The sequence below is a fragment of the Bubalus kerabau genome, chromosome 8 (assembly GCF_029407905.1).
Source record: "Bubalus kerabau isolate K-KA32 ecotype Philippines breed swamp buffalo chromosome 8, PCC_UOA_SB_1v2, whole genome shotgun sequence".
Classification (NCBI taxonomy): domain Eukaryota; kingdom Metazoa; phylum Chordata; class Mammalia; order Artiodactyla; family Bovidae; genus Bubalus; species Bubalus kerabau.
The window spans coordinates 24,946,405-25,090,583 of NC_073631.1; the positions used below are offsets into that span (position 1 = coordinate 24,946,405).

At 37.1% G+C, this 144,179-nt stretch overlaps 1 protein-coding gene across 5 annotated transcripts; it reads right to left on the minus strand.

Moving 5' to 3' along the window:
• Positions 1 to 20,601: 20,601 nt before the first annotated feature.
• On the minus strand, positions 20,602 to 119,135 carry ETV1 (ETS variant transcription factor 1). 5 transcript variants are annotated; one of them, XM_055589885.1, is made up of 14 exons: positions 118,156 to 119,133; positions 117,861 to 118,057; positions 117,596 to 117,727; positions 116,659 to 116,746; positions 115,243 to 115,290; positions 105,971 to 106,024; positions 65,717 to 65,846; positions 62,437 to 62,625; positions 57,835 to 58,082; positions 39,777 to 39,845; positions 38,156 to 38,224; positions 34,698 to 34,867; positions 28,735 to 28,836; positions 20,602 to 23,545 (listed from the first exon to the last, which is right to left on the minus strand). In XM_055589885.1, exons 3-14 carry the CDS (start codon positions 117,638 to 117,640, stop codon positions 23,324 to 23,326), a joined length of 1,434 nt encoding a protein of 477 aa, XP_055445860.1. In that variant the 5' UTR covers positions 117,641 to 117,727; positions 117,861 to 118,057; positions 118,156 to 119,133; the 3' UTR covers positions 20,602 to 23,323. The 5 variants fall into 5 exon arrangements, with proteins under 5 accessions (XP_055445860.1, XP_055445862.1, XP_055445863.1 ...); XM_055589887.1 differs by lacking the exon at positions 117,861 to 118,057 and having other exon boundaries at positions 118,156 to 119,135; XM_055589888.1 differs by lacking the exons at positions 57,835 to 58,082; positions 62,437 to 62,625; positions 65,717 to 65,846; ... (4 more) ...; positions 117,861 to 118,057; positions 118,156 to 119,133 and adding an exon at positions 54,797 to 54,863.
• Between the last annotated feature and the right edge of the window lie 25,044 nt (positions 119,136 to 144,179).

Below are 144,179 nucleotides of genomic sequence, written 5' to 3' on the forward strand. Positions count from 1 at the left end.
TCTGAATGTTGAGCTTTAAGCCAACTTTTTCACTCTCTTCTTTCACTTTCATCAAGAGGCTTTTTAGTTCCTCTTCACTTTCTGCCATAAGGGTGGTGTCATCTGCATATCTGAGGTTATTGATATTTCTCCTGGCACTCTTGATTCTAGCTTGTGCTTCCTCTATCCAGAGTTTCTCATGATGTACTCTGCATATAAGTTAAATAAACAGGGTGACAATATACAGCCTTGATGTACTCCTTTTCCTATTTGGAACCAGTCTGTTGTTCCATGTCCAGTTCTAACTGTTGCTTCCTGACCTGCAGATAGGTTTCTCAAGAGGCAGGTCAGGTGGTCTGGTATTCCCATCTCTTTCAGAATTTTCCATAGTTTATTGTGATCCACGTAGTCAAAGGCTTAGGCATAGTCAATAAAGCAGAAATAGATGTTTTTCTGGAATGCTCTTGCTTTTTCGATGATCCATCAGATGCTGGGAATTTAATCTCTGGTTTCCTGCCTTTTCTAAAACCAGCTTGAACATCTGGAAGTTCACAGTTCATGTATTGCTGAAGCCTGGTTTGTAGAATTTTGAGCATTACTTTACTAGCATGTGAGATGAATGCAATTGTGTGGTAGTTTGAGCATTCTTTGGCATTGCCTTTCTTTGGGATTGGAATGAAAACTGACCTTTTCCAGTCCTGTGGCCACTGCTGAGTTTTCCAAATTTGCTGGCATATTGAGTGCAGCACTTTCACAGCATCATCTTTCAGGATTTGAAATAGCTCAACTGGAATTCCATCACCTCCACCAGCTTTGTTCATAGTGATGCTTCCTAAGGCGCACTTGACTTCACATTCCAGGATGTTTGGCTCTAGGTGAGTGATCACACCATCATGATTATCTGGGTCATGAAGCTCTTTTTTGTACAGTTCTTCTGTGTATTCTTGCCACCTCTTTTTAATATCTTCTGCTTCTGTTAGGTCAACACTATTTCTGTCCTTTATCAAGCCCATCTTTGCATGAAATGTTCCTTTGGTATCTCTAATTTTCTTGCAGAGATCTCTAGTCTTTCCCATTCTTTTGTTTTCCTCTATATCTTTGCATTGATCATTGAGGAAGGCTTTCTTATCTCTCCTGCTATTCTTTGGTACTCTGCATTCAAATGGGAATATCTTTCTTTTTCTCCTTTGCTTTTTGTTTCTTTTCTATTCATAGCTATTTGTAAGGCCTCCTCAGACAGCCATTTTGCTTTTTTGCATTTCTTTTCCATGGGGATGGTCTTGATTCCTGTCTCCTGTACAATGTCATGAACCTCATTCCATAGTTCATCAGGCACTCTGTCTTTCAGATCTAGTCCCTTAAATCCATTTCTCACTTCTACTGTATAATCACAAGAATTTTGATTTAGGTCATACCTGAATGGTCTAGTGGTTTTCCCTTTCTTCAATTTAAGTCTGAATTTGGCAATAAGGAATTCATGATCTGAGCCACAGTCAGTTCCCGGTCTTGTTTTTGCTGACTGTATAGAGCTTCTCCATCTTTGGCTACAAAGAATATAATCAATCTGATTTCGGTGTTGACCATCTGGTAATATCCATGTGTAGAGTCTTCTCTTGTGTTGTTGGAAGAGGGTGTTTGCTATGACCAGTTCGTTCTCTTGGCAAAACTCTATTAGCCTTTCCCTGCTTCATTCCATACTTCAAGGCCAAATTTAATTGTTACTCCAGGTGTTTCTTGACTTCCTACTTTTTCATTCCAGTCCCCTATAATGAAAAGGATATCTTTTTTGGGTGTTAGTTCTAAAAGGTCTTGTAGGTCTTCATAGAAATGTTCAACTTCAGCTTCTTCAGCATTATTGGTTGAGGCATAGGTTTGGATTACTGTGATATTGAATGGTTTGCCTTGGAAATGAACAGAGATCATTCTGTCATTTTTGAGATTGCATCCAAGTACTGCATTTCAGACTCTTTTGTTGACCATGATGGCTACTTTAATTCTTTTAAGGAATTCTTGCCCACAGTAGTAGATATAATGGTCATCTGAGTTAAATTCACTCATTTTAGTCCATTTTAATTCGCTGATTCCTAGAATGTCATCGTTCACTCTATCTCCTGTTTGACCACTTCCAATTTGCCTTGATTCATGGACCTAACATTCCAGGTTCCTATGCAATATTGCTCTTTACAGCACTAGATCTTGCTTCTATTACCAGTCACATCCACAAGTGGGTATTGTTTTTGCTTTGGCTCCATCCCTTCATTCTTTCTGAAGTTATTTCTTCACTGATCTCCAGTAGCATATGGGGCACCTACTGACCTGGGGAGTTCCTCTTTCAGTATCCTATCATTTTGCCTTTTCATACTGTTCATGGGGTTCTCAAGGCAAGAATACTGACCTGGTTTGCCATTCCCTTCTCTAGTGGACCACATTCTGTCAGACCTCTCCACCATGACCCGTCCGTCTTGGTGGCCCCACATGGCATGGCTTAGTTTCATTGAGTTAGACAAGGCTGTGGTCTGTGTGATCAGATTGGCTAGTTTTCTGTGATTATGGTTTTAATGTGTCTGCCCTCTGATGTCCTCTTGCAACACCTACCACCTTACTTGGGTTTCTCTTACCTTGGAGGTGGGGTATCTCTTCATGGCTCTTCCAGCAAAGTGCAGCTGCTGCTCCTTACCTTGAATGAGGGGTATCTCCTCACGGCCACCCCTCCTGACCTTGAACATGGAGTAGCTCCTCTCGGCCCTCCTGTGCCCACGCAGCCACTGCTCCTTTGACGTGGGGTTGCTCCTACAATTAAGCATTACATAACTTTAAAAAGCTATAATAGACAGCTATACCCAAGAAACAGAAAGTCAACCAGTTCAATATATCAGGTTATAAACTTATTATTCTAGGATTATTCCCAGATTTGATAGGAAAACTTGAGTTTATATAGATTTCTTACTCTGGGTCTGACAAACCCAGTCAACACAGTCCAGTATGATTCTGCACATGACCTTTATGGCTTCTATCTTCTGTTTCTAGAGCACAGAGACAGAGGACAGTGCCCTGTTGGGTCACATGGGTCACCCAGTTTGGCTCTAGTTCATGCCCAGTTCATGAATATCCATGGTTATCTTCATGTCTGTGGATATAAGATATTTGGAATTCCATTGCCCCATTGTCCTTGCAGTATTTATCAAACCAACAATTAGGCCCATTTATTCAGTGTTTGTTTAATTATTGGGCTCCAAAATCACTAAAGATGGTGACTACAGCCATGAAATCAAAAGAAGCTTGCTCCCTGGAAGAGAAGTTATGACCAACCTAGACAGCATTTGCTAACAAAGGTCCATCTAGTCAAAGCTATGGTTTTTCCAATAGTCATGTACGAATGTAAGAGTTGGACTATAAAGAAAGCTGAGCACCAAAGAGCTGATGCTTTTGAACTGTGATGTTAGAGAAGACTCTTGAGAGTCACTTGTACTGCAGGGAGATCCAACCAGTCCATTCTAAAGGAAATCAGTCCTGAATATTCATTGGAAGAACTGATGCTGAAGCTGAAACTCCAATACTTTGGCTATCTGATGCAAAGAACTGACTCATTGGAAAAGATTCTGATGCTTGGAAAGATTAAAGGCAGGAGGATAAGGGGATGACAGAGGATGAGATGGTTTTGCATGGCATCACAGACTTGATGGACATGAGTTTGAGTAAGCTCTGGGTTGGTGACGGACAGGGAAGCCTGGTGTGCTGCAGTCCATGGGGTCGCAAAGAGTCAGACATGACTGTGTGACTGAACTGAACTGAACAAGTCACACAAGATCAAATTTAAACAACATACTACTTCAATTAGCCATGAGACATTAATACAAAACATACATAGAATAAGCAAGGAGATACAGTTGGAGGGTAAGTTTTAGATTTTCCAGAGTAAATGTTTATAGGGTGAGGTGAGGGGCCACAGCAGGAGAACAAAGGGCCTGTGACAGGATAGTTGTTGGGCTGGTTTGGGACACATTCCATTCAAGAGTGTTGTGGAATATCCAGGTTGAGATGTCCAGTAGTAAATTTGAAATTAAGATCTGGAGCTGGAGTTGTGAATTAGATTTCTAGAATACATCAGAATAAGAGGTGATAGGAACGATAGGCTTCAAAGAGAGAATCCACGGAGAATCCACAAAATGACACTATAAAATGGCAAAGCATGCTAGCAGAGCAAGAATAATACACTAGGGACTGACAGGCATGACCACAAAGGCAAGACAGAACGATACCTGGAAATGCCTTAAAGATAGAGATAGTGGCCAAGTGTTACTACCAATAAAAGGCTTTATTTGTCTCTAAATCCCCTACAAGACAACCTAGAACTCAAACTTCTATAAATACTAGCATTCTTTTCACTATAACATTCACAGGAGAAACTACCCCTTCTGATCAGAAGAATCTACTGCATGTAAGAAGATTCCTTCCAGTTTTCCTTGGTGTAAGCTACCTATTGATATGTGTGCTGACTCTGACTGTATTCAACGTTTTAGGTCCTGTTAAGATCCTTCCTATAGAATTGGTTTCTGGTCACCTTAAAGACAGGGCTTACCAGGAGGTACTAGTGGTAAAGAACCCACTTGCCTACGTGGGAGCCATAAGAGACACCAGTTTGATTTCTGGGTTGGAAAGACTCCCTGAAGGAGGGCATAGCAACACATTTCAATAATCTATCTGGAGAATCCCATGGACAGAGGAGCCTGGCAGGCTACTGTATGTAGGGTCTCAAAGAGGTAGATCCAACTGAGCGACTTAGCATGCACCATGAAGATGGGCCTTGCCCAGCTACTTCTTTCACTTTCTTTCAGCCCTTGACCAGTCCCCACCCATTCCTGTTCACGCTGTGATGCTACCAGACCAGAGTCTACCTATTCTGTGGTTTCTACTGGCATCAAAAGTTTTCAACTACCCTCTGTTTCTCAGTGCCAATTATTCTAACAGGCCTTAAGTGATGGAGGCCTGAGCTAGACAGAGCTATTTTTGCTCTTTTAGCTGTTTTCAATCTTTTGCTCTTTAGTACCTGTGAGTGGGAGCATTGGTAATAGAAGCCAGGTTGATTCACTAGCCTAAATACATATATATTCAAGTACATTCAAAGACACTCTATTCAGTAATGCATAAAAGTTCACTTTCTCAAGCTGGAAGCCCCAAAACCCACCCTGGAATTTTGAAGGGTTAAAGACCCATTCAATTTCCAATCTTGAAGCTCACACAGTATTCTGCAGCAAGTGGCAACACTGAAAAATTATTCAGATAGACTTGTTCCTTTAGTCTCTTCTGTCATTTATAAATGAGGCAGGATGCTACTACTGAGCTGCAATTTGGGGCAGAATTTAAAAGACCTTCTAACCAACTTGTGCAGATGTGAGTGTGATGCTGACCTCCCCAGCATTACCTGTAAAGTGCTGAATATTTAAAAGCAATCTCTCCACAGCAGGATATCACTGTTCTCCACGCCCTTTCTTCACCTCCATTCCACTGCACCTTTTTTTTCTAGGTTTATTTCTTTTTATCATTTGGGAATGCCAGATTTTAAGCTTCTTGTGAACAGATGTGAAGATGATAACTTTGTATTCTTCACAATTTTCTTGTGTTTTTAACGTGGAGAGCAGACACAACTGTTGGGTAGGGGAAAGGGAGAAGATAAACCCAGCACCCTTCTCTTGTTTTTCCCAGAGGAGCTCACAGTCCCTAGAAAATGAGCTTCTAGGGTCTAATTATGATCCTCATCTATCTCTTGACTCAGCTAGCTGCATTCCAATTGATGAGCTTGTCTCCATGCTGTATCCTCAAATATATCTGCACATATCTATAAAAGAACATTTTTTAAAACAACGGCAAACCACTCCAGTACTCTTGCCTGGAAAATCCCATGGACAGAGGAGCCTGGTAGGCTGCAGTCCATAGGGTTGCCAAGAGTCGGGCACGACTGAGCGATTTTGCTTTCACTTTTCACTTTTATGCATTGGAGAAGGAAATGGCAACCCACTCCAGTGTTCTTGCCTAGAGAATCCCAGGGATGGGGGACCCTGGTGGGCTGCCATCTATGGGGTCACACAGAGTCAGACACGACTGAAGCGACTTAGCTGCAGCAGCAGCAACATCTTTATACTTATGCTTAGGGACTCTTTTGGCTCACTTTGGCCAAAAGCTGAGTTTCTAAAATTTGCTTTATATTAACAATCATATGAGGCCTTCTTTGGTGGTCCAGTGGCTAAGACTCTGAACTCCCAATACAGTGGGCCTGGGTTTGATCCCTTGTAGGGGAACTAGATCCTACATGCCACAACTAAAAAAAGATCTTGTGTGCCACAACAAAGACTTAGCACAGCCAAATAAATAAATGTTTTTTTAAAAACCCATTAAAAAAATAATCACTTGAGCCTCTTAATTTGACTGATATTTTATGAATTAAATTAACAAACAGTAAAATTAAAAATTTTCCTACTGGTTTGTAATTATATGAATTTTATGTAGCTCAATGCCTACATATTGTGGTAGGCAGAATAGTGGACCCCCATACTTACAGACTGCATGAACACTTATCTTTCCACAGGAGAATTTCAAGCTCTAGCTTCAGCCTCTCCCAATAACCTCAACTCTAGGTACATTTCCTTGTATTTTCCATCCCATATAAGTGAGGTTGATGGACCTTGTACAGTAGAATCACATGGGATTAAGATTCATTGGAAAAGACTCTGATGCTGGGAAAAATAGAAGGCAAAAGGAGAAGAGTGTGGCAAAGAATGAGATGGTTCAATGGCATCATTGACTCAATGGACATGAATTTGAGCAAACTCCAGGAGATAGTGAAGGACAGGGAAGTCTGGTGTGCTACAGTCCATGGGATCTCAAAGAGTCAGACACAACTTAGTAACTGAATAACAACAAGAATCCCAGTCTTACTGAATCTGAAACTTGGGAATCTTTATTTAAAATCAAAGTCCCAAGTGACTCCAGTGTTAAAGAACTCAGTTGTGTAGGTGGCTGTCCTACTAGAGAGTAGAGCCAAGTATTGAGTGGTGGTGGTGTTTGTATGGGTTGTGCATTCATTAGAATTATCTTTGAAACTTTATCAGCACAAGCAAGTCTCCTGCTTTTTGTCTGTTGTGTCAGTGGGAGTTGGGGGATGGGGATGCATGGCTTAAGAAAGTTTCCAAGAAGATTCTGACATTCCCAGATTTTCTCTTTCTTCTCACTTGCCAGTCCCTGTTATCTACGTGAAAATTTCCACCAAATTTATAAGCTTGGGCTATATATCATTTCATCTATAAAGATGTCTCCATATCCACATTCAAGCAAGATTAACTGCTCTCATAACTGTACTCAGATACTTATTAGATATTCATATACAAAATTTCCCACACTGAATTATAGTCAGTGATCTGTGTCTTTCTTGCTTGCAAGACTGAATTCCTCAAGAGAGGAAGCTTCTTTCTTTTTGTCATTTTCAGAGCTTATTCAATAAATATATGTTGAAGTAATTAAGAATTCTTCTTTTACAGACACAACAAACCAAGTGTCTCAGGTAACAGTAGTAAGGAAGTCAGTGAGACCAGTTCTAGTGTGGCAATTTTGACCCTCTCATCTCTAGAAAACTCTGTGTGGCCAGATGCAAAGCAGTTCTATTCCATGACTCCCTAAAATTTTAACTATGAATATCAGTGTAGCAACCATCACATTGTTTAAAGATGTCATTTTCCCATTGGGAAATTTTATGATGAATTCCAATGGTATTTTCCTTGAAATTCAAAACGAATATTAAGAGCCAAAGAAAGTTTATTTACTCATATTAAATGCCCTCCCTCCCCCAGAAAAAATGTTGTACATTCTTATTCTTTGGAACTCAACTTAGGGAAGTGACATTCTTTGGCTGAGTATGAACAGAAATGATACTGTAACTTCATAGCAGAAGCTCCAAGAGCTATGTTCTTCTTCCCTATAAGAGCCATCAATGTTCTGCCGTAAGACTGCACCATCAAAAAAAGTCTGGGATGAGACTGCAGCTGAACAGAAAAATAGACTTTGTTTTTGTAAGTCACTCAACACAAGCTAATTTATCTTGACTGATGCAAGATTCCTGTGACACTAGACTCTTGAATTCTCCAAGCAAGTATGACAAAACCCTTAAATATGGAAAACTTAGTTACTGAGATTTCTATGGTGAGTGTGTTTTAAAATTATTTTTTTAACTTTCTGGGGAAGAGAGTGATGTTAAGGGCAGTTAGAAATTGTGTGTATGTGTATGTAAGGGTTTGACTGTTGTTGTTGCTAGAGGACATACTGGCATGTAATGTCTGGGACCTGCAGATGCCGTACATCTTACAGAGCATGAGAATCTTGCTCAAGAATTGTCTGGCCCAAATGGCAACTGTTCTGCTAGTAAAGCACTGGACCAGACAAACCACTGAGAAACACACAGGTTAACCATACAAGAAAAAAAGGAACGAAGGAAGGAAGGGGCATGCAGATCCAACAGTTACGGTCATAATGGATATATAAAAAATATGTACTGGGATTTGAATTTTTATTCAAATAAATTATTGAATATATCAGTTTGTCAAGAAGATTCTTAAGTTCTTGGCAAACCTTTGTTCAGAAAGCCATTGCATTTCTCTACAGTAATCAAAACAGCATGGTATTGGCACAAAAACAGACATGGATCAATGGAACAGAATACATAACTCAGAAACAAAGCACACACCTACCATCAATTAATCTTAGACAAAAGAGACAAGAATACACAATAGAGAAAAGACAGTCTCTTTAGTAGGTGGTGTTGGGGGAAGCTGGACTGCCACATATAAATCAGTGAACTTAGAACACACCACACACAAAAATTAACCCAAAATGACTTAAAGACTTAAATATGACACCATAAAACTCTTCCAAGACAATAGAGGTGAAACATACTCTGACGTACATCATACGACTGTTTTCTTAGATCAGTCTCCCAAGGCAAGAGAAATAAAAATTAAAATAAACAAATGAGACCTAATCAAACTTATAAGTTTTTGCACAGCAAAGGAGATCATAAACAAAATGCAAAGACAGCCTACAGAATGGGAAAAAATATTTGCAAATGTTGTGACCAACAAGGGCTTAATTTCCAAAATATACAAACAGCTCAAACAGCTCAACAACAACAAAAGTAAACAACCCAATGGAAAAATGGGCAGATCCAAATAGGCATTTCTTCAAAGAAGAATTACAAAATGCTCAACATCACTAATTATTAGAGAAATGCAAATCAAAACTACAATGAGGTATCACCTCACACAAGGCAGAATGGTCATCATTCAAACCTCTATAAATAACAAACGCTGGAGAGGATGTGGAGAAAAGGGAACTCGTTTATACTGTTGGTGAGAATGTAAGTTGATGCAGCCACTACAGAAAACAGTACAGAGGGTCCTTAGAAAACCAAACATAGAATTTCATATGATCGAGAAATCCCACTCCTGGGCATATATACGAAGTTCTAATCCAAAAATATACATGCACTTCTGCATTCATAGCAGTGCTATTCACAATAGCCAAGACATGGAAACAACCTAAATACCCATCAACAGAGGAATAGTTAAAGAAGAGGTGTTACATACAGGTGATACACATATACAATGGAATATTTGTCAGCCATAAAAAAGACATAACGCCATTTGCAGCAATAGGAATGCAACTAGGGATTATCATACGAAGTGAAGTCAGAAAGAGACAAATACCATATGATATCACTTATATGTGGAACCTAAAATATGACACAGATGAACCTATCTATGAAACAGAATCAAGTATATAAAGAACAGACTTGTGACTGCCAAAGGGGAGGGGGCTAGGGGATGGATAGAGAAGGAAGGTGGGGTTAGCAGATGTAAACTATTATACGTGGAATGGCTGAACAACAAGGTCCTACCATATAGCACAGAGAACTATGTTCAGTATCCTATGATAAACCATAATGAAAAAGATTAAGAAAAAAATAATGTATATACATTTATTATATAGGTATTGCTGAATCAGTTTGCTATACAGCAGAAATTAACAACACTGTAAATCAACTATACTTCAATTTAAAAAATCATTAACAGAAAAGAAAGGTACATTTTGGTACATTCTCAAATCAATTATTTAATCAAAGGGTAAAATCTAAAGACTTTCTCAGACATATAGTATCTCCCTTTCTCAGGATTTTATTTTTTATTAATGTGGCTATAAACTTACTAATTCTAAGTTTTTTCAGTTGAGTGTTCTCCCTCTTTAGAAAATACTTTCTTTTGCTACTCAGCCTAACAGATATTATACATCTGTTATACATATATATATAATTCCTTTCCCTTTCAATAATGCTATATATATTTTTTTCTTTCATTGTGAGAATTCTAAGTTTTTTCAGTTGAGTGTTCTCCCTCTTTAGAAAATACTTTCTTTTGCTACTCAGCCTAACAGATATTATACATCTGTTATACATATATATATAATTCCTTTCCCTTTCAATAATGCTATATATATTTTTTTCTTTCATTGTGAGGCTATCCTCCACTTCATAATCATTTTTTTGTTGCTGTATTCTGACTTCTCTCTGTACCTTTTTCTTACTCTGGAAAGGATGTTTCCAAAGGGAATAAACTCAGTCTTCCAGAAGGGACTTGAGCATTGTGTTAGAAACTGATGGATCTTTTATAAACTCATCTAGTAGATCAAACATCCTGTTACGTCTCTTGGGTGGTATCGGATATTGTAAACTCACATGCAAGTTGCTGTTTCCTGTCGCCTCCTGGCATGCTCCGGCTCACTGCTGAAAGTCTTTCTCCTTTCCAAGTGACTCCTGCACTTTGCATTTGACATATACATTTCCCAGTTGTGCCAGGGCACCAGTTATAATTTTACTGGTCTTACTGCTTTTTAGCAGCACCTCCCGATTTAGTATCAACTGCGGATTTTATTGGAATGCCTCTGCGTGTGCTAAGTTAGTCGTGTCCGACTCTTTGCAACGCTGTGGATTGCAGCCTGTCAGGCTCCTTTGTCCATGGGATTTTTCAGGAAAGAATACTGGAGTGAGTTGCATTTCCTACTCCAGGGGATCTTCCTGACCCAGGGATCCAACATGCATCTCTTCTGTCTCCTGCATTAGCAGGTTGGTTCTCTACTGCTAGAGTCACCTGGGAGGCCCCATGTTAATCACTTGGATGTGTTGGACTCTTTGCAACCCCATGGGCAGTAGCCTCCAGGGTCATCTGTCCCTGGAATTCTCCAGGCAAGAATACTGGAGTGGGTTGCCATGCCCTCTGCCAGGGGATCTTCCCACCCCAGGGACCAAACCTAGGTCTCTTGCATTGCAGGCAGATTCTTCACTGTCTGAGCCACCAGGGAAGCCCCAAAGAAAAGGGCTCATCCCGGACCTGAATCTGGGACCTCTTGTTGCCTCAGGCAAGAATCGTACCCTGTAGACCAACCAGCCAGCATCCCACAGGAAGAGGGAATGCTTCTACTACTTTCTATTTAATAGGTATCCTTTGAACTTGCACCTTAAGGGCAGTATCTACCATGAAGTCCAGACAGAGTGGTGGGATTCGAGTCACTTGAACACTAAAAAGTTGGACAACCGAGAGCTTGCGTTGTCTTCAGTGATCTTTAGTATAAGGCCAGGCAGACTTACAGTAAATTATAGTATGATTTACCCCATATAAGAAGATGGATGACATAAAAAATGGGCTAGTCTTGAGACACAGAAAAAAGATCAAAGAACAGCATCATGACAAAATCTCAGAGCACTAAGTGAATTCAATGATCCAGTGACACATATTTTTAAAGCCATCAAAAATACGTGAGTTCAAGTTTATTTTCTCCTTCCCCTAAATCTGCATTAACTTTATATACAGCCTGAAACCAAAAGGTGCATTCTGAATTCTTCATTCCATTTCTTTTTATCAAGCCCGAGAAAGCTGTGTGAATGTTAATATGGACTGAATAAATCCTGTGATCACTGTAGCACCTTATAATGATGTGTTCCCAGGCTGCCACATCATGGTTGATTATTATTTCCTTTTCTTTGCAATCCTTCATTAATTTCCATTCCTTATCATGGTGTTAATATTCCTGACTCTTTAAATTCATTTTAGAGTTCATGAGATACTCTATCAAATGTTTTGCTAAAACCCAAATGTATTACATCTCCCACATTGCATTCATCCACTAATCTTGTAATTCAATAAAAAAAGCAATCAGGTTTGTTTGGCATGATTTGTTCTTTGTAAACCCAGGCTGCTTATTGCTCAATGGTGCTTAAATTATAAGTAGTGCTCAATGCAAATTTCCTCATCTAACTTCTCATTTTAGCTCAGAAAAGCCTATAGTGTTTTTGTTCATGGATTTTTCTCCTAGCACATAGGAAGTTTATAGGTCCTAAAAAACAGAGACCAGAAGCAGTGTACTGATATTATTAGGGTTGCCACTTTTCCTTTTTGTTTTCTTTTTGTTTTTATATGATTTCTTTTTCCCATTTATTATCCCTACAATCCCTTATTAGATTTTCATTATATTATGTGAGTAATCCCTTCATTTCTATTTCCCTCTAACATCTTTTTAGGAAAAATGTTCATTGGTAGAAGGAAGAGGACTGAGAATAAAATTTATTTTAAACATTCTCATTGAGAATAAAGGGCAATGCCTCAGTTATATTTATGCAATATCTTTGTCTACATTAGTCATGTAATATAAGACACATACAGTTGTAATTTCTTTCAAGCTTAAATCTTACACGTAATGGATAATAATCATTTCATTTTAATGGACTCTTTCGTTCAAGCCTAACTTAAGTACCTGCTATGGGTTTAACTGTGTCCTCCCTGAAAAAGATACCTGAAGTCCTAACTGCAACAGCTCAGAAAGTGACCTTATTTGGAGATGAGGTTGCTACTGAGCCGGGTTTGCCTTTCCTGTCAAGTCAAAGCAGGGGAGACGCCCAGGTTTGCAGGTAAGAGAGGGCTTACCTGCAAGGCAGCCCGGTGAGGAGACAGGAGAAAAGTATCAAAGCCACCTTCCCCAACGCAAGGGGTCCTGGGTACTGATAGGATAACAAATAAGAAAGCAGGATGGTTTGAGGCCCCATAGGAAAGCAAGGAGAGGTGATTGGAGGAAAGGTGTGTGGTTCTGCGCAGGTGTCACTAAGCTAAGGCGTCTGCGGCTAGCGCATGCCTAGTTGTATGGTCAGCGGTCCTAATCAGGCTTTAACAGAAGCAGTTTGATCTAGGGAGAGCTGACTCCAAGTTCCTAGATAACAACACGGGAACACATCTTATAGTTTAGGCCATGTGCGGCTTGGAGAACATGCAACTTTTAATGAACCTTGATTGGTGAAGGAAGGTGAAATGGATTTAACCATGGTTTCAGGGTCTTTACAGAGGTAAGTAATAAGGTCGTTGGGGTTAGCCCTAACTCAGTGTGATCAGTATCCTTCTGAAAAAGGAGAAAGTGAACACAGAGGCAGATTCAAAGGAAAGATTAAGAAAAATGGGAAAAAGAAGAACAGCTACAAGCCAAGGAAAGGGACCTGGAACAGATCGAGCCCTAGGTACCAATCCTGCAAAAACCCTTGATTTGGGACGTCTAGCCTCAGAACTTGAGAAAATAGGTTTCTGCATTTTAAACCACCCTGTTGGTACTAAATACATTGTTCGGGTGGCCCCAGTAAACTACTACCCATCCTAAACTCATATTGTTTTGCTCTCATCATTATTCCTCTTATACTCTTAGAGAACTTGGTAAAGACATCCAGTAATTGTTACTCACTGCTTTTATGCACATTACCATGTCAGCAGGCTTTAAAAACCCACAGGAATCAAAATACTCTTGAAGGAAATGAAAGAACGAAAAGGACAAGCTATATTCAGCAGTTTTCCCTTTCTGAAGATGGATGATAATATTATTTTGGGGGGCTTTGAGAAAGACGACACCAGCAGGCAGTTTCACTTCTTAAGTTGCCAGTTACTTGAGGGACTTACTTCTCATCCAGCATTCAGGGGCTTGATGGGACAGTATGATCTGTGCCCATTTACAGGCAAGGAGTGAGGACACAATCCAAGGGCAAACCCTTGTGCTCTCCTGGACTCTGAGTCTTGGGTAAAGTAATGCAAGAATGGAAAGACAGTTGGTAATCATGGATTTTAGCAATGGTGACCTGAATAGATTGATGATTATTTCTTGCTACTAGGAATGTACACATAAAACAGCAAGTGGGCATTTGATAAATGCTGTTAATCAAGATGTTCAGGGTCATGGAAGCCCAGAAGTTAATGAAATAAGTTGTCTGCTCTGCCTTGATTTTTAGTTAAATGTTCAGTATTCTTCTCCATGATGGGCCACACAGACTGCGTGCAAGTCTCTGATTAATTGAATGCTTCATTTTATCGTAACAGGCACTGTTGACCTGAAACACTCATTATATTTTGGGCTTCCCCAGTGGCTCAGTGGTAAAGAATCTGCTTGCAATGCAGGAGCTGCAGGAGACACGGGTTTGATTCCTGGGTCGGAAGAGCCTCCAGAGGAGGGTATAGCAACTCACTCCAGTGTTCTCGCCTGGAGATTCCTGTGGACAGAGAACCTTGGTGGGGTTCCGGTCCAGAGAGTCGCAAAGAGTTGGACACAACTGAAGCGACTTAGCATGCATGCGCGTACACATTATATTTGAATAAAAGTATACCTGCTTCTATTGTCACAAGCATTCTTAAGTCCACTTTTTAAAATCATACTCCTTTTCCATAGAGTGTAGGCATTAAATAAGGGATTATTGATACACCATATGCAGTTCTCTAAGGATGGGTTGGATTCACGTGGGTTAGTCTTATTTAGTTTGAAGTAAAGGATCACTTTGATAAACCTACTATATCTTCTATAGAGTCTTCCTGTGGGGAGGTATACCTAAATTGCATGTGGTAGAAAATGAGATGGTTGAATGGCATCACTGACCCAATGGACATGAGTTTGAGCAAACTCCAGGAAACAGGGAAGGACAGGGAAGCCTGGTGTGCTGCAGTCCATGCAGCCACAAAGAGTCGGACAAGACCTAACCACTGAATAACAATAACAACAAAGTAGAAAACCAACTGATTTTATGTGTGCATGTATGTTCAGTTGTCTGACTCTTTGTGACCCCATGGACTGTAGCTCACCAGGCTCCTCCGTCCATGGGATTATCCCAGCAAGAATACTGGAGTGGGTTGCCATTCCCTCATCCAAGGATTGAACCTGTGTCTCCTGTGCTGGCAGGTGGATTCTTTACCACTGAGCCACTGGGGAAGCCCAACTGATTTGATAGCAATGTTTAATATCAGTTTGTAGAAGATTTATAATTGGTAATTTTGAGGGATTAAATCAATAGATTTCCCAACAAAGAACAAATTGAAATGAATAACTCAAAATCTGTTCTAATGAGTGAATTAATATTCACTCAATGAATAAATCAGTTTGTGATGTATTTCTCCTTTGAGATAGAAATTATCCAAATATTTATTTTCATATTTCTCCTTGTTTTGGTTTTAGAAACACTGCCTCAGAGTTTCTACTCAATCACAAATTGTTATGAAAATAACTAAACAGTAAATTCTAGGGAAGAATTCCTTTTTCAGTTGATTGTATTTCACAATTTTCTTGATACTGAATTTCAGAGGTTAGCTCGTGAAATAATTTAAATGGAAATATTATGGGTTATTTGTTACACCTGCAAGGCAAGCTCCTCATGAAACAAAAATCAACAAACAAATTTAGAATGTTATCACAGTTGGGCCTGATATTATATATCTGAGAAAAAATGAATAATAGAATCTTCTGTCTTCAGATGCTGTCCTTTCAATAATAAAGCAAAATTTAATCCATAAGTGAATGATTCTAAACAAGTCATCTTGTGATTAAGTACCATATTTCAGAAGACAGGTTTTGAAAGGAATCTATGAGATTTCAAAAGTCACAGAAAAATATTCAATTTCTGTTTTAATTTAGCAAGTTCTTAGTGTTTAAACTAAAAATATTGTGAAGGATGATGGCATGGTGCCCAGTGTATTGTGTTAGTCTGATTATACATTAATAAAATACATTTTTATTAAATCTATCATGTTTCTGTTTGGGATTTTTTTCCTTAAAAATTGTTATCTGAAACTATCACTGTATTAAAGAGTTTAAGTGTAGCTTTTGTATTTTTGTGTCTTTATGATGTTAATCAGATCTGTCCATTCAAACTAAAGAAACTTGAGTGCAACCTGTCAGTTCTGTTTGATGTGGTTTGTTTTAAAGTGCTGGGCTGTTTTACTTCTTAATATAGAGATAAATTACTGAGTTATTTTCAAACATTTAATAAACTCAGTATCTAAGTGAACTTTTTTTCCCTGCAATCGTAGAGAATTTGTAGACATACTATTTTTTATTGGAATATATTTGTTTACAATGTTGTGTTAGTCTCTGCTCTACAGCTAAGTGAATCAGCTAGATGTATACATTTATCCCTTCATTCCATCTTCTTTATCAATTCCTCTGTTGATGGACATTTAGGTTGCTTCCATGTCCTGGCTACTAGAAATAGTCTTTATACATAAATTTTTTTTTTCTTTCATAATGTTATTAAACTACAGTATGAAATCAAGGCCAACATATTAATAAAGGAACTATAACATGTGAATTATTAGAAACCATAAGATTGCATTTTTACATTTTTAATATATAACAAAGTATTTCCTATATTTTTTAAAAATGTTTTAGGAATAATCTAAATGGATTGGAAATACTAGCGGTGATGATTGTACAACACTGTGAATGCAATTAATATCACTGAAGTGAACACTCAACATGGTCAATTTTATGTTACCTATATTTTACTATAACTTTTTTAAACAGGAAAAGTTTAAAGAATTTTTAAATTTTAAAATATTTTCAAGTATAAAGTAAAATATTTCTTGAGAATTAGATAACATTTTGCAATTTAAACTGTAATACCACATGTACTACGTTATTTTCTCCACTTTTTTGATGCCATATTTTTCTTCTTTCAATTAAATTCACATAAAGTTTTCTACAGGACAAATAGTTTTATGGGCTGTTCATAAAATTTAAACACACATAAGATATCATAGTCCCCTCTGAAACAATATGATAGTTTTTAAAAATTCAGATTTCCTTGAAAAAATAGTTGCTGTGATTTCAGTTCTACTATTTTATTTTTTAATTGTGTTGTATTGATTTACTTTATTTTGTCTTTATTGGAGTTTAGGGCTTCTCTGGTGGCTCAGATGGTAGAGAATCAGCCTGCAATGCAGGAGACCCGAGTTTGATCCCTGGGTTGGAAAGATCCCCTGGAGAAGGGAATGGCTACTCACTCCAGTATTCATGCCTGAAGAATTCCATGGACAGAGGAACTTGGCAGGCTATAGTCCACTGGGTCACAAAGAGTCAGACATGACTGAGCGATTAACACTTTCATTTCTCATAAAGTGTTGTGCTAGTTTCTATTGTACAGCAAAGTGAGTCAGCCGTACCTATACAGATATCCCCTCCTTCGTGGCTTTCCTTTCCATTTAGTCCACCACAGAGCAATGAGTAGGGTTCCCTGTGCTATAGAGTAGGTTCTCATTCGTTATCTATTTTATGCATAGTATTGTGTATATTACAATCTCAATCTCCCAATTCATTCCACTCATTTGTTGCATCTTCTGAATCACGTGACTCCAAATCACATGACTTTTACCACGCTTTAAAAGTGTTCTGGGAAATCTATTACTTTTAGAAATTATGTCTAATGGCATTAGTTATGGGGGCAGTGTTTACAACATCCTGAAGTTGACCTGTCTCTTTTGGAATCATTAAGCTGTATCCTTCTCCAGTGGAAAAACCAAAGTGATACTTCAATCATTTTGATTTCTAAATGCTTAAAGACTCACAAAAAAAAAAATTCATGTTTTGATATTGCTATTGTTTAAGTAGTACTTGACTTCTTTTTCAGATTTTCTATAAAGACTAATGAAAAATGTTTAATGAAATACATTTTAAATACACCTGTTTCAGCAAAATGTGAATCATTGTTACATACATTTTTGTTATTTAAAGTTTAAATCAAGAAAGTAGCTAGGTTAAGATTACAGAAAAAAGAAGGGTTTATAAACGTGTCTGGGATCACTTGCCTGTGATATCTTAACACAAAGACTCTGGTTTTGTCGTTAGCCTCAGCTTCTCAGACAAAGCCAATGTGATGAAAGCTGTAACGTGTCATGCATGCGTGCTGGTTGGCACATGAGACTCACTGAAATAATTTAGACAGCTCCTTTCCCAGAATTTCTTCCTAATATAGTTGAACAGATTAAGAGAAAAATGCATTTAAAGAGATAGAACACAGTTCAAGAAAAAGATTTATCAGGTGTCCTAGGACCTAAGGACCTCCCTGGTCTTCTCCACCTGCAAGAGATGCAGGAGAATCTGTTTCAATCCCTGGGTCGGGAAGATCCCCTGGAGGAGGAAATAACAACCCACTCCAGTATTCTTGCCTGGAAAACTCCATTGACTGAGGAGCCTGACGGGCTGTAGTCTATGGGGTTGCAAAGAGTTGGACAGGACTGAAGCTACAGAATTCAAGTGTTGTGGCCATAAATTAAATGATTAAAATGATTCAAAAGCAAGTCAAACATTCAGATGATATTTATCAGTTTTACATATGCCACCTTCCAGAGTGATCACGATAGTGCAATATTTTCAGTTTCTGGGCTTTTATTTTAGACTTAAAATTTGAGCATATTTATTTGCTATAATCACATAAATTTCATAGAATGTTTTCTCAAACTGTATGTGTAATTTTAATACATCCAAGTGAATTAAAATTTTCTTCTCCATAGAAACATTTTAGAATAGAACTAAATAAGAATATTGGAGTCTATATGCAAAAACAGAAAATAATCCTACTTTACATGGGTTTATAAACCATAGCTATTTTATATATACTTTTAATAGAACATTCTAAAAATCATCAGTATTTTTTTTCTATAAAGGCATCCACTACCCTGATCAAATTCTCCTTTTCTTAAGCTATATTTTTCTATAAACTGGGTTTTTAAAATAAATACATTTTTCTAAAGTAATCTCACATTAAAGGAAAAAAAAAATAACAGCTAAGTCCTACAAGTACTAGTTAAGTTCTGAATAAATTGAACCAATTATCATGTCCAACACTGGTGTCTTAGGAAAACTTAGTTTTTATGCAATTCTTATCACAATTGCTTAATATGTTCATTCGCCTTTTTTAACTTCCTTTTATTATTTTTTACCTTTTCTTTTTTCTTACAATTCTGTTTTTCCCCTTCCTCATATCAAACTGCAACTGGAAAATATCACTTATTTCTTATTTTCAAATTCAAGTTTTTCTCTTTTAAGATACCAAGAAACATTCAGGTGGTCTTCCTTTCTGTAATGTTTTGTCATTATAAGCTCTGAAAATGCTGCCTGATAAGGATATGCCTTTTGGAAACATCTATGATCTAGCCAAAGGCTATACACCAGGTAATAGATTTTCTTCCTTGTCAAATAAACATGAGTTGACTCATATTTTAGAACTGCCCTTTTGAGTAATAGATATATTCTATATATTATTATTTCTTAAACAGTAATAGCTTGTAAATGTTAAGATTGTACAGTAATAACTCATAATCTCACCAAAAGAAGTTTCTATTAAAAAATATGATCTGGCTTGGGCAATCTAATTCATTCTGCTATGACTCTGTAATTATCACTTTTTAATTTTTCTCTCTCATTACATAATGTTTACACAAGAGGGGATTAAATAATCTAAAAGCTCTATGTGATTACCAGACACTTTATTAGAGTAGGTGAACTTTAACCTAAGATGTTCTCATTATCTTTTATAAAGAGTATAGTGAGACTATCTCAATGGTAAAAAAAACAACGATCTTTAGTAATTTCTAATCCTAGATCAATAAAACATTTTTATCCATACGTTAAGTCAATCAGTATTTTTAATACACCATGTCTTCTTCTGTGTAATAAAGTGAATAACAGCCACCCTTTTCCCCCCATATCCTTTATCTGCCCCCTGATCCCTGTGAATAACTTACCTGGCAAAAGGGACTTGAAAAATGTGATTAAGTTAAAGATCTTGAGATAGGGAGATAACCCTGGGTTATCTGGGTGGGCCCTAAATGTAATCACAGGTGTCCTTACAAGAGACAGGCTGAGGGAGATTTGACTACAGCAGAGGAGAAAGACATGTCACCACAAAAGCAGAAACTGGAGTGGCAAAGCCAGGAGACAGAAATGACAACAGGGTGGGGCTGTTCCCTGAATCTTTCTATAGCCCCTTTAGACTCACTGTGGACTTCTGATCTCTAGAATGATAAGAGGGTAAATCTGCTTGCTTTGAGTAACTAAATTTGTGGCAATTTGTTATGACATCAACATGAAACTGATAAAATCTGTAAAAAGGAGCTTCAAGTATATGACCTCCAAGATCTTTCTATAATTTGAGGAAACTGCTCTGCACTGTCAGCTGTGTGAATTTTTATTTTTATGCATTTTTATAGGCATAACTTAAGGAAAGTCATTTTTCATTACTTATTTGAGAGGTACCACTCTTTATTGTAATTAATGCCTTGGGTATTGGCATCGAGAGGCAGCAAACATGAGGGGAAATACTTCTTTAGTTTCTTTTACCAAGTTGAAGGAAAATGTTACATTATTGATTTCTATGTTTGAATAGCCAATTCAATTAGAAATTCAAAACACAAGAATCTTGCAGAAATCAGCTGCCAGATTTATTAATCTATCTGAAAATAAAAATACAACCAAACAAAAAGTAGAATAAGAAACAGAACTTAAAAAAAAAAACCCTTTAGATACATTTCCCAAAAGAGTTTATAATGCAATGTTTTGAACCCTTCTGTGTTGGAAATATACTTAATGTTGGCCAATTACTTTTTTTATTCAGTGAGTTACTACCATAAACAGCAAAATATATAATTTGTCCTTAAATACTATATAATCAATACCAATTCTTCCTTGATTCTTTAAAATAGCTCATAGTCCGATTCTTTTTCACTATCAAACTAGAATTTTTAAAAGAATAAAAGAAAATGAGAGAAAAAAGAAAAAGTATTCTCAATATAATTTTCACTTGGATCATATTTTAAAGACCTACTTTCAATTTCTCCAAATGTGTCAATTCTCTTTCCAATAAAATTTTAGCTGAATATTTTAAAATCCATTTTTATTCTAAGTACTGTAAATGGCCACATGAGCATAGTGGGTGGGTGGGGGGGGTGGGATTCTGATTTTTAAGGCATATTTGTTAACCCATAATGGGCCTAATGATATATAATGTAAATGTAGAACAACCATTGAAATCACAAGTTATGTAAATATGTTGAAATTAGAATTATTTTGGTAGGAATAAATGTGAGTAGTATAGGTTATGTTATGTGGGTTTCCCAATAACTGTTGAGTTTAGAGACATGAACTGTGATCAATGTCATGCTGGAAAATGGGTAGCCAGGAGATCATCTTTCAACAATTTTTCCTGTGTTCATCATGAAAATCTTTTGTAAGTTGATTTTGGCTTTGTGTTTAGGATTAAAAAAAAAAACATTTTGTTATTGACTCTCTAAATTTTTTTTCCTCTGAGATAGTGAACAAAATTTATGTTTTTTGCTTGAATCATTTTAGCAAGCTAATCAGAGATACTATAACACCATTTACTTATGGTTTTGTCAAGGTAAACAGAACAACATACCCTGCTTTCACTATTTCCTCCAAATGCAAAACAAAACCAAAACAAAAACCTTTGAAACTTTAAATCTTTAAATCTTCTTTCAAACAATCCAATCACATTTACACAAGCGTCCAAAACAAGATGATGGATAATATCAGTGCCAGCACTATGTCATACAGCAACTTCCTCATATTCTTTAACAGTTTGTAAATAATTTTCCATTTCACCAAAAGTTTCCACAATTTCCCTTAGCAAGCTGAAGCTTACTCTTCATTTTGTCAGTGTGCATAAAAGCTGCTTATAGCATAGCATGGCAGAAGCTATTTTTTAAGCAATAAATGGTTTGAGTCATCTATTTTGTCCTGAAATGCTATCTGTAGTTAACTGCATTGCTTATAAATGGTCATAGTAAATTCAGCATGAAAGAGAATATTACAGAAAAGACAGCAGCAGAAGCATTAGCATTATCTAATATTTATATATGTTATCAACATAACACAGCAGTAAAAGGTTTAAATGCATATCAATGGGTACCATGTCTAAAAATTACTATAGTACCTATTTAGTGTATTGGATATTTTTCTTAAGAAGTGCTTGCTGTATCTAGAACAGCATAATATGTGATTTAGTACAGTTAATTCTTATTGATTAAATAATGTTTTTATGTACTGAAGGAAGTGAATGGAGACAGATATTTTTTGCTTCATTGCGATCCCAGATTTAACATTTAAATGAAGATCTCAAAGGACCATGAAAAATATCATTATGCAACTGAAATGGGTTTCAAAATATTTAAAGGACAGTATTATCTGTATCTAAATAGCAAGGTGGCACCAGATACGTGTACTGCTACTGGCCTGTGACTCAGTTTGGAGCCAGAGTCCAAAATTGTGCCCCTCATTTACAGTCATGGTGATTACTCAGCTTCAGAGAGAATACCCATTGTATGGTTTTCCTCTGGGAGTCATATATAAAGCAAAACAAAACAAAAAAACAGTAAATGCAATCTCTAAATAACTTTTTACAAGAGGTGCAAAAACAGTCATTTCTAACAATTAAACTGCCTTTTACAGTAGTTTTTTTTTGTTGTTTTTTTTTTTTGTACACCTTGCGGAGACACAGAAATGCTAGGGGAAAATGCCCAAGGCAGATAGTCTCCAAGTGGATATTTACACAATGTGAATTAACTGTACCATAGATACCCAGAGGAAATGAACATTTTCTAGGTTGTTATGAAATCAAATCAACATGATGTAGCTTCATCATACTTAAAACTTGTAGGACCCCATCCCAAGCCTAAGTAAAAAGTAATACCCCAATCCCCCCTCCCATTCACCCATTATCTTCCTGTTACACAGAATAAATGTTTAGGTTACCCCCACCCACCCTCAAATAAAGTGCGCAGTCCATTGCAGACCATAGAACAATGCAACAGGAAAGCCCCTTTTTGTGTATTATTATTTAAAAATAAAATACAAATGACAAAAATCAAATGTTGAAGAGAATTCAGAGGTTCTCTTCATCTTGCAAAAGAGCAGAAGCGCGAGGAGGCCCTTGACTGTCACTGTGTTAATACACGTAGCCTTCGTTATAGGGGTGGGGGTTGCAGCAGCCCCCTTCCGGCATGTAGGCCATGCTCTCGTCAAAGTGGGACAGAGGCACCGTGTCCTCTTCGTTGATGTGGCGCTCCATGTCTGTCTTCAGCAGTGGGCGCTGATTATCTGGAAAGGCCATGGAGAAGAGGGCTTCTGGATCACACACAAATTTGTAGACATATCTCTCTCCAGCCACCTGAGGGAAACATGGAAGAAAAAGCCCATCCTTATGTGGGATGTCGGGATGGTACCTAAACTTAGAATAGTGAGCGTTTTGCAAGAGATACAGATATCCAATCATTATATTTTACATTGGAAGCAAGGTCATTACGTCAATTACACCTCAATTAAAACACACACACATAAAAACACAACCTCATCTTCACCATTCCCAAATGGGGAATGCAGGGAGAGAAATGAACAAAAACATGGTTTAATGCTCCAGAAAGGATGGATAACAAAAGAAAAGGCAATCAAGTATTAACAGATACAGATGGGGGAAAAAAAAATTCCTCACTTTGTGGGATAAATTACAGTTCAAGCGAGGGAAATGCAAAATGCTGACCTTGAGTGATAATTACATTCATTTTAGATAAAACTGGAAACTTAGCAGTTTGTTGTTTTAATATAAATGTAAACTTACATTGTTATTTGGGGGGAAAAAAATCAATGATTTTATGCAGGCATCTCACATTAAATTTTTTTCCCCTCTGTTTGAAAAGGTAATAGCTTTTGTACTTATAAAATAACAAGACATTTAAAGTGTAGTGTTTCCCTCTTAACATTCCGAAATTATAGAAAAGCTAAACTTTCAAACCTTAAAAGAAAAAAATGGATTGTGTTCCTAATAAGACTAGACTAGTGCTTCACTGATTCGCAGGATGAACTATTCTTTCTCTTTCCTTTAATTTTTTTCTTTTGCGCTGTATATTCTCATCTGAAAAAAGAAAGACGCATAGCCTTATTTAAATGAAAGATGGATCAACAGGGCAGTATTATCCTGGGTACATCACTTTTAAAAATGAAAGCAAGATGCCTTAGACAGACGTTAAGGATGTGTATATAGTGTCAAATTGAATTAAGAGGTGTAAAAAAAGTGAAAGGAATTTAAAATATACAATACGTAGGGAGGAAATGAGAAAAAGAAATGTGACAGCTGCCTGAAATAAAGGAGAAGGAGCGTAATTTGTAGGAAATGACACGTCCCAAACTTAAATTTTGAAGAGTAATGCTTCTCTAGGAAATTATAAACAATTGAGTGAAACAAATACAGCCCTCCCCCGCTGCCATTAATAGACAATGCTGAGCTTCTCAAAAGCCCAGAGGGTTTGGGGTAGGGGGTGGGAGTGGATGAATACAGTTCTTTGTATTAAGTTCGATACTGACTGTGTGTGTGTATGTTGAGTTCAGTAATTTTAGAAAGGTGGAAATTACTCAACACCTCTGCTAGTTGCTTTGTAACGTGGGGGAATGGTGAATTCATGGTTTATAAACTGTCTGTGCTTGTTTGTAGGGTAAAAACTACCAAAGAGCACTGTTGTTCTAGACTCAGACTTAGAATGTTTTTTGCCCTGGATTTTTTGTTTTTTTTTTTTAACCCTATAAGAGAAACCAATTTCGAGACTTCAAGAGAATTCAAATACTGTGAATATCCTTAGGCTTGAAAACAGCCAACACTTACAAGTTTCTTAAACCACCCTCGGTTCCCCTTTTTTTTGATGAAATGGAGGCAGCGATGGCTTCTTGGAAAGCCTGTTCCAAGACTGAGATGGAAGTTTCGAGCACAGGGCATGCAAACAGAGGAGTCTGGCATAAGTTTATTCACTTTAGCCCTTTATAAAAAGGAAATTAAGTTCATAAAGGTGAAATGGTGAAACTGCCACAAAAGTAAAAATAGGCCCTATCAGAAACAAAGCTCAACAATACTAAATCCCAGTTTTCATGTTATTCCTTTGTTCAAAGTATTTTGAGAAAAAAAATGAAGTAATTGGCCAGCATATCTCAGAGCATTTAATAACTGGCTTTGTTTTGCTTGTGGCCACTGAGAAGGAGCCATTTGCTTTGCTTTAGACTACTGGAATGTTTTTGTACAACCTGTTGCTAGTGGTTATAATTAGAAATTATTTTATAAGTCATTGTGGGGAATTAAAATGTATGATATGCAATCAGCATTATAAAATCTCTTAAGGACCCTGCCTTGATACACTGCTTTACTTTTTCTTTCAGTAAACATATTTAGAGCTACTACTCTATTTATTGGATTATGTTAAATGCCACAGAGTTTAGAACAAGGTCTGATAAACAATTAAGGAACATAATGAATCCTCTTATTAGTAATACAATTACAATATGGACAATGTTATACATTGAGTATATATAAATAGTAATGCTTAGGTAAAACATTAATTTTGCAAGAGAGATGAATCAGAATTAAACCAGGAGGTTATCTTTTGAACTGAGCTTTGAAAGGCTAGCTATTTAAATTATGTGTTAACTCTTAAAATTTCAAGAATAGTACAGTAATATTGGAGGAAAACTTGAAATTACAGATTAAGCCAAAAGAAATAATAATTTGATTATATCATTCAGAAATAACCAATACTTAAATGTCTATATATACTTTTATTTAGGCACTTCTAAATTTTGAAGTAAAAACATATACATGTATCGTCTATTATAATGTATAATAATCATTACTTCACCATTTCTTCCTTCATAGCTACTGAAATAATCAGGCTTTCTTTCATGTTTTGATACACTTTGGTTGTATTTTTTAATTTTTCACTTAATATTCTTTGACATACACTACATATACAGAGAATTTTAAGTTCATATACAAGCATCATCAGATAAATATTTTCCCCTACACATTAAAATATGTAATTCTGCCTCATATTTTTTTTAAAGGACTGCACAATTTTCCTCTGAATGACTATCTTAGGACTTACTTATCCATTATGTTATCAGGGAGAAAATGAAGCAATGAGAAAGCCACAGGTGTATCAGAGAGCAGCAAGTAGGCTGGCTCAACATGTGTAATGAGTAAATATGCATGTCTGCAAAAACTGTCGAAAGCCTTGATTGTTGTACTAGTTATAAGTACACTTCAACTTTTGCATTTTCACCTTTAAACGGTCTATTCTTCCTTATATCATATGTGATACCCAAAAGGCCTGTTAAGTACACATTTTGCTATCCTATGTTGGCTGATAAATAGTTACTAAGAGTTTACCTTGGCATTTACAGCCTAATAGGGAAAATATGAGGAGCCACAACATTTTTCTCTGTATTCCAACATCTATGCTATCATTTGATCATTTGAAAGCATCTTGCCTTATTATTTTCTTAAAATAAGAGGTAAATGGGATGTGTGATAACTGGATAAATAAATGGGGATATGGAAATAATGATATCAATAATAAGCATAAGTTTGAATACCTTTGAGAATATCTAAGAACAGACATAACATCCTGCAGATACCCCTTTAAACACTGTGTAAAAGTTGAGGTATGATTAGATATTTTGAGATACTTTTTAGCCTCTGTGACTGCTCCCTTTAATAAAGGGCTTACTAGTCAAGATATACAAGCTAAATATGTCTTGGCTTCAAGGTGCAAGATTTATTCACAGATACCATCTGCTGGAGACTTTCACTGCACCAGGTACAAGGCAAGTGTCTCAAGCATATTATTTCATTTAACGATCACAGCAGCTTCATTTGGAAAGAATATTGCTGCTTACTAGCAGAAGAATCTGTTCAAAACCAGTCATCTAACACGACACTAACATGCAAACCAAAGTCATGACTGCATTTGTTACTGCTGTGTACCACTGCGCAGGGGACCCGCAGAGGACCTACTGTGCCCGTTTACTTGCTATGCCCGATTATGAAGACGGTGATGAAAACTGAAAGGATGGTATGTATCTGCAAAAGGTTGGCTGTGAACGGGAGTGGTTGGTGAAAGAAAGGGAAGAACTAAAAAAAAAGACACCAGGACTGAGATGGAGAAGATGGAGCAGATAGTAACTGGTTTTACAATTTGAGGGTGAGATTCAGGGAAACAGGAAGCAATTAAGAATCCAATTCAGCTTTATCTTTTAAGGCTCTTTGAAGTTCTAACTTATTGGCTGGCTAACCAGACACCAGATTGCCTTTGGTCCAGAAAGCCCAAATGATGCTATTTCCCCCTCTTCTTTTACCATTGTCATGGACCAACTGGTATAGTTTTTCTTGGCATAGCTATGGTGACAATAGCTATGGAGAGAATAGCTACGGAGAAGGCACTGGCACCCCACTCCAGTACTCTTGCCTAGAAAATCATGGATGGAGGAGCCTGGTGGGCTGCAGTCCATGGGGTCACAAAGAGTCGGATATGACTGAGCGACTTCACTTTCACTTTTCACTTTCATGCATTGGAGAAGGAAATGGCAATCCACTCCAGTGTTCTTGCCTGGAGAATCCCAGGGGCGGAGGAGCCTGTTGGGCTGCTGTGTATGGGGTCGCAGAGAGTCGGATACGACTGAAGCGACTTAGCAGTAGCAGCAGCATGGTGACATAAAACTATGCCATGATCTGTAATATGTAACTATGTTCATGTTTCCACAAATGAACAAAGGACACATAATGAAACTATAATGTAACGTTCACAATGGATAAATCCTAAAACGCCGTTCACAGTCAAGACTAATAGATTGAGCACAATGCAAGGCTGAAGGATATTAATAATAACAAATACCCAAATGTTTTATCTTTATTTATTCATTACCTTCTTCAAAAATTTTAGACTTTGTCCCAAGTGTAATTCATTTGTTTTGTCTCACACTTTTTAAACAAGCTACCTTGAAATATTAAGACACACTCATTTGAAATAAAGCATATTTAATGTCATTATGCCAACAAGACAAGATTAAATACTTATTTCAAATCAACTGTTTAAGATGTTAAGCTGTCAAGTAATGAAATCAGCCAAGAAAAGATGTTTTTCAGAATGAGAACAAGAAATGCTCTGTTTTAAGAATCAGAAAAAGAGGAGGAAAGGAAACATTCAGCTAATATTCAAAACTGTATAATTGTGGAGAATGAGCAAAATGTCAACAACTTTTGGGGACATATATTGCCATATTAGTACTAAAGCAGGATTTTTTTAACCAAACACAGCTAAGTGGGGACTTACAGAAAATCTCCTATTTTGTATTACACATTTGCCTATAATGCTCATAAATTTATAAACAGAAGGTCTTGTAATAGGAAAACCAACAGCTAAGCATACGTTAAAGTGAGTGAAAACCTTGCTTCAGCAATGCAATGATATGTGGCTTTGAAGTATGACATGCGGATGAATGTGAAACATTTCAATAAATTTTAATGCTGTGTTAGCTGCTCACCTTTTGCATGATTCCTTTCTCATAATAATAGCGGAGTGAACGGCTAAGTTTATCATAGTTCATAGCTGGCCTGTTTTTCTGAATCCCCCAACGCCTGGCCACCTGCCATTGAGACAGAATCACATTGTTGTGTTAAGTATTATCTTATCAACATATTTCATAACAATTAAGTTAATTCATTAATTACTTCCAAACCATCTAAAACATATCCAAATCAATGGCATATGTATAAGAGGCAAAAGCTATCATGATCTGCATTTCCTGAGTCCTGGTTTGCTTTTGCAACCAGGCACTAAGTGATCATTCTGAAACATCACAATAGAATTCATTGTCACTATTGTTTTGGATACAAAGTTAAATGGAAATAAGGGAATGTGTTGACAACGGGAATGAACAGGCTGCAATTCACCAAAATGAGGCATATTTCCCCTTCTGAGGTCTCCTTTCTGCTTTTTCCTTCTTATTTCTTTTTCAGATTAAAAACTAAAGATCAAGAGCAACTTTATCTATAAATAAAGATCTCTTGGTAAAGGTGTTTTTGAGGTTATGATAAATCAAAGGAAAAAAGATACCCTGCTTGACAGTGGCTAAAACACACTGGCTAAAGACAAGTGGCATAGTGTGCACAAATTAGTAAGATGAACTGTACATAATTTTTATTGCCTGAAGCAGCATCAGAAAATAAAAAAAGTGCAGTCAATACTAAACTGGTAGAATTAAGCATTCATTTAAAGAAGAGTAATTAGATGCTAAAAATAAGAAGGAAGCAAAAAAGGTCACCATGTATATGAGTCCACCAACAAAAATCTCTAAAGAAGAATATCCATTTTGTGGTTTCATGAACAATCTCTGAGCTTTTTATAATATGGCTTTGGAAGTGCAACTTTTCTGGCAAAGACAAAGTTCTTCAATAGAGCTTTAGCAAAACCTCCTTCCTCAATGAATCTGTATCCCCTCCGTCCCCACGACCCTGGGCTAGCTGTAGATGATCCAGAACAGGGTAGCCTGCTTTTGTGACCCCAGTCAAAGTCACATCCTCATTAATTTCCACTTTTGCTTCATCTGAGCAGAAATTGCAGCACCCGTTTATACCTAGGCAACCTGGAGAGAGCATTTTCTAATTGGGTTAGCATTCTCCTTCAAGTTCTCAGAATTCCAAGTTGTTGTGTGTCATATACCAAAATCTTATAGAATGCTTTGCAGAAATACTCTATTTTATTAGCAATAACCTTTCTCTGTGGTTTGTTTGTTTTTTTTCTTTAAAAAACACTGATCTTTCCTATTTTCTCTCTCACTAATTTCTATTTCCTGAATGAAGATACAATGTAATTTAGTCACATACCATCAGTATACTTTTTAAAAGCAAAATATGAGATGTCACATCCCTGTGACTATGTATCTCCAAATAGAAAGTCACAGTGACAGACACACATTAATATTCCATTAATTAATGCATTAACTAATGGATTCCATTAATATTAATCAACCCATTAATTAATTTCATTAATTAAGATAAACTTAATTTTAATGTAAATGTTGGGAGCAATAGTGTGATGGGCAAGTGGCAATAATAAGTGAAAGCAATACTTTCTAAATAAAACATCTTTTAAACAGCTAACAATGGACATCAGTGAATCTTTAACAGACAGGACAACTGAAGAGCCTACAAACCTGGAGGGGATGTGAAAATAAATTATCAGTATCTCCTTAAACTGAACAACAATTTCTGAATACTTTGGCATTTCTTAATAATTTTTTTCTAGCTCACCAGGATATACCTAGAAAGCAAAATAACCTGCGACAAACTTAACAACAACTTTCTCTCTCCCCAAAGGAGGTCTTTAGGGAGAAAAAGATGCCTTTTTTTTAAATATTGTAAGCAGAGTTTGACTTTTCTGATGCCAGCTAATTCACAGCACTGTGGGTATCAGCAGACATATTAAAACAATCAAATTTATTTTTAGAGCTATTTCAATATCACATTTATCATAAAGTTGAGGAAAATGAGACATACCCATATGCCTAGGAGATACAGACACGTTATGGAAGATAAAGGAATGAGATCTAGAAATCTGCTTTAACACTGTGCCTCTAGTTTACAATATTGGACCAAGCACTTAAAAACTGGATAAGAAGATACATCCCATGTTGTGTTCCTATCATAGTAAAATTGTTTTAAAAGACTGAAACTTAAAATGAACAGATAACATAAAAACTTCCAGGACAGGTTAGACCATCCAACAACTAAGAAAGTCCATCCAGCCCTCACGAATGGCCCATCACAATCACCACTAATCCAGCCAAAGGACCATTTTCAACATTAGCGTGTACAACGGTGACAATGCTTGTAGTAACTTCCTTATAACGTTCTTTCCAATGAAAACGCTGGCTGTCAGTGAGGAGAGTGGAAAGATCTCTGTAGCACTATAGCAGTTACCCTTATGGTCAAATGAATTAAATAGGACAATGTAATTGTTCAATTATTAATATTATTCAATTTATTTTTAAAAATCATGCTTGAATATGCAACAGTAAACCTAGAAACCGCAACCTGGGCCTGGCTATCAGACTTCTCGATAACTCTTCCAGCTCAACAATCTTGAATATTACCAAAAGACTTCTACTTAGGTGGCATTAGTAGTAAAAACCCACCTGTGAATAAAGGAGATGTAAGAGATGTGGGTTTGATCTCTGGGTCAGGAAGGTCCCCCAGAGGAGGAAATGGCAACCCACTCCAGTATTCTTGCCTGCAGAATCCCCATGGACAAGGTAAGCCTGGTAGGCTATAGTGCATGGGGTTGCAAAGAGTTGGACACAACTGCAGTGACTTAGCATGCTGTGTCCTGTAGATGCTTTGCTATGTCATTAACTGTTCCTTGAACCCATGATTAATTCAAAAATAAGATACCATAATTTTAAGTATCTCAAAGAAGAGAAGGTAAAGATTATGCGCTTGCTGAAGTTATCCTAAACACACGGAGCAGATGATCAAGGCAAGACTGAAATCTCACTCCGTATCATTTTAAACTGCAAGATGGAATATAAACAAGTGGAACTTAAAGTAATTCCAACAAGGATGGTTTCACAGCCACCTTTCATGAGCTGCGCTGTCACAGACCCTCAAAGAACTGCTGTGTGATTGAAAGAAGAGGGTGACCAGGGGCCACGGAGACTAAAGGAATTTCACAAACACTTCCCAAAGAAGAAATTTAAACATAAACAGCAGAGTCATTGCCTGATGGAAGCAATTGCAGCAGTGAGCAATGCAGCAATCAGAAATGGAATGTTTCATTTTGAACAAAAGGCCTTCGGAGACGTTCAGTGCTTACTTCGTTATTGCCAGGGAGTTAGTTACTCTTTGGAAATGGTCTGCGGACTCGCTGAATTCCTCAGCTCTTTTTTTACTTTAAGAGTCTGCCACAGAAAAGGTATCTAAATGCTAGTTTGTCATAAGAACAGATATAATTGTATTCCTTCTAGACTAAAAAAAATTAAAAAGTCACAGAGATTCACAATCCGATGTAACATAATGGTCTCCTGGTCAAGTCTCCTATTCTAGTTGTTTCAACAGGATCAGCTTAAAAGTCAACACATAAAGAACTTAATCACTTGCCTAAGAATTTTTACACTTCTAAGTGGATCAATAATCACTGATGTAATTCAGTAATACCCCCATCTTAACAAATGAAAGTGAAAGTGAAGGCCGTCCTACTCTTTGCGACCCCATGGACAATACAGTCCATGGAATTCTCTAGGCCAGAATATTGGAGTGAGTAGCCTTTCCCTTCTCCAGGGGATCTTCCTGACCCAGGAATCGAACTGTGGTCTCCTGCATTTAAAGCAGATTCTTTACCAGCTGAGCTATCAGGGAAGCCCATGGCAACAATAAAAAAATTCTGTTTCTGCTCACTTTAATCACAGATGGACAGAAGTAACTGATATAAATCCCTGCTGGATGTCCTTAAGGTCTAGCATGAACCAACTCTTGCAGTGATTATTAACATCTTTCATGAGATGAAGAGCTCACATTCTCATCATTACTTAACAGGCTTTCAAATTACTTTATGTTAAGTGATTCTAGCCTCAATCTTTAGTGCTTCACATTTTTGTGGTTCTTTCACTTAAATTATTTAAGTACATCTACATAAAAATGAGTTTCCTTTGACAGCCAAATCAAGCCAAATTAAGTTTTAGACACAATACAAAATTCAACTACCCAAACATTTAGCCCATACTTGATAATGGATACTTACAGTTTTGATCCTGAGCCCTCTGTGTGTGGGTAGGTATTATGCATGTATCTGTGTATACTTGGTGTGGGGCTAAAGAAGATGGAAACATACCCTCTCATTGATATAACCTGGAGTAGACTTAATTGTGCTCATTAGTTCTTCTCATTTCATACTTTATTCAATCCATACTCGAATCAGATAAATCCCTTAAATCTTTACAAGTACTATCATCTTATCTTCTGGATATCAAATTAGGACATATTATCTGATTATGACTGAATACATGGACTCACAAAGCAGATAATATAAGATGTATATAGGTCCATTAGCCTAGGTTGTAGATGTCAAATCTACATGAAACAAATTAATTTAAGTTAAAAAAAATAGATATCTCTGAATTTTTTTTTTTTTACTTTTCTGGGGTGTTTAGTCATAGCCATGTTAGCTAAAAGTCTCCCAATGCTTTCTCAGCTAATGTAAAGAGAGAAAGCATCTTTCATGAAAAGACACAAACTTTAATGAAAGTTGGCCCTTCAAACTTCCCTGCTGGTATAGTGGTTGAGAGTCTGCCTGCCAATGTGGGGCACCTGGGTTCGATTCCTGGTCCAGGAAGATTCTACCTGTTGAGGGACAGCTAAAGCTGGTATGTCACAACCACTGATCCTGTGCTTTAGAGACCCTGCTCCACAACAAGACAAGCTACCACATGAGAAGACTGCACACTGCCACCAAGACCCAGCACAGAGAAAATTCTTCCAAAAGTGTAAATAAATATAAAACGTCACCTTTCCCTGGAGGTCCAAATGCTATTTGGTAGGTTACACTGTATATAATAACAGTGGGCTTAAATCTAAAGCTACTCCCGAGAAGAATAAACATTGAACTGGGAAGTGTTATAGGAAAATACTCCACTTGTATGTACACAAGGGCAGGTTAGAAGTGGGTAAGACAACTGAACAGAGTGAAAGGAGCTCCATTTACCCATTGTATCTCTATCCAGAGTCCTCTCATTCTGGCAATTTCTTAGGTATCATGGTGACATTTTAAACTTTATTCTTACCTTCCAATGGAGTATATATCGCCCAGCTGATCCGAAACAGGTATCACCATTAATCAAAGGGAAACAATATTCCTATGGGTCTGTGTCTCCTAAGAGACACCTAAGGAGTGAGAGTTTCCCACTGCGGCCTTTGAGTGCCTGTATTCCCACAGCTGTGTCTCCCCGACAGCCCTCTTACACATGACTTAGTCCTCTAAATGTTTCTCTCCGACCCTCCTGCCAAAAATCAAGATTGTCCAGTTAATAACTTCTAATTCTCAAGAACGATTCCTCTCTCCCTAAAATGAGTTGAACCTGATGCACGTTCCTCTCTTTCTCAAAGACCATCCAACATGCCCAACTTAGAAGCACCTTTAGAGAAGGCCCAGGCCCTGCCCTACAGAGTCAGATACAACTGAGTGACTTAGCGCGCACGCACAGTAAACTTCCCGCTGATTTTCTTCAGCATCAGTTCTATGGGATGGTATTCAACTGGAACAAGCCTGTAACACATTCATTTCTTATTTTACATGTATGCCTGCTTTTTTTTTTTTTCCTTTGGACTACCTTTTCACTCACAACGTTCCCCTAAAGTTTTAACATTAAAAAGTGAATTTTTGGCATATTAATCAAGTATGTGTCTTTCTATTATGACATAGCTGATTTCCCTAAATAGAATCTATGGAACTCACCTCTTCCGGCTCAATCAGTTTAAATTCCATGCCTCTCCCAGTCCAGGCAATAAAATGGGAATTTGAAGGGTCGTCTAGAAGAGCTACCAAAAACTGCCAGAGCTGAAGTGATCCCCGCCGCTGGTATGTGGGTCCTTCCCGATACATCCCTGGCTCTTGTTTTATGTCTCCTAAATTAAAAACATTTTAAGTTTCTATGATTAGCATTATTATGACATTTATATAAAATTTATATTAAAATAATCACTAAAAATGGTTAAACCACAACTAATTTAAAAGTTTCTATGAAAAATATCTTTTTCATTAAATAGGGATTTAACACAGTTAAATGGTTGAATATAAACCAGGAATCTACAAACTTACAGATAACTACGCATAGGTCAATATAAATGCACACAGGGCAAAATAAATGCGCAGATGTCATTGACTTATAAAAACGCTGTATCTTTTTTTTTCTTCAGATACATTTTAAAAACTATAGTATCTAATCCTACTTCTTTACGTCATTGTTAATGCCATCTCTTACTGCTCTAAGCAGGGCTTTCCTGGTGGCTCAGATGGTAAAGAACCTGCCTGCAATGTGGGAGTTCCAGATTCAGTTCCTGAGACAGGAAGATCCCCTGGAGAAGGGAAAGGCTACCCACTCTTGGGTAGTCCATAGACAGAGAAGCCTGGCAGGCTATACAGTCCATGGAGTCGCAGAATCGGACATGACTGAGTGACTCACACACACACATGTGCACGCACACATACACACACACACACTACTAAGCAACAGTGGAGAGGGAGTAATCAATTTTAAGCTGCAGGCATTTTATTTATACAAATTAAAATTTGCAAACTACAATTTATAAGTACCTCATTGATTTGCATGTGACAAACTATTGAAAATTTAAATGCAAATGTTTCAAAGCAAATTTAATAGCAGCTTAAACTCTGTGAGCTAAGTAAAAATCAGGAAAATATCAAGGGTAATGCAAGGCATACTGGATTACCATCATGCTATCTTTCTACCACACCTTCATATTGCCACCATGCTTTTCTCAGCTGGCAGCAAATGAAAATTCTCTCATTTTTCCTCATCTCTTGTTTATATTGCACTTATTTGAGTTTAGCTTGTTATTCTTTTTCTGAAAGTCCAATTCAAAAATGCATATACACATAAAAATGAACACACCAGAGTTTTCTGTAAATCTGTATTTTTAAACAAGAAAGGATTGTTTGTGCTACATACAAACTGTAAAAGTCTATTAAATAGATTACAGCAATAAAGGTGTCAGTTTACAATTCTTTGATCTAAATCTGGTCAGATGTTTTGGTTTTACCAAAAGCAAACAAACGAACAAAAAAACACACATACAACTCAGTTTCATGACTACTGATTATACATTTCCAGCTCCAGCAAACTGTCTCAAAAATATGTGGAACCAGTCACATTGGGAATTGAATGTCTAAGGCCCTATAAGCAGATCACTATTAATGCATGAATTTCTCTCCTTCGGAAATTGTTTAGAAACAATTTAGACAGAATATACTTAAGGTGATATACTAACATGAAGAGTGAATTATAAAACAGCCCAAATCACAAGCTTTTTAAAACTTTCCTTTGGTCAGAAGACAGAAATACACCTCTTGAAATAATGATAGAAAAAATACTTTTAAAAAATCAAGTAAAATTTTTCACTCAATAGCTGCTAAAAATCATTATGCTGTTTTGGTCTAAGCTATAGAATATGGAAGTGTCTTGTCATATTGTTCAGTGATAGTTTTATTTATCTTAGTTTTTCCTTCTGAGATTTAGAAATCTTCATGGGGGCGAAAGAATAATTTTGCAGATGGAATGAAACACTGTGAAATGGTCTAACCTTTAGATTGCTTCTGCCTATAAAACTGACTGATCATATTCGCCTTGCACAAGGAAAAAAAAAAATTCTTTGATTTTCTTTCTTCTTGTTCTCTGTTCCTTATAAAATGTAAGCCCAATACTATTTTGCCCAAAATATTTTCTTAGTATGAAGCTGAGAAGTATTTAAAAATCAAAGGGAAAAAATAATCAAGACAATTAGCTTCCCCAAAGACAAGTGTGACTCTGTCTTTGCCCTGTTAGATTATACCCTGATCTTGTCTATATTTTGAACTGTTTTTCTTCCTTACATGCCCATACTAATTATCGTCATTTCTTAAAAAGTTAACTCACTAACTATGAAAGGAACTGATGATGGTCATTCCAAAAAGTAGACTTTCTGCTTTATTTCAAGAGAAAAAATACTAGATTTTAAGCATTTTGATACTCTGCTAATGGTGCTAAATACAATAACACACATCACACCTCTGAAACTCAAAGGTTAAAACTAACATTTATTATAGAATAAGACTGAAAAGGTGGTCCGTGTTAGAGTTTAACCCATGACCTTGGGATGAATTTAGCAAGTTTAAAGGGAGGCTAAGGAAACAGATATTCCCAAAACTGGTCATCCTGTCTGATAAGTCTAAGAGTAGCAAAAGCATCGAGAACAGAGTAGTCTTCAAGCAACTAATTAGAGATAGAGGAGCAATCTGCGCATATCCTTTGCTGTTTAAATAATGACAATTAAAACTCCCAAGAGCTACCAAGTCATTACAGCCATGATCCTGAAGGTTTGTGCAATCAGCTAATCAGAAGGCCCCTGCTCATTTCCTGTTAAACAATCAAAGCAGGAAATATGGAGACCACTCTGAAGAACCACTAAGTCAATCAACTGTTCGCTTTTTACCCAAGCCTCCTTCTAGATGCTGACTGTTGCGATCTTTGTCAAGAGAAGAAGAGTCTCTCTAACTTGATACCCCTTACCCCTTTCTAACATGTGGGGGTGATGTTTTCATTTTCATTGCCACAGCAAATGATATTAAAAAGGTAATGCTTTCCTAAATCCATTTGGAGCAATTACAAACTAATGTCGCATTAGTAATGAACATCTTCCAAAGGAAAAAAAAAAAAGAGGATGCACAATCACTAACTAAATGGGCAACTATGTTGCTCCTGTGTTCCATAATGCATCTTTTCATGAACAATAAAAGGCAAGAGGCTACATTAGTCATCTGTGCGTCCACAGTAGCAAGCTTTCTGCTCCGCTTTGTTAATTACGGGATCAGCTTTCAATACATCTCAAACAACAAGCTGTATGTACTCAGTCGGGCAATGGAAAGGGCCCTCTCTTATTCTACATAAAGCTCAGCAAGAATGATACTCTGTCTGTCTTTAAAAATGGGATCTCTCATAGGACAAAAGAGAAAAGCTTCTTAATGGGAAAAGGAAAGGGAATTTATAAGAGGCAAAGTTTAGCGAGACTTGAGTGCACTGTAAGTGATGAGCATGAAAATCTTCAAGTAGCGATGTTGACTGCTTTCAGGAGAGGCGAGGGTGATCTCTCCACAGCCTCTTACAGAAATCAACACTTGATACACAATGAAAAACCTACCATCGAATTTCTCTGGGACGACACAGGTATCATCATAAAACTGCCTGGGGCCCTTTTCAAACATGCAGCCTGTGGAGGGGAAATGGGATACATTTATTCATGACAGAAATAAAACTCACAAACAATTCAAAATATAACCATGAATGCAAAAATGGAGGCAGAAAAGGACTTCTCCGCTTTTCTACTCTGTGACCTTGGACAGATTATTTAACCTCTGTGCCTCAGTTTCCTCATCTATAAAATGGGAATGATAATAAACCACCTATCTTATAGGGCTGTTGTGAGGACTGAATGGTTTAATATATGCAACTTTAGAACAGTGACTGGCACATGGTAATATATGAAAGTTAGCTATAGATATTATTACTAACCCAATAATGTTTATGTAAACACTGGCAAACCTGCGATGTAAAACAGATTATCTTCTTTTTTGTTTTCTTCCAAGTTTCATTATTCAAACAGATGAGAATTACTGACATTTATCTTGCATTATGACCCTGATGAACTGAAACAAATACAGTTTATCCCCTCACTCCTTTACAGAAATATTTAGTTGCATTAACCTTCTCATGATTTCATCTTCATAGACAAGTCAGATTAAAAAAAAAAAAAAAAAGAATTTTCCTTTATTGCTAAATCCTTAGAAAAAATGCAAAATAAATTGATGGCTTTCTACAATCATTTTCTCCCCCAAATATCCTTGACTGTGGGACTTTCATTTAATTGCTATTATCTTCAATTACTAGGAAGAAATTTCACATAATTTAGTCACAGTTTTATTTCTCATAAGTATTGGTCTCTGTGGTAGGTACATAATATTAACAACAACAACAATTAAATTGCATTTGTGCAAAATTTTGGTCTCGTATATTCTGGATTTACCATCTCATTTTACTCTCCTTTAAACACAGGGGTTAACTTCTACTGATATCATTTATGCAAAACAACCAATGTTAGACTCAACCTAGAAGGATGGATCCAAGTCATTTCACTGAAGACACAGACTGTTGACATCAAGGACCGTGCACATAATTCAGGAAATACTTTAAAGGTTAGTCTATCCCGATAAAAGAACTTTCATACCTGACCTTGCAAATACCATGCCCATTAGAACAAAACTTTCTCACCTCAGTTACTATAACACACCCATGAGAAAAACACCTTTTCTAAGCCTCTTATGTAAGGCTTAACAATTACTTGTCCCAAAATGTAAAATCCAGGATATTTAAATGTGAATGTATTTAAATCAACTGCATTTTATGTCAACAGAATGACTTAGCTCTCTCAAGCAAAACTGAAAATTCCTTGAAGATACATTTCAGCAGACAGCAGTAAGGTGGGTGATCTATAAAGCACATGTTCTATTTTAAAAGGATATGGTTGTTAGCAAAAAAGAACAGAGAAATTCACTTATCAGCTGTTTATATGCACATGACTCATGTTAACAAAATATAAGAGATCATGACCCCAAAAATCTTCCTTTTACTTCAAAAAGTTTTAAAACAATGGTTTAGTGGACCTAAGTGATTTTTCCCGTATATCATGATAATGTGACAGCATCCTGAGGATGGCTGATTATGTTGACAAGTATTTACAAGAATTTCAATAATGGAAAACTTAACTTCTGTTCTGCTGGGATGAGTCAGGAAGCCTTCTTGCCTCATATAAATGGAGTGGCAGCTAGGCACTTCTGAAAGAGGAAACAACATCGGTCAAAGAGAAGTCTGGAGCTGAAAACATGTTGTTATCAGTGGACGGAGTGCAGATAGGAAAGTAACAGAAACAGACACGAGTCTTCTGAGGGGAACTTGTCAACACATAGTTAACATTGCAGGTGGGGCCTGCACAAGAGACGTAAGGTTGAGAACCATACCATGGTGAACAGTGATTCTCCTGAACAGGTGTGTGAATTCGAAGTTTTACCCACACCAACCTGACTAAACTAAAGGTTGGCTAAGCAACAGCACGTAAATGTGATGGAGTCCTCAAAACAAATAGCATCATGAGATAAAAGACATTTCAGGACATGTATGGGATAAATTTGTTTACCCAGTGGCAACCAAAGCAAAGGTCAATATAAGACTCGTTCATAGTTTATTTCATGAACATTGGCTAGAAATCATGATGAAAAGACAAAATTGTTATGTCTCTTATAATTACTTCAGCCTAGTAAGATGACTGCTATTTTTTTTTTCTTCAGACAAAAACAAGACTGACTTTTCATTTTGTTAAGCCCACAGGCCATATTCAAAGCCAGTGAGGCTATAAAAAAGAAATCCAACAGCAACAAATTCAACAGCAACAAATCCAACAGCAGAAATCCAATAGCAAACACCATTGCTACCCTAAGAGCAAGGCCTTACTTGTATGACCAACTTAATTCATTCCTGAGAAAATAAAACTTGGTTAATGGTTAAACTTGAGTCATCGTGATGGCTATGTATGTAATGTGTTTAGCAGCCTAGATATGGGGAAGGGGAAAGAAATACAGATTTAAGAGACAAAAGATAAAAATTCAGGTCCTTCATTTACTACTAATAAAGCTATATGACTTTAAATAAGTCATTTTCTATGTTTATATAAAATAGAGGACGCAGTCACATGTTATCTGAGTCTGCTCTTCTTTGACTCTGAATTCGGAAGTTCACTCACATAAACAGAGGTCAATTCAGGGTGAATACTGAAGTTTCAACCTCAAGACCCTCCACTTCCAAAAGTGCTGCTGAGACCTTAAGCCTAATTTTATATATGCCATTTCATTTACTTTTTCTTGCAGGTTCCACATTTTACAAGTTTTAGGTACCTAAAACCTGGGTCAAAATCTGAATATAACATATACAGTTTCCACAGAAATGCATAAACATGATTACGTTGATTCTATCTTCTGTATGTATTACTAAAGATTTTAAACCAACATCTACAAAAATAAACATATACAAAAAAAAAAAAAAAAAAAAGGGCTTCCCTGGTGGCTCTGCCTGCAATGCAGGAGACCTGAGTTCTATCCCTGGGTTGGGAAGACCCCGTGGAGGAGGGCATGGCAACCCACTCCAGGATTCCTACTTGGAAAATCCCCATGGACAGAGGAGCCTGGCAGGCTACAGTCCATGGGGTCACAAAGAGTCAGACATAACAGAGCAACTAAGCACATACAAAATTAGATGTTTAAAATATATATTACAGGATGCTATTTAATATAAGAATACAACCTCCTTTCCACCCCTTGTAGTAATTCTGAACAAGTAATAGCATTTAAGTGAATTGGAATCTAAAGGCTCTTATCAGTCTATAAACTTTCATGCTATAATAGATAATGACCGTTATTTAGTCCAGATGTCATTCTTTTTAGGTCTGGAATGTTCCATTTTTAAAATATATCTGATTTTCTAAAAATTTGCCTGGTGATAAATGTCAACCACAATATGAGATATCATTTCACAGAAAAAAAAGCATACATTATAAGATCTTAGTCAAAAACATCTTAATGGCGATCCCTAATAGCAATAACGTCAAAAAGCATCTAGCAATCAATAGTTTACAAGCTGAAAATAGTGTCAAACTCATTTTCAAACATTTTATTGTGCTGTGCCTTCTTTAAAGTATTAAGCAGTTTATAGTTCTAACCCTATAAAAGGCAGGGTTAAACCTTGTTTTCTGATGTCAGTGCTTATAATAGGGTTGCAATGGAGCTGATCTTCTGGGTCACCAAATAATTAGCAATCCATTTTATCCCAACTTCTTAACCAATGGTACTTCAAATTAATGTTTAATGTTATTTTGATTTATTGCCAAGGCATAAGGTCCCTCATGCAGCTGGGCCTGGAAGGGACTCTGTTAATGACTCTGCCATCAGCTCAGCAGCTGCTTAGAGGCAAGCATTTTGTTGAACTGATGTTGACACCCTGCCACAAAATACTTTTACTGACTGCTGCACAGCTGGAGTGTGGCTGTAAAAACAGCTGGCTGGCTCTGGAGGCAGCTAGAAAACGTACAGGTTAAACTCTATTATATATAAGAGGGACTAAATGTAGCCCTTCCTCCCCAGAGGGGGAGTAAAGAAGTTCAAGCATTTCTGAGAAAGTTGAAGGGCCAGTTTATAAAAGTACTCCAACATCACACAAAATAAGCATATTCTGGAAAACTAGACATTGGACATCAAAGATAGGATTCGATGGGTAATTTCACGAACACTCAGGTATTTACCGAACTGGACGATTTACTGTTTTCTGCTGTGCTTTAATATTCTTCATAAATTCTCCTTATTAATCTATGATGTATAAAGTATACTAATTTAAAATTCACCATAAATTAATAACATAAAATACACCTGATGCCAGGCTTCCATTACATTTCCAAAGGTTCAACTTATGATCTAAGTTCTAAAAAAAAAAGCATCAAACAGCAATTTAGAAAAAAATGCATATATGAGAATATATTTGTGTTTATGCCAGCTCTTATACTATTTATTACACCTCAGGGTAAATAAAATTAACATCTAGCTCTTGAAATTGAGACACTTGGCTGCATTGTCTAAATTCAGTCTGTCTTTAAATTCAGCATCCTTCATACAGAAAAGAGAAGCCTGAAAAAAATATGGTTAAGAGGAGTTTATTTCCCTAAAGTAACTAAAGTCATGTTATCCTAAAGTGATATCAGTTAATTTATGACCATCAGAGTGGGTCAGACTCTAATCAAATTGTAGAAACATTTCCAAAGTGATTATTCAATCAAATGACTAACATGGTTAATTAGGAGCCATAAACATTGCTCTGAAGTTCATCAAAGTAATGACTTGCCCAGAAAAATTACTGCTAATTAAATTGCCTGCTGCTTTCATTTCTACCTTATCTAATAAAAAATCCAACCAATGAAGTTTGGCATTATATTTTAACTTTTGCTAAATGTTCAACTCAGATCCAAACTAGCCAAGTGGCGACTTCAAAGGCAAATGTTTTGTAGCAGGGAATAGAGGCATTTCATACGTATTCATTTATGTTTATTCATGAAATAAAACTTCCATAATTCAGTGACAATCATAAGCTGCAGTTTAGCCTATGCACAAATGTTAAGGCGACTGCATATTTACACTGTCTTACTATGCATCTATAATTACAATCTTAGGACCATTAGTATGGCAGTGATTACAAACATATACCTTGTCATCTAAGAGACCTGGTTTTGAAATCTCAGTTCTGATATTTTGTGGGAGTAAAACATTTTGTTATTTATTTAACATCTCTCTCAACCTCCACATCTGTAAAATGGGAATCACAGTGATTTCCTTCAAAGATAAGACCATATGGAACAAGCCATGGGTAACATTATGCCCAGTTTCTGAGAACACTAAGAATTTAATACAAGGCACTTATTATTAACAGAATCTATTTTTAAGTGAATCGCATAAGTATTTAAAGTGTGTGAACCACAGTACTTACAACAAAAAGTAATTATGTATCAAAATTATTTTTGTATCTTAATTTTCTATTCTTATATAAGGTATCTACTGAGATGGCTGACATTGCTTATTCATATGCTTACTCATAATATTCTTCATAAATATATTAACCTGTGATATTTAAAATATTGATTTTAAATTCATTATAAATTTATGATGTATAAGGTTTAAGTGAGATGCTCCATTATATTTTCAAAATATTTGGAGGTACTTCTTTTAAGCTTCCTTTTTACAGTATTATCCCCCAATTTTGTTGCTATATTTAGACTTTCATTTAAAAAATTTTAAATTCAGTCTGTAAATTGAATCATGTATATTTAATTTAGGATAAATAATTTTTTTTAATTTTGAAACTTATGGATCAAAGAGCATGTCATAAAGACACAGCCAAATCAGCTTGCAGAAACTGAACTGCTTATAATTTGTCACAGATGAGTTCATGGTGATGAAAGCTGATCTAATATGCTGCAAAAACTCAAAGCAGCAAAACACTGTTGTTATTTTAATGCCCTAAACACTGTGGGGGGAAGTTAAGAGTAAACTAACACCCTAAACTACCTGATTTGATTAATCTTCACCTTTAGTAATACTGTTAAAATTTCCTTTAAATACAGATGTGAAGGTATGAAACTAAAAACTCAGTTTCTGTTTCTTGACCTGCATTTTACAGCTGTATTGGGAAATATAATACTGATTTGGGAAGCTTTACCAAAGATCTGCTCACGAAGTGCAGTTGTGCATTTGCCAGGCACTTTTCTGGTTTGCCTAAGTGCTACCCTGTAGTACAGAATGAAGGTTCCTCTCCAGGGCATGGTTTGCCTAAAATTTCTAGGAGCTGAACAGGCCAGATCAGAGAGGAACTATCTGCCACATTTGTATGAGACATCCCTACAATGTGTTGAAACTGTTCGTCATCAAATAGTGTACAAACCTGAAAACACTCCAGATTGCAAATTCTATTTAAGAGGAGAAAGCACCTTGCTTTCATTTGATGCTTGTAGTTAAATTCCTGAAAAAAATAATTACTGTGATAACTTAATTAAGCATACAAATCTCAAAAAAGTAAATGAGAAACCCCAGTAAAATAGGAATACATTGGATGTTGTATTTTAATGTGATTTTTACTTTCATATCAGTGTGCAATGCAGGGATGGATTGATTACACACTTAACTAACTCCTTGAGGAGGTGATGTGAGAAAATCAGGTCCACCTAAATTTGTTTAATGCATAAAGATGATGGTGGAAAATTTAGCACATTAAAAGCGAAGGGCCACAGGTATACATGTGTTCCCCATCCTGAACCAAAACTAATACAGTTATGTAAAGTTTAAAAATAAAATAAAATTTAAAAAAAAAAAAAAAAGCGAAGGGCCAAAATTAGTGTATTGACATAAATCAGAAATTAACAGGTACTTGGTGAGAAATATGTTTCTGTGTTTGTGTATTTCAATGTAAACATAGGAGTTTAAATAAGTTTTGCAAAAACATTTACCAAAAAAAAATTGAGCTGTACCAAGAACTAATGGCATCAATTTCATTCAAGAAACATGAGTATAATGACAGATCTTGCCTAAGTTTTGTCTGTCTTAAATTTAATTTTTTTGTTTCTCCTCATTTCCTGGCAAACTCACAGTTTAACATTTAAAATCCAAAGGTTTCCAGGGTATGTAAATAACATAAACTTCGTAAGGATGTATTTAAAAGCAGAACTATTCACATACATACTAGTGTGTCATCCTTTGACTCTGCATATCCACTTGCTACGTGAATAGTTTTTATAGGTGATCAAGAAAACATATTTTATGAAGTTCCCTGAAAAAGATGCTAATGTGAGAAAATTTTTTTTTTACACCCATACAATCTATTATGGAACAAACCTGAAAATAATTAGTTCTAAAAATAAGGCCCAGTATCAGTATGTTTGAATTAAAGTGTGGCGAAATCAAGTGTGATGGCTAAACCGTCGAGTTTTATAAGAGGTATCTGTTGTCACTCACAAAATCTGTATGTGAATGTAATAACTTAGTCATTGAAACTCATGTGAAGAAGGCAGAAAAGCTGGAGTTTTACTTCATTCACACTCAGATGGGAAATTTGTCATTAGGATTTTTAGTAAACTGTAAAAATGAATAATGTAAAATCTGCAGAGAGATTTCTTTTGTCACAGTTCAGATGTATTGAATCTACTGCTAACATACTTTGAGGACAGAAAGAGAACTATGTCAGTCTTTGTATGCCCAGAATAGTGCTTGCAAAGCTTTAAAAAAGAAAAAAAAAAAAAAAAAGAGCTTAAACAGTTATCTGCAGTCAGATGCTTTTAAAACTTAAAGGCTACATAATTTAAAAGAACTAAAGGCCAGGGAAGCCTGGAGTGCTGCAGTCCATGGGGTGGCAAAGAGTAGGACATGACTGACTGACTGAACAACAACAACATAATCTAAAATAACAGGATAGACTTTTACCACAAACTTCTCTTGGAAGCATCTCTTTTTAGGGTGAGGACAATATCCTACACAAATAACAACCACCTTCAAACAGGATTGGCTTATTGTGATCTACTTGGCTCACTGTTGTACACGTTTTATAAGTGTGTCGAGGTTTTGTTGTTAAGAGTTGAAAATAAAGCTGAAATGATAGGAAATACAGTTACATAAAATAAGTACAATTTTAACTTTGACTATTTATTAATATTAGATATTACTGTACTCTAACAACCAGTAGAAGTTTAAAAGAAAAGATACCATTAGTTGCCCAAACAAGCCCCCCCAAACTTTCTGAGGTGGGGGAATTTTTTACGATGAGCTTCAATACTGAATTGTTCCCTTTCTGGAATCCACGTGATCTGAAACAAATACACCAGGAATTGTCTTCTCACTTTCATTTCTCCCTGGATCACCACAATATTCAGATGATTTCATCTACTTGCTTTGAACACAGGTAGTCCTAGTAATAAGTTGAGTAGGATTGTTTCACTACATTAGAAACACCCTAATACTATAGTATCTTATTGGCCATACACAACATGATTGCTTTAACATAAGAACTTCTCTATTCTGTCTTGTCCTTTAGCACCAAAGTGTATTTGTAAATGTTAGATGTAACGGTGGCATTTCATTCAAGAACTAGCAACAGTCTTTGAGGAAATCTCTAAACGATAAAAATCATACCAACAGAAATCCTTATTCTAATTGCCTGGACCCTTAATACTTTAACATTTACAAGCATGGTCATATTGAATCCTTCAGTCAGTTCAGTTCAGTCGCTCAGTCGTGTCCAACTCTTCGCAGCCCCATGGACTGCTGCACAAAAACACAAAAGGTATAGGGATCATTTGTCCCTTTCTATGAATGACGCAACTGAGGACAAAAGAGGTAACGATGCCTGCTCAAAATGACACCAGATAGTAAATAGCTAACAGGTCCAGGGTTTAGTATAATGTTTCCAGTGTCATACAAAGTGGGTGGTTTTATTTTTTAACACTAAGAATAATAAAAACAAGTGAATGAAAACAGTGGACTGTGAGCGCCCACACTGAGTGGAAGGGTTAGCAGAACGGAACATTTAAGGATACTTTTCTAAACTTCAGAGAACAGTAAATACATCACAATGACACATGCATGTCGTTCTTTTAGTCTTGCCTTGCTCTGTTTTTCACATGTGCCTTTGAATAGCTGTCTTTGTAAAATTTCCAAGACTGTATTAGAAGCAATTCAATAGAAAATGCACATACAGGATAACAAAAACAATCAGCTATTTAATTTGACAAAAATTCCTTGAGAAGATTTCCATTAAGTTATACACGTTAGGTAAAAATGTTTTATGAAATATAAAGTCTCCTTTTTCTCTAAACTATTAAATAGTTAAGTCCCTAAAGGATAGAGTATAAAAAATTCTATAACAATATTCTAAACCTAAAAATATATACTCAGATATATACACTCGTAAAAAAAATATTTATTTCCCTCTCTTATTCACTTTTATGAAGCACACACACAGGGAGAGATTCAAATGTACATCCTTAAACTGTCTCATTTAATTGCAAATCTTAAAGTTGCACACATGAAAACTTTGTATATTCATTTCACCCACTTGGAATAAGCATTTCTGGGCCTAAGCATCGTGGTCATTTTCTTTAAAAAGAAACTAAAAATCCCACCCTAAAAAAGTACACTCCCCTCCCCATTCTAATTCCCCTTTCTTCATGCTAGTACAGCTCACAAGCCAACTATCCCTCCCTTCCCCCTTTCCTGCCTGTAAAATCCAAGTTAGACAAACACTGTGTGGCTGAAATGACATATTTGAATGGAATTCAGACCCACCAGTTCCTGTTTATGTTTCTGATTTGAGAATGTTGTCTTCTCCGTTCACTATACATTATGAACACTGCACGGCCATAAATAGTGTCAGGTTACATGCAGGCAGGACCAATGAGCATTAATCATTACTTCCAGTCAACTGGCAAAAGCAGCAGCTGATGGAACACTACACCCTTCAGCTCTGTATAAATGGACATTCCAGAGAGTCAGAGTGCGTATGTGTGTGTGTGTCTGTATGTTTTTCCTTTCAGTCTCCATTTTATGAATGAAACTCCAGGCTCTATAGAGTCCATTCATGTCGGAGAAATGCTTACAGGGCTCTGCCTCGAGGGATCAATCAGTCATGGGTAAAACTGATATGATTGGTTTAAAACAGCCTTCAGCCTTCCATTACTGACTTAAAATGCAGTCCCTGTCCATTTGACCTGTGTTAATGCATAAAGAGTAAATCCAGACCATGGTCTCAATTCTCAAATCAAATCACTAGCCAATGCCACTTACTGTAACTGTAGATTTAGAGCATATTGAAGTATTTCTTAGAAAAACTCACAGAGTGGACCAAATCTTGGAGAGATTTGCTATTTTCACTCAGAACTGAAATAGGAAAACTCATGTGAGATCTGATAAGCAAAAAAAGGCAATGTCAAGTTGTGAGGCCAATCCATGACCTCTCTTATAATAACAAGATCAATTAGGAAGACATCACCATCACTTTTCACATTTGAAGCACCTAAAAATCAGAGATTATGTGACCTACTAATCCACAAATTACTGGCTGAATAAAAGAAAATTATCTTTGGATGTCAGGGAAACAGGTAAGATGTTACCATTTTCTGAACAATCCAATAACTCATTCCTTTAAATTCCCAAGTGATTTTCCAATTCTTCGAGTGACAGTTTTAATGTTAAGAGGGAAAAAAAATCAGTTGCCTTGTTTCAGGAGAAAATGTGACCATAAGCAAACGATGCTCTGTCATGGAGTAGGGCCAACGCTTGGCCTTTGGGAGTGTTAAATATCAGGTACAAAAAGCCAAAGTTCATGGAACCATAATCATCACTACACTGGAAATTACTAAAGATGGTAATACTTAAAAATATCTAGAGTTTTTAGGAGGGAAAAAAGCTATTTATGAGCAATTATGGGAACAATTTGTAAAGACTCAGTCCTCTACCAAATACTGTCAAAACATATCATGGGTTTTATCAGCCATCTGTAACTTGGTCCTTGACCCTGAAGGGAAGAAAATACTTCTTTCTTCCAGTGACCTGAAGCCATTTTGCGAACTGGTTGCAGTCAACAATCCCTGGATAGATCTTTAACTGATTTCTCAAGGAATCTTCACTATGCTTACAGAAGAAGGAATGAGAAGAAACACGAAAAATGCATGGTCTTTGGTTTTAAATGTGTGCAAGATTTGCTAATATGATGTTATAATAATTTAATATTTATCTCCTAATTTCTAATATCTGCCAAATAAAATGATAGTAAATAAATAAAGTTACCAGCATATTTAACTTTGAACTAAAATTAGAATACTTGACATAGCCAGGAGAGATGATAAGGAAACCTACAACATGTCATCCACAGAAAATACAGAACAGAACAAGACTGCTGAAGAGTCAATATATATTCAATTACTAATTCCTGAATAATATTCTTTTTTCAAGGCTTAAAAAAAACTTCAGTATCTAGAACTAGTTTCCATGGTGGTTCAAAGATAGGTAAGTAAAAATGATGAAGTAAAGCTGAATATTTACAAACGTCATATTTCGTATTTTTAAAAATTAGAATTATAATTATCTGTCTTGAGGCCTTCCATTTTGGAAATGACAAAGCTTTATGGCAGACCTGAAAGTGTAAAATAAGTATCAGGAGCTGCTGCTAAGTCGCTTCAGTCGTGTCTGTGCGACCCCATAGACGGCAGCCCACCAGGCTCCCCCGTCCCTGGGATTCTCCAGGCAAGAACACTGGAGTGGGTTGCCATTTCCTTCTCCAATGCATGAAAGTGAAAAGTAAAAGTGAAGTCACTCAGTCGTGTCCGACTCTTAGCGACCCCATGGACTGCAGCCTACCAGGCTCCTCCATCCATGGGATTTTCCAGGCAAGACTACTGGAGTGGGGTGCATCGCCGTCTCCGAGTATCAGGAGCCCTTACTTCTATTCTCACTGTTCCATCTAAATCTAATTAGCATTTTCAACAGTTTTCTTTTGCCTTCACTCCACTCCTTGTTATTTCTTGAATAATATTTTTGGTTGTTTACTTACGTATGGATCAACTGTTCATTAAGCATGTAAGAATATTTATCATAAAACATATATGAGGCCAATTTCCCTCAAATACATATCTCCTCTTATAAAGTAAATAATCAGGAATCATTAAAATAAAAAAAGATATCCTGATGACAGAATTCCTGAGATATTACTACAGTAGTAGTAGTATAGTAGTAGTAACAATCATAATAGTAATAATTTAGAAATCAACTACTGAGTAAATTTAGCCTTCTGAATTGTCTATTTTTAATTTTGAGCAAGTTGAACCAGTTGATGAGGCCCTGACAAATCATCTTCAACCCAAAATAAAGCACTATTTACTCATATTTCTATGTGGCTGCAGAAAATAATTACCTTTTTCTTGCTCTACTAGCTATTGATTTCATCCCATAAATTTAAAATCATATTCTAAATTTTACAAGAAAAACTCCAAGAATGCTCACTAAGAGCAGTGTTAGGAATTACTTCACTATTTTCTTTGCTATTTAAGATGAGTACCCATCAACACAGCAAAACATAGAATAACATTTACAACATAAAAATTTTCTCTCACCATTTCAGAAACCCAAGACTATTTAACTCTGATGACTGCAGTACCAGCTTGGGCCTATGTGACTACCAGATATATTTGTCAGTTCTAACAGTTGAAAGTTAAACACATTTCTAGTTTTTAACATATTTAACATGAGCTAAGTATTTTGCATTTATTTGATCATTTCTCTGCCTACATATAATTTTTATACATGCTAAGAACAGATAATTATTCTCTAAATTTGAAGGTTTGTCTACTGGCCTTCAATAAAGTCCTTAGATGATGAAGAAGTATATGGAGAACGTAGAAAGGGTTGCTTGGATTTAAAATTGGAAGTGAGAAAAGGCCCATCTTATTTTTCCAAATGTAAGCTTTCTTTACATATTTCAGTTCTTCATAAGTTTTCTACTAAAAAATAGATTGAGCTGACACCAGTTTGAAAATGATGCTTGTATTTTAAGCCATCAAGTGATCAAGTGTTTTTAACAGAGTGAAGTGCAATAAGAAAGAACACTCAGACAAATTCAAAGTTTACATAATCAAAGAATTTTAGAGCTGGCTATGATGTGTTCTTTGGAAGAAATGATGCTAAAGCTGAAACTCCAATACTTGGCCACCTCCTGCGAAGAGTTGACTCATTGGAAAAGACTGATGCTGGGAGGGATTGGGGGCAGGAGGAGAAGGGGACGACAGAGGCTGAGATGGCTGGATGGCATCACCGACTCGATGGACCTGAGTTTGGGTGAACTCCGGGAGTTGGTGATGGACAGGGAGGCCTGGTGTGCTGCAATTCATCGGGTCGCAGAGTCAGACATGACTGAGCGACTGAACTGATGACACTGATTTGTTACTTTTCCTTCTAATTATCATTCATCCTTTTTCAGAACTATTAGGAAAAGTCACTTATCTGACAATCTCAAATTTTGATAATGTTTATGGTGCATAATGGCAACCCACTCCAGTGTTCTTGCCTGGAGAATCCTAGGGACGGGGGAGCCTGGTTGGCTGCTGTCTATGGGGTTGCACAGAGTCAGACACGCTGAAGCGACTTAGCAGCATGGTGCATTTTTAAAAAGGAGACAGAACACATTTTAATCCAAAATATCATTTGAGGTTTTATATTTTCCTGTCTTACAACAGTGAGTACCTAACAATCAGAATAAAATTTGAGTACTATCTAACATGAAATGAATACCTTCAAATTAGAAAAAGCATACCTTAGGTTTTAATGCAAATGCTTTCATTGCCCTGCATCATGTAGAGCTTTTCAAAATCATATGCAAATATTCAGGCTAAAATTAGAGAAAAGAATAAATAATACATCTAACAAATTATGAATTAAAAACTTTACTTTGGACAATTATATAGAAAGACTGTAAACTGTACACTAAGAATAAGTTCTAGTTTTGGCTGCTTCACAGGAGAACTGTGCAAGTGATGGTAGTTAACGTGAATGAGACTTGGACATTTTATCTCTACAGTGGAGTGTAAAGAAGGAATTTCAATGAGGTGATCCCCAAGAGCTTTCATGAGCTTAAAGACTTATGATTCTATGAAACAACTATTTGTGTCAATTTCCCAATTGAAAATAATGCCGCATTTGCCAACACATACATATGACATGCCTCCAAACTGAAAGAAGGACTCATCAGTACCAGAAGGAATGACCCTAAAAAACACAATGACCTTAAAAAACAATTACAAAATACAGAAACCTTTTCTTTAGAAAACATGATTCCAGCTTTCTCCCCTACCCTCTACAACTACTTCCTTCCCTCCTAAAGCTACAAGCATGTACTTTCCCCCATTTTCTTATTTCAGAAACACTTCTTCCTGTCTCTGAAAGTTCTTTCCCTTCTTCATTCCCAGCTTCTGGCTAAAACTGCTCCAGCACATGGTGGGGAGGCAGCTTTTCAAATTAATTAAAGTAACAGAATAGGCCCGGAGTGTTAAAAACACTTTATTAATGTATCACCTCTTCAATCAACTACTGGGTTAAGATTTTTAGTCACCACGCCCAAATGCAAGTAACATAGCAGCATTAAATAATGGGGCTTCAAGCACAGCGCAGGGATGAACCTGAAACCTACCAGGTATCATACTCATTCTCCTCCCTCTCTAAGGCAGCCCTGGAAACAAAGGAATACAAAGCCAGGTTTGCAACAAATGAGACTATGTCCTTCTTTATTTAGTGTTCTTTTTACTTATAGGACTGATATGATTAACTTGGACACTTCTCTTTTTCAACTCTAAATTGGTTGATACTTGACAATTTAATACTCTGTCTGATTAGAAAAGCTGTACTAAGCATAATTAAAAGACAAAGCACTTTATAGACAAAGTAGATACTGACTATAATATCACTGCCTATATAGTGCTACAGTGTTTCTATACTGGGTCTTATTTTTGCCTGAGCCACACTTGACGTGTATAATTTTTTTATGTAATAGTCTCATTTCATTAAATATTATTAAAAGTCTGGCTTCTAATGACTGCATAATATTTGCTATTGAGAGCCATAACTTACATTACCAATTACTCTATGATATACCTCCACCACTAAATATTCATCATGTGTCTCCCCTTCCATAAGATAATTTTCTGACAGTGAAAATAGCTGATCAAAGTGTATGAACATTTTGTGCTGATATTTTCTTGAGTTAAACTTTAGTTTCATGTGTTCACCACCCTCCTAAAAATACTACCCTTAGCTATCCAAAACCAAAACAAAAGACCAGTCAATGAACACATAAATTCTAACAAAATATGTTGTTGCAAATATCTAAAATATTTACCTCATTGGGCATTCAGAATCTGCAAAACCTCATCTGCGAGTATGAAAACGGGAAAACAGCCACAATTTTATTTAAATAGAGCACTGTATCCATATGAAGCACAGTGCTTACTCAATTCTTTTGAACTCAGCCACAGGGGCAAAAAAAGAAGAAATCAGATTGGATTCAGTAAAACCCAACCAACCAACAAAAAGCCTGTGTCCCTGCTTTGTGCAGCGATATCAGGCTAGAGAAACAGAGAAGGAAAACAACAATAATAGATAATTACATCTATTATTGTACTGGACTGTTGAGAACTTAATATTATAATCATGATCATATTGTACTGGTTCATCAAATTGGCCCTAAATAGCAATTGTTTTCTATCTTTTCAGAGTCCTCTGATGTAAGTTTTTTTCCCTTTCTCTTCATAAAAAGTTCTACTCTACTAACATAATATTTTGTAATTTTTAGCTTAAATACTCAGCAGTTGAAATTGCATTCCTGTAATTATAATTATGACTAATAGACCTTCCATTTCCCATGTCATAATTAATGTCAGGCTTTATTAGAGCATAATCATGTTGCCTTTTCACTTACAAAGCTTCTTTTATTTTCACAACATTTATGTTATATTGAATTAAGCAATGAAGAGTTCTAGAGGCCTTCTTAAAGGACAATCTGTGGATCATAGATGCTGAATAAAAGGATTATGAAATGTTTCTCGCATTGTCTTTAGATTACATAGAGTATTTTCTAATGTGCTATTTGTTCCACATCAGTAAGTGAACTAAGCACTCAATAATTCAGGGATAAATACATTATATTTTCTAAAAAAAGATTAATAAATTGCCAGCGAGGATGAAAGAACTAAAGACAATAAAACAAAATATCTGGAGATCATACTCGTGACAGCAATGAAGGACATATGCAGATGTGTCAACCTAATTGCAGCAAGTGGGTGGTCAGTATAGCACATTCTGAAAGGCACAGGTTAATTTTTCATCAGCCCTGGTTACAGTTACTACAGTCCTTCAGACCACATCCGTTCAGAAGATGTAACTTTACTACTGAACTATTTATTTTACTATTTATTCAAGCAAAACTGAACTGTATCTTATTGGCAATATTGAAATTAGAATTCAAAGGTACTGTCCAACTTTAACAACTTGAAATATAATTTAGAGGAGAGAAAGTAACATACATTAACAACTTCTTAAATATTAAACAAATATTCCAGAAGTCATTTGCAAGGTATATGGTAACTTACAAAAAAAGATGCCCTACGTACCTTTAAAACAGGATACGCACTCTTTATGGACTGAATGATCAAGTTCCCTAAAATTTATTGTGAAGCCTTAATGCTTAACATGACGGTATTTGGAGAGGAGAGCTTGGAGAGGTAATTAGAATAAGACCAGGCCATGAGGGTGGGGCCCTCATGGTGGAATTAGTATCTTTAAAGGAAGAGAAAGAGAGAGGAGAGCTCTGTCTTTCTCTGTTACTTGATGACACCGTGAGTAAGTAGCAATCTGCAAGCCAGGAAGAGAAGACTCATCAGGAAATGAATCTGCTGGCAGTTTTGATCTTGGACTTTCCAGCCTATAGAACTGTGAGAGTTAAATGTCTGCTGTTTAAGCTTTCCAATTGATGGTATCTGATGATAGCAGGCTGAGCTAAAGCATGGACTATCCTTTTTTGGTTATAAGTAACTGAATCTGTGCCTCTGAGGGCCAGACAGCAACTGACTTAGAACTCTATATTACATATGGCCCAAAACTAAAGCAATTAAACCTCATAGTATCAGTTCTTCTTTTTTTTTTTTTTCCCCTCATTGGATTACTTAAATCTTTTTATTTGGTTCACATCTTTTTAAGAAAAGTTACACATTCTCAATACCATGTTATATATGATTTTATATATGATATAAATATAAGAAGAATGTTGTATTAATATAAATATATGCATATTTACATATAATAATATAAATAGATGGAAAACCAAAGAATCAAGAAAATGATTCCAATTATAATCTTTCTGAGATATAAAATCATTTCTAGAAAACATGAACAAATTTCTAAAAATGCTATGCCCTGCAGTTCCTTCTGAACCAATTATTTGGGCTAGTTTAAATCATTTACCTGCAAAGTTTCTTGAAATCACAATGAATTCAAAAAACTGTGTAGCAAATTAAAATGAGGTTTGGAGAATCAGGATAACATCAGTTAACAGGATTAGAAATTTACAGAAAAAAATGAACCTTATCTATAATAAAGCCGATGGTAGTACAGGGTTCTTAATTATGCACATAAAGCATGGACAAATATAAAAGGTTCTAAACTATAACCACTATGGTACATTGTAGGTTGGTCTTGAAATTACAGGGTCTGGGACAAGCATTCAAAGAAAGTCCCTCACGTCATATGTTTAAATGTTTAGAACTATATGGGGATTTCCCTGGTGGTCCAATGGTTAAGACTTTGCCTTTCAGTGCAAGGGGTGCAGGTTTGATCCCTGGTTGGGAAACTAAGATTCCAGATGCCTGGCAGCCAAGAAACCAAAACATGAAACAAAAGCAATCTTGTAACAAATTCAATAGAGATTTTTAAAATGGTCCATACCAAAAACATCTTTAAAAAAAACTTTTAAAACTATGAATCAAACAAACTTATAAATAAATATGTTCTCTCCTCCTATTTGAAAATGTGATAACATAGCAACTAGGAAGGCCAGGTCAAACCTAGACTTTGGGGAAATTTCTAGAATGAGAACTGAAAGAGAAAATGGTATGGAGCCAGTTTTCAGTTTTCAGACCCCAGCCCACCCCATTTCCTGCCTTACTTCCTATATCCCTCAAGCCCACACTGCTCCATACCACAGGAGCCTCACACACCAAACCTATGGGTACAACCAAGCTCCATCCTCATCCTCTCACAAACAGCTGCCCGTTGGCCACCTCCTTGGACTTAAGAGGTATACACAGGAGCAATGTGTTCTGCCTGGAAAACCAGGCCTGGGATGAACTTGCTCCGGTCCTGGAAGTAGATTCAGGGCTGACTGGGCAGGGAAGGCATGGGTCCTGGGTAGCTAGTGTACCTTCTAGAAGTAGAGTCCGAGTCTCTCAGCAGAAATTCCTCTAAGTTCTTTGAACTTGTTGTCCAATGAGAAAAGGATGGCCGGAAGGAGGCTCTCAGTAGGGCTCCTTCTTGCTGAGCTTTAAGATCAGTTTATAATAAAATAGGTAACTTTATCCAAGTTAACTTAAGACAAGGAAGCAAGACCAGGAGACAGTTTTCCTTCATCAAGTGGAACTGATAGAAAAACTCAGCAGAGTTATGCCTAGAGAAGCAATTGTTCCTTCATAAAGAATATCCATAACTTTTTTCCACATGAAAGGAAGTCACTTTGCTTTCAAATATTTTTAAGTCTACAACCATCTATTGATCATGCTTACAATAATGTTAGCAATTTTTTTGCCTGGTGCCCTTCTTAGAAGCATTAGCTTTTATTTCATACTATTTTTCAAAATTCCCAAGATTTCTGAAAGGCAGGTGTCTTGATTTTGAAAAATGTATTCATTTTGTAAAACAAATTCATTTTGTTTGAATGTAAGACAATTCATTTCGTAAATGTATTTTGAATGTGATTCATTTTGAATGTATTCAATTCATTTTGTAAAATAAAATGAATACAGATTATGTAATTTTTCTGAGTTCTCAAGGTTGAATATTGGCAAAGTTTTTGGCAACATTAACAATAGACAAAAATGGTCTTTATTTCCAGGTAACCCAATTCTCCACTTTGACATACTTAGCAGGGCCTTTCTGGCTCAGTGAGACAACAGCTAAGCTTTATTATTGCTATTTTTGCTATTCTTTGTCCAATATAGAAGAATTCTTATTCTTGCCTTGGAATCTTGCCATACCAACAAAGAAAAAAATAGTTAATAAGCAATAAGTTAGTACAGAATATTACTTTCTGTAAATATTGTCATTAAATAATGCCACAGGAGCAAATGGGAAAAAAAAGCCCAGAATTTAGAAAAGAACAATCCTGTTACTCTCCTGGCCTGAGATAGGAGAGCTTAATTTTACAAATTGTACTTTTCCTCAAATAGGTTTCATTCCTAGACACTATTTCAGCCATCGACTCATGCCAAAATGGTTTGATAGTCCAACTCTTCACATAAAGAGAAAGATTCAAAGAAGGAATAAATCAGAAAGTTTCAACCAAAAAATGGTCAGGAGCCACCTAACCTGCAGCCAACACTAATGAAAGCAACAAGCAAGTGAAAAGATATCATAAATGTAACTTAAAGCACAGGCCTACCTGAATCGTATGCAAAATCTCTGGGCTCCTGTTTAATCATCAGAGGAGGGGGGAAGCTTTGGCTGGCTGCACCACCAACCATGGTGTTGTGTTCATACACTGGGTCGTGGTACTCCTGCTTAAAGCCTTGAGGTGGGAAGGGGATGTTTGGCTCAGACATCTGCCGTTGGTACATGGGACGTCCTTCCCTTGGCATTGTTGGCAAAGGAGGAAAGGAATTACAGGGTTCAGAAAGTTGGCGGCGAAATCTGGGAAATAAGAGAGCATATTTCAAATAAAAAGGTAACGAGAAATAGCCTTTAAAAATACTGGCACAATTTTTAACTGCTTAGTTAGTGAACATGACACCAGCTGACTGACCCAAAGTGTAAATCTTCAATGAAGATGAGATTTCTCCTTCCTGGGTCAGTAGCAATACGCTTACTAATCATAATACACCTTGTGTTCCTCTTCTAATTAGTTCCATTCAGCACCATTTCAGTGTATTACCAGAAGTTAAAGGTGTGCCTCAAGTAAGGCTAAGGAGAGCAATGTAGCATTTGCAAGAAATACATACCCTGACAGTTAAAATGCCCAGTGAGAAATCAACTTGGTAGCTCACCAAATTTCCTTATGAAGTGAGTTAAAATAATTATAGACAAGGAAAAAAAAGCAAAACAGAGACTCTGGAAAGAATCTGATCTCAAATTGCATCCTCTATCTTTTAATTGTTATCAAGCTAATCAACAAACAAAAAATCAACCAAATAAAAACCTCCTTAATGGTTTTCCATTTCTTATCATCAATTACTGAGGAAAGAAGAAAGGAATGGCTTTCTTTTCAAATGGGTGGGACTCTTACATCTTCAACAATGTCCTAAAGAACACTGTATTCTAATGAGAAATTAAACTGGGCAATATTATAGAGAATGAAATCCAAGCTAGTTTTTAAAGACCACTTCTTTACTGTCAAAACAGCAACACAGAACACACTGGCTTCCGAGAGCTTCAGACAAAATATAAGGTCGATAAAAATAAGCATAAAATATTACAGCAGCCCTCTGAAGATGGAAAGAACATGCATGCATCACATAGCGTTGCAACACGTCATGATGTTAGGTCATGTGGAAGCTCCAAGGCCTTGGCAGAAGGCTGCCGGTGAGTTTCTACACTCCTTCCTTCTTGGTTATCTACTGTACTAACTGGCTCATCACATCATCATTCAGTTCTGCGCATCTCATCCTAATACCATTGACCCACCACAAAGATGTGGATTAATTAAAGATTTAAAAGTGCTCTAAAATGCCCAGGAGTGCTTAAAAATAACCTATCTGACATTCCTATGAGCAAATGTATGCCTATTAATTCCCCTGCACCCTTCTAAAAGCATTCCTGTGACTTTAATTTGGAGAGTTAACATTTAATTTTGGTAACGTTAAATGAAAACAAGGGAAAAGCAAAAGAATGGTGGAGCGATTGCTTTAGCGTTTCTCAGAACACTCCACCCTGTGATTTAACTCTAGCCTCACCAGCTGCCATGAAAAGCACTGAAATTCCAACTACACCTGCAGAAAACCAACTTAGAAACTCAGATATTGCCAAACAGTTAGGCTGACTGGCACTGCATTCATTTCCCTTCTCTTGCTTATTTCATTAGCCAAAAAAAGAAACAGAAATTATCATTAAGAACTGTCAAGGAGTGAATCGGAAAATGGTAACTTGAAGTTAAAATAAGAACTCTTGCTCACTTGGGAAGCCACACAAGGAAGTTAATAATACTTCTGTTAAAAGCTTTGTTTTTTTTTTTTAAAAAAAAGTCAAGCCATTTGTTTGCAGGAGTCAACGTGATTCCAGTTGTTACTCACTGAGGACCATGCATATATCAACACACATATGCTTCCTAAGATAACTACAAGTTTGTGGGGACGTTCTTATGACTGATGGTAAAGAGAAATGGACTCAGAAGCTTCTGGAAGAGAGTGCATGGGTAAGGAGAGCACGCTGATGAACTTTTGGGTATAGAAAAACAGCATCTAAGTGGTGGGAAACAGAGAAAAAGAGACAGGACTCCTGCACAGTGGGTTCAGGGAAAAGTGGCAAAGGGCTGGACCGAGGAGCAGAGAGAGGCAGAGGAGAGGAAGTGGGGTGCAGCCCAGTTGGCCATGAAGTGTTCCCTGAGAGAGGTTGGGTGCTGGGCTGGAGGGGGCTATTTGGGGACAGGATCTGTTCCCAGAGCAAATTTGCCATTTATAACTGAGGGACTGTCATTTGTTGGCGAGAGCTCTCCAAGAAATCCTCCTCAGAAACATACGGCTTCAGAGATTTTCCTGGGATGGGCCAGCTGGTACTGGCCTCCACGCTCCGCGGGGGACACTGGGAAAAGACCTGAGCTTCCCTCTCTTAGTTCCGGGCCGGCTGTTCGCAGTCTCAAATATTTGACTTCAAGTAGAGACGCTCAAATGGATTTGGCTATGGCAGCTCTAGTTAGGTCACCTAAAAACAGCCACACTGCTTGTTTAGCAGTCACCTTCCGTAAGAGAGAACTTCAGAGAGCGCCAACCGTTCCACCTCTAATTCTGACCCTCGTCTGAGGGGTGAGAGGCTTGGTACCAAGAACTCTGGGAAGTCCCCAGAAGTAGACAAAACAAAACTTGCTTTTTTCTGCATCGTCCTCTCTATCCCCCCATCAGTCCTACACAATGTGCATCTGTTTAATGGCCCACCCGGCAATAAGATTTCTTTCATCTGTATTTACAAAACTGTTTACACAGATGCTCATACCATTACACTCTGAGAAAGTCTCAGGTCCACAGGGTGAGAAGAAAAAGATAATGGACAGCGTTTCATAACCAAAGCACCAGAGGACACAGGGATGGAAACCAAGGTAGAAACATTATTACTTGGTTTCATGCTGGAAAGAATGCTTTCATCTTATCCTTTCATATCAGAAGAGTGACTGAAATTGAGATTGAGTCCCATTAAATAATCTATAAAAAGCAGAGCTGAGTATTCCCTTATTTTCAGCCCATCTTTGGGTTTCCTTTGCTGATCTGGAGGATTCCTTTGGCTGAGCTATTTTTATAATGCTGTGTCAGAACCCCTTTGCACAGGCTTATTGTTAAATTTGGGGTTCTCTGGTGTCTCAGAAGGTAAAGAATCTGCCTGCAATGCAGGAGACCTGGGTTCAATCCCTCGGTTGGGAAGATCCCCTGGGAAAGTGAATGGCAACCCACTCCAGTATTCTTGCCTGGAGAATTCCATGGACAGAGGAGCATGGCATGCTGCAGTCTATGGGGTCGCAAACAGTCAGACAGAACTGAGCAACTGAACAACAACATCATACTAATCATGCTCTCAAGATTATGCCTGTTGTATCTGTTTGATAGAAATACTACTATTTCATGGCATGTTACTATACATCTCTTTCCAATTCCACATTCAGGGTTGTCATACTGATAGCTTGGAATCTGCCATGGGGGCAATATTTACATCACAGACTCATCAAATGCTAAAGATCAATGTCTTTTGGGTTTTCTTCCATAGATCCTATTGTTAACCATTTACCAACACACCACTTGTTCTACATAAGTACAGGGTAGAAGGGGAAAAAAAGAAATGCTGTATACAACTGAACTGTGTTTTTAAGTTGTATTATTAAGGCCTCTAAGGGTCCTTCAATATTTTATTTAAACACAAATTTTTAAATCTCTAAGAGTTGAGAATTACCTGACATAGGATATTCTCTATGTTGTGTCTTGCCTTGTTCCTTTCTAAGTAATACTAATTCAGTCTCTATCACTTTAATGTTATATTCTCAGTGTTCAGGGTCATGCATCTACTGACATTAAATATCCATCACTTGCAAAGGAGGAAAGAGAGTTCTGTCATATAAGTTCTCTTCTGGAAAACTATGTACAGCTAAACCAGTCAGTCTAAGGTAAAGAACCTAATTCCATAAGCCATCTACTAAAATTAGTCTCCTAACTTTATTTTTCAAGTACACACATATGCTCATAAAAATGGGATGATCTGATTTAAAGTTTAAGTGAAGCAATTTAATTCAAGCAAAGAGAAAGGGAAATGTTCAAATGTCAGTATATAGATTAATTTTCCATTTTAGCAACCAATTTAAATGTTTATAAAGGAATGTTTACAAATGACCTTCTCCACAAATTATTTATAGCTAAAGACAGAGCAAACTCTAAAAATATTTTGCACAGATGTGCAAAATTAATGTACTCGCCTTGAATTTACTATAGGTCCTAGGAAGTGGTAAAAGGAATTTCTTCCAAGAATGCTAAAAACAGTTTTGCTTTGTTGTTTTTGTTTTTTTTTTAAATGGTACTTGCAGTTACCAAGGGATAAGGGGTAGGGAGGAATAAATTGGGAGATTGGGATTGACATATGCACACTACCATTGATAAAATAGATAACTAATAAGGATATATTTCATAGCACTGGAAACTCTACTCAATACTCTGTAGTGACCTATATGGGAAAAGAATCAAAAAAAGAGTAGATATATGTATAACTGATTCACTTTGCTGTATAGCAGAAACTAACACACACATTGTAAATCAACTATATTCCAATAACCTTTTTTTTTAAGGTACTTGCACTTTACCTGTGATCCATGGGGTAGCTGCTGTCTTGGATGGGCTGCGATGGAGGGAGGTGAGCTGGGAAGGCGCGGTCAGGCTTTGAAGTGTGAGCTGAGTTGGGAGATGCATGGTGCAGGGGGGACACTGGAGTGCTGGATGGTGTTGGGGGGTTGGAGGGCCTCATTCCCACTTGTGGCTTCTGATCATAGGCACTACCCAAGAGACAAGAGAAGAGAGAATGTATGCTTCTTGGGAAAAATTAAAACTCCGTTCCCCCCACCAAAACAGTTCAAGGAAAGAAAACAATATTTCAGGCTAAAGTCCTAAGGAAGCTTAGAATGGTATGGCTTTTGGTTTTTGCAATTCCAAAACATGTAATCATCAAAACAGCCACACACTTAAAACAGAAAATAGGATAATGTATCACTTGGAAACAGCATAAATATAAACCATCTATTTTTAATACATATACAAACAACATAACATAAGGAAAATCTCTGTCAGCAAAAGCAGTAACATTATTTCCATCTATTCTTCGTTGTTTTTTTTTTTGGCCACACTGTGAGACATGCAGGATCCTAGGAAGGATCGAACTTATGCTCCCTGCATTGCAAGTGTGGAGTTTTAACCACTGAACTACCAAGGAAGTCCCCATTACCCTCTGTTCTTGATATGTCTCCTTAAGCAAGTTTCATAGATCTTTTCTAGATCATTAAATATTTCTGATATTATAATCCTTCTACATTACAGAAGACTTTAGAATAAGAAGTCGTATCAGTTTAACGAGATGCAGATCATACCTGACTCACCTTTATTTGCTGTAGAATTCTAAGAAGCCGATGCTTTTGCCTTATTTTCATTCTTTTAGTGTAAAATAAATGATGCCTGGCATTAACTTCCTCACACGAGATAATAAAGATTTATGAGGCAAATTAAAACGTCTCTGATATATTTAAACCTTCTTGGAGCATAAGAATAGGCACAAAATAATGTTCTTAAGAATAAAATCCTGTTATCACAGTCTAACTTCTAAACATAATTACAAAAGAATAAAATGAGTAAGCTTGTTTTTATACACATTATGAATTTAAGTTGCAGTCTTTAGCATAGTTCTCAGGGATATGATTTAACTAATTCTTCTAATCTAAAAATACTTTATTGAAAACATTATATTTAAGGTTCTGAACAAAAAATATCTAGGTTAAAATACTCTGTTTCCTTTTAAGATAAAAAAGCATTCGCCAGTATATTTTTTCTTTAAAAAAGAAACTTAAAAAAAAATGACTTATGTAATAATTTATCCTGTTGCTCCATCCATACAAAAGAATTACATCCACTCATGAAACTACAGAAGTAGAGGAGTATGGGCTGCATAAGTCTTTCTTCCTTTACAGCAAAGTCCACAAACTCATACTATTTGGTTCCACCTGTTTCCTTTACCAGTATTTCTGAATGAGAATGTACTTCTTTTATAAAATGGTTCACCTGTCTCATTCCCATGTGAAAAATAATGATACAACTTCTGTCCTAAGATATTACTTTTTTCTCATAAAATGCTATACTGCATTACACTATTCATATAGAAATGGAAAAAAACAGTATTAACCCAATAAATCACTGTGGGAATTATTGGTCTTCGAGAAGAATCTCAAAATATACAGGTAATTCTACCATTAATTTATGAAAGTCAGATGTCGTTTTTTTAAAATATGTCTATAAAGCAGTAGTTCTTCCATAATCACACTTCTGTTCAATGCTAAAATGCAATGACAATTCTATACCTATTTGGTTTATTAATTAAAAATTCTCCAATATGTTAAATAATTATTCTGTGAATACATAGTATTCATAAGGAGAAAATGCAAAAATTAAAAATGTGATAAAATAAAACTCAGATTGATCAACACTGTTTTATCTGAACTCAGTATGCTTTAATAGTAGGCTTCTATAAGAGATATAACTTTTAAAAACTTTGCAGTTCAACTGACCCACCTTCATCATTTCAGACTCTGCTGAACCGTCTAGGAAAGAAGATGTAGAAGACAAGTTTGCAAGAACAAATAGTAATGAAATATCCAAGCACTGGTCAGGTACCATGAAACTATACAAATCAAAGTTTTTTGAATCTTAAATATCTTAAAAAACGAACTAGTGGATGTAACAAAAAGGAAGTAGACTCACAGATGCAAAGAACAAGTGAATGCTTTTCAGTGGGTAGAGGGAAGCAGGAAGAGCAATATAGGGGTAGGAGATTAAGAGGTACAAATTACTAGAAGTAAAATAATCTATAAGAACATATTGTACAACACTGGCAGTGTAGCCAATATTTTATAATAACTATAAATGGAGCATAACTTTAAATATTGTGAATCATTGTACACCTCTAACCTTCAGCTATTCTTCGATTTGAAGGATGGGAAAAAAAATAACATTATTCTGCAGAAGGAAACAGAGTATAGGTAAAAAAAAAAAATCTGAGGAAACAGAAGACTCCTCTGAATCATAATGCATTATGAACTTGAACTTGAATCAACATAATTTATAAGACCGCAAATATCTGTAATCATTTTTATAAGTTTCTAAACTAACTCCTTTAAAGGACTATGTCTCTACTGTAATTGAGAGTAATAACATACAATATACAGAGCCAACTTTTTCCTTATGCAATTAGGGGCCAATATGAAAAGTAGCAGAATGCAATTTACTGTGAAGGGTTTTTAATGAACATACATGTTATCAAATTTTCCAACAAAGGAACAATGTACTTCTACTGCTCCACCCTTTATTATCATCAGAAGGAACAACTGGGTTTTTAACAGATAATAGCCTCTGCTAAGCCTTATAAAATTCTAACTTTACTGCAACTGTCCATGAATGCATCTTATAGATCATCTGCAAAGCCTGTCAGATAACTAATGTACTGTTCAGACCTGCCAAATGCTTCATTGTTTTCCCCCTACAAACTCTAAAGTGCATAATGCATTCTTTCTAATGAGAACTGAACTTTCCGTACCTGCTCATGCCACCTAAGACCCTTTTTACAATCTCAGGATGCATCATCCCCTAACGGTTGTGGAAAAGCAGCTCATGATCTGGATAAAAATTACTGCTTTAAAATGATTCTAGAAGTATATGATCAGACAGTAAACGGTCCTTTTGAGTTCTGCTCAACACATGACCTAATTAGCTTGTTACATGTTGAAGATGTAACTCTTATAAAATACGACTTGAGATTTTATATTATGGTAAATTTGTGTTTCTGTAAGAACCATCAGGTGCTCGCTATACACTCAATTACTTTACCTGACATTGTACAGGCACTTTTCTCCATAGCTGAATTTAAAGGGCTGTTCTTGACTGCAGGCAGAGCCGAGTTCTGAACATGGACTGTGGGGTTCTTTCTTGATTTTCAGTGGGAGGCCATGAAAAGCCACTAGAAAACAAAACAAAAATACCCACAAAAATGAAATCCTGTTAGGAATTAAGTACACTAACCTGTTCTATCCCTCTTGGTTAAAATGTCACGAACATTTCATATTAACTCTCATACATAAGAAAAATCACACTGGAAAAATTTCATGCAAGAAAAGATTCTGGAGAATCCTATATACTCTCCATATACTCATTGTTTGCTTTTATTGTATAACAAAATGCATGCTTGAACTTTCTCATTACTGAAAGTGAAATGAACTACTTGTAACTGGCTTAGCTGACACTAACAAAATGAGAAGTTCAGTTTTCAGAAAATATGCTTGAAAATATTTCAGCAAGTTTTCCAATAACTCAAGCAGGGGAAAAAAAAAAAAACGCAACTGACTATTCAAGAATTAACTGAAAATAGGAGCATAATTTTAAGAGTTAACTGAAAGGAAAATATTTCAAGTGCATCAATAGTAATGGTTTAATGGAATAAAAACTGAACTATGACGAAGAAACCCCAGCTGCCGTTCTTAGAGTAACTAATGATACTTTGGACAAAAGGATAAAAACTCAATGTCTTTGTGGCCAGTGCTTATATATTAAACTACAGATAAAAGCACTTGTCTAACTACTTAAGAGAAGTGTGAAGATACATTGTGAGAAATACATTAAAGTTATTTTTTGTATATTATGACCATAAAGCAATTATTCTATATGAAATGTTAGTTTCTGCTTTTTCATATGACATTGTCATGTCATTACTGTTCAATATAATATAAAGATAATATCACAAAATATGAAGAAATATGTATCTTTAGGTTGGAATCATATCTCTCAAACCAAAAAATAAAATAAGGTTATATATTTTTGTTATTTTAAATGAAGCTGAAAAAAAATATATACTAGAGATCCTCAGAATAACTGAAGTTTTAGTAAAAATGGAAAAATAAATAAAAAGATAAGAGGAAAAACAGACATGAGAATGAATTTTAGTTTCATACAATATGCACAGGTGTGAATAATCAAGGATAAGCCCAAAAAGGACGCACTGTGGATAGTTATCCCAACTCTGTAAAACCTGAGATTAAAATACAAAATATTAAGTACATACACTATAAATGAAGAGAAGAGAAGAGAAACTTCGTGGTTTATGATGCCATTCAATCTTGATCATAACGTTACAGCATTATAAACTTGTACTAGCTTGAATGTCATATATAATTTTAGTATAAGAAATTGATATCAAGAACTATCAAGCTCCAAGAAAATAAATTTGTTAATATAAGCACATAATTTTGACTGAAATGTTCAGTGATATTCAAGAAACATCTGAAACACTGTGGAAAACAAATTTGTCACCTAAATTAGTTGTCTAAGGAAAACTTAATAAATAATAATACAATTATTTCACTGAGTGATCTATTTCAAAGTATTTTTTCTAATTTAATGTGTGTTTAATATACCTACTCAGAGTAGAGAGTCAGAGGAACAGAAACAAAGGGAAAATTATGTATGTTTTCATATGCAAATGGTACATATGTTCCTTAACTTTACCAAGTCAGAAAGTTATAATTTATAAAATGCTAAGATGAAAGAGGCTTAACAACCTCAGGATTCACTTCATAACATGAGGACTTGCTTGGATTCTGATTTGAACATAACAACTAAAAGAGACAACTTTCCAATGAGTAAGACATTTCAATGGGGACTAGGTAAGAAATTATTGTTAATTTTGTTGAATGTCATAATGACATGGCAGTTGTTCCCCAAAAAAGTTTAAAGCTAAAGCTTCATAAAATATTTACAGACAAAAAAATAAGTCCTGGAATTTCGTTAAAATAATCTAGAAAAAGATGTGTAGGGGAAGAATCAAATAGAAAAATGTTGATAGATGTTAAAAGCAGACTGATAGGTCAGTGAGAGTTCGTTACATTATTCTCTTTACTTTTATCTAAACTCTAAATTCACAAGATAAAATGCTTTTAAATTATGAAACAAAAACACAAAGGATTTAAAGTAGCATCCTTTAAGAAAATTTTTTCCCTCTGCATGTGTATGTGTGTGTGTGTATGCTACTTCTTAGAATGACAGATATTGCACAATGAAATCTTGTAATATGTTAATCATGTATTTGCTGCTTTCTTAACAAATAGTTTTCAACTCTTTATGACTTACTTGAACATATACAACAAAATGTGCATACCTTAAGTTCAGCACTTTAGATTAAGTATTGGGTTTTATATTTTCCTAAGAAAAAGCAGTACCAACATCAAAGGAACTCAAATTATACCTGAGAGATCAGAACTAATTTGTATGAATAAAATTGGATAAGATCTCAAAAGCTAATAAATTGGCAGTACGATGCAAAGTTGATCATATTTATCAAAATATCAGACATTACAGAGACTACTATATTCAACATTACTGTTTTAAAAGTCTTTGGGACCACGAAGTAGGAAAGGATTAGTGAACAGGATGCAAAGGCATTAACCATAGAAGAAAATAATCTATGAATTAGGCTTCACTGCAATTAAGAACTTCTCTTCCCCAAGACACTAAGCTACACACACCAAGAAGTTACTTGCTATAGAAAGATCAAAGATATCATACTCAACCTAATAAAAATTGTTACAAAGAGAGAAAAGAAACAACCCAACTAAAATTGGGCAAAAGATTCAAACAGGCAGTTCATAAAAGAAGATATCCAAATAGCAAAATAAATGAGCAACAAAATGAACATATATGAAAAGGTATTCATCTTTACTCATCAAGAAATTGCAAATAAAGTCACATCAGGTTATACTATATACCGACTAGGATGGCTAAAAATTGGCATTGACATTGACATGAAGAAGACCTAAAGCAATAAGAACTTTTAAATATATGCTACCGAGAGTATAAACTCACACGTACACACAAACACACACTCTGGAAAACTTTTTGGCAGTATCAACCAAGTCTTTATATAAACCTCCCCTATGATCTAGTAATGACTCTCTTAGGTGAATATCAAAGAGAAAGGACTGAATATGTTCACCAAAAGGACATATTCATAGCAGCTTTATTCATAATACCAAAACTGGAAAAATTCCAGTGTTCACTAGCAGAAAAATGGATAAATAATGTGTGGCTTATTCATACAATGAAATACTCTACAAGAATAACAAGGAACACACTGGTTACACACAGAACGTCTCTCAGATGGCAAGCTGATAAAAGAAGACAAGCACAAAAGAGTATGTAGTAAAGGAATTTGAAGAACAGACCACCCTGATAGTGAAAGAATCTTCCGGTGGTGGATGGGAGTATTAATGACAGAGAGGGAATCTAGTAATCTAATGCTGATGTTTAGTCACTAAGTCATGTCCAATTGCTTCGTAACCCCATGGAATGTAGCCTGCCTGGCTCCTTTGTCCATGGAGTTTTCCTGGTAAGAATACTAGAGTGGGTTGCCATTTCCTTTTCCAGGGGACCCTCCCAACCTGGGAATCAAATCTGCATCTCCTGCACTGGCAGGTGGATTTTCTACAGAGCTATAAATATTTTATATTTGCTCTATGCAGTGGTTACAAGTATATACATATGTAAAATTCACCAAGTTATACAGTTAAGATTTTTACATTGAGATAAATGTTTTGCTCCAGAAAAAGGTTTAAAAATATGAGAAACGTCAAGCAATGCTCTAAAAAATTGAGATGTTTGAAAATGCCTGGCCTCCTGTTCCAGTAGAGACATCTGATAATGTGCTTCAACCTCACAGGATAAATAATTCCAGATGAATCAGGGGAGGGAGGACAACTCTGGGGTACCATCAGGAAAGATTCCTAGCAGGACAGTAGCCTTCTATCAAAATGTCCATTAATATCAGCCTAGAAGCAAAAAAGCATAACTCATCCCTATAGATACATCATCTGGAGCTTTCAGACTGGCCCCAAGAACTTCTTGGAGTAACCACAGAAGAAAGAACATAAGGACACCCAACGTGTACTCAGAGGGAAGCTGATCCCTAAACAGAGGATCCCCAAAGTTGCCCAATCATCAAAGTACTCAGGGAAATTTTGAAAACAAACAAACAAACAGGGATTCTACTATTCCATATGTCATTAGTTCAACTGTGTCCCCTCCAAATTTTAACTTGAAGTCCTACCTCAGACATGACTTTATTTGGAAAACTAGTTGATGTCACTTTAGCAAATAATTTGTGATATATTTCTTTGAGTTGGTTTTCTTTTGGGGAGAGTAGTTAATTTGACAAAAAAAAAAAAAAAAAAAAAGACAGGGTCATTAGAGTGGAATCTAATCTAGTATTACTGGTGTCCTTGTACAAACAGGGCATTAGGACAGAGAAACACAGTGAGAATACCGTGTGAAATGAAGGCAGAGATTAGAGTGATGCTTCTTCAAGCCAAGAATTGCCAAAATTGCCTGCAAACTGCCATAATCTAGGGAAGAAGCAAAGAACACTCTCTCCCTCATAGCCATCAGAACCCTGCCAACACTTTCATCTCAGACTCCTAGCTTCCAGAGTTGTGAGACAACAAATTTCCACTTTTTAAGCCACCTAGTTTATGATACTTTGTAATGGCAGCCCTGGGCTTCATTGGGTGCTCAGTGGTAATGAATCTGGTAATGAATCTGCTGGGCAGGAGGTGCGGGTTGGATTCCTAGGTGGGGAAGATCCCCAGGAATAGGAAATGGCAACCCACTCCAATATTCTCACCCGGGAAATCCAATGGACAGAGGAGCCTGGTGGGCTACAGTCCATGGGGTCACAAAAGAATCAGACATGACTTAGTGATTAAACAACAACAAAAATGGTTACTCTAGCAAACTCATACACCCTTCCCAGGAACTCTGCTTCACTACAGCTGCTGTATAGATCAGCATTATCTTTGAAAATTTTCTAGGTGATTCTCATAACCAGACAAATTTCACATCCACAATGATCTTAGCAACACGTGGATCCAGTGTATGCTGCCCTGAAACAGGTCCAAGACTTGAAAAGACTTTAAAAAAAAAATGAAGTTGAACAATGTCTCCCTTTTTGTTAGATGCCAACACTCAAGGATTCTCACAGGTTCTCCAAGAGGTTTAGGGCTCCTGTACTCTCTCCGTGTGTGGGCCTCTTAATCACTGTGGGCTCTTGGAACCATGACTTTTTTTTCTAATCATAAGCCAAATACTAGGTTGTTGGTTTTTTTTTTTTTTTAATTGCTGCGTTGAGGAGGAAAAAAGAAGCCAACCTGAGATCTTCAATCTTTTGCACAAGAACCAAAGCAACGGTATTTTCCTCATTTTCAGTCTTCTGCTTCCTGGAGATCTCAGATCTCAAAAATGACTTCTCTATTCTTCGGTAAGGGTAGTATAGAGACTCCTTCCAGAGGGGAGACCGGGTTTGGGTATTTCATCACAGGGCTGAGAGTCGGAGCGTCTGCGAACAGGCAGTTTTCCAGCTCACTGGCACGGGTACAAGTGGAAGCAGCACATTCATTTCGTGCAATTTGCTTTACCTTCCCACATGGAGTTGGTGCATGTAAAAGGCTGTTAAGTACTAAATTATTCCTTATCAAATCACCATCATCTGGAGTCATGATCAACACTAATTAAATTACTTTCACTGAACATGGCTCCAGCCTGCTGCCGAGGCTGCTAGGTACATTTCATCTCGCTTACTGTACTGTCCTGCCTGTGTCGGCAACAGAGGGCTACAGGCATCAGCATTGTTTGTAGTTTTAATTACAGTGAATCTTTCCTTCTTCAAGTGTATCAAATCATAAGAGTTAACTCCTTCACTTCATTTACAAACAAGTGATGGCTTCCAATGTATATTACATTCTATCCCTGACTTCAGACAATTCATATCATTCATCTGCCGACTTCCTCAACCACATTTCCATGCAAACTTTTATGACCCGCAACTCCTCCGGACAATCAGATTTTTAGGAGGAGAAGCCAAGAGAACTCTCAAGAGATGCATCTTGCATTTTTGCTTTGATGGAGGCTTGACCTTTAAAACCACATCTTAAGGCTGACTTGCAATGACTGAGTTCCTCTAATGGTTAAATTTAAGAGCTCCAAAATACCAAGACATTAAAAAATGCACTTCCAAAATAAACTTAACCACTTCTTAATTCACAAAGTTTACTTGGGGTTATGGTATTCATCGTAAAGTATTTGCTAGATTAGCAATTGTTTTCATTTTGGAACAATGAACTCGGAGGCATCATCTTGGCTTCCATTTTTTTTCCTGCCCACGTTTTAGACCAGAGGCACACTCCTGTCATCATTCTCCGGGAGCACAGAGTGTAGGGCCCGTGGCTCTCCAAATGCAACAACGCTGGCATACAACCAAGTCTTTGGTTCAGGGTGGTGTTTAATCACAAAGTTGTGTCTGACTCTTTTGTGACCCCGTGGACTGTGAAGCCCATCAGGCTTCTCTGTCCATAGGATTTCCCAGACAAGAATACTGGAGTGGGTAGCTATTTCCTTCTCCAGGGGCTCTGCCTGACTCAGGGACTGAACCTGAGTCTCCTGAATTGGCGGGAGGATTCTTTACCACTAAGCCATCAGGCAAGTCCCTTGGTTCAGGGTAGACATATGATAAGTCATATGTGAACATCTACAATATTGATGTAGAAAATGAATTTAACAATTTGCTCATAGAAGAATAATTTCCTAAACAATCATGACCCTGAAGTATTTTTTTGGTTACTACTAAACTGAAAACAGACTATGTTATGATTGATTGGTTCATGTTAGTTCAAACAATAAACAATGAAACTTATGAATTCAGTTTTTGTTTATATTTCAATAGTGAACATGAAGTAAATTTAAGAAAGATAATATGCTTAACTTTGGTGTTAATATTAATATATTGAACTCTCATTGAGTTTGGAATAGTGATAGAAAACACTCCTACAAAGCCTCAAAAAACTCAAATTTACACAGTATTATAAAGTTTCCAAAGAATCTTCAACAACTCTGGATTCTCATCATTCAAGACAAGAAGGACATTAGTATTCCAATTTTGAAAAAAAAAAAAAAATTAAAGAGGCATAAAGAAGCTAAGCTTCATGCCTAACTAAAAGCCTAGGACTAATTTATTATAGGTAGGAATTAAAGTCTTGGGCTTTGGGCAGCAACTCTTGAACCCTTGACCATAACAATTCAAATTTACTTTGTGTAGGCACACTTAAGATTTACATCATGCATGAGAACCACTGTAACATTATATCAGATGTTTCTTTATCCATATATTTCTTCATTAATTCATCCATTTACTGGCCTAGACGTTATGCCATTTGCTAAGGGACAGGACATGTGGAGTTACAGAAGAAGTTGAACAGTAAGTCCTACCATCAAGAGCTCACAGAACTCCAATTAGAGCTTCATAATGTTGCTTTTCTTTTTAAGAAAAGTTCTAATAAGTATATTAGCCAGTCTTCAAGTTTGATTAATTCATGTGTATGCAATGCATATTTCTATATACATAACCTTAATAATATATTCTTTGCATTTGCATCTAAATGAAAACAATTCTCAGAGCATTCATGCTTGCTTTTAGGCATTCTGCCTTCTTTCAATTTATTGCTGGGACCAAAGGCATTTAAAAATTCACACTACTCATATTCCACTGAAGGAAAAATATTGCTATCTAACAACTAAAGCTTCCCTGTGACTCTGATAACCAAAATGTCACAAATGATGGGTCCCCTTCTCTATGTGGACAGTGAGCATAAATACAATGATAAGTTGTCTCAGCTGTGACCTTTCACTTTGCTTTCCTCCCAAGTCTTATCATATATGCAAGTGAAATACAGCAGTAATTTCTGTGAGTACAAAACAATTACCCTGGGAAGAGAAACACATCACATTTTTAACTACTTATCTAAATAAAACTACATCTTTGAATCACATCTGTAGTTTTTGAATCAATATTAGCTGGGAGTTTAGAGCCTTGATGAGAATCTCTTGATTTTGATGGTGAGATTTCTGGGCTGCTCAAAAAAATCTATTTTAGAATAATCTACTGAACAAATTTCTTGAGAGTCCCTCAGACAGCAAGGAGATCAAACCAGTCAATCTTAAAGGAAATCAACCCTAAGTATTCACTGGAAGGACTGATGCTGAGGCTGAAGCTCCAATACTTTGGGCACCTGATGCGAAGAGCCAACTCATTGGAAAAGACACTGATGCTGGGAAAGAGTGAAGGCATTAGAAGAAGAGGGTGACAAAGGATGAGATGGTTGGATGGCATCACCAATTCAATGGACTTGAACTTGGGCAAACTCCAGGAGATGGTGAAGGACAGGGAGGCCCGGTGTGCTTAAGTGGCAGAGTTGGACACAACTTGGCGACTGAACAACAACAAAAAAACAGTATTCTAGAACAAGAGTTGGCAAATCACACAGCCCATGGGTCAATCTAGTTTCCCACCTGTTCTGGTAAATAAAGTTTTATTGGAACACTTTTCCACCCATTCATTTACGTAGTCTAGGACTACATTGAGTAACAATGTGACAGAAACCCTTTGACCCACCAAATCTAAAATATTTACCATCTGATCCTTTACGGGGGAAAAAAAAAAAAAAGTTTTCTGATCCCTATTCTAGATTATGGTCTGCAAAGAAAAAGAAAAAAGAAAATATAAAAGTGGACGGATGGCATAGTGACACCTCCTAGTGTTAGGGTATGCTAAGTTAGTTAACAAGGGACATTCGAGTTTGCTTTATTAACCCTGTGTTTACTCTGACTCCCCAAATCAGATAAACAGCCCTGTGTGGCCGATTTACAGGGATATACACAAACATGATGGTGAAAAAAATGACATATTATTGAGGCTCTAAAACACTAGAAATTTATGTGCTTTGAGGAATTTCAAAGCATTTATTTAGACCATGGTTATGTATAATGCGGAGAGTTTTCTATACTTGTTTACAAAATATAACTGAGAAAGTCAAAACAAAATCACTCTGTGGACACTAAAGCACTTGTAAAAAAAATTTCACTTGGTTATGGCAGTGAATTTTAAAAAAGCCTCTGTAAAAAGGGGAAAAAGTAAATGGTATACATAAATTAGGTTATTTAAGGCCAGATACAAGTATGGCATGAAAAATGCATGTAGCCTTTTATATAAATATATGTAGTTGGAAATACACTCACCAGATGAAAAGCATTCACTTTAAGTTAATATCACTTCAATTCCAAGTGATAAATGGGTGGCAATGACCTCAATTAGTACAGGGTTAAATTCCAGAAGCAAAGGCAAACGTTTGTGTACAAATAAAGACAATAGTGTTACATGCTTAATAAATCCATCTTCCAAGACTTACAGAAAATCGGCAGGCACTTTGGCCGCATCTAAGCCTCTCATAGATTCTTTTCCAGTACATTTACCTCTTTCAAGCTCGCCCTGCCCCCACCGCGGACACATACCACTCACACATACACACACTGACATCCATTACTAAAGGGCCTAATCTCAGCTATCAGCAGAGTGCCTTTATGGGGCCATTAAACCATTTCTCTTGTTTACAGTACCCGAAGAAAGATGTGAATTATGTCTGTGACTAAACAAGCGATAACATTTCTAAACCGCTATCAAAATGCAAACTGAAACACATTTTAAGGACAGAGACCCTGATTCCCGTTTTCCATTATTTTCCGTTATTTGCAGCATCTGGAAATAGATTCACCTATAATACTTCCGAGACAAAAATTTAGACCATAGCACAGCAAGTTGATGTGTATTTTTTCTGTGTTTTAAAAGGAATATTATCAGTGGGGTTAGACATCATATCTAGTTGGTCCTTTGATGGTATTGGCAGCACACAGAACTCTGGGCAGTAACAATCACAAAGGTGAACTAAGGGAGATTTTCACCCCTTGTTATGGATCCCAGCATTCTTGAATTGAAAACATTATATGTGATCAAGTTTTAGGGACTGAGCTGATATTTCTAGCAGAAACCTCTGTGCTAAAGGAATCATAAGTGAATGCCCTATGGGTATGACTCTTTTCCAAACAGCCAATTCATTGGATGCTGGGAAAAGATTGAAGGCAAAAGGAGAAGAGGGTGGCAGAAGATGAGATGGTTAGACAGTATCATCGACTCAATGGATATGAATCTGAGCAAACTCTGGGGAACAGTACAGGACAGGGAAGCCTGGCTTGCTGCAGACCATGGAGTCACAAAGAGTTGGACACAACTTAGTGACTAAATAACAAAAATTGGTAAAAAGATAAAAAAAGGAGCTACTTTTTTGATTACAAAAAAAATTTTTTTTTGCTAAAAAATAAAAAAGCCAAAGCAATTACAATAGTAACATCAAAGATCACTGATCACAGATCACCATAACAAATATAGTAATAATAAAACCATTAGAAATATTGTGAAAATTACCAAAATGTAACACAGAGACAAGAAGTGAGCAAATCACCTAGAAGCCTTGCTGTGCTAAGAGGAGCACATTGGAGGAAGACAAACAGTCATTAACCCATCCCTACATTGCTACCGAAAGTAAATACTCAGTACCTGCAAGGAACTTCCTGGGCAGTTTGGAAACCAGAACTGAATCTCAGAGAAGCCACACATTTCTCAGAAGGGGACAATCAGATTTTTTTTAACTAGTACCAAACTCCAAGTAGTTATAGGGACTACACACTCCACTGCAGGGATTCCTAAATGGTCCTGGCAGGGGGCTGTACATACCTGAACAAAAGAGAGGACAGAGTGTATAATGGTCCCAGAAGTCATTCCACACCTCAAGGCCCCATCCAGAATTAGGTGTGATATCTACAGACGTGAAAACCAGTGCTGAGGACAGAGCCAAAATCAGAAGCCAGGAATCCTCAGGGTCTGCAGAGTAAAGCCTTCTGACAAGGTTCCACAGCCTCACAAGACAGTTATTTCTTAGAAGTACACTTCATAATTCAGCTCTCTACATCACAGTGTACCATCATGCCATTTTAACAGACAGAAGAGGATGGACAAGTATTCTGGATATGGGACCCATCCTCTCTTCTAAAATTAGTGGTGATACCATGATGTAGTCAACTCTCTCTCACCTGAAGATCACTCATCTACCTAGCAGTACTAATGGTCTAAACCAGAGGGTTTCTATTTGATTCACATAGGAGCTTCAATTAATTTCACTTAGTTGAGATCATTTAAAAATAAGCTTCAAAATCTCTTTCTGGCTTAAAAATCCAAAACTCTGGCTTCTCCAGGAAAAAAAAATACACAATATCCAGCAACAATGATTCTACTTTCCAGCCTCAAAAGTTGACTGAGCTCATTATCAGCTTCCTCTTCATCCAGAACCTGTGTTTTCCTCTCTGCCACAGTCCTAACTATAGCTCCCACTCCACACTGCATTATCTCCTGCACTAAATTCACTTCCCCCATTTCTACACTGGGCATGAGTGTTTTCTACACCTCACCAAACACGTAGCTAAGAAATCATTAGTGAGTGTGTTTCTACATGTGGATGTGCACGTGCTCAGACACATACACATTACCTCTAATCAGCAAAAATAAATACAAAACTCATATCATGTTCAGGCTTAGGTACTCAAGTACCCTTCTCAGGCATAAGGCATGGCTGCAAAGGTAGCAGGTACTTCAATCTGTCAGGTTTCAAAGTTTGCCACCACTTTGACTTACCAGTAGTAAAACTGAGCAAGCCTCTGTGCTTCATTTTACTCTCCTATAAAAAATGGGCATGATAACAGCAACTGACTCATAGAGTTGCTGATAGGATTAAATAAATAGGACACTCTATGTGCAGTGTGTAAGTACTCAGTAACATCCTCTATTGGTACAGTTATTATTCAAACCCAGAATATTTAGGCACGACAGCTAAGAGAGCATGTAGATCATCCAGAGACATAGCAGCTGTGGCTAAGAGCATGGAGAGGGAACTTGGCTTTGCTACTTACTGGTTTAAGGACTTCTGGTCAACCAGGTAGCTACTACAAGATTTGGATTCTCCCTATATAATATGAGGCTTATCATAGACCTTCCACATGGAGTTTGTGTGAGAGTTCAATGAAGTAATGCACAGGAGAATTTCAAATAGTACCTGGCAATGGTAGGCACTCAGGAAATGTTAGTTATTACCATTATGACTCCAACCACTTCCTTTCACAGAGGATAAACTGAAACTCAAGGAAGTAAAGTGACTAATGACAGGAGCAGGACTTCAGCCATCAGAGTGTTACTTGCACTACTTTTTCTATTTCATCTTATTTTCAATTTCACATTAAGTCAACTACTCACCAAGAGCAAAAAACGTGTACATGGAGAAGAATCTGTAAGGAAGGTACCTTGAGAGAAGGAAAAAGCAAACAGCATGGCCTGGTAGAATGAGCACTGAATGAGGAATCAAGTAATCTGGACCTAGTTCCCACCCCACTGCTAGCTAGCTGTGCGACTCCAGGCATACTGTGCAACTTCTCTGAGCTTCAGTTCCTAATCTCCAACTGAAAGCATCACACTAAGCAACCTTGTAGTTCTAAAATGTAACTCTGGATGTAAGTAACTGTTCACTAATATCTAAGAAAAATCTAAAGATTTGACATAAGACATTCAGAGGGCATAACATTCTGAGGCCACACAGCTCTAAGTACCTCAATAATAACTGAGGGCATTACTGCATTTTAGCAAACGGTGGTCACTGGAATTCATAATGGGCCTTAATCACTATGAAAAAGCAAAATTGGGTGTAATCCACTATATTCAAGGGAGGGTACATAATGCACATTAGAAAGGTGAACATATGGTTAACATTTTAAAATGCCTGATGCTTTAAAAGGCATTTCATGGACCACCTACTTTCCACTTGATGATGGAAAGTAATGCCATTATTAATATATTGACAAAACAAAAGCAGGATCAAAAGATAAAAAGTTATATTCCTAATTTAAAAGCATTCCAAGCACCATTAATTGAAAATTAAAGACAAACAATGCTCGGACAAACAGCGTTGATTCATTCCTCTAAATTTTAAAGCCTAACCCTACGTTAATAGTACTTGTAGTAGCGCTAAATGAACCTCATCTTCACAGTCTAATTGCCAGGAGAAAGTGCCCTGGAAGGAAACTGGTTCTTCCATCTGGAAAAGGGTAAGAACAGGGAAAAGAAGGCCTCCTGTTAGAACAATCCAAATCTAATCAGTTTTGCATTCTGCATTGGCTTCAAATCAGATCTTCCTACCCCTACTGGTCCAGTAGATGGAAAGCAGCATGACACTATTTTTTTGGAAACAGATTCCATATAGTGAGCCCAAACAGAGAATACTTCATATCCAGCTGGCACGAATCAAACCTGAACAAGCTGCAGCTATTTGAGAAACAGATCTAATAAATTGAAATGGCATTCTGAATCAAGATACCCACCCAAACCTGCACCCCTCAAAAGCCACCCTCCTTCATCAATTACCAAATTAAAACCTTTATAAATATGGAAGACACCTCTTCTGCAGAAATTGTTCCACTATGCTTTGATACGGTTACTCATTAAGCCCTATAAAATCACAAAAATAAATAGTACTTCCCTACCTTGTAATTCTGTGATTTCTTTCAAATAATGGACAACACTTTTTTGGAAAAGGCTGAGCAGGATCTATTATTATTCCTAGCTGAGTTGGAAGATACCCACACTACCTGGTGTTTCTCAGTCTAGCATGAAGAAGTCCTGAGGGTGGCCATGACAGATGGCCAGAATATCCAGACACCAAGGGTGCTCTGTCCTCACTACAGTGTGATCATGAAGACAGGTCCTTCTCATAGGAAGGACAGAAAAAGGTGGGCTTTTTCCATCCTACACTGCTGCCTCCTCCATCTCTCCAGAACAACCCCCAGAGTGCCAGGCCCTGCGGACTAGATCTCTAACAAATGGTTCAAAATGGTGTTAATATATTCTTTGAAATCTATTGATTTAAAAAAGGAAGCAGACAATACACAATAGAAAAGAATGAAGGAAATGGCAACCCACCCCAGTATTCTTGCCTGGAAAATCCCATGGATGGAGGAGCCTGGTGGGCTACAGTCCATGGGGTTGCAAAGAGTCAGACACAACTGAGCGACTTACATTAATTACTCTATAGACCATAGTAACATAAAAAAGAAAGAAAGTAAGATAGTACTTCATTGCCAAAGAAGACTGCCAATTACTAATATGCCTGTCATCAATTTAGAATAATAATTACTAAGAAGACCAGCAGTTTTCTATAATTTGTAAGTTTTACTAAGAACATGTAGTCAAATAAATAAGCTTTTATGCAATTAGGTATAGATATAACCACTTTTCTCCAGTATTCTTTTCTAAGCAATGAAATAAATAGTGATGCAAAGACTTGCTTAAATGAATTTATTATCATGGTCTTCAAAACTAGAGCAGTATAATTCTAAATTTAGAATTCATCTCACATGTAATAGTATGAACTAGAAAAGTCTTTAAATAAGCCCAGAGGTATGAAAAATGGTACACAACCTAAAAAGTGAATATCCCCAAGAAGACAACTGAAATTCCAAACCTATATTTTATACCCACAAGTCTAAAAAATTATATCATAGCTCTATTTCTTCAAATGTTTGGGCCTTACTTCTTTTAATACTAACCTCCTGAAAAGAATCTTTCCATTTGGATTTGATGACCCCGTGCTGCTTGAAAGATTCGATTTTGTTTCAAGTTAGCGAATCCTCACTTTTGATTCATAATTTCAACATATTTTTCCTCCAGGCTGCATGTGAAAATAGTGAGATTCTGTAATTTGCATGGTCTTAAATTGACCAGTTTAGTACCAAAATCGGAGAAGGCAATGGCACCCCACTCCAGTACTCTTGCCTGGAAAATCCCATGGATGGAGGAGCTTGGGGGGCTGCAGTCCATGGGGTCGCTATGAGTCCGACATGACTGAGCGACTTTACTTTTACTTTTCACTTTCATGCATTGGAGAAGGAAATGGCAACCCACTCCAGTGTTCTTGTCTGGAGAATCCCAGGGACAGGGGAGCCTGGTAGGCGGCCATCTATGGGGTCGCACAGAGTCGGACACGACTGAAGCGACTTAGCAGTAGCAGCAGTACCAAAATGATACACCAGATAAGCAAGAGGCAAGACTGAAGTACACCTGCAGTATTCTGATGTCACTCTCCTGAAAACATGATTGAGAACAATTCAGACATTATTTGCCACTTGGCTCCTTGTTCAAAACGACCCCATCGGCAGAAAAAGTTGAAAATATGGTCTGAATACCAGAGCTAGCAAAGTTTGCCCAAAAAAAGAAAGGCAGCTGGCAAGAGCCAAAAAAAAAAAAATTACCTTTCAGTAAATGCCAATAAAACTTACAGGCTGCCAAAATAACAAAGATAGAGTAATTACAAAGGAAACTTTGCAATTTTCCTGACAATAAACACCTTCTTAAGAAGAAATCATCTGTCAGTTGACCTCAATGGTTACAGCTGTTAATACTAAAGTGGGTAAATCCCACAGACACATTTTACTTAAACCAACCACTATGTAGCTCAAAATTTTTATAACTTCTCCCCCAAAATAAATTTGGAGATTTTCTATAAACATGCTCTGTAATATTTAATTCAATGTATTCTAGAGCATTTTCCATAAGAAATGACCATTTTTACAGAAAAGCTTGCACTCAAACTATCTTGCCTACCGTGAAAAAGATTTATGTAACTGCACCAGATTAAGAATGCTCCCCAAGAAAGGGAGATGCATGAGAGATAAAAGTAAATACTAGGATTTGGGAGTCACATTTTTTAACCTCAAAATAATCTTTAGGAGGAAAAATTGTTTAATTATTATGTAGAAACCTTTAGAAAACTACATATTATTTTTCATACAGCAGATAATATTGTTGATCAAATTTCCTTATGGAAATCCATCAAGATTTTCTTAAAAAATAAGAAGCATAGCTAAGTATCAGTGTCTGCTTTCAAAACTGTGACAAGATCACCAGCATCTCCAGATGCCGATCAAGCCCTTTTTTCCATTTCTTAACAATAAATATCAACTTAAAAATCTATAGCACAGAGACTTCCCTGGGGGTGCAGCAGATAAGAAGCCACCTGTCAACGCAGGGGACACAGGTCAGATCCCTGGTGTGGGAAAATTCCATATACCTTGGAGCAACTAGAGCCCATGGGCCACAACTACTGAACCCACGTGCCCTGGAGCCTGTGCTCCACAACAGGAGAGGCCACTGCGATGAGAAGCCTGCACACCAATGAAGAGTAGCCCCCACCTGCTACAACCAGGGAAAAGCCCACCCGGCAACGAAGACTCAGCAGAGCAGAAATAAAAAATAAATAATTTTAAAAGTGTGCACCATAAGAGTGATATCAAAACAATAACTATAAAAGTCTCTACTGACACAGGCCAGGCCTTCATCAATATAATAAGCAAACAAGTCAAAGGCTAGTAAAAAAGACCAACCAAGAAAGCCTTGGATAGGCTTAACCAAGGTCATGAAATAAATAATCAAGAGATACCACATAAAATACTGTATATAAGGAGCTGATTTTACTTTCAAATGTTGCAGGAAGCAAATGTAAAGGATCAGTATATACACATATCTCATTTCCACAAATAAAGAATATAATCCCAAGAAAAGAGTTATTGGAATAGAGTTTTAGAATTATATTAGCATTATATAAGTGATTTCTGTAATTTTTTCAACATACTCATTTTTTATAGATAACTTCCTTTGAATATGTTTTTCTTACAAAAATGTATTACATGATAGATTATAATTTTTTTCTACAGGAACACATCTTTAATTTTTAATCAGTGTAACAGTTGGTAGTTATGAATCACAAATGACCCAAGTCAGTACACAATATTACATAAGGAGTTTAAGAGGTTACTCTTGTACACTTTCACAGTCTTCACAATGAACAGTTACTGAGAATGACTTTATCCATTGATATACAATTTCTTAAATCTGATTTTTATACCCCACAACCCAATTTAAGATGTATTTATATACATTTACAATTTAAGATGTATTTATATAAATTTACAATTAAATATGACTTAGTTCATATGATCTAGAGATACATAAGAAGCTTCCCTGGTGGCTCAGGCAGTAAAGAGTCTGCTTGCAATGCAGGAGACTTGGGTTTGATCCCTGGGTTGGGAAGATACCCTGGAAAAGGAAATAGCAACCCTATCCAGTATTCTTGCCTAGAGAAATCCATGGACAGAGGCCATGGGGTCACAGAGAGGTGGACACGACTGAGCAACTAACACATACAGGGATATATAATTGTTAGAATAGCTAAAATTATGAAATCAAGTATTATGCAACTATTCATTAATTACACACGCTGAACACCTAAGACATTTCCTTAATTTTCATCTTCTTCACAGTATTCCAGAAGGGCTTCTTAAATGTGTTGAAAATTATCCCCCAATTTTTATTACACTTCATTGAGTTGTTGATATAACTTCCCAGCTGCTAGCTCGAAGAATGTCTATACCTTTATTTCCTACTCTAGAGCCTTTCTACTGCAGGGTCCCAACAAGGGCATTCTGGAGGCCACATTACAGGGGAAAAGCCATGTAATAAGATTGTTCTGGTCCTTCAGGAAACCACCCCGTCTGACAGAACCAAGATTTCTCATCAGTTACTAAATTTGGCTCCAGAGCCAATAATGTCATGGCAACTTTCCAATGTATATTTTTTTACTTTGACTTGCTAACCGCAAATAAGGGGAAATTTGATTACTATATTAAACATAACACGTTGAGCATAACTGGATAGCAGTATTGTACAGGTATTATTGGAAATAGAAAATCATAGCATGGAAGCAATAATATTTCAATATTAAAAATCTTTTTACATCTATTTTGGGCAAAGCATTCTGTGGTAACATCAAAGAAAAATAAAAGTGTTAGTTGCTCAGTCATGTCTGACTCTTTGCAACCCCATGGACTGTAGCCCCCCAGGTTCCTTTGTCCATGGAATTCTCCAGGCAGTAATACTGCAGTGGGTAGTCACTCCCTTTTCCAAGGGATCTCTCCAACTCAAGGATTGAACCTGGGTCTTCTGCACTGCAGGCAGATTCTTTACCATCAGAGGCACCAGGGAAGCACATCATTAAAATACATATCAAATCATACTAATCCTCGCACAATGCAAGTCTTTATGTTACAATATATAGATGCACTAACCAGTTAATAAATTATCCACTAGATTGAATTTTCCCATAAATTTCATTTAAATATTAGCTACTAAGCTCAACATTCAGAAAACTAAGATCATGGCATTTGGTCCCATCACTTCATGGGAAATAGATGGGGAAACAGTGGAAACAGTGTCAGACTTTATTTTTCTGGGCTCCAAAATCACTACAGATGGTGACTGCAGCCATGAAATTAAAAGACACTTACTCCTTGGAAGGAAAGTTATGACCAACCTAGATAGCATATTCAAAAGCAGAGACATTACTTTGCCAACAAAGGTCCGTCTAGTCAAGGCTATGGTTTTTCCAGTGGTCATGTATGGATGTGAGAGTTGGACTGTGAGGAAGGCTGAGCGCCGAAGAATTGATGCTTTTGAACTGTGGTGTTGGAGAAGACTCTTGAGAGTCCCTTGGACTGCAAGGAGATCCAACCAGTCCATTCTGAAGGAGATCAGCCCTGGGATTTCTTTGGAAGGAATGATGCTAAAGCTGAAACTCCAGTACTTTGGCTACCTCATGCGAAGAGTTGACTCATTGGAAAAGACCCTGATGCTGGGAGGGACTGGAGGCAGGAGGAGAAGGGGACAACAGAGGATGAGATGGCTGGATGGCATCACTGACTCGATGGACGTGAGTGTGAGTGAACTCCGGGAGTTGGTGATGGACAGGGAGGCCTGGCGTGCTGCAATTCATGGGGTCGCAAAGAGTCTGACACAAATGAGCGACTGAACTGAACTGATTGAATCCTTGTGGATTTTAAAAATTAAAGATGTAAGGTCTATATAAATGGATCTCCCTGCTTAAATGAGGTGGTATAGCCAAACAATCAACATATTCTAATGTTTAACTGCTTTCTTTGAAAACTGTCAAAACTACGTCTGCTGCTATGTCAACCTGAACCATCTCTTTAAAATTTGCCTTTTGAGACACTTAGATGTTAACAGCAAGCCCATGTGAATATAAACGAATATTATAATGCCTGCTGCTGATCACAAATTATACAGGAATGATCATTTTTCTACCACTTAGTGATCAAAGAGGATGACAAACATCGACAACAAACAGCATTTCTTTTCAAGCCCCTGTATTTACCAACATAATACAATGTAAGAAACTCACAAGCAGAATGGACTTCTTTTTTAGATTTCCATTTTATGTTGTATTCTGAAATATCACCTCATTCTTTAGTACACAGCGCTCTGTCAATGCATCTGTTATAACTGCAGGTGTAAAGTGACTATACGGTGTGTCAAATACTGTCACCAGCTAACACATTTGGCAGCTTACATTAGCACCGAAACACACAAAGAATTTATCTAGCCCTTTTTTGTAATGGATAGCTCCAAGAAACTACAAAAATATGAAGATGAAAGAGGACTCGGTACTCTTTCCATGTGTGTAAATAGAAAAGATGAACTTTGGAGAAACACATGGACACCACCTGCAAAAAAACTGTATGATCACCAACACAACAGGCCTGGTTTGCATTCTCCACCTCACCCCTTTGAAGTTAACAGGAGCTTTGTAAACTGAGGGTGTGCAGAGGATAAATATTAAGTCAGATAAAGCTTGATTCCCCTCTCCTGTTAAAATGCTTGCATTTAAATGCTCAGCCACTGCACATTTCTTAGACTTACCACGTTAGGTTCCACTGATAGAATTAAAACAATTCTGACAGAGGTGCATTACTTAGTATGTATGTTTTTAAAATATGGTTAATGACAGTGTGCCTATCTGCTGAAAAATATGTACAAAATATATATATTATGTATGCCCCTTTGCCTTTTTCTTTCTACTTTCTCTTCCTCAATAATGTGACATCTAATTGCATGCTTAGAAATTTCCAAGTTGGCCTGTTTGTCCTTAGGAATAAACCCCAAATATACCTGGTTGATTTTTGTTGCCTCACAAATGTTGACTTACACTGACCTTCAAACTCCATCTCTCCTGCTATCCAATGACACCTAATCTCCAAATACAACTGCCTTTCTTCCCAAGGGACAGAGAATGTTCAGATTTCCTGCAGAGAAATTAACACCTGGCCTTCATCTAACCTAATGGGTCCTCCCATCATGATTGGGGAAATCATACACATCATGAAGAGCCAACCGGGGTGCTAGATGCACAGAAATTTTGAAAATTAGGCACTAAGGAGGATTAAGCACCTAATGACTTGGGCATCAGCTACTAGTCACCTTGGCAAATTCTCTTGCCCCGGTAACCTTAGTCTGGGCACAAAACTCTATCTGGAACAGTGTAGGAGAGTGGTTACGGGTGTAAACTTGAGAGCCAGATCTGCAATCTGGTCACTCTATGATGATAAACAAGCCACTTAACTACTCTGTGCCTCAATTTTCCCACCTGAATAAAAGGAGATAATAGCTCCCAGAACAAAAGGTTGTTGTAAACATAGAATAATGCATGAATATTCATATAAAGCGCTTAGAAAAGTACCCAGCACACAAGGAACACTGATCAAGTATTCACTACTACTACCTGTGAAGGGTGGATAATCTCCAGGTTCACTGCATTTCATGGGTCATTTTATTCTAAGGATCTGATTTCTAGTTCCAGGTCATGTTCCATTTTCTTTGTGCAGGCATTCTTGACTATTCCAATTTACAATAATCTCTTACTTTTAAAAACGCTATAGAATTTATGCAGCATTCTTTTAATTGTTAGTCATGCAGGACTTTTCTTAATCTTATAATAATAATGATTTTAATTATGAATACCCTGTTTAGTTTTATTCTTGTTCCACATCTATAGCATCTTTACCACTGAGAGCCTTTTTGTAAGCTCCAGGAAGGACTGGAATGGAAGTATTGGGAGATTAAGTGACTTGCCAAGGTCACTCAGCTAGAAGTAGTAAATTGAGATACTGAGCCTAACTAGTTAGGATCCCAGAACCTACAGTACACTCTTAGTTGCTACGTTAACTTCTCACTCTACTGTATCTTAACCATCCCAGACATATTTCACCCTCTTCTTCCAAATTTCCTAGTATGATTTTGAATTCAAGGATCACGGTTTGGTTTTGTTTTTTTAACATACCTTTATGCACAAAAACTGTATTCCATATGAATAAAGACTTAAATATTTGTCTATCTTTATCTTGGCATCATATCTGTACAAATAATTCACTCAATTTCTAAAATAGGATGACTCTTAAAAAAAAAATAATAAAAATAAAATAAAATAGAATGACTCTTAACCATGGCTTAAAAATGGTTCCATCTATGTATAGCACAGGGAACTATAGTCAGTATCTTGTAATAACCTATGATGGAAAATAATTTCAAAAATAATATGTGTATATGTATAACTGAATCACCTTGCTATGTCCCTGAAACATTATAAGTCAACTACACCTCAGTAAAATAATATATTAAGAAAAAAATGGTTTCATCTGTCACACCACCTTTTTTTCCAATTATGAATCATAAATACACTGTCTTTCTTATTGGAAATACTTCAAGCACTGGGCATAGACAACCTACCACACAAACAAGAGAAAGCACAGGATCTTTCACAATTTTGTAAGATAACACTGCTACATCTGTAGTGCTCCTTCCTTTTGGGTTGGTAATGGAAAAAAGGGTGAGATCTTTACTTTTTAAAGAATAATATAGTCATGATCTCTATCTAGGATAAGTATATTATCAGCAGGTGGTAGGCAGCAGGAATGACGAAACAAACCAAATTTCTTCACCTCTATGTCAACCAAATGCAGTCATTTTCAATTCTTTTTAACTGTATTATTAGCCCTATGATTCTGAAACTGTCACTGGTAGCTTAAGAAATCCTCTGGCCTCAAAAGAATATAGACACAGATAATGTCTTCCTTCTACACAGAGTGTGAGTTATCAAATACTAACCCGTATACCAAAATCTTGACATAAGATACCTCATTTAATCATTACATCAATCCATTTACTTTCCCCTTTACATACAAGGCCTAAAAAAGGTAATTGGCCCAAGATCCCAAATATGGTAAACTGTACAACTTCCTCAGTGATCAGTGCAAATAAATAGAGGAAAACAATAGAATGGGAAAGACTAGAGATCTCTTCAAGAAAATTAGAGATACCAAGGAAACATTTCATGCAAAGATGGGCACGATAAAGGACAGAAATGGTATGGACCTAACAGAAGCAGAAGATACTAAGAAGAGGTGGCAAGAATACACATAAGAACTGTACAAAAAAGATCTTCACGACCTAGATAATCACAATGGTGTGATCCCTAACCTAGAGCCAGACACCCTGGAATGTGAAGTCAAGTGGGCCTTAGAAAGCATCACTACGAACAAAGCTAGTGGAGGTTAAGGGATTCCAGTTGAACTATTTCAAATCCTGAAAGATGATGCTGTAAAGTGCTGCACTCAATATGCCAGCAAATTTGGAAAACTCAGCAGTGGCCACAAGACTGGAAAAGGTCAGTTTTCATTTCAATTCCAAAGAAAGGCAATGCCAAAGAATGCTCCAACTACCACACAATTGCACTCATCTCACATGCTAGTAAAGTAATGCTCAAAATTCTCCAAGCCAGGCCTCAGCAATACATGAACCGTGAACTTCCAGATGTTCAAGCTGGTTTTCGAAAAGGCAGAGGAACCAGAGATCAAATTGCCAACATCCGCTGGATCATGGAAAAAGCAAGACAGTTCCAGAAAAAAATCTATTTCTGCTTTATTGACTATGCCAGTAGTCACACAGCCTTTGACTGTGTGGATCACAATAAACTGTGGAAAATTCTGAAAGAGATGGGAATACCAGACCACCTGATCTGCCTCTTGAGAAATCTGTATGCAGGTCAGGAAGCAACAGTTAGAACTGGACATGGAACAGACTGGTTCCAAATAGGAAAAGGAGTATGTCAAGGCTGTATATTATCACCCTGGTTATTTAACTTATATGCAGAGTACATCATAAGAAACGCTGGAATGGAAGAAACACAAGCTGGATACAAGATTGCCGGGAGAAGTATCAATAACCTCAGATATGCAGATGACACCACCCTTTTGGCAGAAAGTGAAGAGGAACTAAAAATCCTCTTGATGAAAGTCAAAGTGGAGAGTGAAAAGGTTGGCTTAAAGCTCAACATTCAGAAAACGAAGATCATGGCATCGGGTCCCATCACTTCATGGGAAATAGATGGGGAAACAGTGGAAACAGTGGCAGACTTTACTTTTTTGGGCTCCAAAATCACTACAGATGGTGACTGCAGCCATGAAATTAAAAGACGCTCACTCCTTGGAAGGAAAGTTATGTCCAACCTAGATAGCATATTCAAAAGCAGAGACATTACTTTGCCAACAAAGGTCTGTCTAGTCAAGGCTGTGGTTTTTCCTGTGGTCATGTATGGATGTGAGAGTTGGACTGTGAACAAAGCTGAGCACCGAAGAATTGATGCTTTTGAACTGTGGTGTTGGAGAAGACTCTTGAGAGTCCCTTGGACTGCAAGGAGATCCAACCAGTCCATTCTGAAGGAGATTAGCCCTGGGATTTCTTTGGAGGGAATGATGCTAAAGCTGAAAGTCCAGTACTTTGGCCACCTCATGAGAAGAGTTGACTCATTGGAAAATACTTGATGCTGGGAGGGATTGGGGGCAGGAGGAGAAGGGGACGACAGAGGATGAGATGGCATCACCAACTCGATGGACATGAGTTCGTGTAAACTCCAGGAGTTGGTGATGGACAGGGAGGCCTGGCGTGCTGCGATTCATGGGGTTGCAAAAAGTCAGACACGACTGAGCACTGAACTGTGCAACTTAAGATTTGAACCTAGACATTTGGGCTTCAAAGTCATTGTGTCACCTTGTGAAATTACAGCTACTGTTTAAGATGTTTACTTTACTTAGTGCTTGACAATCATTTAATGTTAATAATTTCAGGTTTTTTTTGTTTTTTTTTTTTTAATACAGCTAGAATCTACTTTTCTTAAATTTAGCACACAGAGCCCAATTGCTGGGTCAAACACAACTGGACTGGTAGAAGTTCAGTCACTCCCTAGCTAATTCATACATTCTATTTTATAAGGAGGACCCTTAGGTTATTCACAACTTAAGCAACCAATTAACTTTTAAATGTGCTTCCCCAGGCCTTATCTAAAGCTGATATGGCTTTCAATGCAAGCAGTGTGTTACAGCAAAGGTCCTGGGGGTTAATTTTTATTATTTAAATAAGAGATGATCATAAAATTAGCACCCTTCTAATATAGTTCTCATCTTGATTATTGCTATTTAACTGGTGAAATATTTTCTTCAGGCTGAGTGAACACTATAATTATTATTGCTTTGCATTGTAAAGGTTGCATCTTAATTGAAAAATGAACACTTTTTTCCCTTTCAATGAATACATCAACTTCAAAACCAACAAAAACATTGAAATGCAGGCAATTTTGCTAGACCCACAAATTAGGGTGTCCTTGATCAACCAGAATGCATAACCCATAATCTTAAACATAAGATGTTAACAGATCCTATAACCAGGCCTTTTTTTCAAGTGTCAAATGTTTCCCGGTCAACCTTCTGTTTATGAATCCTTATGGTCAAAATGACAACAGGTTTGTACAAACACTTCCAAGTGTCTCCTGACAGCATCACTGTGGATACGCACTGAACTGCTAGTACAACCCATACTGAAAGACCAAATCGCTCTTGTACAAATTTACAGTATGTTTAAATAAACCTTTTAAGTAAGGAGGTGTAGATATAATTTCTGAATATGGCAAAAACAAAACACACAATACATAAAGGTAAGTTATTCAAAATGAGTACATTTGTGAAACACTGCAATGATTTTGAGCAAATTTTGGGAGATAGTGAAGGACAGGGAAGCCCAGTGTGCCGCAGTGTCTGGATTCGCAAAGAATCGGATACCACTTAGCAAATGAACAATAATATGAATTGTGTGTTTCGTATATTTCATATATATTTGTGTGTATATAGAATAAAACCATACCTAGGGCTTTCTCTGTGTCAGTCATATTATAATCATTCTGTAGGTATCCTCAGGGTATTAGATCTAGGATCTCCTCCCACTTGTGAATACCAAAATCCTGATACTCAAGTCCCTTCTATAAAACGGCACAGTAGTTTATCACTCACTGATTATTACTTACATATTTTATGTAAAAATACACAAGTTATCCTAAAACTCAAGTTACCCTAGGGGATGAGAACATTATTATCCAGGTCTTATCTTGCGTTGCTTACAAACCACACACCAAGTAAACAGAGATCTGAAACCAAGCATCCTAGGTCCAACGCCTTGCTCTCATGTAGTATACTGCACTTGATTCGTTGAAAGGATTCTATATCTATATTACATGGTGTAATACATATACCATGTATATGTATATGTATTCAGTGTCTTCAGCATTAATACTATAAAATAGCTGAATAAATATAAAAAAAAGTTGTACCAGACAAAATGCCACATGTAGTGTTCAATTAATTTCAGGACAATATTGGAACATTTTTCTGGCCAAATTACACAATGTCCAAAGAGAAATAGTGTTCCAAATCAAAATTTAAAAATTCTCCTTGGAGCGCTTCATTATTTTGTTAATCAAACATCCAGGATTCCGGAAGCTGCAGGCTTATGTAGACACAGGACTTAACCACACTTCTACAATTCAAAGTATGAAGGTGATTTTCATAGGGTAATAGGGAACTTAAAGGGCTGTCTATTCCACCTTTGTTTTCCATATATGATTTATTTTGGATATTAAGTTATAAATTAGAAGTCATCCATACACAATAAGAAACTTTTGGATGCTTTCCATATTTCCTTTAACTTATTATATAAACAAATTTATGTATATATATATATTAATATTACCAAAATACTTATATGTTTTTAATTCACTTGCCCAGCGGTATCATTTCAATGAATGATGGGTTATTGCAATTTGTCTGATGGGTATAAGAGAAAACACTACAAGATAAGTTTTGGTTCTGCCATTCACTATCTAAGAGACTGGGAATCTCATTAAACCTGCATGAAGTTGTCTGCTCTGCCTAAATCCCAGGGCTTTTGCAAGGCACAAATGAGATGTGGGTGTGAAAATAATCTATAAATTCTAAATTGCTAAACAAAGAGAGATTAGTATTATCACTAATATTGCTTTTAAATTTCATTCTATAGCATCTAGCATAATGCCTGACAGTATGAATATTTGTTGGCTACACTTATTTTTCATTATGGAGAAAAAAAAGCAATGGTAGGAACTCAACCAAGAGAAAAGGCTAAAGATGCCAAATCTTAAGATTGTTAAACTATTATCCATTTAATAACTTAATTAATAGGAAAATAAGAGGTTTTCTTCCTGATATCACAATTATAGCATTTGAACCTTTTTTTTTTTTCCTATGTGTGCATTTATTGAAAATTCACCTTAGAGGTTTAGAAGACATCATAATACCAGTTCTGACAAATACAGGTTTTATACATTTAGAGAGAGAGAGAGAGTTACTGATTAGAATTTGAAAAAAAAGTAAGGAAAATCAGAAAAATATTTTAGATAAAATCCAGATAGACATTTTTATATGTGGATCTGCTTATGTGTACATCAGACACAGTTCATAAACTCTAATGACCGCCTCTCAATACACATAAGAACACAGGGCTATACTTTCCACAAGCACATTCTTCAAACCTTCCAAAATTGCCATTTAAAAGCTGAGGGCCTAAATTTCCACTTTGATCAATGAAACAGCTTTATCACTAGATGGGATGACTGAAGTTTATTGATTAGCTGATAACCTAATGCACCAGCCTTTAATCTGACATAAAACTGTGAATGAAAGTAGAGCTTTCAGAAAGGAAAACAAGGTTTGGATGCCCAAGAAGGAAACAAGAATGTGGGGCTACTCAAGAAGGCAAAAACATCCTGAAAGATGGAGCAGTAACATCCCGTTACTTGGCTTTCCCTGCAGTCCTGTGAGGAGAGATAACTGAGTCATCACCTGACGCTATAGCCCCAGTGCCAAGGACGAGACAATCAAATCAAATCAACATAATAGGCTGTTGTGTCCATAAAGTCGGAGAAAAACAAGCTCAAACAGCAGAAAAAGCTCAAAAAAGCTCAAACTTCTTCGCATGACCACTATTTCAAAGGAAAAAGCTCACACTACTGAAGGCTTTACTTCAATGTTATCCATACATCTCGTTAGCAAAGAGCCACTTTTCACCGAGTCCAGTGGCCTTTGGAGGATTTGACAGAACTTCTGCTGGCAACTCTGTGGCTGGAAGACAATCTAAGAAGAGTATATCATGCTTTAGGATTAAATGTCAGTGTTAAAAAGTTCAGAGGGAAAAGTGGACAAAGAGGGGGGCCTCTATTTCTTTTTGATCAAAATATATCCAGAATTTTATAGTGGTTTATAGATTCTTGATTAAACTTATTTAATGTGAAAAGCCTAAGTAATAGTAAACTAAGAGGAGACGGAAACGGCACCGCACTCCAGTGTTCTTGCCTGGAGAATCCCATAGACAGAGGAGCCTGGTGGGCTGCAGTCCATGGGGTTGCAAAGAGTCAGACACGACTGAGCGACTAAACCACCACCACCACAGACACACTAAAATTAGTAGTGCAGATACACAAAGACTGGTACAGAGATATTGTACTTAAATTCATTCTTTCATCCAACAAATAAATATTTGTGCTAATAAGTCTGCAGAACTTAAAAGTACCTTCTTTAATAAAAACGGTTGAGAAAAAAATATTTTCTACTCCAATGTTACAGAGAATTCGATAAAGAAAAATTCCCCAATAAGTGAAAGTGCCTGGTTTTGTATAATTTTTACTTGCTGTTTTTCCACTTTGGCACAAGTATGAGCATACACTTTTTTTTTTAAAGCCAGAGACAGCCCAATAATATTTTTTTTTCAGTTTTTCATCTTTAAAATAAGACTGCTAATATCACTAATCCACAAGCTGCAGCTTTGGGATCTTCATGAATATTTACTACTATTTTGGCAATTCCATCAATACTACTACTGTGACTAGTACTACTTCTACTAACTCTGCAGCTGCTAACTACAGCTACCGTCTTAATTACCCAAGCCATTCTTCCCCATCCACCCTCCCCCAATAAGGAAAATATGCCAGGTCTCAAACATTTCTGAAGTCAAAACCTGCATATAAACATGAAAATATATTGTCATAAATCTCTCCAATGCTTGATAAGTAAGATAAAATATTTGAGGAAGAGGAAAAAAAAAAAAAAATCACTGTAACCTAGATGAGAATTGGTATAGTTCCCAAATACCAAGCCCTCCCACCATGCTTTCCAGCTATTACCTCACATCAGCTCATAGAACATCTTTCTTGGGGCTGCTGCTAAGTTGCTTCAGTCGTGTCCGACTCTGTGCGACCCCATGGACTGCAGCCTACCAGGCTTCTCTGTCCATGGGATTCTCCAGGCAAGAACACTGGAATGGGTTGCCATTTCCTTCTCCAATGCATGAAAGTGGAAAGTGAAAGTGAAGTCGCTCAGTCGTGTCCGACTCTTAGCGACCCCATGGATGCAGCCTACCAGGCTCCTCCATCCATGGGATTGGGTTGCCAATTGCAAATCCCTATAAAAAAGGTGCTCTTGGTCTCCCTCAGCTTATCACTCCTTAATAAGGAGAATTTGCAAACAATATTGATGTTCCCTATGAAGAACATTCTTTGCGATGGATGTTTTTTTCAAGATTAATAACAGTTTTGAAATCTACCAGTGGGCAAAATTTGGGCCCTCAGGGAAGGGAGATCTCCACAGAGAGAGCCAGAATGAAGGTGTCTGACCTCTCGAATCTCAACCCTGTGCCTTGTTACCAGATTATTTCACATCCTAGATTTCTCTCTGTATAAAATGGGAACAATACTAAGTTACTTAAGATTATTTGTGCTAAATAAAGATTACTGAGAAATGTATTGTGAGATATGAGTCTTAAGTAATATTTATCAGAGAGCCCTTATCTGATAACTGAGACTTAGTTCTAATGTTAAGTGGAAACAGCTTTCCATTATCCCTCAAAGGAAAATAAAACACAAGAAAATAAAAGCAGATATTTGTACAAGATTTTAAACAATGCAAGCTACCTCTGAATGAATGTTTTTAAAAAGAGTCTAAGCACCCAAGAAGCTAGTCATTCAGTTCAATATTCAGTGAATACCTACCACATGTGGATTATACAAGGATGAGTAGGACATGATCCATTCTCTACAAGTCAATTGAAATCGTGTTTAAATTGAGATGTATACAAAGCATCTATGGGCACACAGAAGTCATCAATTCTAGGATAATTAAGGAATAAAGGACAAATGAACTGAATCCTTGAGTATGATCTCAAAAAGTAAAGGTTAATACATTGTATATGGTAATATACAATGTATGCTATTAACATGAGAGTACATAAACTTTAAAAAGTGATAAAAATATCTTCTTTTAGTCAACCATCACAGGAATTTAGATTTAGGAATAAAGAGGTGTGACCACAGAGACATCCCCTGGGAAATCCAGTGGCTACCACTTTAAGCAGAGTGCTTTTTGTGGAAATAAACAAAGTTTGAAAAAATACCCAAGTATATTTTCTTCAGAACATAATAGATCAGAGTCTGAACACACCATGATTATGCATGCACACTGACCCCTGATACAACTTCACACCCCTCAACATGAGATGAGTGAGACTTTGTATTAGTTACACTTGGTAAGAACAAAAGCTTCATGAGAGTAGAGGTAATTTTTTCTGGTTTTCCCACCACTGTTATCACCAATGCCTGGGTCAAAGCATGGCATATAATAGGCTTAAAACACATTTGTTGAATGAATAAATCTTCGGTGCCTTACAAACTTACTTAATGGACTTCCCAGGTGGCTCAGCGGTAAAGATTCCACCTGCCAAGGCAGGAGACGCATATTCAGTTCCTGGGTTGGGAAGATCTCCTGGAGAAGGAAATGGCAACCCACTCCAGTATTCTTTCCTGAAAAACCCCATGGACAGAGGAACCTGGCGGGCTACAGTCCACAGGGTCACAAAAAGTGTGGACGCAACTGAGCACAAGCACAAAACCCATCAAGCATCCTTAATATAAAACCATATAGACATGTGTACCAGTAACTAAATTAAAATCTCATAAGAAAAATTAAAATGTTTACCACTAAGATCTATTATTCATATTTCAAATCATAAAAATGAATATAATGGATATGGCTCACATTTGTAAGCATATACAAGCACTCCAATTTTGCAAACAGAAATATGAATATAATATTTTCCTATACACATCAAGGAACAATCACAGTTCAAAACCTATTCCACGGGATCTAATAATTACTCTTAACATGACTGTAAATCCAACAAATAGGAGTAACTGAAACAAACCTAAGTGGTTTAACAATGTAGCATCTACAGTAAAATGAACTTTTGGCTAAAACTTAGATTTAAATAAGCTTTAAAGATGGCATACAAAACCATTCCACAAGTAGTTTTTCTTAAAGTTTAATCAGACATTATATAAGTAGGATTTTTAATTTAGCCATTCCTGACAAATTTTCAATAAATACATTCTTGAGTTAACAACAGCCTCAGCTAATGCCAAATCACAGTAATACTTGTTAGGGCACAACTCATTAGATTTAAAAAAGCAACTACATTAAATCAACCACTTTTACTTAGTGAAACACAGCACAAACTCTCATTAGGAGAAAATTCAATAACAGACAGAAGCAAATATGCACTATGCATATTAAGCAGACATTTAACGTTATAAAAGGGAAAAAAATGGAAAAAGAATGATATAAATAAAACTCCATAAAAACACTAAACATACAATTATGACAGAAAGATTCACATGGACTAGTTTAGCTCAGATTCTCTCTTCGTGTCTCCTTTACGTCTGATTACATGAAATTTACATACAAAATTTGGTGGCTCAAAAATGTACTTACTTTCATCATTGCTTTGGCTTTATTTGTAAATACTAATCAATGTTGTTTTTGCTTTTTTATTCATCACTATACATAAGTGTCTTGCATATATTAAAAATACTGAAAAAAAGAACATAATTTTAGTTCTGCAAATAATTTTCCACCTTCATCCCTTACCTAAATTTTCCAATAGATATGGTTTGGCTGTTAGACTAATAAGTCCAGTTACTGCATAACAGTATACTTATTTAATATTGAGTAAAGTTCAACCAAAGAAGGCACAGATCACTTTTCTCAAAATAATTTGTTACTAATTATAGGCAGGGTGACTGGAAAGTATTTGTTGACATATTCCCTTTGAGTGTGTTTCTGAAGTTAAGTTCTAGGATAATTTGTTATGCTGAAGGCCAAATTAAAGAATAAATAAAATTGTAAAAAAAAGCAAAAATCTTGTGTTGTGATATATAATTTTAGCTGTCAGCTATAAAAACCCCTATTTTTTTTGGAGGGGGTTTGTTTTGCTTTGTCTTTTGGTTTTCATTTTGGCATTGAGTCTCAACTATCTATCTTACGAAGAATAAACTGGTAAAACCAAAAACTGTTAAAAATATCTATCTACTAGAGTATATTTTAATAAAACTGATGCAACTTTTTACTTGTAAATCCATAGTCATCTACTATAATTTCTATTTATACATTTCCCCATTAATTATGCTTTTTCTAAAGTTCATTTTTAAATGCAAGCAAGCATTTACCATATTTAGAAGTTACTTTTCCTTTTTCTCCCTTGAGTGTAGAAAAAAATGTCACAGAATCATAATGTTGCATGAGTCTGAGAGATTATTTCTTTGCATTTTATGTTTAAGTAAATAAAGGTTTTAAAAAAAAAAACCAGGGCCAAGGTGTATAATTTAGATATAATTTAGATTTTATTTCTTCTCTTGAATTCAGTGGATTCCTGGTGGGTTATCTAAAATGAAAACTATTGCAAGATGCAGCTTCTTTTCCAATGGGTTTCTATTTTGATTTGAAAAATATGTTCCTTATGAAACAATCATAGAGAAGGAAATGGCAACCCACTCCAGTATTCTTGCCTGGAGAATTCCAAGGACAGAGGAGTCTGATGGGCTACAGTCCATGGGGTTGCAAAGAGTTGGACATAACTGAGTGACTAAACACACTGAGTGCATGAAACAACCAAGCACCAAACTAAAAATTGATTTTGCTGAAAATGTGGCTGCTGGACTCCAAAATGACATATAAAGGGCAGATGTGCACTACCAATGTCAGAGTGAACTCTCCGATAACAAGAAACCTTAACAGAGGTACTTGCAACAGGACAGGGCACAGTGTTTGTTTTTTTCTAACCAGATTGGGAAGATTCAAAGTTTATTAGGTAGCTTCTAATGTAGAATTGATTCTAGGATGACAGGGATGAACAATCAGCAATGACTTTCTTACAGCTAAAGGTTAGAGAAAATAAGTAGAAAATAGTCTTTGGAAATGGGAAACACAAATAACTCAAGCAAAAATGAAAATGAAGAAACCACTTCAATAATATCATTTTTATATAGACTTAATTCCCTAGTATTTTCAGTAATAATATGGTAAACTATTACTTGTTAACATTTTCAGAAACTGTATCTATTACATAATGAATTGAGTCCACCTTACAATTTAATTGCAAAAAAAAGAAATGATGTTGCTGCCTTTATTTTACAAATAAGTAAATGACAGGATAAAAAAATGTCTAACCTTATTTTCATGGAAGGCCTGTATCAGAATCACCTAACAGCTCGTTAGAAATTCCAGGGCTCAGTTCCAGACTTAAAAGGTCAAACTCTCACAGGATTGGGACCATGATGCTGTATTTGAACAAGCTTCCCAAGTAATTCATGTTCATACTCAAATGAGAATAAGATTACTGTACTCATATAAAATTATATAACTGATGATTTTCAGGAAAATAATCTAAAATTTACCCCAAATAATTATCTATCTGAACAAGGCAAAAGAAAAAAATATAAAGTTGATAAATCAATAAGTTGCAGTACAATTACATCACTTAGTATGTGAGCTAACTACAAAGGAAAAAAAAAATGGTTGCCTCTATGCCTCTACAGAAGAGGACTGTGAAAATGGGGAATGATCTGACTTGCGCTTTTTCTCCTCCTCTATCAATATATTGCTTTGATAAAATATTTAAACTGTTAAAAAAAAAAGCAAAAGACAAAAAACAAAGCAACAAACAGACCAAGAACAGCCAAAACCACAACAAAAAGCAGCACAAAGCAAACACCCTTCAAGGGCTGGAGACGGCTGAGATCTTAGGCACACAGATGATCTCAGATGAAAAAGCAGGAGACACTTCATCCTTCAAATGGACAGTCTGAGTCTGATGATAGCAACATACTCAAATTTTCCTCAGAAAATGTTTAAAAAGAAGACAGGACACAGTTGCAAAATCATACACTCCAATCCCAGAAATGGAATTCCTCTGTGAACGTGTGTTCTTGTTGTTCAGTGGCTCAGTCGTGTTCAACTCTTTGGGACCCCATGGATGTAGCCTGCCAGACTCCTCTCCTCTGCCCATGGGATTCTCCAGGCAAGAATACTGGAGTGGGCTGCCATTTCCTCCTCCAGGGGATCTTCCCAACCCAGGGATAAAACCCTTGTCTCCTACAGTGGCAGGCGGGTTCTTACCACTGAGCCACCAGGGAAGCCTGAATGTGTACGCACCTCTGGTAAAAGAAAAATGAAAGACAAAACCTTCCTGTCAAGTCACATCCAAAAAATGAATTGGGTAAGAAAGGTTTCAAAAGTAGTCACAAAAAAGTAAACTTTATAAAGTACTCATTGTCCACGTAGAAAGGAACAGAATGCAGGAAGGTAGCTTAGTAGAAAAGAAAATTAAGAAACACAAACCATAAATGGAACTTTCCAATCTAGGAAATACATGTTAATATAAAAGGAATTATTCAGTTAGGGTCTGCATAGACCTGTCTAACTTCAGCTTTTTTCAGAAGCAGATTTATACAAGAATCTGTTAAGGTATTTTTATCTCTACTTCACTGCAAAAGGGATCCAAAGTGCTATTCTTAAAAAAAAAAAAAAAAAAAAATTATAAGACAATGAAGTGCAGCTATGAATTTAATTTACATACACAAAGTATCACCCATATAATAATGACTTCAAACAGTTAAGTCCCCACACCCTGGTTTGTCTTTATTTTCTGAATGGGTCACTACTATTATTGTGTTACAAATTTCAGTTAAAGTAAATTGCAACCTTTCTATATTTACTTTCATAAATAAACCAGAGAAGAATCTAGGCAATATTATTCCTTTAATGACATCCTTCTAATTGACTTGCATTCCAGTGTTTTTTCTTAGGTATAAAAGAAAGAAGTATAGTTACAAGGAATTGTGCTACTGGGAATTGTGCCTAATCCTGGCTATACCCGTGGGAATGTTCTGGAAGAACGTAAAATGTAAATGTGAACATCATCTACTGTGTGAATCAGCGTAGAGCAAGCACAAAAAGAACTAATGTCATCAAACGGAAACAAGCTAGTTAGAAAAATAATAACACAACTTTGTAAAGGAAGAAAACGAGGGGTGGTAGATTTTAAAGGGTTAGCTATATAAAAATATTTTATTTAAAATATAAGGTTATCAATGTATTGTATTTAAAACACATGATTTTCAAAAATTCAAGGTGTACACAAATTTGTATCTACTTTGGAAACATAAGGTTGATCTATATTCTAAACACTCTTTCAATTCTCTTTTCTTAAGAGTATAATTCTACTTCATCTGGACGAAAGTGTATCCTATAGTTATTCTGTTTTTAGTCAGCAATGTCTGAATTCTGGACTCATTTCTAAGAAACAATTTGTTCAAGCCACATAATTGTTTTCCTTAGCCTCCATTCATTTCCTAGGATGGGCTTGTAGGCGGTTTTTTGTTTGTTTTCACTTGTTTTTAATGTCTATACATGCTTAGAAAGTCAGCATCCTTGAAAGGTTACCAGACTATAGCATGACATCATTAAAATTCCAGGTTTCTGAGTGAAACACTTTATAAACAAAATAAGGAACGCTCAGGAAATTTTTAGAAAAACACCCAAGTGTTACAGTTTAATTTCATTTTTCAGATTTTTTGAATGCTCTGGTCACTACTCTTCTATATATGTTTATATGTGTTACAGTCAAAACATATGTTCTAGAATACAAAGTTGGGAAGGAATTTGCCATTCATTCATCTAGCCTACATTTACCAAACAGCTAAAGCAATAAAAGCAAAAACAGAAGCATTTTATTTGATTGAGGTATGTAAGGAAATCTGATTATTCACAATGGAAAAAAATAGCCCCATAGAATTAATAGATGGGCCACACAGAGAGGATGTAGCTTCTTTCTGCTCCTAGAGATGGGGTCCCTCTGCCCCACTAATCTTCTCCAGACAGACAAGTATCAAACATTTATAAAGGGCATTTAGGAGACAATATAGCCTTTCAGTTCCAATATTTGATAAACTTCTCCACCCAGAAATCTTCTTTAGAATCTAATCCATATGCCCTATTCCTCTTTTAAAATTATATCCCTCTTGTTCCATCCTCAGCAAAGACTGAAATTAGCTGGTCACCATCATCAGAACAATAGTCCTTTATTTCAATGAAACTTGAATAAATTGCACTTCTACTTTCTTTTTTAGTAGACTCTTTCAGATTTATTTTTACTTGTGTTTATAGGTTTTCCTTTATAATGACGTTCTTTATTCAGAAGTCCCAGAGCCATATTTGTTAAACTGTAAATATTCACTAATTGAAGGAAAATTTCAGCATTCTGAAAATGCCTGGCTAAACATTCATGGTTTCAGCATGTTTTCCAGATGAAAGCTATATATATTCTTTAAGGCATGATCATATGTTTATACCTTAAGAAGGGAATTGGGACTTTGAAAATACTTGAATGAAAATAAGCACTAAGACGTGGATTGTGGTTATGACAATTTTAATTATTGTGCTTCTAAAATAGGCCAGGCATACTGAATATGACATGCTCCTAGTCCTCAAGAAGTTCACAGTCTTACTGACATGTATCTAAGATATAATAATAAATGAAACATACAAGATGCCATGAGTCTTAACTCTGCAGGCTAAGGATGAAAAGAAAGGTCAAGAAAGATCTCAGTATGATGAAGTCTCAGCTGAATCTGAAGCTGGAGATGCCCCAGACTGCAAAGAATGATCTTAAAAATGTTAAAGCAAAATGAACATGTGCAAAGGTAAAGAGGCATAAAAGAGCTCACTCTTTGGGGGAACTGAAAAATTAGAACGCTTCAAGTTTAGAGAATGGGGAGGGACAGGGTACTGGGAAAGCAACAGTTAAAACTGAAAAGGTAGCCAAGGCCCAGGACATGGAACTATGTTCTGTACAGCTAAATTAGAATTTTGTGTTGAAAGAAGTTCAAAGAAAATTAACAAAGTCAGATGGCTGTATGTCAGTATCACTGCAGAGAGCAGAATGGAAGGAAATCTGAAGGCAAGAGCCCCCATAGAAAGGCTGATTCGCAAGTTCAGTGGAGGCAGAATATGGGTGTGAATTAAGGTAGTGAAAGAGAAATGGAAATGAGACCATGAAATTAAGATACTCCTGAGAGGAGAGGTAGAATTAACAACTTGGTAACCAAAGGGAGAGATGATAAAGAACTGGGAGGGATTGAAGATAAAGGTTTTCAGCTTGGACTGGTGATATCATCAACTTAGGCAACAGAAGTTGAAGAAAGACGCTGGGCAGAAAAAAATGAAAGATTTCACTGTTGGCCTTATTGAATGTGAACTCGCAGTGAAGCCTCACAATGAAAACAGGGGGTGTTGCATAAATGGTGTTTTATGCTGATGCTCAGCTGAGGGTGGAGGGGATGAGTCCAGAGGTGCTGTGTAGTTATAATTTGCACAAGGACCCCAATGGTGGATCAGGGGCAGATATTCAATAGACAGGAGCAGACTGGAGACCAACACTACAATAAGCTGTGTAGGAGACCTATTTCAACAGAACCGTGCTGACCACTACAGTAGCCGATAGCCACATGTTCACATAAATTTAAAATCACAAAATTAAATATTAATTTCTTCAGACCCATTAGCCACATTTCAAGTGCTCAGTAACAAATGTGGTTGGTGGTTACTATACTGAACGGTACAGATATAGACTGTTGGTCTATGGAACTGTGCAGGCACGGCATAAGAAACAGAAGAGGAAAGGTTTGCAGACAAAACCCTGGGCAAGAGAGAGAAGGTAGATAAGTGATGTGAGGAGTAATCAGCGGACTAAAAAGAGAAAGAAAAATAATCATATGCTGTGAACCAAGAGAACTGAGTTAAAGAAGATGAATTAACCAAGAATATGAAAAACTGCTGCTGCTGCTAAGTCGCTTCAGTTGTGTCCGACTCTGTGTGACCCCATAGATGGCAGCCCAGCAGGCTCCCCCGTCCCTGGGATTCTCCAGGCAAGAACACTGGAGTGGGCTGCCATTTCCTTCTCCAATGCATGACAGTGAAAAGTGAAAGTGAAGTCGCTCAGTCCGACTTTAAGCGACCCCATGGACTGCAGCCCACCAGGCTCCTCCGTCCATGGAGTTTCCAGGCAAGAGTACTGGAGTGGGGTGCCATTGCTTTCTCCGATATGAAAAACTAAGAGAGGGCAAATAAGGTGTAAACAGTTATCTTTAGGCATTTGTGAAAGGTGAAAGGGTTAGTCGCTCAGCTCTATCTGACTCTTTGCGACCCCCATGGACTGTAGCCCACCAGACTCCTCTGTCCATGGAATTTTCCAGGCAAGAATACTGGAGTGGGTTGCCATTCCCTTCTCTAGGGGATCTTCCTGACCCAGGGATTGAACCTGGGTCTCCTGTATTACAGGCAGATTCTTTACAGTTTGAGCCACCAGGGAGCAGAGTATTAAAATTACCAATTTTTTTCAGATGTAAAGTGACTCCATGAGACTAACTCTCCCACTCAGATGACAGGTAGAGTATTTAGAAAGAACTCTATCTAGTTCCTAACAGGAAAGGACATGCAGAAATGTGACTATTCTCTTCCTACACTTTATCAAAGAAGGGGAAGCCTTGCCAAGCTGTTATCCTTAGCCATCATCTTTCTGGGAATTTCTGAGAGTCTCTAATGAAGGTCTGTATCTTAGCTGAATAGGTTTCTGGAAATCCTATGTCTAATAACAATATTCAGACAACAAACAGCACAGAACATTATTTTCTCAGATTAAAAGTTAAATTGATAGAATAGCAGTTATCAGGGGCTGGAGGCAGGGTAAGTAGGGAGTGAATTTTTAGTAAGTACAGTAGAGAGTTTCAGTAGAGATCATGAGAAAGTTCAGATAAATAGTGTTCATGTTTGCACAACAGTGTGACTACCCCTAAGTGTTACTTGCTCAGTAGTGTTCACTTCTTTGCAATCCCATGGACTGCAGCCCACTAGGCTCCTCTGTCCATGGGATTCTCCAGGCAAGAGTACTGGAGTGGGTTGCCATGCCCTTCTCCAGGGGATCTTCCTGACCCAGGGACTTAACCCACATCTCCCACAATGCAGGCAGATTCTTTGCCATCTGAGTCACCAGGGAAGCCCCACACTGCACACTTAAAAATGGTTCAAAAGACCAATTTTCTGGAATGCATATATTTTACCACAAATGAAAAAGAACTTTAATGATGCTGAACTAAACTATGTAAAATGGGAGAGAACCTGGAAGAAATCACTTAAAACCCTTGACACCTGGGAATAGAAGATTTCAAACATAAAAGTTGAAAACATTGCACACAAACATCTGTTACTCAAAGAAACGTAGGTATTTGTATTAGATTTATGATATTAGGTGTGAAAATACGAGTTTGATAAGTTATAAGGTATTAAGCATCTGTTGTTGCTCTTGCTACTGCCTCCTGTGAAACTGTCAATGGTCTGGAAAAATGAAACAAGTTAGAGCTTTAAATGGTGCTAAAAGAACAAAAATGCCACTTCTGTGGCAGTCCAGTGGTTAAGACTTCATGTTTCCAATGCAAAGGATATGGGTTCAATCCCTGGTCAGGGAGCTAAAATCCCACATAAGGCACAGCACAGCCAAAAATGATAAAAAAATAAAAAGTAAAATAAATAAAATGAAGGCATGGTACGCCATGTTCATTTTAAAATTTTTAAAAATAAAAAATAAATAAGAGAACAAAATGTATTAGATCAGTTTTAAAATCAGGATGGCATTTACACCTTTTTCTTTACTATTCCTATTCTCAGGCCAATAGCTGCAGTTTGCTAATAGAGGCAAACCATAAATATGAGAAGTAAACTCTGAGGCAACCATGCTTATACAGGCAAAATGCTCATTGGGCGATTAGAGGGTAGAACCCCTGAATCAGTTCTCTTGCATCCTCTGAAAGGCCCTGGAGTGAGGCTCAGGGAAAGAAACATGAAGGGACTCTAAGGGAAGCCAATGGCAACTTTCATTTGTGTCACTGTGTCCATCCAGGAAGCAAATAATGAAGATAAAAATGAAATCCGAGCAAGTGAATGCTCATTAATGTAAAATAATACAATAAGCCAAAGAATGCTTGTTCCAAGATTTTTACGTCATACAACAAATCTCGTCAGGATTTTAACTACTGACTGTCTGCCATCGGTATTCAGACTTTTCCTGGTGGACCCACTGAAAAGCTGAAAGTAAACACCTGAGCATTCATGGATGGCACCCTGTTTCTCCTCCAAGGATATTAACCAAATAGGGAACAGGGTCCTCTTTTAGTCCAGCCAGTTTCCCCAAGCTCTGTTCAGATCACAGAGGAATTCTGCTGTACACCCTGACAAATACAGTTACCTCATGACTGTAAGCTGAAAAGTACCAAGAACAGACACTGGAAGAGGAGACCAAGCACACAGAAAGAATCAAAGGAGGAAACAAAGACAAATCCAAGAGATAAGTCATACTGTACTTACAACTTTCAGCCTGGTAGTCTGGCACAAACTGCTCATCATTGTCAGGTACCTGAGCTGAAGGGAAAAATGAAAAAAAAAAAAAAAAATTAAGAGAGAAACTGCCAAAGCGTAAAGAATGTCAAGTAAAATCTCTCATGGGAGATTTTTTTTTAGGTTGAGACCAAATCTACGATTATTTGCCAGTGAGCTCCTATTTCAAATGGTATTGACACCAAAATTCGGGAAGGGAAATAGAAGCAATGATCAATGTCAACCAGCAAACACATATATCAGAAATAAAACGGTGGCAGTTGTAGTTCCTCTGCATTTTACTCGCCACATGGAAATAAAAGAAACATGAAAATAAAAGCAGCTACAGGAATTCTATTAGCTGCAGTGTTTTTTTTTTTTGCAAGAATGGAGTAAGAAGTATTTCAATTCACCTACTGCCGATGTTTAAACAGCCCATTTACATTTATCACAGAATTCTTTCAAACGATGTGTAGTTATTTCACAAACCCCTCTTGCCTTTCAGAAATGTCTGTTTTTGATGTGTTTGGCCTACTGCTAGACTACCATAATTAACATTTGCCCTAAATTTGGCCAAAATACGTGATGATGTTTTTTACATGAAAGACCGTCATTGATTTTGGTCATATGGAATAAAATATTATATCTCCATGATTATGGTGACAATCATAAAAATAACAATTAACAAAAATAAACCTCATATTTTTATTCACAATATTTTCCAGGTGACCATTCAACACTAACAAAAAGAATATCACTATTTCATCAGTCTTAATATCAAATGACTTCCCTGTCTTTAGTAAAGGAATAAAACAATGAATATAGCAAGAACTTAATGTATCCAGCAATCAAAACAGAAGTATATATTTTACTTCTAGAATATTTTTATCACAGTTAATTCAGGCATCAAAATAACCTATTCCAAATTGACATAATATTACAAAAACAAGTTTCCATATACACACAAAAATATGCACAATTACACACATACAAACTACATAAAAGTGGGGTCACTTTTAATTTGGCAAAAATATAATGAGTTATCATCCTAGTTAACTTTAGGTATAATCTGATCAGCTAGTATTATTTAACTAATATTACCTAATCCTGAAACTTATCTAATCAAGTCATATTAAAACAGATGTAATTTTTTTTTAAGTACCTATTCTGTGAAAATAATCAGTCTTTGTTGAAAAAGTTTTAGGTTGGCAATAGAGTTAAGAAAAAAATCCATATAAAGAGAAATTCGATATTTAAAAAATTCTATATAAGAAAGTAATACAACATACACACAATTCAAATGTCTGGTGTGTCAGCTTATGTAATAGGATTTTAAAAAAACATATCTTTTGAAAAAAATTTGTTGTATTTCAAGAGCAGAATAAATGATAATCTTGCAAATTGCCAAAATATATGCAGCAGGACATTCAACTATTTTCTAACAACTTTCTTCTGTTCACCAATACTTAAGTTTATTACAGATAAACTACATCCCCTGCCACTAAAGGAAACGAGACAAATTAAGAACTTTTTTTCCAAATTAGAACTGATGCCTGTTTCACCAGCCTGTACTGGAGGAAAAGGTGTATTTTCTTCAGGTTCCACTAACATCTGATACCAAGGTTAACCAAATCAAGCAACTTTCAAATCATTTTTCTGTGCTCTGCTGTGTAAACTGTGCAACATTATTTAATCTCTTTGAACTCCATTTTACTCATCAGTTTAACAGTGATAATACATATTTTTCATGAAGACTAAATGAAATAGTTTAAACACAATGCCAGTCACAATATCAGATACTCAAAAATGTTACATATTTTCTTCTTTCCCAGCCTCCACCACCCACAATTTTTTTCCTTTCACACACGAAGTACTCCTCAAATTACTATAATGCAAGTTTAATATTTTTACTTCTAATGAATTAGATTGGATATGGAAAAAAAATCACAGCTAAAATTTGTACATTAGTACTCTCTTAGTTATAATCATTTTTTGACATTGCAGTAAGCCTCATTTTTCTCAAAGACTCACAAATTATGTAGAGGAATGCCCTTTAAAGTAAGTGTTTTCACCAAAAGAAGTACAAAAATGTTTTAAATATGTATTTAATAAATGACAGTGGGCAGACAGAATCAAACTCTATACATTTTTTCTATCATATCTACACATTTTGGGTTTTGCTCTAAATTCACAGCTAAACAGAGATAACCATTGAGATGCGAAGTTATCAACCACAGCAATTGCTACGCTTTTAAAAAGCCAACATTTACAAGAATCTAATAAAAATGTAATATTTCTTTACAAGAATAGTTAAAAATAGCAAGTGAGTAACAAATATATTTGTAACAGAATATGCTGGTATGAATGTCCTAAAGGCCAAACTTTTTTTTTTCTTACTATCATAAGCCAAATTTGCAACTCCATGATATATATCACTGCAAGAAAGGTATAAAAATAACTGATGGATAAGTAGTATATGTTGGCATATGTGTGGGGTGCGGGTCAGGGGGTAAGTTGTTGAGAGCGGAGGGCGCAGAGGCAAAACTCTGGGAAGAGAAGAAATCAGAAGTTATACCTCACAGAGACAGAAAATAGCTACATACTAACAATTTTGTAAAAAGAATAAGAATTGCTATTTCTAGTCTAACTCCTTAACATACTGAATAAATACTTCACACTTATGCCTGAACATATTACAGAATTTTAACAAAAAACATATGACTCACAGTTTCACAGAAGCTAATCTTAAGAAACCGAATAGACCAAATGAAGCAGCATGCCACTTAAATAGACAAAGGCTTCAGTCTATCTCTAATTTCAAGTTAGAGTCAAAGGAAAGCAGTTAACGAAAAACACAAGTTGGATCTGGGCAAGGAAAATATGACAAAGTATTGCCACACTCATATCATACATTTCCTTTTTTGCCTCCATTCACGAAAATTCTATGAAGTAGCAAACTACAGCTGCCTGAAAATTTGTGGCAAGCCATACCCACTCCAAAGAGGAAAATTTAACAATAGAGGCCAACCTAAATATATATATATATATAGTTATTTTACTACTATCTATTATAAACTATGCTTGGAATAATCACCTTTGGGGAATGAAAATGTTTTCCCACACTCTGTAATTAAAGAGGAAGGGGAAGAGTAAGAAAGGGGAAGAGAAAGTATATACCAAAAGACCAATAAAAGGCTTTCAAGAAGATGAAGCATGTGGATTTTATTGGTAATAGCTGGAGCGCTCTGTCAGTTCCTTGCACATTAATAGACAAGCTGCCATCAAGTCTCAGGACTTCGGCTTTAAAAGCATAGTATGTGCACTCTCAGCTACTTGCTTTACCTAGATTATCATCGAAAGTTGTTTTTTTCTTCCCCCCTCTCTCCTTCTCTTTTTTATTACATTGCAATATATATTATGAGAAAGAAAATCATGAAAATATTAACCACAACCTTGATGTCACAGAATCATTAATCCTTATTTTGAATTTTCATATATACTTTCTTAACTAACATTGCCTAGGCAAGGGGGTGAGGTGGAGAGCAGACAATTTTTAAACAGTTTGTCTCTCTTTTGTGCTTGCTTTTAACGTTCAAATAAAGCAGTAATCATTACTTAAGAAAAGGTGAATGTTGAAATATTTTCCAAGTTTGGCTGCAGACAAGGAAAAACCGTCTTATTCTTACAAACTAGGCGCCTGTCGGGTTTTCTTTTAAAGCTAGGGAAAAAGTGGAAAACTTACAAATGAAACAAATGTAAAGTTGAAAAGGGGTTAATATTTAATTAAAACCAGTTCTATCCACTGTAACAATGACCTGGAGCCAAACAAGGCGGAAGATGTATGAGTCATTCTTTCTGCCCGTGAATGAGACAGCTGATCTTCTCGGCAATTCCTCCAGACAAGCAGGCAGAACTGGAGTTCTGCCTCCATTCACAAAAACACAGTCCAGCATGAGCCATGTGGCTCAACCGCAATCTTTTCATGTCACACCCTTCCAGAGAGTTAAGGCAAGTCAACTTGAACTTGCAATATAAACACACCAATTTTACTGCTCTATCTCAAATACAGCTCAGATCCATCAAGGTATATGTTTAAATAAATGGCAAAATGAAATCCATATATACATTTACATATATTTAATCCATCCTGCTCTATAGGGTAACTTGTCACAGAAACTTGAATGTATAAAACTAAGAAGAGGGAAAGACAGATGGATGGATGGATGGATGGATGAAGGAAGGATGGAAGGAAAGAGGAAGGGGAAAAATGACAAAGCATTCAAGAAATGCCTTTTATTTTTCTTGCTTATTCTTCAAATGCTCTTTTTATTTTAAGATTATAATAGCCTATTGCTTAACTTCATAGCATTTCCCTCTCACAGGGTAAGAAACAAGTTTCTCTGAAGAAATTTAAATTTTCTTTTAAATAAAACAACAAGAAAATCAACCTTCACACAGTCGTATTTTGTTTAATCCTACAATGAAGCGTCAGGCCATGGAACGAAATAATCATGAAATCTCTAAGCCAGGTTTTATACCACATCCTCTTTTAACATTAAAATGATTGTACCAATGTATAAGCATTAATTAATGCAGAGGTATAAATATATTTAAACAGCCCAAAAAGGGGGCTATTCTTCCATGGCAGAAAAATCTTTTATAGTGATAAAGTCATGCTTTCTGTATGCTCAAAGAGAAAGAAAACAGTAACTTTCAGTTGTTTTTAGCCTTAAATCAACTTCAATTTCCTAACTTTAACTTATATAGAAGTCTGAAAACTTACGCCTAGCTCAGAGCTGTTGCTGTTAGCAAAACATTTTCTATAAGGTACTGAGAGCTGACTTATATTATTATTGTTATTATTATTATTTTAAGTACAATGTTGCACAACAAAGGGAATAAAGTTTTCCTTTGAAATTTAACAAAGTACATATTTTCTTAACTGAATTAGCTTAGTAGTTTTATTAACATATATTAAGACCTTCTGAAAAAACTATATCTAGGCTATACGAAATCCAAATTTTATTTTTTTAACAAATATTTCTATTTTGCAAATAGATTCTAGATGAAATACATTTATATATTGTCAATAAATGCTGAAAAATAGAATATGTTTATTCCAACTGCTATCCCTTAGTCAGGTCCAAACAAGAAGTCTTTGTTTCATAGTTTAGAGTATTTCGTGGTACGAGAAAAATATGGGCAGTAGCTCCCTTTTGCCCCCTCACAATGACTCTTGTTCAACACTAAGAAATAGTATGGACTTCTGTAATTTAATGTCTAATTCTCAATTCCTCTTTTTTTTTAAAAAAAAACACACAAATAATCAAGTTTTTAAGCCTTTTCTCCTAACTGCATCACATGGAGGAAAAAAAAAAAATCAATGAGTACATATCCAATTTATGTTTGATTTCAAAAAGAAAGTGTAATTTTTGAAAAATAAAAATGAATGCATTGTAATAGCTTTGTATTGAGGGTGACATTATGCACATTGAGTAACAACATATCATTTAAAGAAATTCATGATAAATGATTTTGAATATAAATTTAGTATCAACCACTAAAGTTGAGGAGATACGATGGTATCTCTGCTTTTCAGCAAGCCTGATTATTAATGGAAGGTCACAGAAAACAAAAGGAAAACGCTTATCTGCACAAGGGCATGAGGTAATAATAACCTTTAGAGTAGAAAAGTTATTTTTAGAGATACAACTTTGACTCAAGTGTCATGGAAGCATGAAATTTAACTTACATCACAACTGAAAAACATTCTGCCCTGATAGGAGCGAATCATTGTTGACATTTTTCCTTAAAACTACTAACGAAAGGAAACCTCGCGGACATCTAGACCAACATCAAAAATAACGCTCAAAAGTTGCTATATATTTATATTAGCTATGTATGAAATATATCATTTCTCTCTAAGTTGTGTTAGCAGGTAAGCTTTAATGAGTAACTTTTAAAAACGTGAGCCTCTTTTAACTCACTTCTACATCCTTCTATTTCTGTCCTCCACATATAAAAGGTTCCATTTTAACGATGAATTACTAGGATACATTTTCTTAAAGCACCACTAAAAAAGCATGCTACCAGGATGTTATTAGAATGGACATTTGAACTCATTATTCCATGGATCAAATAATTGGAATTGCCTTTCTGTCAATGGCAATCTAATTCAAAAGTCAAAGAATCAATAAAGAATTGTACATGGAAAATGACAACATAAGTAAGTGGCTTTGGCAAAATTTTAAATAAGCACATTTTCCATTTTTTAACTGCTACTGTGGCCACTGAAGACACTACCTTTTCAATTTTCTTCAGAATGAGATGTGATTAAAGTGTGGCTTATATGTTAAAAAAACCAAAACTTGAAATTGCAATGTTAGTACTTCAAAAGAGGTACTAATATAAAGTTATAGTCTTCAAAAACATATTTTTGATCCCTGTTCAGAAATTGCGGTGGGGGGTGGGGGGGTGGGGGGAATGGAAATATATATTTTTGGAGAACACTTTAGTGAACCAAAAAGACTGGTTCCAATCTCACCCTCAAACAAATCCTGCTTTATCTACTCCAAATTTTTCCTTGGACATACAACACATTTCATAATCTATAATAATCTACTTATGACTAATTCATGGTGCACTTTGGGTCTACTTTATAAAAAGTCTTATAGAAAAAAACCAAATTAAACCTGAGAGAATGTATTGTTTCCCAAGTATTTAGGGACTCTGATTATTTTTTTAAAAATTCCTATGACACATCAGAACTGACTTGACTTTCCTGTCTAATAAATTTTTAGACCTGTTTAACTTTCCAATGGGATTCTTACACAGGGGAGAAACTTGGTTAATTGCTAATGATCTTTTTTTTAAAGGGTCAAGATGCCTTAAATTCTATGGTATCCTTCTTAGAGATAAAACATTATGAAAAGAAATAAGTAAATGGTTCACAGTCTGACAGCTTGGCAATGTTTTAATTTCTGGATGTCCAGAAGGACATAAATGAACAGATCTAGCTACCAACAAGTAAACTAATGTAACTTTGAGATCTCAGCTAATGTTGATCAAGATGTAGAATAAGTTAAAATGCTAATGCAAATATCATATAAAATTGCTAAAAATAAAAATAAATGTGCAGCCCATTAACAATAAAAAGAAAAATTCACCTTTCTTCTTACTATTAGATTTTTAAAAAATCAAGTTACTGTTAATGTTTATATCATCATAGAATTAAATTATTCTAAAATACAGTCTTGTTCATGGTTTGTAAAAGGAGCCCACCTGGTTATTCAATAAAACACTCCAAGGATTAATCCCTGAACTTATTTAAGCTTATAAATTCTTTTCCAAATAAAAGTCCATGTTCTTTCAAATACATCAATCACTTTCTAGGTTTATTTTATAGAAAACTAAATCTTCAGATCCAATTTATAGGTTAAGTTAATTATCACAGGTAAGAATATTCAGCTCAGAGTTTTAAAATAAACTCAGATAAATTACCAAATCACTTATCTGAGTAACAAAGAAACAAAACAAGTCAAAAGTGAAACACTGCACTGAAACTGATTATAAAATGGTAAGAGTCTGTCACAGTTCCACATTTTTAAATTCCAGGAACAGAGTTGCTATGCACATTCAAAATCTGCCAGCAAGTGCAGTGACTTGGAATCAGTGAGACTTAAACATCTTAAGAACCAACAAACCTTCCAGAACAATTAAAATAGATATTAGAAGGTATTTTGGAAAAGCAAATAAATTCCCTCATAAATGTAATGTTCTTACAACCTTCAACTCTGCAAAACTTAACAGACAAAAGTTCATGCAAGAGCCTCTGTGCAGATTTTGCTGAGAAAGTTATGTTTGAATATATGGTTTATGTTGCAATAATAAGTAATCTATTGCAGTAAGTTTCATTTACAGAGACAAGCAAAATGACCTTTAAATATAACTAAAATTTTCATTAACATACAAGTACAATCACTCTTTCAAAGAGCTCCTGGAAAAGCTATTATTTAACTTAAAAGCTTCATAAAGATTGTAGGAGCTCTTTGGAAAAACTAGGATATCAGCAACACAAAGAAACTTATTTTACATGCTAACAGCAATTTGATCAACTACAAGCAAGACCACCGAAAAACCACATCAGTCTGCCTCCAAGTAGCAACAGCAATGCTCAATTCCATTTTAAAGACCCTCTCTCTTCTTTGAACCATCTTTAAAAAAATCTGTTCCAAAAATTGCATGTTTCCCATATAATGTAAAGATAGAAATAACACAACTGTACTCAATGCTTAAATATCTATATTTTTCTCTTTGTGTTTCCCACAAGATATATAAAATAATAAAATTATTATTTCACATTTAGCATAACAAATCCAAAGGAAAAATTTCAAATTATAGACACCAACAAAAGTCCCTCAGCATTAGACATATCTCAAGTTGCATAAAGCTGTACTGAAGCAGTATCTCCTTGTTTCTATAAAATAAAGTTTCACACAATAAAAGATACAATAGATGGCAACACAAAATGTTATCCAAAAGCAATCAAAATTAAAAGCAATGCCTTTACATGTCTCCTTGCTACATTAAATAAATCCTAATACAAGCAACAAAATAGCAAAAGTCAATTTCAACAAACATCACATCATAGTAACACACAGAAAACATTTTAAAAATCTTCCAATCCCCCTAAGATTTATTTTAAAGCCATAGATATCCTTAGCATTGGATACACACCTAACGTTCTGTGTTGTGAGCAAGGTGGAAAGAAGACACTTGCACTTAAATCTTGAAGCATCCCGTCCTGATGAACCCAGTGAAACTAATTTCTGCCATCAGAAAAGTCCTCCACCAGAACACCAAATAATGATATGCGCTGCTCTAAAGGAAACAGCAAGCCGGGTTCTGGCTCTAGGAGGTCTCTCGAGGTACAATAATATAAACCTGATCAATTGCAATTAAAATCTGAACAGAGGCTTAGAACTTGAAGTCTTGGTGCATTAGTTCTTGCCAAAAGCAGATGTGATTGTGAGCTGGAAGCAATTTCTCCTGGTAATTTGTGATGACACTGGGTAGTGCAGTCCCAGATTCCCCAAAGACAAACTCATCAGAGGCTCTAATGTATGCATGACACATGAGGTGGCTCTTTTAGAGCTCAATTAATTGGGCTGAACATTAAGACAGCAAGTTCAGGACTTTTTTTTTTTTATCTTTCCCTTCTAGAGTTGCTTTTCCCCTCCTTTGAAAGCAATTTTTTGCCTTACCTTCTGCAAGCCATGTTTCCTGTAATTGACTTAGATCTTGAAAGAGTTCTAAAAAACAAGTCAAAGACATAAACAAAAGATTTGAAAACCTTTTAGGCAACATTCAATAGAAATGTTTGTCATGAAATTAGTCCTATAGATCAATTTAATTTGGGGAGGGGCATCAATAAAGAAATGAGGATTCATAACTTAATTATACCAATAATCCTGCCCATTTTGATGCCTACTAAGCAATGCTTCTCAGTATCTTTTTTACCCCCTTTTAACACATAGCTTAATAAATAAGCCTAGAGACCTCAAACAACACACTTACAGTAAACTCAAAAAGGTTGAGATGAAGGTGTGTCTATCCTCAGAAACTTTTTTTAAACATATTCAAGTCTTGCTAAAATAGTGTTGGGGAAAAATCAGAAAGACTAAATAACATTTTATTTCTGTCTTCCAAATCTTATATCAAAGATTTAATAGGACATGGTATAATTCTCAAAGTACTATATGTTTTGATGTTCAATGCTTCAAAACTCAAAGGGACAACTATTAAATACAAGATTTTAGAAGAAAATTTGTACACTAATAGGTTTACAAAAGTAAATAGATAATTCCCAGGCACCTGCTTATTATTAAGTGCAAAACTGTGTATCCTGTCACTGGGGAGGGAGAGGTATGTGTAACTTATTCCTATTTATATGAAGATTTGAAGAAGTTTGAGAATTCAATATACCTAATCTAAATGGCAAACTGAACTTTGATAATTAAATCTAAGTTTATTAAGTTTATTATGAATGCCCCCATACGGCTGGAATAATTGATAATATATTGACCTCCTATCAACAGTTCATAGAAAGAACCTGCAACTTAATTTCCTAAATATGTATTATAATTATTAATTAGGCCTTAATTATGATTCATTGACCACTTAAAAGGCCTATAAACAAGGTATTATGACCACACCATGTGGTCATCAAAACCATCTCTGAAAAGTTTGGTAACAGTATATGGCTTAGTGTAAGGAGATGGGAAACCAAACAGGAACTTATATTGCTCAACTTCTAATGGAGGAGAAGACAGTAATTAAGCTGCGTGCATAGCTGTCTAATTTGTTCCTCTGTGTTGGATATTTTCAAATTGTTACCTTAGTGTATGGGATTACTTATACGCCATATGGACAAAGGTATTTAAACACAAAATGGTTAAAAGAAGGATGTCACTCTTATTATTTCCTTCTTTCATTAGTTTGTGACAGGGCCATAAAACAGCAAACTGTCACATCACATTAATTGCTCCAAATACAAGTCTTGCTTAAATGCAGTCATGTGAAAGTTTATTCTTCTCAAGGTAACACTGAATGCTTCTCTTCTTTATGAGGGTGGGAAGTACAGGTAAAGAGGGGGAATTCAGCTCTAAATCAAACCTCACCTTCTGAATCATGAGCCAGATCTCTGTTAATGAATTTTCTTTTCCTGACATTTGTTGGTTTCTCGTTACAATTTCTCCCACGCTGATTCTACAAAGGGAAAGATAAAATTCTTTTAAAAGAATGTAAACCTCAGATGTCACACACACACACACACACACACACATGCATGCATGCACACAGGCATACATAAGTCTACTGGATCCTCTCCTTAAACAGAAAAATAAAAGTCCATGGTATCAATCCCAACATCCATTTTCTGCATTCATTTGACAGTGAAAGCATATGCTGAGAATTCAACAGCCAGGGAGAGTTGCTTCCCTGTGCGGATCTGAATACACTGTGTATCAGTCATAGATTCATGGTATCTCAGCATCAAAACAACATTAAGCAATTACACTTAAAGTCGTTTTTAGGCTAGATCGAAGCTAGATTAAAACACAGTTGAAGTTTATTCTCTCAGATAATCCCCTAAAAAAAGAACAAAAAGAGAGTGATGAAATGAAAAATATAAGAGAGACAATGAGAAAGAAGAAAAAAAAAGAAAGAAACAAAACCCATGTAAACAAAAAAGTGTCAGCATTTGTCTCAACTTCATTCTTTTCAATGTGGCAGACAAACCCAGCCAAAAACTTTGAGTGCAGCAGCTGCTGCTGCCCTCCTTCTCCTCTTCCACTCATCTTGAGCACTTGAAACAGAAAAAAAAAGGGGGGGGGGTCTTAAAAACAAAACTATGCCTTATCCAAATCACTGAAAGGTAAGCTCATTTTGAAGACTGGGCTTCTAGAAGCAGAGTCGCCCTACAGTGGTAACAAAGCAGATAAAGTATCTGCAGTCCCAACCCCCTTGCCCCCCCTCCCTTCTCACTCGCCCTCCTCCCCCCTCTCCCCTCCGTCGGAGTCAAGTTTATAAACAGCAACTTTCGAACTGATCACTCACATTGGTGACCATGTAAGGCACTTGCTGGTCATAAAATCCATCCATTCTGCTGCTCTTCGCAAATCTCAGCTCAGTGTTTTATATTTTAAGCATTTAGCTGGAGATTTCCTCGGGATCTGGACTTCTATCAACCTAGAGGGGAACAAGATGGCTTTTAGGCTTAAAAAAAAAAAAAATCATGAATGAAGCTCTCGAATTTGCATAGCTAATTATCCTCCGACAGTCCCATTCACAAAAATAACCCTCCCTATACAGCCTCCTTCACCTGGATCCAAAGAGAGCCAAGAGAGTTCACAATTTACATATTTTCCTCAGTAGCAAAAATTCGAACAAGAGGCGATGTATTTATTTTCACTCTCGATGTTTCCCTGCGCGGTCGGTGTACCCCGGGCAGCTCTGATTCGCAAACGTGTGCAAAACTAGCAATGGCGATCAGCGAGACTTGCTTTGCACCTAACGGGACTAAAGAGACGGAGACACCTCTTTCGTAAGGATAGTTTTTGCAACCCACAACCATGCAATTATCTGGAGAGACATAAAAAGTTGTCGGAAAGACCCACCTGAAAGCCACGCTAGGCGAACGGCTGCAAAAAATTCCCTCCAATTTTAATAAAAACATTAATTATTGCCCAGCACTTCCCCCTTGGAAGCCGAAAGCGCCTCTGACAGAGCTCAATTCGGTGGTTTTTCCTCTACTTCTCCTCCAGGGGCCTCCAATCCAAACTGATGGATCGCTGCCTCCCATTGGCTCCGCGTCTCTTTCACAAGATCAGATTTCGGGCTGTCAATCAGGAGGCTCGCTGCCCCTTCTCGTGAATCTCCCGCGCCCCTCTGCCCAAGCTGGTGCTGTGCCTGCCGGCGCTGTGACCACAGCCTGGAAACTCCACGGAGCAAATCGGCTGCCGTCCTAACCCGCTGCTTATTGTTAAGGCGCCTGGGGACACCGAAGCCGTGTGTATCGAGTCGCCAGTTCTCCTAACTGGTGTGTTTGGTCCACTATCGGGCTGAAGCACTTTCCTAAAGCACTTTCGTTCGTGTCAGATACATACTCTGAAGCGCGATCTTTCAAGACCGTGCGTCCTTAGTCTCCTACCTCACCTCCCTCGAGATCATCAGTCCCTCCACTTTGAACTTGATAAGGAACCCACCTCGCAATACAGCCTCGTTCCTACTAAGCTTTTGGCCCAAGTTCTCTTCCCGTTTTTCAACGCCCACCATCACCGTTATGATGTATCAAAAACATTTTTTTTAAAACGTCATCCTCAAGTCAGTCTTTCATGGGACAGTAAGATCTGTGGGGAAAGCCCTTGGGAGAAGCAGAGGAATTGCTTTTTAGAAGGAGTTGCGTTGGGAGAGGGAACTGAGAGAACTACAGAGCTATCTAAGTGAGGAAAAGTATAAAATAAAATGTGTCCCACGTGTGCACTGCAACTAGGTGTTTCGAGTACCCGGTGGAGGTGGGGAGAGGCAGAGATGGGTTGGGGTAGCTCGGATATCCTAGGGACTCGCACGTTTCCTGAGCTTTTGTTATGTATACACGGAGGAGGAGGGTGTCACTTACTGTACTTGACGCTTTCACTTCCTCTCCAGTTTTTAAACTGCTAGAGCCGGGAGTTGGTGGCGAGGGGAAAAGGGGGGTCGGGTTTCAAGGACAATGACTAGGACGTTAAAAAGGGAGGGCTGCAATTCTGAAACCACTTGCCTGACCCTCCAACTGGGATTAGAGCTGTAAAGAGTCACTTAAGAAAGCCTCGGCCCAACCGGGGCTGAGAGGCCTCGGAATGACACCGGGGACTCAGCGGTGTTAAAATTCATTTGTGATCCTGGTGGCGACCAGAGCTCAAGACCAAAGGAAATTTTCGGCAGCTGTTCAGCCCGTTGGGAAACGTGCTGCAATTCTCAATTTCTAATTGAAAGTTTTTCTTTAAATGGAACATTATGGAGCCATATTAAACTGCAGTATGAGCGCACAAGACTCAATTTCGGACCCATGGAAGTCAAGGGTCAATTTTTTTTAATTAATAATAATAATAATATTAAAAACCTTAACACTGGGGAAACACCCAATAACTGTGGACAGCAAGGGCACACACCGTGAGTTCTTTAAAAGCAGTGACTCAGAGTTAGCCGGTCCTAAGGCGCGCACCTACAAGTATTTTAAGCGGGAACTGCACATTTACCCCTGCCGGGGAGAGGTTTGGGCGCAGCCTGGCTTCAAGGCCGGCACAGTGAGGCTCTCGGGTACTTTCCGAGGGTGCAATCAGGCGGCAAGCGTGCCCCGCCGCCCAGCACTCCCTGGATAGCCCAGCCCCTCTAATCTGGGCAACAGTTTCCAAAGACCTTCTCTGTGGCTGGAGCCGGACGGGTAACCAGGGTAACAGGAGGGGGCGGAGCTTCGGGCTCAGCCCCCGCGAGGTTCTCTCCTCAGCCAATAACGTACCGTCTGTTCCCAGCCCATTGTTGTTTATTGCTGACCCCGCAGCGCTCCGCTAGGAGATTGGCCGCTTTAGGGAAGGAGGCGGAGCTTCTCCTTCCCTTGCACCCACCTTTCAGCTCCATTCACAAAATTCCGGCCTGTCTTGGTCACGTGGTGGGGGCGGGGAGCGGTAGGGGAAATGACACAACAAAGGCCCAAGTTTTCCAAACCACAAAACTTTTTTCTGCCTCGCTACCTCCTCCAAGCCCCGTCAACCAACAAATATTAGAAGATGAGGAAAAGTAGGCTTGGGTCTTAGAACATAAAGGGCGGGGGTTGGGGGCGGGGGGGTGCGGCGGGAGGAAGAAATCAAAGGAAGACTCGGGGTTAATTCCAGGGTACATTGCATATGAGAAGAGCTGCAAAAGAGGAAAGGAAGAGAATTTAAGGAGAGGTGTGAGAAAGCGTTAAAGACAAACTAGGAACTTTTGCTTGTTGCTGCAAGTCACTGCTTTTAGACTGACAAGCAGTAAAATGGATTTCAGTTTTTTCACAACATTCTGTAATGTTCATTTCTACCTTAGATGCATCCCATAGTTTATTAATTTTTTAAAGTTTCCTTTACGAACACTGCAGGCTTTCGCTGGCTGACAGTTTTAGTTTCCATTTCCCAAAACTTCACTCTTTCATAGGCACCCCAAAGCACTGCCGCTTCTCCCCACCTAGGCTGGATTGACCAACAGAAGCGGAGACTTAATCCTCGGATTTGATTACGTATTGCAGGGGCTCCATATTTCCCCCTTTGGATTCTTTAAACGAACTCAGCTTTTAACTGTGTGATCTTAACAGCAATTGAATATGATGATACATATTCAAGCCAGGCTACAGCTCAGTTTTGTTGAAAGAGTACACAGTTTTGAGATAAATCTTTCTGTATAGCAAATGGACTCTCAGACTATTCTCCCTCCTCTCTTTCTCTTCTGTCCTTTTTCTCTCTGTCCTTTTTGTGCCGTGATACTTAGTGAGACACTAGCTTGTAGTTTGGTTACTGTTTATCTTCTATGCTTGGCGCTGGCAAAAACCAGTAGACCCAGTGGCTGAAGACATTGAAAGGGCTAAAAATTCGTTTTTCAGAAAACATTACCATTGTGGAAAATGTCTACAGAGGCAGCTGTTCTATTCACAGAGGAACGTCCAAAGTTGCACAAAGTTTCCACTACTTTTAAAAGTGAGTCTTTAAAAATCAGCCTAGTAAATGCCGGTTCTTCTTGAATGGAAAATTTCATTTTGGCAGGATTTCAGGCATAGAATGGCAGAGCAGAGGCCAAGAGGCTTTGACATTTATTTACTTCTATTTTGAAATTCCATTTGGGTTTTGAAATTAAAACTCTTGAGAGAAAGCCCATTTCTCTCCCCCCTCCCCCCATAAAAATCCATTTCTGAGGTTGGAAAGTTTTTAACTTGCATATAAAGCTATTTAAATCTTTATAGTTCCTTTGCTGTTATTTAATAAAATAACAATCACTATTATTCTGGAGTTAACTTATTATAGCATTATACTGAAAATGCATGGTGGTAAATAGAGCACATTTCTAAAAGCAAAAAGAGAAACTAAGGGTACTGATTGATTCAATGGGTGAATATGATTGAAATTAAGTAAAATTTTGTTCAAATTGGGTTGATTATTAAGTAAAACAGTAACCTGTATAATTCTTTAAATACTTTTTATAGTAAATTGCTAATGGCCTAGTTTGCACAGAGCTACCTCAAATAAATAAGGAAAAGATAGACTATTAAAATAGCCAAGTGGAGATAGGGATGAACAAGTGAACATAAAACTCAGAAACATATACCAGAATGGTGAAAGACAATTAGTGGCTATAGTGGGCTCCCTGTGAGAAGAGAAGCAGCGATTTGAGAGGAGGGTAGACCCTAGGAAGCAGGTAAAGGTGTCAATAAAATTAACACTGTATGCAAGGTGTTAGCTTCCACTCTAACCTGCTATTCTCAACAAGGATATATCTCCAAACTCCTCAAATAAAGAAAATGTAAACATGTGATTTCTAAAAATATTCTTAACTGCATTGGAAGTCAGAACATTTTTCATTTAAAAAAAGAAAATTTTTAAATCTTTATTCTATCAAGAAGAAAAACAGTTCTAATGTCCAGTGATGTTACTGTTGGGATAAGGACACTCGTATATATTTCTGGTTGGAATGTAACTTTCTGCACCCTTTTTAAAGTAAATTTGCAGTATCTACTAGACCCTAAAATAAAATACAATATCTATTAGACCTTAATTAGACCCAGTAATCCTGATTTTTTAAATCTATAAAAATAAAAGCAATGTGCAAAAAGACATTTACTGAAGTATTATGTATAGAGGGGGGAATTTAGAAGCAACTTCAATAGCCACCAATAAGGACATGGTTTTTAATACAGTATGGTCATTTCTTACTTTGGCATCCCATTATGGAGGTAATATATCTGTTAAAAAGTATGCTGTGTTCTTGGTTCTCAAACTTGAGATTACATAAGAAACTCCTTGTTAAAAATTCATGTTCCTGGATGGATCCATAGAGTTTCTGATTCAGTAGACCTGAACTGAAGCCCAGCAAGCACATTACATGAAAATTCTGTGCAAGGAATTTTGTTGTAGTTGGCTTCTGAATCAATCTGGGGAAACCCCAGGTTGAACCTCTACCAGAAGTCCAAAGGGAGACCTGCGATGTTTACTAGTTTGGACATGTTTCACTTGACCCACAAGATGTTGACACACTTGGAAAATTCAATGTCAACACGTAAAGTTTGTATTTCCACTATTGCTTGGCAAATCAGAGGATATGATAACACTGAGACCAAATTCCCACATAGCAGCCTTCAACTGGAGCTGAATCCCACCTCCCCCTTGTGTACAGGAGCATGGATATCAGTCTTGCTGTTGTCCACACCTCTTCCCTAATTCCTGTTTTTCTTATTTATGTTACCTACCTGATCCCTGCAAGTATTGGGCTGTGTAAATCCTGCTTTACATGTGACATGCTGTTGTTTAGTCACCCAGCAGTGTCCGACTCTTTGCGACCCCATGGACTGCAGCAAGCCAGGCTTTCCTGTCCTCACCATCTCCTGGAGCTTGCTCAAACTCACGTTCATTGAGTTGGTGATGCCACCCAACCATCTCATCCTGTGCTGTCCCCTTCTCCTCGTGCCTTCAACCTCTCCCAGAGTAAGGGTCTTTTCTAAGGAGTTGGCTCTTCATATCAGGTGGCCAAAGTATTGGAGCTTCTTCAGCTTCAGCATCAGTCCTTCCAATGAATATTCAGGACTGATTTCCTTTAGGATTGACTGCTTTGATCTCCTTGCAGTCCAAAGGACTCTCAAGAGTCTTCTCCAACACCACAGTTCAAAAGCATCAATTCTTTGCCATATGTGACATAGCATATTAAAAAATAAAAGCAAGGGACAGATACAGAATATCATATATTGTTTTGTTCTAAAGGAAAAATAGTGAGCATAAAGATGCCTATATATACATATATGAGACATTATGTGTATATATACTTATACACCAGTGTTACTCAACATTTTTTTATTATTACCCCCCAAAGAGCCTTTGTGGATATTTTTTATTCCTAACTTCCCTCCTATTAAATTTTGATATTATGGATACACTATTTATCTGTTTATATCCTGTAGTCCTTTGTAAGATCACAAATTAGTGTAACACTAGCATCCATCCTTCCAAGAACCAATTTTCAACACTTGGGTAATATCAGCCCCACTGCGAATCTGTAATGTATAGTGTATATACCTATATTTTTCTCTTTCTATAAGTATTGAATTTACCCAGAAATATTGATTTTTATCATCTCAAAGAAGAATACACAGCCTATCTCTTACTATTAGTTACATGTACCTACAGGAAGTCTGATTAGAGTTGTGACTTAAAAGATCATTTTTCTTTTAGCAAGTGGAATGGTTTATTACAACATGCACATATCATGGTCATTTTTAGTCCATTTAAGGGTGAACACATTAGCAGTTTATAGTTAGTTTTGTAAGAACCACAGAACTTTTCACATAGAATAACAATATATCTAGATAGTCATGAATCTTAACTTGAGTGACTTGTAAATTTTGGAATAAATAATGAACAAAGAGCAAAACATAAATCTTTTACCTTTCTTTGGAAAGAGGACCACTGGCATTTCCTCTAGATTTGAAGGCATGGCACTGATAACTTTAAACAGTAAAGCGTCAGCAGAGGTCACCAGTCTCTATCCTCATAGTTGTTTTCTGGCCCACGGTGGGAGATGCAGGTGTAGTGGAGGTGCTTTCCTCAAATATAAAAGACAAGTTAGTGAAAAAGGGATTCTCAAGATCCATTTTTGAAATGGAATTTTATTCTCCTGGGACACAACTTGATTTAGAACAATCTAATGACTAACCTGGGACACAACTTGATTTAGAACAGTCTAATGACTAACAAGTTAATCATTTTATTATCAATGTTATTACACATTGGGAAGACGCTTTCAAGATGGGCTTTCCAAAGTACTTCCTGGAAGTATAGCTTTCTTCCTGGAAGTATAGTTTGCTTTTTTACTCCAAGGTAGAATTAGGAGCATTCCTTCCTGTGGCCTCTCAGAGCTGGCATTTTTTGATAGCTCTAAATACTGTGTAAATGTTAATTACCATCCTTCATTCAATAAACTTTTTAGTACTGTGATTACAATTGCGTTCTCAGCTACTGGCATATAGAAGGTGTTGTAGGATGAATGAACCAGTGAATGGACACCATGCTACTGAATTGCCTTATTCTACAAATATAAATGCATTTCAGATATTCCAAGCAATGTTGTAGGCAGTGACTGTTCTGAAAACAAACCAAAATTTACTGGATAGTTGAAAAGGACTGACTGCTGCTGCTGCTGCTAGATCGATTCAGTCGTGTCCGACTCTGTGCGACCCCATAGACGGCAGCCCACTAGGCTCCTCTGTCCCTGGGACTCTCCAGGCAAGAACACTGGAGTAGGTTGCCATTTCCTTCTCCAATGCATGAAAGTGAAAAGTGAAAGTGAAGTCGCTCAGTCATGTCCGACTCTTAGAGACCCCATGGACTGTAGCCCGCCAGGCTCCTCCGTCCATGGGATTTTCCAGGCAAGAGTACTGGAGTGGGTTGCCATTGCCTTCTCCAAAGGACTGACTACCTGCATACAAATGGCTTTTAGATAAAAATTCTTAAAATTATCATCAAAAAGAAAATTAAAAGGTGCACTGAGCTAAATATATTTCTCCTATGTATTGGTTTCTTTTATTTTTGACACAGATAAACATTCTTTGTGATTTCTAAGGATCTGATATGTGACCAACAGCAAAGTATCTGAATTATATAATTCAGAATCATAACCTGTACCACTGTGACCTTTCTTTCATTTTGAAGCACATTAAATGAAGAGTTTGATGCTCTTGAGATCCCTTATGAAAGAAGTCCCCTAAGTTTATTATTTTTAGTCAATGACTGTGTTAAATAAAATCACTCATAGGACAATAAAAAGTGGTGTAGTGAAAGAGGATTTGGCATCAGACAGCCATGGACGTGAGTGGTGGCTCCGACAAAGGCCAAATTGCTTCATCTCTCTGAATCTCAGTTGCCACATCTATGTAATGGATATAAAACCTATCTTCCAAAATTGCTATGAGGAAGAAATGAGCTAATGTATTTAAATTGCCTCTCAGAGTTGGTACTCATAGAAGTTGCCTTTCACGTCCTGTTTATTACAGCTTCTCTCTGACATCAAACAATAGATTCCGCCTCTCTGGGTCAGTCCTCCTTGGCCTGAGGTCACAGATCTATCCCTATGACCTTCCGGCTAACTTTCAGAACGGTCCTTAATACATGGGACTGGTCTGCCTGGCTTCCTGCCCATGTTTTAAAATAATTTCCCAGCTTCCCATCTACGTGGGAGCAATTCCTGGTCTCCGATATTTTTCCTGCTCGAACCAGGGACTGACACCTCAGATTCCTTTCCCTAGTCTCTTATGATCGGCAAACTTGATGCCTGACACCACATGCTAATTACCTGCAATTTGGATCTCCTCACTGAGTTCAAAAACTCTAGCCTAGTAGTTGAAGGAGACAGAAAATGTTGCCTGACAACAGAGGGATTAGTCTCAAAAAAGTAAAACAGAAAAGTGGTCCAAAACAGAGCGATTTCTGAAAAGGGGCAAAAGAACAGCTTCATGTCCATCACTTCCTTAAAAGCTAGAAAAGTCGTCCCAGAATGAGGGTCACCAATGATCCTGAAGTCAGCTTCTTGGTATTTGAAGAACAATGTGTCTTTGAACTTTGTAATAGTGATTTCACTTCTCTGTGATCTTCCCGAGAGTTCTCTTTTATATTTAAAATGTTCCTTTTGTCCCGAATTTCTTCTCAAGTTTAAAAATAGCCCTTTGACTACAGGCATTTCATGTGAGCACATCAAAGAAAGCTGCAAATCTTTGTATCTGTAAGACACACTCTAAATACAACTTGGATTTTTATTCTTGGTTCATTTTTATGTTCTAAATTGAAATTACTACCTGTTTCTCTGGTGTCAAATAATATCAATGCTCATAGGTTTATCAAATGTATTTTGGAGCAACATAGTCTACCCAGAAAAATAAGTTTTTTATGATGAGAGCCTTACCTTTGTTAGGAAAGATTTGTATCTGATGCTCTAGACATCATTTGAGTCCATAAAGGAAGGCATTATCAGAAAGGCATTCAGGAAGCAGGTATGTATATGAATGAGAACTAAAAATAATTTTGCATTTAGAGTTGAGACAATGATATTCTTTCTTCTACATATACACATTCTGACACCCACTCCTACTGCTAACTCAGAATTCTTAAAATAATAAGTGTTATCAGTTAAAACAGAGGAAAAGGCCATGACATTCATTATAAATAGCTCTTGTTACTTGACTCATTCGTGACATAAATGTGAGATATCAATGCTTGGATCCTGGGTAACTCAATCTTACAGCTCAGACGCCAGTAGTGCATCAATTTTGGTATCAACGCCATTGCTACTCTTCTTATTTTTCTAGCTTATTGAGAGCTTATCAATTCTCACTTAAGCTTTCCATATCTGACCATTGATCAAGAACACTCTAGATCATTGTCTCTCAAATCATCTGCACTGAAAGATCTGCATTAGTTATCTATCACACAGTTACAAACTATCCCAAATTTAGTGGCTTAAGTTAATCCACATTTATTATCTCACAGTTTCTGTGAGTCAGGAATCTGGGAGGAAACCTGCTGAGTGTTTCTGGCTCAGGGTCCCTCTTGAGATTCAAGCTGTAGACTGGAGCTGCAGACATCTGGAGCTAGGAAATTTGCATCTAAGTCCACTCATGTGGTAGCTGGCCATCTCAGCTCCTTGTGACTATTGGCCACATAGCTCAGATTTTCACCATGTGTTCCTCTCCACAGAGCTGCTGATGACATGGCTTCCCAGTGCAAATAATCCAAGAGAGGTAGCTCAAGGTGGAAATCCGTCTTCTACAATCTAATCTTGAAAGTGACTAACCAACAGTTCTGCCACAGGCTACTGGTCATACAGACTAATACCTCATGAGAGAGGGATGGTACAGAAAACAGAAGAATAACAGGAGGGTGGGATCATTGGGGGCCACCTTAGAGGGTGACTGTAAGTACTTCTCTCTTTTCAAATGCCCAGTCCATCACAGACTGAATCCATTTATTTGCCATTCAAATTTATGCCACAATTAGATGCAAGGCTCCAGGAGACAGGAATTCCTCTTACTCATGGTTGTATTCCTGTCACCTAGCTGAGGTATGACTCTTACGGGAATTACTAAACACATCCTATTGTTAAAGATGCTAAAACAAAGCATATGGACTGAATATCTGTGTTCACCCCTTCCAAAAGAAAAAAAAAAATTGTGTCTGTTGAAACTCTAACCCCTAATCTGATGCTGCATGTGTGCATGCTAAATTGCTCAGTCGTGTCCAACTCTTTGAGACCTCATGGACGGTAGCCCATCAGGCTCCTTTGTCCATGGTGATTCTCCAGGCAAGAATACTGGAGTGGGTTGCCATGCCCTCCTCCAGGGGATCTTCCCCTCCAGCTATCAAACCCTCGTCTCTTGAATCTCCTGCATTGGCAGGCAGATTCTTTACCACTAGCGCCACCTGGGAAGCCCCATCTGATGGCTGCTGCTGCTGCTGCTAAGTCGCTTCAGTCGTGTCCAACTCTGTGCGACCCCATAGACGACGGCCCACCAGGCCCCGCCATCCCTGGGATTCTCCAGGCAAAAACACTGCAGTGGGTTGCCATTTTCTCCTCCAATGCATGAAAGTGAAAAGTGAAAGTGAAGTCGCTCAGTTGTGTCCGACTCTTAGCAACCCCATGGACCGCAACCTACAAGGCTCCTCTGTCCATGGGATTTTCCAGGCAAGAGTACTAGAGTGGGTTGCCATTGCCTTCTGTAATTAGGATTAGATGATTCCTGAGGGTAGGGCCCTCACGGTGAGTTTAGTGGCCTTGTATAAAGAGTAAGAAGGGCAAGAAAAAGGGATTCTCTCTCATTCTGTCTCTCCCTTACCCCTTCCCACTTTCTTTACAATACGTGCCCTACATTCGAACATTTAAGTTGCAAAATTTCAAAGATGGAAATGTGCGTCTCGTTCTGCCAGGGAACCAGAACCTGTGCCGTCAATGTCAGGAGAAAGTGACAGTGTAGTTTGCCCTGTGTCCTATTGCTGACAATCCTTCAGCTTTGTCATTTCCCACCTCCTCTCCTGCTCGTCAGTAACTCTTCTTGACTGTTAATGGCAGCCCCCGTATGTCAACTGTTGTACTGTACTAATGTACTTCTCAAGGTACTGTAAGATTAAAAATGTTTTATTTTGTGCGTGAAAAGTATTATAAACCTATGACAGTACATCTATATAGCTGACTGTGTTAACTGGGTATGTAGGCTAACTTTGTTGGACTTTAGAACAAATTGGACTTACAAATGCACTTTTGGAATGAAGCTTGTTTGTGGGTAGGGGACTTATGGCACTTCACTCAAGCGCACATTGAGAAGCCAAGTTGGCACCCACATCTTGTATTTCCAGTCTTTGCAACGGTGAGAAAATGAGTCTCCATTGTTAAGCCAGTCTGTGGTATTTTGCTGTGGCAGCCTGAGCAAACTAAGACCCAGAGGAAATCGAGAACTGCAAATTACAACACCATTTAGGGATTTAACACTTCAGGATTGGGATATGCTTAGTAATAACTAAACTAAATCCCTTCTGCTGAAGTGGAAACTTATTTCCTCTTGTTAAATTCTCTGTTTAGCAAATGGAGAAGTGCAGCTGCTACCAGCAGGTCTCAGCACTCATCATCACAGTGTGCCAGGCGCTGTATTATATGAGGAAGACCAAATAACATAGCACCCCCGCCAGACAGAAAGCATAAGCTGGAAGCAGAGACAGCACAGTAAAACAGCCTTTTAGAAGGGCCCTCCACGACTCACCCTGTGTCTCCCCTACCTCATCTCTCCCGCATATTCATCTGCTTTACACATCATAGCATTTAGCTTGTCTAAAGTGTTCCCACTTGTTTACTTATATGCCCGAGTTGTATTTGTTTCCTAATTCCTCCTTCTCCACTCCAAGACATAAGCTCCAGGAAAGTAGTATGGATTTTTTTAAAAATATTTATTTATTTAGCTACATCAGGTCTTAGTTGTGGTAGGTGGGCTTAGTTGTTTCGTGGAGTAGGGCGGGTTCTGGTGTTCTTGTTCATTATTTTATGTACAAGCCTGCCTGGAAATGGACTTGGCCCACACTGAGCATTCACCAAATTCACACTGAATAAATAGTTAACTAGAGGCACGCTCAAGGCAGGATGAGATCTATTACGCTTTTCTATAAATTCTCTCATATTATCCATAACAAGGATAATATAAGATTATCCTAAAATTCTACTTCCTTCATTTATGCTTTCACTTAAGTTCTGACCTTTCAACATTCTGATCACTGATTTTTATCCTCTATGAGTTTGAGTAAACTCCGGGAGTTGGTGAAGGACAGGGAGGCCTGGCGTGCTGCAGTCCATGGAGGCCTGGCGTGCTGCAGTCCATGGGGTCGAAAAGAGTCGGACACGACTGAGTCACTGAACTGAACTGATACTGAGTCCTCTTCTTAGCTTTCTAAGCTGTAGAGCCAGAATACAAGCACAATATAGATATGGACAACTGAATCACTTTGCTTTACAGTAGAAATTAATACAACTTTGTAAATCAACTATATTTCAAGAAAAGTTTTTACAAAATGATAATAAACTACTTTTTAGTTTTCAGAACATTTTCAAACCTATATCACCTGTCCACCCTCAAACAAAAAACTGGATCTCCGTTAAATTAATGAGACCTAGTAAAATAATTTGACTTTACTCCTAGGCTTTGTGAAATTGACCTCAGCTACCTTTTACTGTGTTTGCTTTTTAAAAATGATTTCAGTATGCAGTTTAGAAGTAAAAATTGATATTTGCATGAAAAGGATGATTTTCATTTCTTAATTTGTTTTAGTTGGGAAGAGATAATGACATATCATTGCCTGATAAATATGAAGGATGCTAAATAATAGGCAGATAACTATTGGGGAAAGTTATTTCCACAAATAAACTTAAGAGTGTTTGACTGTGAACTTTATTTATAATGAGAAGCATCATAGCACAGTGATTAAGAACATGGCTAAATTTGACTTCTGTGGATCCTGATCATCTTTGCTTTCATGGGCTCCTTCCTCCTTTAAATGTTATTAATAAAATATATAATTATATTGTTATATTTTAAGATTGTGTTGGCATAAGAAATAATTATTATATATTAAGAATTACTGCATTATTGTTGGGTTGTTTTTGTTTAGTTGTTAAGTCATGTCTGACTCTTTTCAACCCAATAGACTATAGCCCACCAGGCTCGTGTCCATGGGATTTCCCAGGCAAGAATACTGTAATGGGTTGCCATTTCCTTTTCCAGGGGATCTTCCTGACCCAGGGATCAAATCTGTGTCTCCTGCTTGACAGGCAGATTCTTTACACTGAGTCACCTGGGAAACCATTAATTATATGTATTATATTTTGATATTATACTTACTATACACTTGATATTACTAACTTCATTTTTATCTCCATTTTTTATTTTCTTTAAAAAAAAAAAACTCAGATTAAAGCATATTTATGGTCTTCTAAAATATGGCAGGCCCTTGGCATTGTGTCTATGTGCCTAATAGAGAAATCAGCCTTGCTCAGGAACATAGGATCTTGAGCCAGATTGACTTATTGCAAATCCTAGCTTCTCTAATTAGCAGCTGTGTGACCTTGGGCAAGTTATTTTACTTTTCTGTGCCTTTATCTGTTCTTTTGAAAAATTGGGATAATTAGATACCTCCATCATAGAGTTGATAAAAGGATAAAAGGAATTATCTCTTATCTAGATCAATGCATGATGCATTTATTTTCTAGCAGATTATACCAATTTATTTTATCATCTTAAAAATAACTGATATTGCAGTTGAAGTTCTTCTGAATAGAAATAGGCTTCTACTTACCTAGGAAGCCAAATAATCATATGTTGGGACTTCACTGGTGGCCCAGTAGCTAAGACTCCACACTCTCAATGGAGGGGACCTGGGTTCAACCCCTGGTCAGAGAACTAGATCCCACATGCTTCAGCTAGGAGTTCACATGCCACAACTAAGACCTGGTTCAGTTCAGTTCAGTCACTCAGTCGTGTCCGACTCTTTGCGATCCCATGAATTCCAGCACGCCAGGCCTCCCTGTCCATCACCAACTCCCAGAGTTCACTCAAACTCATGTCCATCGAGTACATGATACCATCCAACCATCTCATCCTCTGTCGTCCCATTTTCCTCCTTCCCCCAATCCCTCCCAGCATCAGAGTCTTTTCCAATAAGTCAACTCTTTGCATGAGGTGGCCAAAGTACTGGAGTTTCAGCTTTAGCATCATTTCCTCCAAAGAACACCCAGGGCTGATCTCCTTCAGAATGGACTGGTCGGATCTCCTTGCAGTCCAAGGGACTCTCAGGAGTCTTCTCCAACACCACAGTTCAAAAGCATCAATTCTTCGGTGCTCAGCTTTCTTTGCAGTCCAACTCTCACATCCATACATGACCACTGGAAAAACCATAGCCTTGACTAGACAAACCTTTGTTAGCAAAGTAATGTCTCTGCTTTTCAGTATAGACAAATATAAATATTAACAAAAAAGGGAAATAGGGCGCATTCAACATAGAGAAGATGGGAGAAGAGGTGGACACTGAGAAAGATAAATTCCTCGGGCTATGCCTGTTGATTCCAACCTTGCTTCTGCCATTTAACAGCTGTGTGATCCCAGGCAGGTTGCTTAATCTCCCTAAGACCTGTTACTACATTGTTGAAATGTAACATCCAGTTTATAAGGTTTTTGTTATTATAGTTTAAATGACCAATTTTTAATACTTATAATAACAGCTATATACTATCAAAGATTATTTTTATTTAACTTTCTACAAACTGTTTTGCACTTTATTTCTCCCTTATTACTGCCACCTTTCCTTGGAATCGAGAATGTTGGCCTCAACTCCAATGGTGTGACAGCTATAGCTATAGATGGGGAAACCATAATGGCCTCTGCTTCATCCTCTGATCCAAACTGTATAAGGAACTATGAAATGAAGGAAATGCTACAGTATAAATATAATTTTCATCATTGAAAAGATTCTTTCCCCCACTTTCTCATTAATCTCCACAAGCACAAATCCCTTCTTAATTTGTATTATCAATTTAGCCATGACTAAAATACTAAAGTGGTGGGATCTAGGCAATGAGAGGTAAGTATTAAGGGTAACTTCTAACAACATTTGCTGTCTATATTGTTTGTTCTAAAGAAGAATCTCTGATAAAGGATCATTACTAAGAACAACTGAAGTGATGTTTAAATGCAAATCAGTCAATCTTTTCAGGGCAAAATAAAATTTAGGGACAAAAATACAAGTGAATGTCTATTTAAGTATGTGGATCCTTGTTAAATGCTGAGCCCCCTCTTGTCTAGGACAGGACTACTTGGAGGCTTTATAAGTCTCTTCTATTACCTTCCATTCTCCCACACTTTCAAGAATGAAAAGGGTAGGAAAGATATGTATATTTGTGTTTCCCTGGTGGTTCATATGGTAAAGAATCCACCTGCAATGCGGGAGTCATGGGTTCAATCCCTGGATCAGGAAGATCCCCTGGAGGAGAGCTTGGCAACCCACTCCAGTATTCTCTCCTGGAGGTTCCTGGCTGGCTGCAGTCTATGGGGTCTCAAAGAGTCAGACATGACTGAGCAACTAAGCATGGATACATTTCCCTTATATTCTCCCAAACTTTTAAGAATGAAAAGGGTAACATACATATGTATATTTGGTATTCATAATCTCATTCTAATGGTTGACTTATGTTCAATGTAATTCTATAACTCAATGAAGTGGCTTATCTTTAATGCAAGAATAATAAAGAAGGATAATGGCATTTCCTTTTTGCCAAAGTGAATAACATATATAGAATTTAGGAAATGACTGCTATAATTGTCAGGAGTTACTTATAAACTATATGAAAGATTTTTTTTCCAACTGATATCATAGTTCAGTTCAGTTCAGTTGCTCAGTCATGTCTGACTCCTTGTGATCCCATGGATGGCAGCACACCAGGCTTCCTTTCCCAGAGCTTGCTCAAACTCATGTCCATCAAGTCAGTGATACCATCCAACCATCTCATTCTCTGTTATCACCTTCTGCTGCCTTCAGTGTTTCCCAGAATCAGGATCTTTTCTAATGAGTCAGTTCTTCACATCAATATTGGAGTATACTGAAGTAGTGGAGATTCAACTTCAGCATCAGTCCTTAAAATGAATATTCAGGAATGATTTCCTTTAGGATCGACTGGCTTGATCTCCTTGCAGTCCAAGGGACTCTCAAGAGTCTTCTCCAACACCACAGTTCGAAAGCATCAATTCTTCGGTGCTCAGCTTTGATTACGGTCAAACTCTCACATCCATACATGACTATGGGAAAAACCATAGTTTTGACTAGACAGACCTTTGTAGCCAAAGTAATGTCTCTACTTTTTAGTATGCTGGGCTTCCCTTATGGCTCAACTGGTAAAGAATCCACCTGCAATGTGGGAGACCTGGGTTTGATCCCTGGGTTGGGAAGATCCCCTTGAGAAGGGAAAGGTTACCCACTCCAGTATTTTGGCCTAGAGAATTCCATGGACTGTATAGTTCAGGGGGTCACAAAGAGTCATATATGACTGAACAACTTTCACTTTCACTTTTAATATGCTATCTAGGTTTGTCATAGCTTTTCTTCCAAGGAGCAAGTGTCTTTTAATTTCATGGCTACGATCACCATCTGCAGTTACTGTGGAGCCCAAGAAAATATAGTCTGTCACTGTTTCCATTGTTTCCCCAACTATTTGCCATGAAATGAAGGGACTGGATGCCATTATCTTTTTTTTTTGAATGTGGAATTTTAAGGCAGCTCTTTCACTTTCATCAAGAAGCTTTTTAGTTCATCTTCACTTTCTGCCATAAGGGTGATGTCATCTGCCTATCTAAGATTATTGATTCCAGCATGTGCTTCATCCAGCTTGGCATTTCGCATGATGTTCTCTGCATATAAGTTAAATAAGCAAAGTGACAATAGACAGTCTTGACATACTCCTTTCCCAATTTGAGAGAGAATAAGATGGCAGAGTAGAAGGACGTGTGCTCATCTTCTCCTGCAAGAACTCCAAAATTGCAACTCACTCCTGAACAACCATCGATAGGAGAATATTGGATCCCACCAAGGAAAGATACCCCATGTCCAAGAACAAAGGAGAAGTCCCAACAAGGTGGTAGGACAGGTGAAATCACATTTAGAATCAAACCCCATATGCACCAGAGATGCTTGGAGGCCTCAAACAAAACTGTGTGCACACCAGGACACAGAGACCCCACAAAGACTGAGCCAGACCTGCTGTGGAGGGTTTGAGTGTCTCCTGGGGAGGCACTTGTCAGCAGCGGCCTGACTCAAGGGCAGGGCCTCTGGCTGCAGCAGAGCTGGGAGTCACAGTGTGTGAGCCCCACCACAGAGCCCACCAAGCCGATGACCCACAAACTAGAGAGCAATTATACCAAAGAAGTTCTTGCACTGTTACAAAAATTCTAGGACTTACAACAGATTTCCCAACCTGGGGATCCAGCAAAGGGATTGAGAACCCCAAGGGAATTTGACTTTGGAGGCCAGTGGGATTTGATTATAGAACTTCCACAGGACTAGGGAAACAGACTCTTTGAGGGCACAAACAAAACCTTGTGTACACCAGGACCCAGGAGAAAGGATCAGTGACCCCACAAGAGACTCAGCTAGAGTTGCCTGTGAGTGTCCGGGAATCTCAGGCAGAGGTGTGGGTTGACAGTGGCCTGCTGCAAGGTCAGGGGTACTGAATATAACAGTGCTGGCATAAGCCCTTGTGAAGGAGGTCACCATTATCCCTACCATAGTTTGGTCTCAGGCCAAAAAACAGGAAGGGAACACAGCCCTGCTCATCAACAGAAAATTGGAATAAAGATTTACTGAGTATGCCCCCACCCATCAGAACAAGACCCAGATTCCCCCAAGCCAGTCCCTCATATCAGGAAGCTTCCACAAGCCTCTTATCCTTATCCATCAGAGGGCAGACAGAATGAAAACTAGAATCACATAAAACTAACCAAACTGATAACAAGGATCACAGCCTTGTCTAACTCAATGTCGCTATGAGCCATGCCATGTAGGGCCACCCAAGATGGATGGGTCATGGTGGAGAGTTCTGATAAAACGTGGTCTACTGGAGAAGGAAATGGCAAACCACTTCAGTATTCTTGCCTTGAGAACCCCATGAACAGTATAAAAAGGCAAAAAGATGTCATATATACATGTATAATTTCTTAAGTCTAAAAAGGAAAAAGTTGAGAATTTTAAATCAGGAATTGAAAATACGGGTAATTTAGAGTTCAGTTCAGTTCAGTTTAGTCGCTCAGTCGTGTCCAACTCTTTGCGACCCCATGAATTGCAGCACGCCAGGCCTCCCTGTCCATCACCAACTCCCGGAGTTCACTCAGACTCACGTCCATCGAGTCAGTGATGCCATCCAGCCATCTCATCCTCTGTCGGCCCCTTCTCCTCCTGCCCCCAATCCCTCCCAGCATCAGAGTCTTTTCCAATGAGTCAACTCTTTGCATGAGGTGGCCAAAGTACTGGAGTTTCAGCTTTAGCATCAGTCCTTCCAAAGAAATCCCGGGGCTGATCTCCTTCAGAATGGACTGGTTGGATCTCCTTGCAGTCCAAGGGACTCTCAGGAGTCTTCTCCAACACCACAGTTCAAAGGCATCAATTCTTTGGCGCTCAGCCTTCTTCACAGTCCAACTCTCACATCCATACATGACCACTGGAAAAACCATAGCCTTGACTAGACAGACCTTTGTTGGCAAAGTAATGCCTCTGCTTTTCAATATGCTATCTAGGTTGGTCATAACTTTCCTTCCAAGGTGTAAGCGTCTTTTAATTTCATGGCTGCAGTCACCATCTGCAGTGATTTTGGAGCCCCCCAAAAATAAAGTCTGCCACTGTTTCCCCATCTATTTGCCATGAAGTGATGGGACCAGATGCCATGATCTTCGTTTTCTGAATGTTGAGTAAGTATGTGTGTATAGGATCTTCCCAGGTGGCTCAGTGGTAAAGAATCCTCCTGCCAATGCAGGAACCATAAGAGACACAGGTTTGATTTCTGGGTCAGGAAGATCCCCTGGAGAAGAGAATGGCAACCCATTCTAGTTCTACCTGGAAAATCCCATGAACAGAGGAGCCTTGCAGGATACAGTCCATGGAGTCACAAAGAGTCAGACACACCTGAGTGTACACACACACACACACACACACACACACACATATATATCAGATCAGATCAGATCAGATCAAATCAGTCACTCAGTCATGTCCAACTCTTTGCTACCCCATGAATCTCAGCACGCCAGGCCTCCCTGTCCATCACCAACTCCCGGAGTTCACTCAGACTCACGTCCCTCGAGTCAGTGATGCCATCCAGCCATCTCATCCTCTGTTGTCCCCTTCTCCTCTTGCCCCCAATCCCTCCCAGCATCAGAGTCTTTTCCAATGAGTCAACTCTTCGCATGAAGTGGCCAAAGTACTGAAGTTTCAGCTTTAGTATCATTCCTTCCAAAGAAATCCCAGGGCTGATCTCCTATATATATTTAAATATGGGATGAGGGACTTCCCTGGTGGCTAAGACTCTGAGCTCTTAATGCAGGAGGCCTGGTTTGATCCCTGGTCAGGTAACTAGATGCCACATGACGCAACTTAAGATTCTATGTCTCTCAACTAAGACCTGGCATAGGCAAGTAAATAAGTAAACATTAAAAAATAAAATAAATATGGGGAAATAAAAATATTTATGCCATGTTTCTCTAATCACACAAGTTTTTACAATTTGAGTGCTTAGCTTATCTTCTGTGGGTTAAAGAAACTAAAGATAAGATTTCTTTGCTGTTTAGATGTAAAAATTTCATAGATGCTTCACAAGGCAGACTGCATTCCTCCCACCCCCTGTTATTACCTACTTCATGTCAGTTATTCTTATTCTTTTTCTTTAAGAAGTAGACAAAAACTTTATTTGCTAAATATGCTTGTACTTTGGTAGGCATAAAGGACAGCCAGAACGTTTTACTGACAGAATTAACCCATCTGACTTTCTTTTCATCCAACAGAAGATAAATGTTTAAGTATATAGTTGTTATACAACAATGTAGTTGCTAAACAACATTTTCAGGGGTGTTGCCATTGAAATTTTCACCAATCCTATTGATGTCACATGTTAACTGAAGTCTGCATTGATTGCTCTTTTTTTCTTCGAGACTACTATCTTGGTTCTAACACATGAAGAGGGCTCCAGAATGTCTTAATGGGAGGACTTCAGATGACAATCAGCCAACAATCTCTTCTGACTGAGAGGAAGGACAGTGGAACATGTAGTGCTTTTGCCTCACAAGCATAATGTTCTTATATGGATTTTATTTAGGGTGTCTTGGGACATCAATCTGCCAGTCAAATAGAAAGACAAGAAAAGGAAGGCCATTGTCAATATTATATTAAGTGTCTTTGATAGTTATCAATTTTTCAAAAAGAAATGACTTGCTGGCTACCTATTAAGGTAGTATAACTGATAAATACATGCAGGGTTCTTCTGAATAAAACTGATGTTGACTTAAACAAATGTACATCATGAGAATTGTGAGTTAAACTTTATTTGGGGCAAAATGAGGACTGCAGCCTGGGAGACAACACCTCAGATAGCTCTGAGAAACTGTTCTGAAGAGCCAGGGTGGAAGGTCAGTATATATGTGTGATTTTTGGGAGGAGGAATACATGCAATCAAGCACAGGTTTTTCTAGAAGGTTTCTACCAGTCTCATGAAGCTTTCTGTTAGTCACAAGGAACAGTCATTACTATGAAAGATTTTAGTGCCATTGTAGATATGGGGAGATCTAAAAATTGGGCTCATTAATTCGGCTCCTGAATATATCTAACTATCTGAAGACCTCCCCCGCATCCCTGAGCACAGAGTGCCTCATTTCTGCTCTCCACCCTGAACTCCTTCAGGGAATGTTAAAGGTCAGCAGCTGCGGCAGCACGTGATTTAATCCTTGCAGAGGTAGATGGCAAGTGCCAATTTGTAGCTGACTCCACGTCTTTAAAAAAAATTCATTATGCTCTAGGTTTAACATTGCCTGCTCCATAACTTTTGGATTTCAAATTATGTCTCTGCTTAACCTAGCTATAAAATGGAGCCAATAGTTTTTCTTTCCTGCCCTCAAATCCTGTGTACTTATCTGATTATTCAGAGTTTCAAATGAATGCCTTTGATTTTAGTCTCATTGAAGTATTGCAAACAGCCCTTTGATAAAGGCTAATGTGCAAAAATAAATAAATAAATTAAAAAGTATGCCCATTCTGAGTGTATTATTATCGAACTGAGTTCCAGCAAACATTCTAGATCTTTCCATTCAAAAGAATGCTGGAGCCCTGATATTTCAGCTCTCTATTAGTGGTGGGCACATGACATAACAGATGCCTCTAGAAAAGGGCATTTCTAGAAGAAAATAGTAAATAAGGCAAACATACAGGCCTTATATTTAGTGAATTAAATATATTGACTAAAGGATATTGTTTATTTCAAAGATAACTGCCATCACCTAAAACACTTTCGGATCTCATCCTTTGTAGCTGGCATCAATGCCTGCAGCATATTCTTGTTGAATACTTTTAATATAGGGGAGTCTTAGAGTGTGGATTTTCTTTGAAACAACTTATATCTTTTGGAGCGCATCTTGTGATTAAAACAAAGTTGATAATGTTGCTTTTCTTCTAACACTGTTGTGAGTTTAACATACCAGTAATGAGATTCAGTTTGTTGTGTAACTCAGATGGACTCTAAACACATAAGAAAACAAAATTCTAGAAGTATTAGCTGATGAGAGAATCTTTGTAGTGACTCCTTTAACTGTCAACATTAATACATGAATGGCAGTCAAGATGGCAGTTCTTGGCATATTTGGCTAAAGGCTAGGGAAATAAACTATTTGGAAAAAATAATCATTGTAATAGCAAATTCAAGCTGGCTGAAGCTTTGGAGTATCTCATTATGATCTTTTTAACCTAGAGACAATACTTCTGAGAAAAGACTTAAGCAATTTAACCAAGTACACAGATGTCAAATTAGAAACTAGGACTAGAATTAGGATACTTGACACACAGGAGAGTTTTTTTTCCCACAACTGCTTCATGAATGGTGACAAGTTCACTGGGCTGTCTCTCAAAATAACTAAGCTTTGTAGAGGCAAATCTCTTGAATGCATAGTAATGTACAAAGATAAGGACTAAAGAATGCTGTATTTTTTTTATGTTAGGCTTCACCCCTTGGGTTTGTAAAAACAAATTTGAAAGCTTTAAATTTTTCTGTGCATTGAAAAGTCCTAGAAACAGAAATAGTCTCACAGAGCACAGAATGAAGTTATGGTTGTCGGGGGTGAAGGATGTGAGTAGGGGATAATTAGGGAGTTTGGGGTGGATAAGTACACACTGCCATATTTAAAACGGATAGCCAACAAGGACCTATGGTATAGCACAGGGAACTCTGCTCAATGTTGTGTGGTAGCCTGGCTAGGAGGGAAGTTTGGGGAAGAATGGATACGTGTTTATGTATGGCTGAGACCCTTTGTTCTCCACCTGAAACTATCACAATATTGTTAATAGGCTATATTCCAGTACAAAATAAAAAGCTTAATGTAAAAAGCAGGAAAAGTACTAAAGGTACTAAAATATAAAGTTTTTAAATTTCATCTATTGTCTCAATTTGCCATGGTATTTATATGTACATATACTATAGAATGCTGTTCTAAGTAAACAAAAATTAACATTTAAAAAAAATTTTTTTTAATTTAATTTTATTTTTAAACTTTACAATATTGTATTGATTCTGCCATATATCGAAATGAATCCATCACAGGTATACATGTGTTCCCCATCCTGAACCCTCCTCCCTCCTCTCTCCCCATACCATCCCTCTGGGTCGTCCCAGTGCACCAGCCCCAAGCATCCAGTATCGTGCATCGAACCTGGACTGGCGACTCATTTCATATATGATATTATACATATTTCAATGCCATTCTCCCAAATCATCTCACCCTCTCCCTCTCCCACAGAGTCCAAAAGACTTACATCAGTGTCTCTTTTGCTGTCTCGTATACAGGGTTATTGTTACCATCTTTCTAAATTCCATATATATGCATTAGTATACTGTATTGGTGTTTTTCTTTCTGGCTTACTTCACTCTGTATAATAGGCTCCAGTTTCATCCACCTCATTAACATTTTAAAGTATCATTAATTTTATCTTATCATTCCTCTCTAAATTGTGTAAGACATTTTTTTTTTTTAATTTTATTTTATTTTTAAACTTTACATAACTGTATTAGTTTTGCCATATATCGAAATGAATCCATCACAGGTATACATGTGTTCCCCATCCTGAACCCTCCTCCCTCCTCCCTCCCCATTCCATCCCTCTGGGTCGTCCCAGTGCACCAGCCCCAAGCATCCAGTATCGTGCATCGAACCTGGACTGGCAACTCATTTCATACATGATATTTTACATGTTTCAATGCCATTCTCCCAAATCTTCCCACCCTCTCCCTCTCCCACAGAGTCCATAAGACTATTCTATACATCAGTGTCTCTTTTGCTGTCTCGTACACAGGGTTATTGTTACCATCTTTCTAAATTCCATATATATGCGTTAGTATACTGTATTGGTGTTTTTCTTTCTGGCTTACTTCACTCTGTATAATAGGCTCCAGTTTCATCCACCTCATTAGAACTGCTTCAAATGTATTCTTTTTAATGGCTGAATAATACTCCATTGTGTATATGTACCACCGCTTTCTTATCCATTCATCTGCTGATGGACATCTAGGTTGCTTCCATGTCCTGGCTATTATAAACAGTGCTGCGATGAACATTGGGGTACTCGTGTCTCTTTCCCTTCTGGTTTCCTCAGTGTGTATGCCCAGCAGTGGGATTGCTGGATCATAAGGCAGGTCTATTTCCAGTTTTTTAAGGAATCTCCACACTGTTCTCCATAGTGGCTGTACTAGTTTGCATTCCCACCAACAGTGGAAGAGGGTTCCCTTTTCTCCACACCCTCTCCAGCATTTATTATTTGTAGACTTTTGGATCGCAGCCATTCTGACTGGTGTGAAATGGTACCTCATAGTGGTTTTGATTTGCATTTCTCTGATAATGAGTGATGTTGAGCATCTTTTCATGTGTTTGTGAGCCATCTGTATGTCTTCTTTGGAGAAATGTCTATTTAGTTCTTTGGCCCATTTTTTGATTGGGTCATTTATTTTTCTGGAGTTGAGCTGTACAAATATTAAAGCACTGCCTTCTCCGTAAGTCATAGGTAGAATTGCTGAAATTATACACTTTTATTTCATAAAAAAAGGTCTTAGAACATTTTACCTATGATAATACATTCAAACAACCATAACACTACTTTTACTGTCTTGGAATATATATGTCTGTTTGATATATATAGTTTGAACTTTGCCTTTCAATGTTTGTAACAGAGGAAAGTAATTCTAATTTAATTATTTGGAGTTATGTTATAGTTAATTTTCAAAGGAATTTTTATTTCTCAATACTTGCTGTCATAATTTTGAGTTTCTAAAACTCACAAGCAAGAAATGTCACATTATCTTTCTTGTCATTAAATCTAATTGAATCTGACTCCAAGCCTCTTCTTGTTTGGTTGATAAGTGATCCAAATTCAATGATTTTGGCAACATCCATCTGCCTTTCTAGGACCACACAGAAACCCACAAGTTCTACAGAAAAACTGGATAATGGGAGAAGGCCTCAGTTCTTTAGTCAAGCATGATTTTAATGATATGCTAATATCCAGGCTCACATTTTTCAAAAAAAAATCATATTTTAATTTAATTTTTTACTCAATTTATTTAAACTAAAACAAAATGGTTCTTCCATTTATCCCTGGTAATCACTTCTCTTCTTTGTACCTATAAACTTAGTTTTATAGATATATTTTTAATGTATATATACACACACACACACATCTACCTATACAGTATTTGTCTTTCTCTGACTTATTTCAGTTAGCATAAAGCCTTTGAATTCCATCCATATTGTTGCAAATAGCATGATGTCATTTTATTTTATGGATTAGTAATATTCCATTGTGTGTGTGTCTTCTTTATTCATTCATTCATTGATAGACATGTAAGTTGCTTCCATATCTGAGCTGTTGTAAATAATACTTCAATGAACATGAACCTCTATATATCCTTCTGAAGTAGGGTTTTTTTTTTCTTTAAATAAATGCCAGCAGTGGAACTGCTGAATCATACAGCAGTTCTATTTCTAATTTTTTTAGAAGCCTCCACACTGTTTTTCCATAGTGGCTGTGCCAATTTACATTTCCACCAAAAAGACACAATGGTTCTCTCTTTCTCACATCCTTGCCAACATTTGTTATCCATAGCAATGAAAACAAAACACACAAATTGATATTTCAATAAGTTATCCTATCACACGTTCTGCCATCAATGTACTTTGTATTTTGATCATTACAAATACTGATAAATAAAAATAATGGCTAAGTACAGCTGTCTATTACTCCAGTATCCTATCATCAGAAGGGACCCGGAAGCTCATGACAGTACCAATTCCTTATTTTACAGGAAACGAAACTAAGATCCAGAGTGAGACATCCTCATTCTTACCATCATGTACTTTGGTAAAGTCAGTATTAACTCCCAATCCAGGAACTTTGTGTTAGAGAAATTCAAACACTTTACCTTATGAATAGGGATAAATGATTCCAATGAAAACCAAAGAATTTCTTAAAACATCAACATTGTCAAACATGACTATAGTTTCAGAGCAATTTGCACATATGTCTTGGCTGATACAAACCCTAGTTGAAATCAATCAATAAAACAGTAAATGCATAGAAATGGAAAATTCATTTTCATTACAAATTGTTTCAGATTAAAGCATTCTTCCTGCCTCTCCACTCCACCTTATAAGACAGCAGAAAATCAAAATGTTTAGGCAGGAATAAATGATTTTTTATTTATGATGTAATGATAGTTTGGGGACCCACTTGCTTATGAAATCTGTCTTAGCTGATCTCTAACTGGCAACTGGAGGCAAATAATATACCTGAGGGGTTGCCCTCTTCAGAATTCCTAATGAGAACGAGAATAGCAATTATTTTAACAGTTTGTGGGAGAAAAATTCAGAATTGTCAGGCCTATTTTGACATAGAAATTCTAATAAAACTGGGCCAGTGGGTTTTGGCTTAGATAGTCAACCCAAACAAATATAGAATAACAGAGTTAGAGAGATTTCAGTATTGCATCTTTATATTTGCTACAGTAACATTATTTATACAACTTTTTACCTTCAATTTTCACATCCAAGGTCTTCAGTATGAGTGTTGTA

Coding starts and splice junctions, on each gene's coding strand:
- ETV1 (XM_055589887.1), bottom strand. CDS start 117,640: ATGGATGGATTTTATGACCAGCAAGTGCCTTACATGGTCACCAAT. Junction 115,291..116,658: donor TCTGGCTCATGATTCAGAAG/GTGAGGTTTGAT, acceptor CTTGTTTTTTAG/AACTCTTTCAAGATCTAAGT. Junction 28,837..34,697: donor AACTGATTGAGCCGGAAGAG/GTGAGTTCCATA, acceptor TCTCAATGGCAG/GTGGCCAGGCGTTGGGGGAT.